The following is a 122,898-nucleotide window of genomic DNA, read 5'->3' on the forward strand; positions in this document are numbered from 1 at the left end:
ATGTTTTCTTTTGTTTATTCATAAGCAAATCAACATCTGTACAGTAGCTAAAATAACTGAAAAATAGCCCCTACTTGCACAACTGTACCAAACTAAATGTAAACATACATTTTATTCAACTAGTGTATCTAAACTGACGACAAGTCTAGGAGTGTCTGTATTGCCCAGCATTCAAATAGATAGCTGGTTCAATCTGAAATGCTTGCCCCGCTGTGAGTCCCACTCTCATTGGTTGACCCACTGTGAGTCCCTCTCTCATTGGTTAACCCGCTGTGAGTCCCACTCTCATTGGTTGATGAACAAAGAGGGATTATCCAAAGATATTTGCAAAACACATTGGTTTCCCCTTTTATCTGTTTTCTAAAATGGAAAACCTTCAACTGACTATCACATGAAGTGTATATGATATGTACCACAATCGACTGAGGTTCCCGATTATCTTGTTTTTGCTGTGACAGAACATTTCATGTAGATAATCGTTATAACAGCAAGTTCTATTAAATTGCATTCGTTGGTGGAGCGATATAACCAGATGATGCTGCACTTGCACTAGGTAAACCATGCTCTCCCTCAGTGAGAGGGTTTGGGGCATAGAGAGACAATGTACTTCAAGCCATTTATAAACTTAGACAAATTTCAGATATTTCTCATTATTTCCCTTAAACTCATTTGTTTGGCCACAGAACCATCCACTGTCAGGGAGTGACTTGGAACAGTGTGCCAGAACCTTTATTAGTTCTTGACTTGTGCTGGAGCTGTCTAGAGCGTTTTACAGATTTTTCTAGCTACTTTTTCCCCGTTCCCACAGAAGGCCTACATTATGTTGTTAACATAATGTGCTTCATTGTCAACAGAACATTGTTATTTTAGGACCACATTTGAGCACATTCTAAAATTGTGATTAATTACGTTTAACTACAGAAGATTATGTGATTCATCGCAATTCATTATTTTCATTGTTCGACAGCACTAGTTTGGTTACATATGAGTAATCTATAATGGAATCTGTGGAATCAGACCATTACACGAGTATGGACACTTGGTTTCGGATGGAGATCTTTTTATTTCTGGAGGAAGATAGCCTGTTGTTGTCAATTTTTTGCTGTAAATGATTACCTTCGTTGGTGGTAAGACCCAGACACAATTAGTTCACAACGTGTCTTCGGTGGCCATGATCTTTACTGACCAGAGCCAAGACACCTATTGAATGCCATCTGAAAGGCTCACAAGGCAATGTCCCATGTCACTGACACAGAAGGCAATCTCCCAAGTCACTGCCCTGGGATGGCCCTGGGACTGGCCTTCTAACAAAACCTCCAGCAGCATCTGTTCTTTCATCCAGGGACCGACCCTGCTTAGCTTTAAAGACAAGCCAGCAGTGGGATGGAGGGTGGTACGCTGCTGGTTAAAACTGGTGAAACTGTTGTTAGATATAGTGACAAGAAAACAAAGGCATCAAATAAAACAAAAGCTTTTGATCTTGGCATTTGCTGGAATTGAGAAGGACAGTGAAAAGCATGACATAAAATCATACACTTAAATGGATTTCTCATGGGTGTACTGCTTGGAAGCTAGAATAAAGTGATGGTAATAAATTATTTTGATGGTGGATGAAATTGCATGCTTGACTCAATTTTGATGTGACATATCAACAGAAAAACATCTAGGAAAGGATTTTGATGCATTTATGGAAAAAAGCATACATCAAAGGGAAATTAAGACAAGTAAATCATAAGAAAATAGTTGTATTCTTTGACACAACTTCTTACTTCTTTGCCATACTTCATCCATGAAATGCACTGCTTATTGATTAGGAACACATAGGGATGTGTCAGCCTTTGTAAATATGGCACTCTGCCCTTGGTCATACCCACAATGAAACAAAGTTCTGATCTTTGATCAAACTTTCATGTTGATGAATATGCTTTTCATTTATTAGAAGTCAAACATGCTAAATGGAATGAGGGTATATTATGCAATTTACAATATGGGTCCCATATACAATTTCAGATGCACTAGCTCAAATATACATGAGGGGTTTTGATGTAGAAAATATCTTATGCATGATTACAGATTCAGAACAAGTGAGACATGCATGAATATTTACAGGCAGAACAGGTGAATGTGTTCATTACCATTGTATTCGCTGAGAATGTAAAAAAGACATGTATAGATTAAATCTCCCACTAAACTAATTCCCACAACATTGCAGGTCATCATATCAATTCCACATCTTTGTCAGAGAGCAAATGTAACTTTTTACAATACACTAACATTACATTCCTAAATCATGTCATTTCCATAAATTTTTACTTACTTAGTAAAATAAGGATACAATTAAAATGTTTTGGAGTTTGCAGTCCATCCTTGCCCTCTAAAATCTAGGCTCTTTATCAATATTCTATAAAGCCTAGTGTCAACAACCCATGCCCAATAAGACTGTTGTACCAAACAGAGAGGAACAAAGCAATGTTAGATATTCACAGGCGCTTTCAAGATTTTTTCACAGTCCTACAGCATGATTACAGACTCTAGAGGAATTTTGATCTGAGTAGCAATTGACACGGTTTCATCCTTCAGACTATCCTCGTCCAGACATAAAACACTGTGGAAGAACAAACTGTCCCTTTTGAAATGGGAAACAAAGACTTTTTGGTAAACTGTGCAGTACTCTACCAATCTAATCCTTGAATGACCTGATCACCTTTGAACGACAACAACATTGATCTACTATGACAGGACAATTCTGGGGGGAACATTGAAAAATAAACATTCAAACCATGACTGATGAGCACCACTTTGATATTATTGATGTATTCTCTGTTTTGAGTTGTCAATGCATTGACAAGCCTGACTGTTATCTCTTTGTTGGCTAATTTACTAAAATATGTAGAGGTCCACAGGATGGTTTCCCCTTTTAATGCTGCGTTGCACATTTTTGTCTGTCGATGAATGCACAGAGTCAACACTGGTCTTTGTAAATTAATTTCAACCTTGTAGGGAGAAGAAACATATACAGGCTCCAATGCTGTGCTTTCCCCTCCATTGCACAATAAGCTGTGATATCCAGTCACTGAAGGTACATTTTTGAGTCAAGGAGGTGCCCTCTCCTATGTCAGCATTGGGCTCCTGTGAAAACCATCTGGCCCTGAACGCAGCTCAGCAGCTTCCCATATAGGAGTCACACCTGCGCCAAATCAGGCCTCGATTGGGAAGGATAAAAGGAGCCCGGAGAAGGAGACTTGGGGAGAAGCTGATAGAGAAAAAGATGTGTGCGTGACACAACAGCTAGCTGTCCTTGATGCGGAACTACCCCAGCGATGCGGGAGATGAAAGAGGAGGCTGACAGCCAGGAGACGAAAGATGTTGAGTCCACTGGCAATTGGCCCGCCAGCACCCACACATCCAAAGCAGCCTCCGAAATGATGCCACTCACGACCCCAGCAGTTTGCCTTTATTTCTTTGGGCGTTTATTCCTCTTCCCATGAATAAGTGCCCTCTAGGTCCCTGAACAATTCTGGGCCGCTCCCTGCAACACTTTCTTCTTATTTCAAACAACAAATTAGAACAATTAGGCTACAGATGCACAAAGATGTTAACAGGGAGCATACTTTAATTCAGTGTGTAGGGAAGTGCCTCGTTTACAATATGAATAACAGACTTTTTGCCATGAATCATTAAATGAACATAGTGTAAGTGACAGGGAATGGAAAACACGGCAGTATTATGCATGACAATTCTAAATGAATAAGGGGTCTGCATTTGTCCCACTTGTCTCATAGATATTTCTACGTCCAGTGACAGTGTCCAAAGAAGCAGTGAAAGACAGGATCAGTCTGGGAATCTGGTGTAGAGATCCATCTTAGGTTTATGAAATTGATGCAAAAATGTTTTTATAAAAATATTAATCTGTTTTTTTGAAAACCAGCTCTAATGTAGTCTGTCAAGCCAGACAGCTACTCCCGCAATTTTTAAATGGCTAGAGTATAAATTTGCACATGGGGGGAGGTATTTTGTATGAGCGTACTGATCTGCCTTCTTCGGCATATCCAAACTTGTGATTTGCTGTGAGAGCTGTTCGTCTGATGAGGAACACTCACCTGAACAAATGTTTTCTCAGTTTCTGAATGTGTGAGGATAGCTTGCATTGCTATCAGACCTTTTGTTGTTACCCAGGGTCTGGCAACGTGAGAATAACTAATAGGAATGTGGTAGCTAAACAATTTTTTGCATATTTCATCTTTTGGGTAAAAAAGCAGGCTGTCTAGTGGTTAGTGTATTGGGCCCAAAAGCCACAAGGATTTTTCTGCCCTTGCACTTATCCACTCGGATGAATTTTTTTCAAAAAAGGGATCTTGCAGGGGTTCAGGACCAATTCTGAATGATAAGTCTGTGTGCAGTGGTGATAAAAGACAGGAAATTATTTAATGGAATGACAAACATGCACTTGGACTAGCCAGACTAGTCAAACAAATACAGCCATAGCAGTTTTATCTCACTACAATGTCCTCAGATTGATTGATTCTGTTTCTCAACATGAAAAAAATACAGGATCATTTTATGGAATATACATTGCTTTGGTCACAGAGGGATGCAATCACTTCTGTCTTAAAGGGGAAGTTGAAACAAGTCTGGAGGCAGTTGAAGGGTGTCAGTTGCTCTGGATAAGACTGGCTGCTAAATGACTAAAATGTAAATGTGTCTGTGCGTTGCCCACAGAATGCAGGACAGATCAGTCTTTGTCATCAGTTCTTTGGATTGGTGCCAATATTAGGGCTTTTCATTTTCATGTTTGAACTATAAATGTAAAATAACAATTACTGTCCTCTTGTTTGGCCCTGCATAGATGAAAGGAAAAATAATTATCCATTTGCACATAGGCTCTAAATTAACCAAAAAACACATTCATCCAATCATATTGACTGTTTTAATTTAGCCTTAAATTAAAACATTTAGCCGTAGCTCTATACTGCAGAGGTATCTGAATCATTTTTCAATAAACAAAAAAGAGTGTCAGAAACAGAAACCTAGAGGGTCACATGAGGACCTAATGTCCTCTAGTGGGACCTGTGCTCACAGCCCAGCGCCATGCAGCTCAACTGGCACCCCATTTGCTTCACAGATGAGAGCAGGTTCACACTGAGCCCATGTGACAGATGTGAAAGATTCTGGTGACACCGTGGTGAACATTATGCTGCCTGCAACATCATCTAGCATGACCGATTTTGCGGTGAGTCAGTGATGGTCTGGGGAGGCATATCCTTGGAGGGTAACACAGACCTCCACATGCTAGCCAACGGTACCCTGACTGCTCTTAGGTACCGAGATAAAAGGTTCAGACCCATCATTAGAACTTATGCTGGTGCAGTGGGCCCTGGGTTCCTCTTGGTGCAGGACAATGCCTGGCCTCATGTGGCCAAAGTGTGTAGGCAGTTCCTGGACGTTGAAGGCATTCATGCCATTGCCTCACGTTCCCCAGTCCTGAATCCAACTGAGAACTTCTGGGACGTTATGCATCGTTGCAGCCGACGCCGCCAAGTAGTGCCACAGACTGTCCAGGACCACTGATGCCCTGATCCAGGTCTGGGAGGAGATCCCCCAGGACACCATCCGCCGTCTCACCAGGAGCATGCCCAGATGTTGTCGGGAGTGCAAACAGGCACGTTGGAACAATACACACTACTGAGTCACATTATAAGTTGGAACAGCCTGTGATTTCAGTTGTTTACTTCGATTTTCGGTGTGAGTTTGAAACCAGCTCTCAATCGGTTGGTGATTTTGGTTTCCATCAACGGTTATTATGTCATTTTGTTCCCAACGAATTACACAATGTACAGTAAAGATTTTAATCTTCGTTATATTTCATCGAGACCTGATGTGTGATTTAAGTGTTTTTTAGCACTAGTTTTAGTTTCAGAGTCCCCCGTTCATTACTCCTTCTAGCACACTAATTCCAGCATGCCCTCTGCAACCTACTCCTCATCTGTAAGATTTAAAACTCCTTGCAGAAATCCTGAATTTATAGAGGCCAGGCAACTCAGATTTTGAAGCAAGACTGTTTCAAGTCTGCCATTTTCTTAAATCCCAGGCCATTTTCTCCCCGCTCCTAAACAGCAGAATGTGAGTGACACAGAAAGGGGGGCGACCAAATAAAACCTTTCTTGGGGCTGAAGTCACTAATCTGTAATTAATTTCAAGCGGATGTCTGGGACATGAAGACACACAGCAAGGTCAAGGGCTACCTAACAGAGAGGGTTAGAGAGACATGCATTTTGAGGCGCAGCCTGAGGTTTGATCAGCAGCTTATGAGGAATAATGACAGGGTGGTGCTTTCTTTCCTACATCTCAGCGACAGCCAGTCAGTTAAACTAACTCAACCACAGCCACTTATTTCACGACAGTAACAAACACTGTAGGAAATTCATTATTCAAAACAAGTAAGATGTTTGGGATGGATGAGCATCTGCAAACAGAAATAAACAAGTCCCAAGAACTCGGGGAGCATAACTGGCATTTTTACACACCTACCCAAATCTGCATCTAAATGAAATATTTGTATTCCTTTTCTCCATTATTCTCGTTTTACTCATTATCTAGAGATAAGTCTGCAGATGAAGCTCCTCTAACAGAAAAGTAGAAGTATGAACCTTGACTTGTGTGGTTAATCCCGTATGTATGGAAATATGTGTAATAACAAGATGAACCCTGTACTAAATAATTACCAAAACAGAGTCCCTGGTGGGAGTAGATGCAATAATTACAAGTGACCACAATGGAACATTTTCACAATGTCTCTTTAATGTAAATAGGCACTCGGTTATGGAAGGCTCTGGCATTTATAAGTACATGGACATATGGCACACAAACTAGCTTGAGTACCTGTACACTGTACAATCACCCACTCAACCATCATCGGAATTCATAAAACATTCTACTTTGGCAGTCAAGAGTAGCTGAGAGTCTATGTTCATTAATAATAATTTCTTACATATAAGGCTTTCTGTCAGGTCACTAAGAGAACCAGGGTGTACCCCATGCACCATTTGCAGTTTGTTCGAGCTTAGCTGGCACTCAATTTCGATTCCCTCAAGTTATTGAATATACGAGAGAGCCAGACACTGACAGGTACAAGTTACTCCACGGGCAACCATTAATTAGTGAGTCCAGAAGTAATGTGAGAGCTACACTCCCTCTCTGGCAGCCAGGCAGAGAGACACTGATGGCATCCTCAGCTGGGTCATCTCTTAACTCTTCACTTCCTATTAGAAATTAGATCCTGGACCTCTCAAGCTTTCTAACTTCTCTTTGCAGGGTGAAGAGAAGTGATGTCAGGCTTTGGGACCGGAAGCCTGTCAAATCCTATGGTCTTCAAGTGGAATTTCTCCTTAGCATATTGCACAGAAATGAACAGAGCACCGCAGAGGCATTTGTACACTGCAACAGTCTTCCTTTAAAGAATGAAAGGCAAAGGGGAAATGTATAGTGGTGTAATGGCATATGAAGTGTATGTCTTTTTATTGAAACCCAGGAGGACGTGGTTGTGTAGGTATAGTATGATGGACTCATCAGCTCGTTGATGCCTGGGCGTTGTGTGAAAGCCGCGGTGGAAACCGTCTCTTCCTTGATGGATAGGTGTAGTGGGATTCAATTCCAGACCCATCTCTGTCTCCCCTCCTACCTCCCCACTCCTGTAAGTTAAAAAAAAAAAAACGTTAGAGAGAGAGGTTGTCAGACAAAAAACCTTATGGGAAATTGTGCCGTGGAGAAAAAAAGACATTGACAAAAGGCACATTCTGTTCATCAGTCATCATTACGAAGACAGTTCTTATAGCAACAGGACAATATTACAGGTTTTTCTTCCTTCTGTGACATCCCGTCTTCATTCACTTGACCTTTGTTCAGTATTGCATCAACTCTTTTAAACTTTTAATGCAGTCTACACACTCAGGTCCCCACAGAGCCTTCCCTTCAAAGCATTGCTAATGCTACCACAGCCAAATAAACTGGCCTTCCTGCACCATTAAACTACTTCAAGAATTAACTCAGACACACAGGTTTTAATTGTCACACATGAAGCTTTTAAAATGCAATATACCAGGGTAAAACCATAGAGGTTAGATTTTTATATGTAATTAAAATCGATAACCCGTAGCTATAGTAACTGAAAGCTACTTCTATGAACATCCAATTGAAAGCAACATATTTTATAAGTAAAATGTTTTGTAGGAGGTACATACACAAAAACAAACTTAGAGGAATAGTATTACTTTATGGAATGACATTTTGAAGTAGATGTGTTTGAAAGGCCTTGTCTATACTTCTCCAAACCTTTCATGCTTATGAAGCTTTCTTTGATTCTGATCTAACTAGAAAGGCTGAGATTGCAAAGCTCTCAAGTGTGTGGTTAAAACTGTCTTGGTCCTGTCATTCTATCAATTTAGCTGGAAATGGCAGCTGCCACTGTTTGGAAACCTCTCTATCACGTCTTAAACATCACATTGCATCTAATCCTCTTACTGTATCTGTAGCATTTAAGATATCTCTAAGGGGAGAAACAAAATAAAACCACAAAGATAATAATATATGTCAAAATAGACCAGATTGTTGACATCTGAAACACCAAGATTCTGGAAACTTGGTGGCTCTGGACAAACATCTATGTTTGTGTTAAATAGCAGCGCTCCATTTAAAAACTCACTCCAGTTTGCACTTATCTTACCTCCTCTGAGGGCAGTACAGCTTGCCTCATAATCCATCATACAAATGAATACAGCAAAATGTTCACACCTGCATGCTCTCACCAGATTCCAGTCTACTTTTGGTTATTCCTTTTTGGAAATGTCAAACCGGAGGTCAACTCGTATAGTCTCTTTGAGTCCAGTACAGCAGTGCCCAGAAATACATTTCAGAAATGAAAGACCAACCCAGACCTTTAACCCATATGTTGGAGATTGTTTGGAAGTGTTTACAACACAATACATAAAAAAACACTAATACGTTCACGTCAGACTGACTTAATAGGCTGGCGAGTTATTGCAGACAATCTAAATAAAAAATAAAATAGAAAAAGACAAACTGTGTTCTCTATATCCAAGAGCTACAGCAGATAGACATCAGGACAGCGCCATCCCATTCTAGTACTTCTTAGCAGGTTGAGATGCTGCATGGTGACAGACAGTTTAATTTTACGGCCAGTGCAGGAGATAGAACACTAATTTACTCAGGCTAGAGGAGACTTTTCACTTAAAACACGCAGCAATGCGCCCAGTTCATTCTAATGAACCACTGTAAATCCACAGTACACTCATTTCTATCCTTATTTGCATTGAAATGGAAGTGCCATTTCTCATTATTTTCCTTGGTAACCGTCCGCCACTTATTTATGTATTTGAAAAAACCTGTACAGGAAGCCATGTGCCTACTGTTTTCAGACATTGACATAAATTGCAACTATCTGAGTAATTACCAGGGGGGGGTCTTACATGAACAGAGTTGTTTTCAGAAGTCAACTCATTGCAGCCGGGGCAGCTTTGGAGAGAACATAGAACTGACAGGATGTGACAAAGCTTCCAAAACGGACTTCAAACAAAAATACTTTTAACCTCATAAGGGGTCTCAGGGGTCGTATTTACTTAGGGCTCAAATCAAATCCACATTGGCGTTTATACGCAGTAGCTCTTTTCCCATTGTCAAATAAAATCCCAGACCGTTCTTGGGTTCTGTACAAAAATGACTCCCAGGGCTATGTCTGTCAAAGGTATGCTTTTCATGTAACAGGGTATGTTTCTGGAGGAATATTTTTCAAAAGACATTGCACATGCGACGGTTCCAAAAACGTTTCCAAAAAGTTTTAGGCGCCACGTAAAATGCTGATAAAAACCGAATGCAATGACGCGCAAATCATTTCTCCCTAGATTTAACTGAAAATAGTACAATGACAACATATCAAATGTTGAAACAGGATTTTGGAAAAATACATGCCCATTTTAATTTTGATGCCAGCAACAAACAAAAGTTGGGACAGAGGCACGTTTACCGATGTGTTGCATCACCTCTTCTTTTTTACAGTACTCTGTAAGCATTTCAGAACTGAGGAGACCAATTGCTGTAGTTTTGAAAGTGAAACGTTTTCCCCTTCTTTCACTTGATATAGGATTTCAGCTGCTCAACAGTTTGGGATCTCCTTTTTCATTTTATAATGCGCCACATGTTTTCAATGGGTGACAAGGTCTGGAATGCAGGCAGAACAGTTTAGCACCTGGATTCTTACTACAGAGCCACTGGCATTGGAAATAAGCAAGGCCTTCCCTGGAATAGACGTTGTCTGGACGGCAGCATATGTTGCTCCAAAACTTGTATAAATTGTTCAGCATCAATGGTGCCTTCATGTGCAAGGCACCCATACCATGTGCACTAATGCACCCCCACACCATCACGGATTCTGGCAAATGAACTGTGAGCTTATGACAAGCCGACAAGGACGCGGCATCCATGATTCCCAAAAATTATTTCACATTTCTCTGACCAGAGGATAGTTTTTCGCCTCAGTCCATCTTAAATGAGCTTGGGCTCAGAGAAGGTGGCAGTGTTTCTGGATCTTGTTTATATATGGTTTCTTCTTTTCATAGTAAAGTTTTAACTTGCATTTGTGGATGCAGCGACATACTGTGTTCACAGCCAATGGTTTTCGGGAAGTGTTCCTGAGCCCATGCAGTGATTTCCCCTACAGAATCATGTCTGTTTTTAATGCAAGGCCCGAAGATCACATCCAATATTGTTTTTTGGCCTTGTCAATTGTGTACAAAGATTTCTCTGGGATGCTCATTTTGTACCCAATCATGGTACAGACCAGTTCCCAATTAAACTGATTTGTTGTGAGATGTTCCACCAGGTTTAGTTTTTAGCATTACACCACTTTTCCAGTCTTTTGTTGCCCCCAGGTCTCAGCTTTTTAGAAACGTGTTGCTGGCATTAAATTCAAAGTGGGCATATATTTTTCAAGAAACATTAAATCTAGAAGCTGACTAAACAGCATGATCATTACACAGGTGTTTCAATAGATATCTAAAACATACAGTTGTGCAAAAGTTTGCATACCTTTGAAGAATTAGTAATATACATAACATTTGTAAAGAAAACATGAGTGAGCAGGCAAAACATGTATTTTAGGTCATAACAGGTCATAACAGAATGCCACAAACATAAAAAAAACAAAAAAATGAACTGACCCCTGTTCAAAAGTCTGCATACCCGTAGTTCTTAATACTGTGTATTGTCCCCTTTAGCATCAATGACAGAGTGCAGTCTTTTGTAATAGTTGTCAATGAGTCCCCAAATTCTTGCAGGTGGTATAGGTGCCCATTTGTCTTGGCAAAACACCTCCAGGTTATGCAAAGTCTTTGTTCGTCTTGCATGAACCGCATGTTTGAGATCTCCCAGAGTTGCACAATTGATATTAAGGCCAGGAGAATGTGATGGCCACTCCAGAACTTTCACTTTTTCTGCTGTAACCACTGAAGGGTCAACTTGTCCTTACGGGCATTGTCGTGCTGGAAAGTCCAAGAGCGTCCCATGCACAGCTTTCGTACAGAAGAATGCAAATTGTCTGCCGGTATTTTCTGATAACATACTGCATTCATCTTGCCATCGATTTTCCCAAGATTCCCTGTGTCTTTAGAGCTCACACACCCCCAAAACATCAGTGAGCCACCACCATACTTCACAGTGGGGATGGTATTCTGTTCATTATAGGCCTTGTTGACCCCTCTCCAAACATAGCGCTCTATTTTGGTCTCGTCACTCCAAATTACAGTGTGCCAGAAGCTGTGAGGTGTGTCAAGGTGTTGTCGGGCATATTGTAACCAGGCTTTTTTGTGGCTTTGGCGCAGTAAAAGCTTCTTTCTGGCAACTCGACCATGCAGCTAATTTTTGTTCAAGTAATGTCATATTGTGCTCCTTGAAACAACCACACTGTCTTTTTCCAGAGCAGCCTGTATTTCTCCTCAGGTTACCAGTGTGTTTTTCTTTGTATCCCGAACAATTCTTCTGGCAGTTTTGGCTGAAATCTTGCTTGGTATCAAGAGATCAGCAAATGTTCCACTTTTTAATAAGCGACTGAATAGTACTGACTGGCATTTGCAAGGCTTTGGATATATTTTTATATCCTTTTACATCTTTATAAAGTTCCATTACCTTGTTACGCAGGTCTTTTGACAGTTCTTTTCTGCTTCCCATGGCTCAGTATCTAGCCTGCTCAGTGCATCCACGTGAGAGCTAACAAACTCATTGACTATTTATACACAGACACTAATTGCAATTTACAAAGCCACAGGTGTGGGAAATTCCCCTTTAATTGCCATTTTCACATGTGTGTGTCACCTTGTGTGTCTGTAACAAGGCCAAACATTCGAGGCCAAACATTCAAGGTAAACTTTTGCTCAGGGCCATTTGGGTGATTTCTGTTTTCATTATGATTTAAAAAGAAGCCAAAGAGCAATGTGATAATACATGGCTTCATATGATCACTATCCTTAAATAAAAAACAGTTTTTTTGCATGATCAGTCATACTTTCAAAATAAATGCCAAACGTTCACAATTTCTGCCAGGGTATTCAATCTTATGAGCACAACTGTATTGAATTAAAACCTATATCCATTCAGAAACATTTACAATGTAACAGGTTAGATTTGGCCTGGTGTTGTTGGTTATTGTCCAACTGACAGGTGAATTCCTCTGTCAGTGTCTAGTATAAAGCACACCAAAACAGGTTTTCCTCTACCTGTGTATTAACTGCATAAAGTATTTTTAGAAGTACAATACCCATACTATGATGTAGCCACCAACATGATTGAATATAAGAAGGCAGTTACTCAGTAATGTATGGTGTAGGATTTGTCACCAACTTCTACATTTGTGTACAGGATGAGGTCTGCTCAAATACAAATCATGAGTTCGTACTGCAAAACATCTTGAAAAAACACTACCCCATTATGAATATAACTGACAAAATTACTTACCTCAAGGCAAACATTTTTGATAAATTTTTACTATTTACTTTTGTTGAAAACATATTATAACCCTATAACCACAAATCCGTGCTACCTCTATACTTTGAAAAATCTGTTTTTTGGACTGTGTTGCATGTTCCCTAAAAAGACTTAACGTGCCCATTCATATTTCTTCACAATTCACTTTGTGTAAGGGCTGGCCCAACAAATCCACCAAATCAACTCAGTTATTCATTGTGTTTATTTGTGTTCGTATTTTCACGTACTTATATGATTTTGTGTGTTGTCCTGTCCCCTTGCCTTTGACTAGATCATGTTTGGAAATAGTAAGTTGTCAGTAATATAGTTATATTATTATTATTATTTAGTTGTCAGATTACTCAAAAGGTTATATAACAGCAAAATACCCTGTTGCTCAAACATACCCTACAGTACTCTCCCTTAAAGCTCTGTTAGAGTTTTTAATGTGTTGTATTGTGCTTGTGTTGTATATACAGTATGTATGACTACTTCCTTCTGACCTCTTGCCAGATCCATCTCAAAAAAGGGGTTTCTGACCTCAAGGGTCTTGTTAAAAGAAAGAAAGTATTTATTTCCTCAGCCTTTCCGGTCTTGGATGCGGTCAATTTGCAATATAAAAATTATTCCAATTGTTAAGGCTTTCCCACATTCCGCCCCGACAAAAACTGTCCACTCCTGCTTTAAGACGTCCGCTCCACTGTCATCTCAAGGCCATATCATGCATCACACAGCAAATAAATGTCATATGTACATTTCCCCCTATTTCTATTATATTTTTGTGTGTGATTTTCCCCCTACAATCTCCTCCAAGCCCCCCTGGTGTTAATTATCAGGCTTCTTTCCCCTGGAGCAGCACAGAGATGTGGAAGTGCATTCATCTTGGTTCTCCACTCCAGTACAAAGCCTTGTTTGAAGAGACTCCTGTGGTAAGCCCCAAAGGTGGGGTGATTCAGAGCCAGGAGAAGGGGAGAAAAAAGGAGAAAATAAAGAGTTGCAGATCGCTCTGTTTACATGGAGAAACCTGGTCACCTTGCAAAGCAGCATGCAAATCATTCAAGTCCTTCTGCCCTTTTTCTTCCTCTGTTTTTCATTCATTCCATGCTTTATTTTCTGTATGATTAATATTTCAAGCTGTGAGTTTCTGATGACATGAGAACCGACTATGGGCTGTTATGATTTATTGATTTAGTATGTGATGTAATAAGGTCATGTCCATGTCACTTGCTAATTCCTACTCAGTTGTCTGACTGCTGAGTGGACCTGTCGGTGTTCCAGGACCTAGCCAGAACCCCGGCATTTAAATCGGTCTCCCTTTAAAACTGATCCATTTCCCATCTAAACGGTATGCTCTTATTTTGTCAGTATAAACATGTGGTTGTTTCGAAAGACACACAAATGCTCCTTTCTTAAAAATGTACTACATGGCTAGTCTTGTTTGTGGATCCTGTGCAGGGAGTAATTTGTAGGGAATCAATGTCGGTGAGGCTACTATAGTGTTCTGTAACCGCTGCTATGCAGGTATGCTGCTGGACGACCACTCTGCTCACTCACACCTAATGTGTCGTCCACATCACTGCACAGAGAGACAGTTTCTGACTGACACATCTATCTCCTTCATCACTCAGGACTGAATCTTTAATTAACACAGGTCATTCCAGATATTTCCTCTCATGGAAAAAAATACATAAAACTGAGATCGTATTATGATTTCCGTGACAGGAAGTTGTTTTAAGTCTTTGTCAGGTCGAAGAGTCACTCATCATCACTGGGGCTGAGTAACGGTTTTCATGTGAAGTCATTCATTTAAATAGCCACCGTGTCTAAGAGGAAAAGGATGCATCCTTTTAAGATCTTGTAGTGCAGAAATTCACTTGTCTTTTAAAAGCAACATTTGATGACTTGTAAATCTTTAATCCTCAGTTCTAGAATTGTTTCTCATTATGGAATCTTGTTTTACAGCAAGGAGGCACTAAGCCCAGTTTGGCAACACAGTGATACACATCTTTCAGCTCCAATGCCTTTCATTTCGAGTGTAGATGTTCTCTCAAGATTTGTACTATAAACACTGACTCATACGAAAAAGCACCTTACAGTTTGCAAATCCAGCACATTTGTGGCTATTCCCATTTGGGGATGCTAACTCTTCTGTATTTACATTTCTGCCTTCTGTAAATCTCTTGATGTTCTCAACACACACCTTTCTATGGCTGATAACAGTCAAGAAGTATCCAATGGACTGAGCTCATTTGAAAGAACAGAGATTTAACACAACAAGCTCATATTGCTGTAGTTATTTGGATAAAGTACACACAGGTCTGCGGCTGTAAGCTGTTGTCCACAGAGGTATCAGGAAACCCTCCTGACCCAGTAGGATAGACATCACGTGGCCAATGAGAGAAGAGAAAACAGTGCAAGAGGCCAAGCCCTTTGCCCGGCAGCAGTGATGGAGGACGCAACGTAATGCTGGGGAGGAGTGTCTCTCCATCCATGTAATGCAGGTGGATTGGACGGCCAGGCCGGGGGGGGGGGGGGCAACGGGACCAAACAGAGACCACGGGCCTCCAGCCAGGAATATTAAGCCGTTCTGACAGCCAGGTGACACCGGAACCCCCGGGGCCGTGGTGTTGTGTTGGCGTTACAAGACCCGGCACCATGTCACCGCGACGGAGCGCTAAACAGCCTCTAGGAGCCACATATGTAGTGCATACGGTCCACATGTCCTGCCGCAGCGGACTGCACCGCACTTCCACGGCTCCCCAAGGCAGCGGGTTGTGGAGGGGGGGGGGGTCTCCATGCTGGGTGTCACATTTGCACACTCCCATCTGCATTATGACTAATATATGGCACTTAATTGAGCCCGGAGGCAGTTGGTTTCAATGAAGCCTCCTGTATTTTTCTTGCAAAATAGGACGGGGGGGAAAAGAGAGAGCTCTCAGCGGAGCGGGGCTCTCTATCGAGAGCCAAATAGAGCAGAACTCACGCCGTGTTCATTAGCTGTCATTGATCAGTGATTCAGTCCCGGCGCTCCGGCTGCCTGCCAATGCACGCTGATATTAGGAGTTTCTTGTCATGAAAATCATTATGATGGTAAAAAAAAAAAAAAAAAAAAACGCAGCCAGCACAGCAACTTCGCTCCTTATATTTTATATTTCACTGCATTATTTTGATGTGCATGGCTCTACGCCAAGCCTCCCCAGGCAAAGCTACAAAATACTATGCAATCAGTGATACGCTGAGCACCAAACCTATCCATCCTAGGCCTTCCTCCAATGTCTATTTGATGCATTTTGATTCACATTGCTTTATTGGGTTTTCCTCATTGGTAATTGTTCAGAAGCTGGTGCTTCAGCCGCTTGGAAAGATGTATAGTATTACAGGGTCACAAAGTCAGTGTGCTGATAAACGGCTGAGACTATAAGCTAAATAATACACAAATGAGGGAAGAGAAAAGTCAATGGGAGAGTGACTCAATAGTTCCCACACCTCTCAGGAGAGCTCTTGCCCAGCGTAAGTGTCCTGTCTGACATCATCACCGTCAGACGAGCCTCACTACAACATGGAGAAAACAGCTACAGAGGGGCCGAGTCTTGAACGGGCGCCTGCCCTCCTCTCCCCGGAAACACTCAAAAGTAAAAAAAATCATAACAGGCAAAGTTTTTTCTCTCTCTACCAGTGACTAGAGCTATGGCACAGCAGCCATCCTTTACATGCCCTAAGAAAAATTGTATACAGTTAGGTTCGGAAATATTTGAACCCTGACACAATTTTCATAATTTTGACTCAGTACACCACCACAATGGATTTGAAATGAAACAACTGAGATGCAAGAAGTGCAGACTTTCAGCTTTAATTCAAATGGTTGAGCAAAAATATCGTATGACACGTTTAGGAATTGCAAACAATTTCATACACAGTCCCCTTATTTCAGGGGCTAAAATATAATTGGACAAATTAACACAACCATAAATAAATTGTTCATTCTTACTGCTCATAGGTTTGCATACCCTGGCAGAAATTGTGACATTTTGGCATTGATTTTTAAAATATGCTTTGGATCATGAACTGTTCCAAGCTTAATCCATACTTTTTTCTTCCCATCATTCTGGTAAATGTTTGATCTTAGTTTTATCTGTCCAAAGAATGCTGTTCCAGAACTGGGCTGGCATTTCTAGATGTTTTTGGCAAAGTCTAATCTGGCCTTTCTATTGTTGAGGCTTAATGGTTTGGACCTTGTGGTGAACCCTCTGCATTTGCTCTTGTGAAGTCTTCTCTTTATGGTGGATTTGGATAATGATATGCCTACCTCCTGGAGAGTGTTCTTCACTTGGCTGGATGTTGTGAAGGGGTTTTTCTTTACCATTGTTATCGTCCAGGAAATTTTATGTTGCAGAGCTCACCAATGCGTTCTTTTTTTGATCTGGCCACCCCTAATGTTCCTGCTATCTCTCTGATGGATATTTTTTTGCAGCCTGAGGATGGCCTGTTTCACTTGAATATGTTTGGTAAACAGCCCAAACAAAACCTGTGTCAGTGTCCAATTATTTCCGGACCTAACTGTATATATCACTTTATTCCTTCCCTAGTTATAGCTCCTAATATTTATAAAAAGGTTGTGCTCCTCAAAGGGATGTGCCATCTAGCATTGGACAGACTCAGAATAAGCCCTCAGCCAACACTGTGTAAAGCATAAGAATGAGATGGATACTTACAGTGACACTCCAGAGTTTAAGTGGATATATAGGGTAGAATTAAATCAATATTTCAGAGCTCCACCAGAGAAGCGGGGAAGGGGCCATTATTTAGTGCTAATTGTACCTATAGGGGCCATACTTATAGATGTATTAATATCTAGTCTCTCGTCTGGACTAATCTGTGGTAGTCTACTGGCTGCTGCAACTGCGTGATGACTAGTCCATATCTACCTTTCCTTTCACATTTATACTCTCTGGTGATTTTATCCCCTTTGTATCTGGCCTTGACAATGCTTTCACCTATTTATATTTTAGTCCTTTCTCAGACACTCTTATTCAGAGCAATTTACAGTTATTGCATTTCTCTTTAGATAGCCTGGTAAGACCACATATCACAGTTGGTGTAACTACATCTCTCAGTAAAGAGGTTATCAGCAAAGGCAGTGCTAGTAGAGAAAGGACAAGTGCATGCTTGTATAAATATTAAACATGACTGAGCTATCGTATTTAAGATACTCTTTGAAGAAATAGGGTTTTGTGTGTTTTCAGGAGATTGGCAAGCACTGCGCTGAACTAGCAACACAGGGAAGCTGGTTCCTCCATTGGGTTACTGGGAGAGAGAAAGGCATTGACTGGGTTGAGCAGGAAATGCATTCTGGTATTGTGGGACGCCCAAGAGAACATCGGAGGAAAGCTTGGGTCGGGACACAGGCCCTGAGCATATCATAGAGGTAAGGAGCAGCGGTTCTCTGCTCCGTAGGCAAGCACCTTAGTCATGTAGCGCATTCGACCGTAGACTCAAAGGCAGTGGAATGTGCAGAGGTGTGGGATGACACCTGCGCATTCTAGATAATCTGTAGAGGTCTGATGGCACAAGAAGGACGCCCAGCTAAGAAGAGTTGCCATAGTTTAGAGGACAGATGAAAATGGATGCACTCCAAATGTAAGTCGCTTTAGTGACAAATGTGTAAATTATTCTATAATCAAGCTATGATATTACTGCACCATACCCAGTACTTTACTATACTACTCCGGATTACAAATATAATCAGGCTGTCTATTAGCATGTGGTCACAGCCCAGAAGCAGACAAGAGTACTTCAAAATGATTGACACTAGCTTGATATATGCTCAATCCTGCAAGGAATTACAGGAGATACTTCAAACTGTGAAGTGTTCCAGAAAGCACACTTGTAGGGCCGCCAAACCCCCTTTGTTGCTGTCTTAGGAACGTTGTGTAACTCCCTCTAACCTCAATCAGTCACATCTGTGATCAGAGGCGCTGCTGTCTTTACATCTTGTGGTTCTGGAAACCTTCTCAATGGATGCTATAATATCTTCATGGTAATGCTCTTGACCAACAATTACAAATCCAAACAGGTTATAGGTTACAATTTATTTTACCATGTGAAATAAATGTATTGTGAGTGAGTGACTGACTGACTTCCCCATGTTAAATAGCGTTGTGGTTAGAGACGCAGACCTGCAACAAATAAGTCCAGCGTTCAAATCTTGTCCAAGCAAATTATGCGTTAGGATTTGTTCCGGATAGACAAAAACTTTGCTGGCTACAACCTTCAGTAGCTCAATTCTTATGTATATTTCAAGTAGTAAGTTAGTAGATACTAGTAAGCCTATTACTGGCTGATAAGCTGTTAAAACGTCCAGTGGCAAAAGCCATACATTTCATAGAGGCTATTTGTGGTGGAGGTAAAAACTTCATAAGAAACGTTATTCAGTTTACACAATGGTGTCCAGTGAAATCTTCAAACTTGGCGTGATGTTAATGCGTGACAAAATGTAATGTCGAGATGCTATACCGACACTGCACAAACTTATTGCACCATGGTGTAGTGGTTAAAGTCACAGCCACTACTGAGAGAGAACCAGTCTTAATCCAGAAAGGGCAACAACATTTATCGCTTTTAATTGCGGGCTGGCTGAACTAGCCTTTCCTGGTTCCTTTTCTAATTTGATTATATAATTTAAAGACACAATCTGGGTTTTTAGGCCATTGGCTGTGAAAGTGGTACTATAGAGACAAAAAAGGTCTCCAAACATGTATGTGCTGATACATGCCCATGTCATCAAACCATTTGATTGGAAACCAGAAACTCTACTACTAGATTATCCACATATAAACAACATATTACACATCCAGACCCAAAAAGAGGAGGTTATTATTTATGTTATTTTCAAGTCTGTATCTCAGATATGTTCATGTTGTCAACTAATTGATTAACATTGCATGCCTGCAAAATCTGATAAATTCTTTAATCATTGGGTCAAATTAGTTTTTAGTAGACTTTGTTCTTTACTTTGTATATTCTTACAAAATGGGACGCAAGGTATAAACGTATATGGAATATAAGTACATTATAATACTTTTTATCCAACAGATTATACTCAGATTCAATGTTACAGTCTTTGTGCGATAAATCTATGGTTTCAAGACACATTCATGAGAAAGATTATGCAAGAAACCAAAATCCATGGCAATCGATTTGTATTGATGGAAAGCTAAATATGAAAGACAAGTCAGGTCTTAAAGCTTTTGCCGATTGCTAACATAGTGAAATACTGAAAGTGAATGCTTAGACAAAAGCCAAAACCTTAACTTTTGTAACCATGCCTTAAACAAAGGCACCAAAAGTACAAACACATTTTCTACTTTGCACTTTATTTGCAATTCTGCAACACACTTTGCAAAACATTACACTCTATTTCTTACATTAGACACTTCGTTCAAGACTGAAATCTCTTGCAATCATTGGGAAAACACATCTATTCAAAATGCAAACCATACCTGAAATTGGCAAAACACACACACACACAAAGTACAGTAACTGAACACCAACTAGTCTGAGCCTAAGCACTATAAATAAACCTCAGGTTAGCTCACCTCTTTTGTGAGAACTTTGCAAACACTGAGGCAGTGAGAGCAAGAGGAAGAGTGAGAGAGAGGAGGAGTAGGAGGAGGACAAGAACAAAGAAGGGGACCAGGCAAAGAGACTAATCATATTTCCGACGACATTAGGGCCACTTTGGGGAACCACGTCATAAATCATGGCCTGACGATGAGGAAGTCCAGCCCAACCTGAGTCGCTACAGGGTAGTATCCATAATACAGACATTTAGACTGAAGAACAGGTATGTCTTCAAATTTCTACACTAGACTGTACCTATGTAATTGCTGCACATCATTCTAAATCACAGCACAATACAATGTTGTCCTACAATATTAGGAGTATGTCCCTAAGTGAAGAAAAAAATAGATATAGTTATGTGAAGTACATGTAATACAGTGTTGATGTTACTGTGTACAGTAACACAACATGTAAAAGAATTGACATCTTTAAACTTTTCTTTGGTGACGCTGAAGGAGAAGCAATGTAACATGCAAGAGAATCAGTGTCAAGAGACTAATGCACCAGGTAAAATTTCTGATGCTGACTTTTATAGGTTCTCAGGTGACAATGGAGACCACAACTGCACTCCAAGATGCATGACCAGCTGTCCCAAAATTAGGACTCAGGTAATGCACTCCTCATATAATAGCAGGTCTATACAATGCATCGCCTGTTACCTGCATTTGGGCAATGACAAATAATGGAGAGGTAGTCTGATTTTAAGTAGGCTGAAATGCAGTGAAGTCACATCTCACAACACTGCACTATTGGCAGGGATCTCTGCAGTGATGTCACATCTCACAAAACAATGAGAAGCAGTATTTGTCTTGATCTCTCCTTCTCGGATCAAGCATGAAGTAATGCTGAGTTAACGTCAGTAGTACCTTGTAATTTAAGGTGCATGCCTTGTGTACTAATTCATTTTACAATGTTCAGTAAATCTAAATACAAAATGTAATTCTCAGACCCATTCTTGTCATCAACAAATCCAATTTATTCCATAATCCTAGAAATCAGATTACTTTAATATACTTCAGTACTTTAAATAGTCTTAAATATAATACTGTATACAATAACACACTCACTATGCATAACACACTCACCATGTTTATTACAAACCATAACAAGAGAGCTAGATATGAAAACAGTATGGAAAACAAGGCTTGAGTGGATCCCATAGCCAGTGGCCTGCAGTCATATAAAAATGAATCACAGAAAATAAAAAATCATCAAATAAACAGATGTCAATAAAGCAAAGGTTTTATGAAAGCAAAAATGTACCAAGACACTAAAACAAGATATATGCACTGAACTTCAGTTATTGAATATGATATGCTACACTCAGCATGAATCAGGACATAAAAAATGCCCACAAATTGTTAAATATGTATTGTGATAATTCAGCAAGAGAATGTGATACTGGCCTTCTATGGCATTACGATTGAAGCTGAAGATCAGGCCGTAGCAAGCACAGAAAACCTCTTTGGGCAGTGGCTTATTAAATGGCACCTTATTCCCAAAGAATTACACTTCTTTTAATTAGGGTCTGTGGAGTTCTATAGATAACCGAGTGCCATTTCGGACACAAACAATGACTCCTGGTGCCTCTACTTTATTGGGGTAGCTAGAGGAAATTAGTTCTTCTGCCCTTTGCCATCATAGTTTACTCTCAGCATACTGATTTTTATGACTCAATCTAATCACTGTATAATAAAAACATAAGCTAACTGTATAGGCCTATAATAAAGATATTCACTGTCCTGACATCAAATTGCATTGCTATTGGTTATTACTAGAAACAATTGCATTATTTCCATAATAAAACAATGTGTGCATTGACAAAATGGGTTGGTGAAATGTAGTGTCAATCTGCCCTATTAAATCCAGCGACATTAGGGTTGGAAACAAAAGATTAAGCCTCTACCCTGCGTTCAATGCTTTGTTTAATGTGACACATTGAAATCCTAGTCAGGCCAAAATGTACAGTATGGGAAGCTTTGGAAGAGCCTCAAAATGTCCACAAACAATATCAAATATGCTTATGATAAAAGTTATAATGAAAGAGGAAAATACAGTTTTCTGCAGAAGAAGCTGTACTGACCAAGATGTGCTTGGCCTTCATGGTTGTAGCCTCCCTCCGTCAGCTAGTGTCCTAAAATAGACAGAACAAGGTTCCGAAGCGGGGCTCCTTGGCCTGTGCACTCATCTCCCTCAGGCCCAGCCCCAAGCAGGCAGGGTAGGACCAAGGGAGTATGTTGGAGCCTGACTGCCTCCCCATGCTTGACCAGCCGAGGGGCCCACCATCCCTCTCTCTAGACAGGCAGCAGTCCAGGGGCCACAGGTGCCCCCTACTGACAAGCAGAACCAGACTCCAGTCACTGGGAGATAGATTAGGCCTCACAGTCTGCCACTCTATTACTGCTGCTGTCTGTGCACGGTACACCTGAGCAGACAGACAGACGAGACAGAATACCGCACTGCGTTTCTCTGCTCTAGGACAGAGAACCCAACATAACAGAATACAACACACCGTACCATCCAAACACTCCATCTTCATGTCTCTCTAAACCAGAGGTCAGTTTTTTGTTTCTGCCTGGTAGCACTCAGCTGGTGTTCCAGGTCTGAAATAGCACCTTTATTAGGAGAGGCTGAAAACCAAAAAGTGTTTCAGTCTTCCAGTACCAACTTTGAAACACACTGTTCTAGCTACACAGTGTAGTTACACAGTTCTGTGGTAGGTAACCATACTGTATATTATGCCTTCCAAAAGCATTCAGACCCTTGACTAATTATTTATACTGCTGAATTACAAATGGTACATTGAACTGTCATTATGTTTGAAATTGTATTTTAAAACACTGGAACTCATCAATTATTGCCGTAGTTGATAAGCCGTAGTTGAGAGTTTATATTTGTAAGAAAACAAATACATATATTTATGTTCGTTGTGTATTAATTCAGCCCCCTTTCCCATGAAAACAACTTTAAGTCATACCTGGTAACTACAATGTACCAGCGTAGCAGACAGAGTTGAAGTGACTTTGGCCTAGTCTTCTTGGCAGATGTGCTCCAGGAGGTTCAGGTTGGTTAGACAAATCTTGTGGACAACAATTTTCAAATAGCGCCACAGATTCTCAATGGGATTGATGTCAGGTTTTTGACTGGGCCACTGTAGGACATTGCCTTTTTGTCACAGCACTGTTTTATGGTCTTGTGCTTGGAATCATTATCCTGTCCAAAGGGGAACTTTCCAAGCTTCAGTTTTAAATGGACTGCAGGATTTTTTCTCTAAGTATTTGCCTTTAATTTGCACCATGGATTCTTCAATATTAACATGAGGCCAGGTCCCTGCTGATGAGAAGCATCCCCAAAGCATAATGCTGCCACTATTTTAATGAAGGGATAGTTTTGCATCATCCATAGTGCTTTGAGTTGGAGCTCAAGACGAATGGCTTCCTTCTTGCAACCCTGCCATTAAGACCAGTGTTATACAAAGCTCTTGAGCTCTTTGGTTGTTGTTGCAGCATTAATCGACTCCCAGCCACTAAATTCTGAAGCTCCTTGAAAATGATTGTTGGCCTCTCCCTGAATTCTATCTCCCTGAAGTCTCCTTTTGTTTCAGCACTGATCTTTAAGGGATAGCCTGGGGGTTGTCATTTTGTCCAGATTCAACCAATCACATTCCAGATCATATACAAAGTTAACTTGCTGTCATCTAATATCAGCTGGTTACATTCTGATGGTCCACAAGGAGCTAACTTTGTCATGCTATTGGGTTGCTTCTATTCAGCAAGGACAGCCACAATATTTTGGCACCAACCCTGCTAGTGTTCCTGTCACTACTGGTAGCATGAGGCGGTACCTGCGGCCCATTCAGTTTGCACAGGTAGTCCTGCTCCTCCAGGATGGTACATCCATACGTTTGCTGTGTCTCTCAGTACAGTCTCAAGAGCATGGAGGAGATACCAGGAGTCGGGCCGTTACACAAGGAGAGCTGAACAGGGCCATAGAAGAGTATCAACCAAGCAGCAGGACACGTGGCCGTAATGAAATTCACGCAAGTTGAAACAGCCTGTGATTTAAATAGTTTACTTTGATTTTGTATGTATGTTTGAATCCAACCTTCAACTGGTTGGTGATTTTGCTTTCCATTGACCGTTACTACGTCATTTTGTTCTCAATAAATTACACATTGTACAGATAAAGAATTTGATCATTAATCATTAATGTCCTTCATCGAGACCCGATGTGTGAATTGAGTGTTTTCTTATTTTTTTTTGGCCAGCGTATTTGAGAGAGGAATGAGCCAACAAAATTATTTCGTTGATCAGAATAAAATTTTTCTTGTACTTTGTGCTGGCTAATTACCATGAGCAAAAAACTGGCATAGTGAAATCCACTTAAAAGGCAGCCAACACGCTGTGTAAGAAACATTATGGAGTGGCTCAAAATAGACACACTCATCAAAAATGATGTGTTTATCTATTGAAAAAGAGAAAGATAAACATTTAATCACTTAACACTTAATGCCTTTTTGTTTCCCGTCCCCAGTATTCTTGTTTCAGTCCTGTCTCCAACAGCAACACACAAACACACCTGGTGCTGGCAGATTAATGAGTCATAGGCTCCAATTATTAACATTCCTTGTGCGTTAAAAGGGGTTACGAGGAAGCTGGAGTACTCAAAACGTTCTTCTAATGACATGGCACAGAAATAAATGTGTCAGGGCTACAAATGACCTTGTGATTTGGAGAATCCAAATGTCAAGAATTTCCAAAACTCTTGATTGTCCTTCAGAGAATGAATGCAGCCTGATGCTCATTATAGAAGCAGTTACCCAAAGCCTCTGCAGACCTCGGGGCGTTGGAGAGCACTTACTGCCTCCTGAAAATACTAAGCAATCGCTGGAGGGGGAAATTAACTGCGAAGACACCCTGACACGAAACACACACACACACACACAATGGTTTGTAATTATATCATTTTACGTGATTCTTACCTGTGTTCGTATGGCTTTAGCTTTTCAGGGGGGTCATGGCTGGAAGACAGAACAACACAGGAATATGAGATCAGTAATGTTAGTAAGACAAATGGATGGACAGAAAAATAACATTGCGGAACTGTTGTCTTTTTGTAGCTTAGGGTGTTAACATTTAAATGGGCAGCTTTCGTATCCTCTTTGTAATCCGTGGGGTTAAAGGTCTAACACATCAGGCCAGTGGGGTCACACTAATTGATTACCTAACCTTTTACTCTCTCCTGACCAAATGAGGCAGGATAACAATATTACAGATCTTTAACCGTTTTTAAAACCTCCCCTTCCTTAACTCTCTGTCTCTGCTTTTCAATATTACTTTCACTGAGGTCATTCATTGCGACTCAGTAGCAGCAGTGAGTGCATACATTTTGCGCCATATTGTGGTACTGCCCCGCGTGGGAATCCCACAACTCTGGCATTGCAGTGGGCGCCACACACTCCCAACCAAGTTACACTGGACTACAGGTATTATGAGAATGTCACCCCCCCCCCGTGTCTGTGCACCAACCTTGCCCCCGCTAACAGGAAGCAGAGGGCGCAGTGCATTATTTAATTAGCCACTGCAGCTGAGTGCTCATGTGGAACCACCATGTGACGCTCCCCAGAACACCCGGGGAACGAGATGGAGCAATGACACATTAGCTACCCCCACGGGGGCTTTAATGGGCTGCAGGTCGCCCGGGTCACATGGAAGTGGGGGGGGGGGGTATTGGGGATCCTCGTTTCTGCCCATATACCACACTCTAATTTATACCATACCCCAGGATGTACGGCATCCATCGCTCCTTTCCGCCGTTACCCAAAGACACATCCATTTCAGCACTCTTTTCAGCACCCTGTATGCAATTACTTTATCTAATATTCTAATCAGAACTACGTGCCCTGAATGTTGTTTGGTGTGTTCTGAATGCCCTCCGTGTTATGGTGATGCAGAATGCTACTGAACGCTCTGACTGCTTTCATTAGGTCTGACAGCACTCATTATTCCACATGATTTAGGAGCAGCTATTCCTCCGCTATCTCTCTCATAATGTGACAATGATCTGTTGGCCTTCTCTTTAAGGACTAACAGATAACCACTGAGAGGAGGCTAAATCTTGCTTGGTATGCAAAGCAGACACCATTAAAAGTTCAAAGAGGGAAATTATTCCAGAAACACACTACCCAACACTCTAAAACTTTAGAGACAATTGGCAAATTCAGGTGGTGGTCTTCTCATGAGTTTTGATTGAAAGTAGTCTGCAGAACATATATGCCTGAACCTTGTTGTCCTCATTGAAATGCAATCAGCTTTTGACACCAAAACCTATTTCCCAGGAAGCAGGTATGTAATCAGTGTCACGCTGTCAGGATGTGCGGTGGGGGGAACATCAAACATTGGTTTACATAACAAATCTCCCTGAACAGTTGAAATTAAATTATTATCATTATGTAAGCATTTCTGGGGAATGTGCAAATACTGTCCAATGATGAAATTTTTATTGGCTTGCCTTATCCTTTTAATACCAGACATTTTTTTCATTGTGTAATTAACATCAAGGCAAAAAAGGGTAAGCATCTGAGCAAGGCAGTAAAAAAACGAAGAAAATGTAAGTATAACATTTTGTTAAACTTTAAGCACTAACAAAGTAGGATGTTAAAATGCCAAAATTAGATCAGTTTTTCCAAAGCACATTCACTGCCAGGACTACGCTCATTGGATGCTTATGAAAAGAGTATAGTTTTTTAATGCATGTTTGTCTGTGTTTTCACCTTCTTCCATGCATACCTGATAGGAAATAAAGGAAAATAGGGGAGAATGTACAATTGAAAATGATGAATGTTGTTGCCCGCACTGTATTCAAACCGCGGTCGCCCACATGAGAGGCTATGTCTTTAGCCACTACTCTACAGAACAACAACCTGATCACGTGTCGGTATAGCGTCTCGACCTTAGATCATTCTGTCACCCATTAACATCACGCAAAGTTTGAATATTTCGTTAGACACCATTAAGCATTATGTTAAACTGACTAACGTTTATTATTAAGTTTACCTCCACCACAAATAGCGTCTATGAACTGTTAGTTTTTGCCACTGGCCGTTTGAACAGCTTATTAGCCAGTAATAGGCTTTACCAGTATCTACTAACTTACTGGAAAGTCATAGGAATTGAGTAATTGCTAGCGAGTCTGCCAAAGCTATTTTATTTCATGGCATATCAACATACTTTTTTCTTTCATTCGTGAATTACATTGATACAATAAATATCAAGAAAGGTGACGATAACTCACTTTTTCATCAAGTGAAACGACGACAGAATCGTGGAAATAAAATAAATGTTGTTGTTCATAATAGATTTGAACTTGAGCCTTCAACATGAGAGGCACTTTCTTTAACCATAACGCCACGGCATTACACAGTTCACCAGTCGCAAAACACTATTGAGCATTGTGTAAAACTGCCAAACGTTTCTTATTAAGTTTACCTCCATCAGAAATATGGTCTTTGAGTGGTTAGCTTTTGCCACTGGCTGTTTGAACAGCTTACTAGCCAGTAATGGGCTTACTGGTATCTACTAACTTCTTAGGATTAATCATAAGAATTGAGCAATTGCTAGTGAGAATGAAGACGAACTTTTCCATGCCAGAAACAGTCACAATATAACTGTATATATTTCTTTTAAATAGACTGTTATAAATAAACAGTAACAATTTATATGAAGCATCTTAAGGCTTAATGACACAATCATACCAATGTCATTACATGAAGTAACAGCTGACAACTTGTCATGACAGATATATAGACTTGGTGTGACATTGTTATATTATTTCAGAATTCACTTGTATATTAAGGCACTTGACTGCATGATGACTTAACACAGGGAACCAGATACCATACACAATAAAAAAATAAGTAAAAAAAAACACTGCAAAAGGAACTTATACAAAATACAGCAAGTCACAAATACAGAGAGGTCTGACAGATTCAGCAGGTGCATTGATCAGATAGCAGCTTGTTTATTTGATTTTTGAAGAAGTGAGGTGTGATAAAGGCGTCAAGCTTATTGTCATTGGCAGCAGTGAACTGAAATGAATGCTGAACAAAGGACGTACGGACTTTCGGAGTGACCAGTGTGAGATATCTACCAGAATGCTAGTTAATCTCAAAGTAGCCGATTTTTAGAAGTGAGCTAAGGTAGAGGAGAAATGTACCTTGGTAAATGGTTGGTACCAGTCAGTCTGGCAATGTGTATGTATCAAGGGTCAACTAACCTCAGTGTAAAGGTCACGGTGAGGTGTGTTGAACATGTTACTGGTGACAACACAGGTGTGATTTCAGTTTAGATTTACGGTGCCTGATAAGGGTGTTGAATAAAAGGGTGCAGTCAAGCCATATATACCTAAGCATTTTTAGGTGGTGTCATAACCCAACTAGGGCTTGGTATCAGACAACATGGCACAAAAAGAGACGTGTTTCACTGGTCTTATGTCCATTACTGCCAATCATAGAGGATCAAGCTAAGATGTTGCAAAACAAAGGGATATGTGCTGTGAGACGATGGCCAAGACATTAAGACAGCCAAAAGAAAATTCAGCATAGTGTTCAGCTCACCAGACACATTTGTTGGCAACGGTCAATGGATAAGCTGAATGCAGAGCCCTGTGTTTCACCAACATTTAACTTGAATTACAGTGAAAAAAGTCCAACCAGTCCAATGATAAGTTTAGTTAATATTAGGTTTCCTAGTCATCACAAGCATAGTATACATTGTGTGTTGTACCTTTAGCAACGTTTGCAAAGACGTTTTCCCTACATTAATGCAGCCAGTAGGCTTTGTTAACAATTTGTTAAAATGGCAACAAACTATATAATATTTATATATATAGGTTAATCATAATATGAAACTCCCTGATCCCTGAACGGCCTCCCTGATCTGAACTCGAGTGGTCGTTTGTTGTTAGAGTTCTGTGCTAGTCATGGATTATCTATAACGAACACCATGTACGGATACTCATCAGTGTACGTGGTACCAGAGCACCCTAGGCCGAAGGTCAATGATTGATTTCGTGGTCGTGTCATCGGACCTGAGGCCGCATGTTTTGGACACTTGGATAAAGAGAGGGGCGGAGCTGTCAACCGATCACCATCTGGTGGCGAGTTGGGTTAGGGGGTGGGGGAAGACTCTGGACAGACCGGGAAAACCCAAACGGGTAGTGCGGGTGAAATGGGAACGTCTGGAGTATGCCCCCGTCCGAAAGATCTTCAACTCACACCTCCAGCGGAGCTTTTCTGGCATCCCTGTGGAGGTTGGGGGCATTGAACCTGAGTGGTCGATGTTCAAAGCCTCCATTGCCGAAGCTGCAGCGGGGAGCTGTGGTCTAAAGGTCTTAGGTGCATTAAGTGGCGTTAACCCTCGAACACCCTGGTGGACACCGGTGGTCAGGGAAGCCGTCTGACTGAAGAAGGAGGCCTTCTGGGATATGTTAAACTCTGGAGAACTCCAGAGATGGTTGCAGTGTACCGACAGACCTGAAGGGCTGCGACCTCTGCTGTGAAAGAGGCAAAACAGCGGGTTTGGGAGGAGTTTGGGGAAGCCATGGAGAAGGACTTTCGGTCGGCACCAAGGTGTTTCTAGAAAACCGTCCGCCACCTCAGGAGGGGAAAACGGGGGAACAATCCAAGCTCTGTACAGTAAGGATGGAACACTGTTGACTTCAACTTAGGAGGAAATTGGGCGATGGAAGGAACACTTTGAGGAACTCCTAAATCCCACTAACATGCCCTCTATAGTGGAGGCAGAGCTGGAGGCTGATGGGGAAGCATCGTCAATCTCCATGGCAGAAGTCACTGAGGTAGTCAAACAACTCCACAGTGGCAAAGATCCGGGGATTGACGAAATCCGTCCAGAAAAGTTGAAAGCTTTGGGTGTGGAGGGGATGTCTTGGATGACATGCCTCTTCAACATTGCGTGGGAGTCGGGGACAGTGCCAAAGGAGTGGCGGACCGGGGTGGTGGATCCCCTGTTCAAAAAGGGGGACCAGAGGGTGTGTGCCAATTACAGGGGTATCAGACTTCTCAGCCTCCCAGGGAAAGTCTACTCAAAGGTACTGGAAAGGAGGGTTCGGCAGATAATCGAACCTCAGACTGAAGAGGAACAATGCGGATTCCGTCCTGGTCGCGGAACAACCGACCAGCTCTTTACTCTTGCAAGGATCCTGGAGGGGGCCTGGGAATATGCCCATCCAGTTTACATGTGTTTTGTGGATTTGGAGAAGGCGTATGACCGGGTCCCCCAGGAGATACTGTGGGAGGTGCTGCGGGAGTATGGGGTGAGGAGGTCCCTTTTGATGGCTATCCAATCCCTGTACGTCCAAATTGAGAGCTGTGTTTGGGTTCTCGGTAGTAAGTCGGACTCGTTCCAGGTGGGGGTTGGCCTCCGCCAGGGCTGCACTTTGTCACCAATCCTGTTTGTAACTTTTATGGACAGGATATCGAGGCGTAGTCGGGGTGGGGAGGGGTTGCAGTTCGGTGGGCTGGGGATCTCATCGCTGCTTTTTGCGGATGATGTGGTCCTGATGGCATCATCGGTCTGTGACCTTCAGCACTCACTGGACCGGTTCGCAGCAGAGTGCGAAGCGGTTGGGATGAGGATATGAAACTCAATAGAAACCTACAATGAACCCTTTTAGGCTAAATATTTTTGTATCGTCAATATACTGTATGCAGTTTTGATTCTACATAGCGACCAATGCGCCATCTTCTTGTTCAAGTGAGCACAACAACGGAGATAACTCCTAAAATTACAACTTGCCTCTTAAATTCTATCATTCCCATTGTTTCCAATTATGCCATACCCTTTATCCTATTTCTGTTTTTATAATGCTTATCTGGGTATTGTCAGTATTATTTTAGAACAATTCATTACAGTTCTGTAAATATTTCCTCACACGTGCTTTTCTCTGTGAGAGGATATAATATAACATTGAGGGGCCATGACAATCCAGTTACAATCTCACACCATAACATTTTCATTTGTTGAACTGACTGAAATTAGCGATGGTTAAAAATCCAGTAAATGAGGCTGATTGTACTTTTTTGCTGCCAAACAAGGTTCCACTGATGGATACGAGGTAACTCTGAGGTGCATTGCTGTCTAGCAAACGGTTTCAATACCGTTCATAGTGCATGTAATTTATTTGTGTAGTGGCTTCGCTGGCTTAAATTTGAAGACATTGGGTTGAATCCACCCCTCCTAGATTACCATGCTAAAATCACCACTGTGACTCCTACCATTGTGCCAGATAAGCTCAATCACCAATTTCTTAGCCTCACATAACATTTGATTGAATAACAGTCAGGCTAGGTGGTTATTAATGAAATGTATTGAAAGATCTGGTAACAAAATAGAAAACGTAGACATGTGTGATTCAAAAATATGCTTTTTTGGGGGGGATTTAAATCATCTGCTAATGTTTTGCTCAATGTTCCAGAAAGTGTATTTTCCCTATCATTTCCAATCAGATGGCAGTTTTAGGGGTTGATACTTGCAGGGTAAAAAAATAACAGTTTAAATGAAATATCAATTTGGAGCGAGATTAATCATAGCACTTTAGTCAATTATTTTTAAAAGGATATGTTACCCTGTGATTTAAATTGTTAACTTTGATTTTTCGGTGTGAGTTTGAATCCAGTCCTCAATCGGTTGGTGATTTTGGTTTTCATTGACCATTGTTAAATCATTTTGTTCTGAACGAATTACACAACGTTCAGTAAAGATTTTGATCTTTAATACATTTCCGTCATCGAAACCCAATGTGTGATTTGAGTGTTCCCCTTAATTTTTTTGAGCGTTCTATATGAGTTCTTCTTTGCATCGCAGAGTTTAAACTTGCATTTCTTGATGTAGATGGTTTTCAGAAGTGTTCCTGTGCCCATGCAGTGATGTCCACAACAGAATTAAGTCTGTTTTTAATGCAGTGCCACCTGAAGGCCCAAAGATAAAGGCCATCCAATATTGGTTTTCGGCCTAGTCCCTTGGCATACAGAGATTTCTCCGGATTCTCTGAATCTTTTTATAGTGTGTACCACAGATGATGAGATCCCCAAACTGTTTGCAATTTTAAGTTGAGAAATGTTATTTTTAAATTGTTGCACTATTTGCCTGTGCAGTCTTTCAGAGTGGTGAACCCCTCCGCATCCTCACCTCTCTGGGATGCTCTTTTTATACCCAATCATGTTACTGACCTGTTGCCAATCAACCTAATTAGTTGTGAGATATTCCACCAGTTTTAGTTTTAAGCATTACACAACTATTCCAGTCTTTTAATGCCCCCGTCCCAGCTATTTGAAACGTGTTGCTGGCATCAAAATCAAAGTGGGCATATATTTTTCAAGAAACAATAACAGTTTCAACATTTGATATGTTGTCTTTGTACTATTTTCTGTTGAATATAGGGTTTAAATGATTTGCACATCATCAGATTCTGTTTTTCTTTACATTTTACACAGCGTCACGACTTTTTGGAAAAAGGGTTCTGCTATGTAAATAAAGATGGCATAGGCCTACTACTAACACAGGTGAATGATGCATATTTAATCGTAATGTGTCCATGAATTTAACAATTGAGCGCAATTTGGCTGGTTTCTTCCCTTGCATTTATTCAGTAATGCCTGTATATACATCACAAAGACACTTTGGTCTGTAAACGGATAGAGGCTCATAGAGCAAGACTGTGACTGTGCACATTTTGCTCTGATTATTTGTTGCTACTTACAGCTACTATGACAAGCTAAATGGAAATGACATTATGCAAGCAATTAATACACACAATATCATAAAAAGGGATCAAGATTAGGAAAAATATAGGGTGACGAGGTAAGTTATGGAAAGTTATGTCAGAATGAGGGAGATTAATTAATGAGTGCAAGCATGCACACATACACACTATCAATCAAGATGCTTATGTTAACCTATTTTCAACCATTATTTTGGTATTCGACCATCATTTACTATTACAACAACCACATTACCCATCTATCAACTATCCATTTACACCTGTAATATGGTTTCGATCTGCACACCATAACATTTGTTAACACTAAACAACAAGTTAGATGGGTTATTGCTGAAAATAGTGCATGTTAAAAATGCTAATTAGCTATTTGGCAATATATTGGCTATTAAGTCACCTCATAACTTACTGTAATCTAGTGAGCCAGCGTGCATAGTAGCTTTTAAAGCCAGCTAACTAGCTAACATCAGATATTAGGTATTTATTGTAATCTTGGCAAACAGGTCACATAGCTATTATTTCTACTAGCAACTACCTACATTTCTTATTGTAGTCATGTTATATATTGCACACAGTCAGCATTTTTGGGGGGGTTTAAACAATTGTTGCTATAAAATTTTTGTATAAAAACAGCTTGCATTAATATGGACATTGGATTTACATTACTATCTATAGGGTGTAATGTTGAAAAATAATAATTGGCAACCTCGGCTATTAATCAATCTATTCCGTGTTCATTTTGGAAACATTCGTTCTCTTTCTGCATTTTTCAAGCTCCAAGTATTTGTAAAATGCTTTTAAGGAGCTATGTTCCTGACATCAAAATGATTTTATCTGTAGAGACAAGCCTACCAATATAGCAGTTGTGGTCCACTGATGTAGTGCTGAAATACGATGGTAATGTTTTCCAATGGGACAATGTTTTTAATGACAAAGTAAGAACCGACAATATAAGTACAGTTTAAATATGAGGATATACATATTTTGCTATGAGATTTCATTATAATGAGAAACCTGGTTGAGTTATTTGAATTTGAAAGACATTACGGAGAGAAGACGTTCACAATTATGGATAGTCACTGGTATCAGCATTATGGAGCATGACAGTAGCCGGTATTCAACCTTGACAGCACCTTCTATCCGAAAGCCAGGTAGCAGGGTTAATTCACCTCACAAACCAGATACCATTTTCACATTTCTCTGCCTCTTTCTCGGGGTGTTCAAATTGCTCTTTCTGATGATGTTGAAAGAACTAGGTCACGACGATGCACACTGCCAGTGCTGTGTTGCTAGGGCCTGGGCTAACTCCTCAGAGCCCAGGATGCAGGGAGAGACAGACAGACAAGGGCCAGTGGTGCAAAGAAAAGAGATTGCAGCCGACTCCTAACAGTGTGCTGCTCTGGGATTACGGCAGCTGGTTCTAAACAGCACATCATGCTCAGATTACAAAACTCATTTTCAGAAAAGGAAGCGGCAGGTGAGGGTTAGGGAGTGTGATTGTGTGTGTGTGTGTGTGTGCATGCGTGCGTGTGTGTGTGTTTATGTGCGTGAGTGTGTGTAGGAGGGGGAATAGGTGTTGTTGGCTTTGTCAGCTGCAAGCACATCAAGGATTTTAGGCCAGGCATCTTGTTTGTAAAGCGGTAGGCTGCCAGCTAGAGGCTGTAAAGCCAGTGGTGTGAACACCTCCCCTTCCGAACGCAGAAGCCAAGGATGAGACCCAGTTATCACTAGTTATTGTCACAATCAGGCTGGCTTTGAAAAGAGAGGTGCACTCTCCTCTGGACAGCTCATTAAGATAACACAGAAACGCTGCTCGCCATCGTCCTGGATTTATTAGACGGGCATCATTTCAGCTCCTTTGTCTCACGTAGGAACCTCTCCCTTTGTCAGTGCAATTTCAGCCAGATGGCAAAACAAAGCCGTTGTCTGTTTAAAGAGGTATCACAGACGTCAGGAGAATGAGCTGCTGAGCCCCTATCCAGCCGCCGCCCCTCCCAGGACAGGTGTGGCCTACGAGGGGGAGTGAAAGGCGGGTTGGTTCGCCGAGGAGGAGGAGTCAGCCGGGAACGGAGTGTTGAGGAGGAGAGTCTCCTCCCTTCTGCCAGTCAGCGCTGAGCCTGTAGGGATGCCGTTGATGAAGGGCAGACCACGCACCTGGCTGCAGAGTTCACTTTGAAACATTCATGAGACACACATAAACCAAACGAGCCATTGTCCCCATTCTGCCCGGAGACCTTCCGTCACCTCTTGGCTTATTAAAATCACATAGTATTAACTTTACCGCTCACGGGCAGGCAAAATGTGAATTCAATCACACTACAGAGGAAGTCAAATGAATAACTTTTATGACCTAACGCTGGAGGGAGAGTCATTCAGGACCGAGCCTGGTACCCACTACGGCCTTGACAGAACTTGCTCTTTTTGCTAATCACTCAATTAATTCAAGACTCATAAGAAGTGAGAAATATTATCTCTCCACAAAAAAAAAAAGAGCTCAGTGCTCAGGACATTAGTATTCCATTTAGACATTGTACTGGAATAATCAGAAATTAATTACATGTCCTCTGTTTGCAATGTCATTAAAATTCAAATTAGAATGGGATACGCATTGAGAAATAATTAGCTGGCATGTGTACGGTGGAGAAGTATGGTGAAGGTTGTGCTAGACGTGCTTCAACCGACCTGTCTTAGACTCCTCCTCCAGTTCTTTGGCCTCTTCCAGTTCTTTGGCTGTGGTAAGAGAAGAGACACCAACAGACAATCAAATATACGTAAACAAATGCACGCAGGCAGACAGGAACAGACACACACACACACACACAGAGCGTTCCTCTGGCTTTCGTAAGGCAGCAGTTCATTAAAACCTATGGTGTGCTCATCCTTCACGGCTCAGGCTGGGTCTCTGCACCACAGCTGCCCCCTGGCCTGGCCCAGTCACAAAGACCATAATCACATTATGCTATGGCCGTTGGCTCTCCTCTCTGAAAACCTACTCTGTACTGGGCCAAGCCGACCGAAACCACACTGAAGAGGAACCACACACACACGCACGCACACACACACACACACACACACACACAAGCATGCTAAAACGCAAGTGTTGAACACACACACTAAACATATAAACCTAATTTCATCAGAGTTTCATCCTCAGCTTCATTATGTTCCTAATTAGTGTCAGACACACAAACACACACACACACACGTTAAACTGACGATTGGACCAAATTAAATATCAAGTCAACAATATGGTCTCTGATTGTCTTAGTAGGTCTGTGGCAATGAACAAGACTGACAGAGAGAGAAAATCATCTGGGGTGGTATAACACAAAACCTGATAATTGCAGCAGTAAAAGATCTGCATGTTTTAAAGGTGGATTTGAAATCTATATGCTGTTTCTACAGTGAATTCACAATCCTTCATACATCCTATTATTTCATTCCCTTTCCACTTTCATTCAAGTCAATTTTGCATTCACATTTTGCTAACACAGCCCTTTATGTATGTCCACAGGTTACCATTTCTCTGAGTGATTCATTCAAATCGGACGGATAGTACAGTGAGCATTCCACCCCTTTCTTTGCATTGCATGCCCATCTATTTCTGGATCCCTGTCCGGAATTATCATTTTAGAGGATTTCAACAGAATCCATCTGAAGCAGTCAAATATGAGCACCAGCCCTCTAAATCTGGTGCAAAAGGACATTTAGTCATAGTGGATACTATTACAACACGCTTTCATGATAAAGGGGGAACCTCTTCTGTTACCTCTCTATTTCTCTGTCTTTTTTATTTCAGCTTTATAGTCACCCTGTAGATCCAGACGTTGGATTGAAAATATCCATAATGCATGTGGAGTGAAAATGCAATATGAGAGACCTTGAGCCACCTCTGCATGCAGCCAACACTTCCTGTCCTGATGCTGCAACCTTTAACCTTTAACACTAAAAACAGCTGCCGGGGAAACTTCTACACCAGTGATGGATCTACGTCAAAGTCAAAACGGTGGCCACCATCCACAGAGTGTGAGTGAAATCTGCTCAAGCAAGTCGAAGTGGCCATCTTACACTCCTGAAGTGGATTTCCAATACACTATTTAAGGGTTTAGCAAATTCTAATGGATTCTGGGAGAAAAACAAGTGTGTGTCACAGCTGGATGAAGCAGCTAGAGAAGAAGCTCACACAGAACAGATGTACGAAGGAGTGTTATGACCCGAACCCTCTATTTCCCTGGTGACGTTCATCTATCACAGAGGCCCATCCGTCGTCCCATGTCAGCTACACACTCCAAGGGTACTTCTGATTAAATCACACGCTCATTTAAATGTAAAACAAGCTTTAGGAATATGGTACACTGGTCCGATAAAGGTCATTTAGAGTGTATATTGGACATGTAGTGTACAAATTCATTACGCAAGTAAAAATAAATAAATAAAGGAATAAAGGAACAAAACAAAAGAAACAAAGTCTTAGTACTAGTATAAATGGAGCTTTCCGTTCCCAGACTCCAATCCCACTTGCTGCTCTGCCCTGTTAGGATACACATCCACTTCTCCACATACATTATGACAGTGAAGAAAAATGACTTACTCCGTTTCCGACTAGTTTTGACCCCTCTACCCTCACTACCCAGAGTCTGAGAGGAGAGAGTCAACTTCAATCTGGCCAAACCCAAGAACACCATTAAAAGATAAGACAGCCTCAATTAGGTTGTACTTTCCTGCTTCCTGCAGTTCCAACAGCTGTGAATGTGCATTGCAGCCCTACTTTAACACATCTTCACATTGGTATTCATGCGGTATCGCTCTATCTGTGCGTGGCGGTCTGCATACTACATGTAGAAGTCAGTGTATGTTACTCTTCAACTCCACAAACAGGGAACAGAAAGGACTTGGAAACATTCCCAGACAGGGAACAGAATGAGACTTAACATTCCAATTAGGTACTGTCCAACTGACGAGAGCACAGCGCTTGCAACAGCAGGGTTGTGGGTTCAATTCCCACAGGGGTCCAGTATGAAAAAGTAAGAGCATGTATGCGCTCTCTGCTGTGAATCATTCCGGATAAGAGTGGATGCTAATTGATTACATGTAAAATGAACAGAGTTAGTTAAAGATAAATAAAAACGTTCTACTGGAGGGGCGGCATTCTCCTCCTGATTACTGGAGGAAAGTTTCATGACCCTACGAGACCATTGGCTGGAGGATGGAATGTATTATTTTACTCTTTCCATTTCATTTGATTTCATATGTTCCATGGAGCTATTTACTCTTGCCTGTGAGTGTGTGTCAGTTCTAGAAGTATTTTTAAACCCCTGGGCCCAAAGCAGACACTGGCTGACCTTTATTCTAATGTCTCCTCCGCTCACAGCACATCTCATTACAGCCAAGCCACCGGCTCCCCACCATCTATCTTGGCTCAAAACGTTCTTCCTCTTAGTTGGGCCCTATATTCTCTGCCTGCATACATTCCCCAGCTAGGTCTAATTATCAGACTTTTCTTAATGAACTTCTTCAGACAGGCTGAGTCACTGCTTCCCTTTAAAGCAGCAAACACTTTTATATGCAGAAATCCATTGCAATGTCACTGTCATGCAGTTCATATTAACATGTCATCACTGCATACCACCAATCAAATTCTGCTGTATCACACCACATTATCTGGGTGTGATTATTATTTGGCTACTCTGCTACTCTGCAGACCTACTCTGGTGGAGACATCCTGTATTTTAACTGCAGTAGGTCCCCCAATGGCCTGAAGAAATCATATTTTATTCACCACCTCCTTTAACTGGACAAAAATGTATGCACTATTTTAAGTTGCTCGAGATATGAGTGTCTATAAAATGGAAATAAATTAAATGCAATAAATCTATAAAGGTAATGCTAAAGCATCGACATTGCGATGTACGCATTCCACAATAGTCACATCGCAGAACGTGCGATTTAGTCAGGTAAACATATATCAACCTACAATATATATATTAAACTGTTAAACTAGCATTATATCTGTCTTATATAATGTAATTTACTCAGATTTATGGGTTATTGGATACACAGTTTATTATTATTATTATTATTTAAAACACAGAGTTTGTTGCTGCACATGGTTGACCTGCAGGCTCTGCTTGCGCATGGCGAAATGATAAGCGAGGAACAAGCAAAAAATACCGAAATTGAGAATTTGGTTGCAAAAAAATCTTCAATTATATGGAAATATTTAGGCTACAGACAGGATGATGTTGACCAAAAACAAGTACTTTGTCCAGAGTGCCTTGCAATTGTTGCCACAACACGAGGCAATATGACCAATTTGTTCCATCATTTAAGGCGGCACCACAAATCTTCGTATGACGAGTGCAAAGCATCTCAATGCCGTCCAAAGGAAAAATCTTTTTCGGATGCCTTTGCCAGTATTACACCACACGAGAAAGGTTCCATACGGCAGAGAGAAATCACAGATTTAATAACATTTCACGTCGCCAAAGACATGGTACCAATTAACACGGTTACCAAAGAGGGTTTTAAAAAGATTATCCAGTTGCTTGACAAGCGGTAAGTAATGCCATCACGCAACAATTTTTCTCAAGTTGCCATCCCAGAGTTGTACGAGAAATGCAAGGAAAAAGTTGAAACAGAGCTGTCACAAGTGGAATATTATACAGCAACAACGGACTTGTGGTCCAGCCGGACAATGGAGCCCTACATAAGTCTGACCGTACACTTTATTAATGAGGACTTCCACCATACAAGTGAGAACAGGGATGAGAGAAGCTTTAACTGATTGGGGCCTAGATGAGAGTCGTCTAGTCTGTATAATAACAGACAATGCCGCGAACATGGTGAAGGCTGCACCTGAAAAAGTGGACCAGAATGCTGTGCTTTGGCCACAGACTGCATCTTGCAGTTGGTAGGTTAGGCCCAATTGTGCATTCTATTTTGCTACTATTGCTATACTATTACTGTTACATATTATTACCTAGCAACCTGTTCTGAAATATAACAATTTTCATTTATTCATTCATTTATTTTACTAGGTACTTTGTTTAGAAAGAAACCAGATTTTATACAGTTGAAAAGTTTAATTAGTTTAATTTGTCTAGCCTTGACGATCAACACTGTTTTCCTTTGGCACTGTTGCAAAGAACATTTTATTTTAAAAACAAAAGTTTGTGTAGTACAATGTTGATATTTGTTATTCATGTTATGTTCATTGGTATTTCTTAGTTAGGTTTTGCTTTTATTACTACAAATTATTAGTTTTGTAAACCACTCAGGATTGGTGTATAGCTGCTCTTTTTCAAATGGGTTTAAATTAAAATATGTTTCTATTTTCAGAAAGGAGGTTTGTAATTTAATTTGTAATGTAATAAAATGTTAAATGACTTTTTGATTTGATTTTGTCATTCACATTAATTCCCTTTTGTGATAATGAATCTTCCTCCTTAGAGTAATGCTTTGTTTTAACCTGGTTGGAGTACTGTGATAAAGCCTCCTGTAATCACCTGGATCCCTTATAGACACCACACCTCTTCATTCACAAATGAGCCCCTTTCATTAATATCATTAATATCATAGCATGTTAGATCATTGACCTTAGCCTGAATTGATAGAAGAGTATTACATGAATACAAAAGAACCAAGCTGAATTAAACAGTGTATTAATTAATATAATAAATTAATCTACCCAAAATAAGTCATAAGGTAAAAAGTAATTCATTTTATAATTATTATTTTCCATGAAGATGCAGTTCCCTACAAAATCACCCCAATCATTCTATTATAGTTAATTATTCTCAAATAAAGCTTTTCGGGTCATCTGGTGAAGACACCCTTTATTTTTTCATATCGCAATATATATTGCAGAAAAACAAAATAAGTCAGTTATTTCAAATATTGTGCAACCCTAATACCTGGTGGAAATAGTTTTTCATTTAGGGGTATTATATGCGTTTTGGCTTTCCTCACTTTTTTGTCTGACCATTATACCATGATGCAAAGATGGCAGAAAGCACATAATCACACCCGTTTGACCTAGGGAAATTCATACATTTTGTTAGATAATCTTTTTTAAGAAGTGGACAGAAGTCTGGGGCTTTTCAGACAGCGGAGCATGGGTCAGAATGGTACCTGCTCGGGCCTCCTCACAGCTCTCCTTGATCTTCCTGTGGCAGACTGCAGCCAGGGCAATGAGTAAGCCCAGTAGACACACAGCCAGGCCCACTGTGACCCACAGAGCCACTGGTGGAAACACCATGTTCTGACCTAGGAGAACAGGGAGAGAAAGGAGAGAGGGGGGGAGAGTTACTCAAGGATGGAAAAAAGGCTCCATGCTCCATTTCACATTCATGTTTCTTCTAATCATTGTTTTGCAGATCTCATTTTGAGCTTTTGCAGTTTTGTAGCTTGGATTTTCTGTCACTATTTATTCCTTCCCCTGTAGTTTTTAAAGATGTTCCTTACCTTGCGGCTGGAAGCCTTCTAATTGTGTGTCCTCTGTCAGCACAACCCATGTAGAATTCCTTTGGGAACTCATCTATTGTCAACCAGTTGCCCTTAGACTCTTCCTCAAGAAGATTGAGTCATTGATAAACTTATTTCCTGATGATAGTCATTTTTTTATCCTCCCAACATCTGTCATTCATTTCTTTCCAACTCTTTCCACTAATGTCCCTTTTTGACCACCCCTTTAAGTCACCTCACCTTTAAGTTAACTTGAACTTCACTAGATGATGTTTGTAGACAATGATTACGGCACCTCCCTCCCTCCTGCTCTCTGTACTACCACTCCAACCTGATCCATTCAGCCCCTATATTCAATCTCCCTGACTGCTCCCCTCTATCCATCTCCTGATCCTGTCCCTTCCACCCCACGCTCCTTCCTACTCACATCCTTTCACTGTAACCGTCCTCTCTCCCCCCTGATTCGTGGCTAGGTGTCTCCTTGCGAGCTCACAGAACAGGGCTGTGGGCAGCGGAGTAAAAACAGCTACAAGACCTATCATACTTTCACAAGCTCCTGGCTACCTTCTCCTCCTCTCTAGTTGCTGCCAACATTTCTTTGTATCACTCCAAAGGTCAAGCTTATTTCTCTAACCCCATGAAAGTCTTTGCCACTTTCTTAAACCTACACCTCTATCTTCCCTCTCGGTGGAAGAAGAAGGTTGATGATACCTGTAACCTCCTTCACTCAGGCTGAGGGGTCCACTAGTCCCTCACACACAGAAAGGGTCTAATCGCATTAACCTAATTCCCCCTGCTCTATTCAGAAGAAATCCTGCAACTGGTAATGTTCAGTCACCAGACATCATGTCCCCTTGACCTGATCCGCATCTCCAGAACATCTCAGAAAACCTTTATCATGGTGAAAGCCAAAGCAGAGAGCTTTATCCATGGGTTTTCCAACACATGCACCAGCAGCACATGTGCAGAGGAGGCAGCGGCCTAAATCACTGGACAACCCAGGGCCATGAATTTTCCATAGTTACTCATTGTTCAGCCAACCTGGATAAAGGATCAAACGATCAGAGTATCGCTGGTTCGAGCCCTGTGTGGGACGGTTGGAACAAAGCTGTTGAAGGCATAGCTAAAGTTACGGAGCATCCGTTTAGAGTGACTGGGGAGGCAGCAACGATTAGAAAAGAGGAAGATACTGTTATCATCCTCCCGACCATCCTCCTTCCCCCATGCCACCTCACCAATTATTATCACAACACTGCAGAACATCAGTCCAACCACCAACAACATCCTTCTCCTCATATCATGCATGTAATACTTTCCGAGCGCTGTCAAATGGCTAAATCTGGATGTTAGGGAAGCTTTATCTGGAATGAACAAGTGATGCTCCATTAAACAAACACTTGAGTGTTAAAAAACATGCCCAGATGGCAAAGATATCTCAGCAGTTGGAGTACTTTCTGTTTCCCTTTTTTTGCCCACCTCCTCCTCTCTCACCACCCAACATCCTTGGCATGGCACTAGAGGATGCGGGCTGTAGGTATCCTCCTGCCTTCTGCTGCATTTTGCTATCTGTCATCTGGAGTAATGAATGACATCACTCAGTTTGATCTTATTCATTTGAAATATAATTGAAAGTTGTATTTGTATAATTCCCATGCCGTGATGCTGAAACACTGCTGACTCATACATTTTCAATAAAAAACAGTGACAATAAGATTTTGCAGGTTTTGAGAAGAACTGCCTCAAACAGCTTCAGACCTCATTCACCCCGGGTGAGACAATTAAATATCAAAGTGAGCGACAGCATCTCGGCCAGATAAAACCAACCAAAAATGTAACAATTTTTAGACATTTATATGGTCATTAAATGGACACAGTTATAGGGACCAGGGAGTTATTACCTCATTGAACACACTTTCGATTAACTCACTACCAACAAATGCTTCTTGTAGCCATCAATGAGCTTTTTGCAGCTTTCTCCTGGCAGTTTGGCCCAGTTCTCATGAGCAAACTGCTGATATCCTTTAATGTTTCACTGGTGCCCTCCACCAACTGCTGTTTTCAGTTCCAAATAACTTTTTGATGTGATTCAAATATGGACTTTTACTGGCCATTCTAGAAGAGTTAGGCCTTTCTTATTTAATCATTCCAAGGTGCTTTGCGTGTGTGTGTTTGGGGTCCTTGTCCATTAACAGAGTCAGTGTTTGGACACTTCATTAAACAATGCACTCTAAAACACCTTTATAATGTACTTAATTTTATGATGCCTTGTGTAGATTCAGGCCTCTATTACAAGAGGCAGCAAAGAAACCCCAAAGCGTTATTGTACCTTCACCATGATTTATTGTAGACACAGTGTTCTGTTCTTTGAACAGATCATTTGATTCTTGGAAAACTCCACTGCTGAATGAGACAAGAAAGGCTGAATGAAACCCACCTAAACAAGGTTCACCTATAGCTCTTTGGCAATATCCTTCGGCAATACCCATCAGCACTGTGTTTAATGATCAACAACAGTAGCATGCAATAAAAAGCACTCTCTACTATCAAGTATTTGGGAGATTTGATAAAACCTTTGGGTTACTTGTCCAGTTGTGATACTGGGCCAGCAAAGAGATCATAAAATCAGCATATAATCTGATGTTCTGGAAACAAACGATCAACCTAGTGTCCAAACAGACGTCCAGAGAATGGTTCAGCATGATAATTGATGACGCCAAGAAGCGTTTGCCAGCAGTGGTTTTCATCCTAGGCATTACAACCAGGTACTAGCTCCTGGTCTATAATTCAGTCCATGACATTATTCTTCATTTTCTAACTTAAATTGTAAATGTAAGTTTTTCCATGAATTTAGCTGTAATTTTAGATATTTTCATATTAAAAGGATAACACAAATATTTAAGTAACTTAAATTGTCCAAAGTAACTGTCCACTTTCTGGCTATCCTGCATTGCTGTGGCCACCAAGAATATTGCTGAGAAATATACAGTGGTTTTATTGAACTAGGCCAACCATATCTATCCACCACTAAAAGCGTGACTGAGGAATTGTCGGGACAGACAGTCAACAATAATCGCTACAAAACATGACTCCATTTACTTTTAGATAGGACAACAGGCTCAATCAACCAATGATGGCATTGGTAAAACTCTCTCGGCACGAAATATCCAAAATACTACTGTGGTGCATAATTATGTCTAATCAGTCATGATTGTCTAGAGACTGAGAAAACTCGCCAAATAATGTAAAGCGGTAGATTTTCCCTTTAAACGTGAATTGGATATCATGAAATTGGGGAGAAAAACAGATTCAACATGAAGAGGATATTTGCACCTGTAGATGTTCTAGACTAAACTAAAATAAAATTGCAACAATTTCAAAGACTTTACTGAATTACCACTCGGTACAGCTAAAACCTAGAATAATTCATAAAGACACTACTCCACTGTGCCAGTGACCATCATAGGAGAGCACTTACCCTTAATGTTGGGTACGATGCCAAACTGTAGTCAGGTCAAGACCCTAGTGAGCATGATGAGCATGCAGAAAAGCTTCCCTGAGATGAGCATCTGTCAGTTGTATAGATTATCTTGGGGGGAAACAAATCACTAACAAGATTTTAAATATGTGTGCCTAACATTTTAGAGAAATAAGCTTTCATGGAAGACTTGCATGTTGAGTTTATACTTCTGTTTAGTGTAAAATCTGATTTTTAAATGTTAACAAGTTACTTTGCAATTCCGCATGAGTGATATTTGTAATATGTTATACAATCCTATTTTCAAAAAATATGGGACACTGCATAAAATGCATAGAAAAACAGAATGCAATGATGCACAAACCATTTATCTCTATATTTAATTGAAAATAGCACAAAGACAAAATATCAAATGCTGAGAAAGTATATTGTTTTTGGAAAACAATGATGCCAGAAACATGTTTCAAAAAATGTGGGATGGGGGAATGCTTACCACTGTGTTGCGTGACTTCTTCTTTTAACAATACACTGTACGTCTTTGGGAACTGAAGAGACCAATGGCTGTAGTTTTGAAAGTGAAATGTATTCCCATTCTTGCTCGATATAGGATTTCAGCTGCTTGACAGTTCAGGGTCTCCTTTGTTGTATTTTTCGTTTCATAGTGTGCCAAATTATTTCAGTGAATGACAGGTCTGGACTGCAGGCAAGCCAATTGAGCACCCATAATACTATGGAGCCATGCTGTTGTAATATGTGCAGAATGTGGTTTGGCATTTTCATGCTGAAATAAGCAAGGTCTTTCCTGAAAAAGACGTCATCAGGATGGCAGCATATGTTGCTCCAAAACCTGTATATATTGGTCGGCATTAAAGGTGCCTTCACAGATGTGGAAGTAACCCATGCCATTCATGCTAATGCACCCCCATACCATCACGGATGCGAGCTTTAGGACTGTGCGCACTTCAGAAGCCGGATTGTCACACAAAAATCATTTCAAATTTCGATTTGTATGACCACAGGACAGTTTTGCACTTCGCCTCAGTCTATATTAAATGACCATGGGCCTAGAGAAGGCGGGGGAAGTTCAGGATCTTGTTTATATATGGTTTCTTCTTTGCATTAATTTTAACTTGCATTTGTGGATGCAGTGACAAACAATGGTTTTCGGAAGTGTTCCTGAGCCCACGCAGTGATTTCCACAACAGACACAATGTATGTCTTTAATGCAGTGCCACCTGAGGGCCCTGAAGATCACGGCCATCCAATATAGATTTTCGGCCTTCTTCCTTGCATACAGAGATTTCTCTGGGATTCTCTGAATCATTTAATTATGTATTCAAAGTGGGCATATATTTTTCAAGAAACATTTTCTCAGTTTCAACATTTGGTTTGTTGTCTTTGTACTATTCTACTGAATATAGGGTTTACATTATTTGCACATCATTGCATTCTGGTTTTCTTTACATTTTACACAAGGTCCATTTTATTTAATTGTAATGTGTCCATGAATTAAGCTGTTGAGCGTGATTTGGCTGTTTTCTTCCCTTCCATTTAATCAGTAATGCCTGTATATACATCACATAGACACTTTGGTCTGTAAACGGATAGAGGCTCATAGAGCAAGGCTGTGACTGTGCACATTTTGCTCTGATTATTTGTTGCTACTTACAGCTACTATGACAACAAGCTGAATGGCAATGACATTAAGCGAGCAATACAAATACAAACAAGGGAATCAAGGTTAGGAAAAATATCTGCTGATGAGGGAAGTTACGGAAAGTTATGTCAGAATGTGAGAGATTAATTAACGAGTGCCAGCATGCAGACACATACACACTATCAATGTAGATGCTTACGTTAAAGATACATACACACACAAACAGCTTTCAAAATGGCTGTTATAATTTAATTACAAATTCAAACAGCAATTGGCGTAGATTAAAATCTTTACTATTCATTGTTTAATTTATTGAGAAAAAAATGAGATAACAGTCAATGCTAACCAAAATCAGCAACCAATTGAGGGCTGGATTCAAACTCACACCAAAAATCTAAGTAAACAACTGAAATCACAGGCTGTTCCAAATTGCGTGAATTTCATCATGGCAACTCATAATGTAATTCAGTTGGGTGTATGGCCCCCACATGCCTGTATGCACTCCTGGCAATGTCTGGGCATGCTCGCTGTAGAGACGGCAGATGATGTCCTGGGGAATCTCCTCCCAGACCGTGATCAGGGCATCAGTAAGCTCCTGGACAGTCTGTGGCGCGACTTGGCCGAGTTGGAAGTACCAATACATAACGTTCCAGATGTTCTCAATTGGATTCAGGACTGGGGAACGGGAGGGCCAGTCAATGGCATCAATGCCTTCATCATCCAGGAACTGCCTACACACTCTGGCTACATGAGGCCGGGCATTGTTTTGCACCAGGAGGAACAAGGGCCCACTGCACCAGCATAAGTTCGGATTATGGGTCTGAAGATTTCCTCGCAATACCTAACAGTAGTCAGGGTATCGTTGGCTAGCACGTGGAGGTCTGTGCGACCCTCCCAAGATATGTCTCCCCAGATTATCACTGACCCACCGCCAAACTGGTTATGCTGGATCATGTTTTCAGACAGCATAACGTCCCCCATGGTGTCTCCAGACACTTTCACGTCTGTCACATGCTCAGTGTGAACATACTTTCATCTGCGGTCCTAGTGGCAGACCTGCCACTTCCGGTGTTCTCTGAAGAATACCAATCGAGCTGCACAGTGCTGGGCTGTGAGCACAGGTCCCACTAAAAGATGTTGGGCCCTCATGCCACCCTCCTGGAGTCTGTTTCTGACAGTTTGGTCAGAAACATGCACACCAGTAACCCGCTAGAGGTCATTTTGTAGGGCTCTGGCAGTGCTCCTCCTGTTCCTTCTTGCACAAACGAACAGATACTGGTCCTGCTGATGGGTTGACGCCCTTCTACGGCCCTGTCCAGCTCTCCTTGGGTAACGGCCCGTCTCCATGCTCTTGAGACTGTATTGGGAGACACAGCAAACCTTCTTGCGACGACATGGATACAAATACACGGTATGGATGTGCCATCCTGGAGGAGCTTGACTACCTGTCCAACATGACTGGGCTGCAGGTACCACCTCATGCTATCAGTAGTGACAAGGACACTAGCAAAATGCAAAACTAGAGAATAATCAGGAATTCAGGAAGGATATGGAGAGAGCAATTGTCTGCGGCCACCACCTGCAAAACCATTCCCTTTTTCGGGGTTGTCTTGCTGTTGCCTCTCCAGTGCACCTATTGTAACTTTCATTTGCACCAAAAGAGGTGACACTGATTCACAATCGCTTATGCTTCCTAACTGGACATGATTACATGTTCCCTTATTTTTTTCAAGCAGTGCACATATATATTTATAAATACATACATATAAAAATACATATATTATTAGTGTAACGGTACACATATCCGTACCATTCCGCTTGGTACAGGGCATTCGGTTCTGTACACATTGTGATACGAATTAATATAGTCTAGTTTCAACCACACACATTACTTTTTTGGGTGCAAAACTAACATTCTAAACTCAGTTTTCCCCCGGAGACGGATCTTGGAGCGGTAACTTAGCCTAGAACGCGTAACACAGCCATGTAAATAAATATGGCAAACCCAAATGACAAGCCAGAGCTTGAGGACCCACCATTTGGTAAAATTGCGGCTTTCCAGTTGAAGCTAGGTAGGATTTGTTCACTAAAGAAAACTCAATCTTTATCCCCTATAAACATGTTGTGCAAGCTGATGAGGCCCTCTATGAGTTACTTAGCAACACAGACAGTTCAGTGCCAGTGAAATGTCAATTTATAATTTTTGTAGCCTGCAGGTTCTGTTCCAGCCAAAAACCTTCTGTGATACAGGCTTCCTCCTTGGATTATTTTGCGAATTTTACCTGGTTGATATACACCGATCAGCCATAACATTATGACCACTGACAGGTGAATAACACTGACAATCGCATTATAATGACACCTGTCAGTGATTGGGATACATTAGGCAGCTAGTGAACATTCTATCCTCAAAGTTGATGTGCAGCCCTTGTGGGGTGTTCCTGGTCTGCAGTGGTCCAAAGAAAGAAAAGCGGTGAAGCGGTTACAGGTTCATGGGTGGCCAAGGCTCAATGATGCACATGGGGAGCGACGGCTGGCCCATGTGGTCTCATCCAACAGACGAGCTACTGTAGCTCAAAAAAAGTGAAAAAGTGAATGCTGGTACTGATAGAAGTGTCAGAACACACAGTGCATTGCAGTTTGTTGCAAATGGGGCTGCGTAGCCACAGACCAGTCAGGGTGCTCATGTTGACCCCTGGCCACAGCCGAAAGTGCATACAATTGGCACGTGAGCATCAGAACTGGACCACGGAGCAATGGAAGAAGGTGGCCTGGTCTGATGAATCATGGTTCCTTTTGCATCACGTGGATTGCCGGGTGTGTGTATGTCACTTACCTGGAGAACACATGGCACCAGGATCACTATGGGAAGGAAGCAAGCCGGAGAAGGCAATGTGATGCTTTGGGCAATGTTCTGCTGGGAGATCTTGATTCCTGCCATTCATGTGGAAGTTACTTGTACCACCTACCTAAGCATTGGTGCCAGATACCACAGCACACCTTCAGAGGTCTAGTGGAGTCCATGCCTCGACAGTTTAAGGCAGTTTTGGTGACAAAAAGGGGACCTACACAATATTAGGCAGGTGGTCATAAAGTTATGGCTGATCACAGTATATAGCATAAGTACAGGAGCGAAGTTCACTTACTGTAAGAAACTATAATGACAGCTAGAGACCAGGGTGACAAGCGGCCAATTCCTCCCCTGTCTACTACAGCATACACTACAAAAACCACAAAGAAGCGAAAGAAGACTTAGACTATCTCTCTATAGCTAGCAACTAAGAACCTTAAGCTAATGTTATCAAGGCAAACAATAACATTGAACTCTGAGTTAGTGCTTTTTTTTGGACAGGTAATTAAATTTTTTATATTGTTATTTGGAACTTCATTCTCTATCAGGCATTGGTGGAGAACCGCTTTCTCACCAGTGAGAAATTGCAAAATGCTGTAATTGTTTTTTTACTGAAAAAATCCTAAACTTAAGTCCAAGACAAGGCTTAATCTGTGTCTGGGAAACAGGCTGTTTGTTGAGAATTGTTGTTAGAAATTGTTGTTACATTCTGAGCTAGGCCGTCTAGGTTTGAAGTAAGATACATTTCCATCCTCATATGATTTTCCTGGTTATAGATTAAATCAGAAATATATGGCCACTGGTTGTAAAAGTGGTGCTGTCAAAGCAAAAAGGGTCAACAAAAATGGGGCACATTTTTCAAACTTGGAATTTCATGGCTAACTGAGGTAGGACAATGACTGATTATGCACATATACATTTTAGTACTTTAGCTCACGCCCTTATCCAGAGTGACTTACAGTAGAGAGTGCATACATTTACAACCTGGTCACCCATATGAATCAATCCAACAACCTCTGGAGCTGCAAGCACCATGCTCTAAAAGAAACTGAGCTACACGGTTATAAACAACATATAATACATCCAGCCCAAAAATATTTTGTTAATTGCAAAAGCCCAAGAATGAATCTCTAACTATTTAGATTGGATAGGTAGCTAGCTAACAGAAGTTCTTGTGACACAAACAGCTTGGCTACCTTGGTTATATTTACATTTGTGGTGCGCTGCACTAGTTAGCAGCCTCCCTATTCTGTTAGATTGACTGGCTGGCTCAGCTACGTTAGCTAGCTAATGTTGACTGCATAATGTGTGCCTGTTGCTAAGACTTTTGGCCACAATATTTTTCTTTAGCAAATGTGAATAGAAAGGAGTATCTACCAATTATTCAAACTTTATTTAAACTGAAATATAGTCCTGATAATGTACTAATGTGAATACACCCTTAGACAGAGAAGGTTCCTTTCACTGAGTTTCACCTATTTGTTTTGTGATTTGTGATTACTGGAAAGAATAATGGGAGGTAAGATTAATACAAAATCATATGGCATCATAGGATAAACACGTTCTTAGGATAAATGCAAGAGAGCATATTATGAAATCCTGGTGCTATATTCAATCAAAGTTAATGGGTTAGTCTCATATTGTTTCATAATCATGTCTGGGTGGACCATAATCATAATTGAAATGTGTCATACATGCCTTTGCTGGTTATATTAATATAGCATGGCTTCTAATGACCTCGGTTCCAGATGAAACCAATATCAACACAAATAAAAAAAGGGGAAAATCTAGATAATCCATCTTGTCATTTTGACAAAGCTGTATACGATTCCCTGGGCCAACCGTGACTGATGGACTCCACTGTCTGTCTATAGAGCTTTTAAGCCAGTTTAACCCCCGAACTACTGACTGGGGTCATATTGACCCCCCACTGTAATACATTTGATCATAGCCCAAAGAGGGTTTAGAAGCGTTTCCTTTTGAAATGACTAAAAACAATGTTTTGTGTTTCTTGAACTACATGGACTGTACATATTCAATTACTTTTGGGTCATTCTGATTGTATTTTGATAGATGTTTATAAGAGATATCATATTTAAGTTATCAGTAGCACCAGACTGGGCCCTGTATTGAAGACTTATACCAAATATACAGACACGTTGTAAAGATATACCTTCCTATGTGCTTATAATATTACTCTTGCATAACATGTATTGTATTGTGACAATGATATTCTTGTTAGCGGAAAGATGACATTTTGGATTTAATATTAATTTCCTGCAAATCTACACATTTTGAGACAAGAAGTGTAACTTTAGCTTATTTCCTGGAACTCCACAAAGTTTGTCATGGATCAAAGATTGACAATTGCAATGAATTTTTCTTCTTGTGGCATAGAGAATAATTTTTGTTCTTGTGGCATAGAGAAAAAGTTTCAGTTTGACAACACTGGGAGCATGTGGGTTGCTGGTTGCATATACCTGTTTAAGGCAATATTTATTTTGTGCAGAATTCATTTATGTTCCTGTACCAAGAAAATGTTTCTTAAAGGCTAGGGGGAACCTGTTGGTGCGATCTCGACCTGATAGACAGATTACCTACATACAGTGGATTGCATAAATATTTAGTTTCCCAAAGGAATTTTACACATTTTGTTGTATTACAAAGTGTAATTGAAATGTATCTTGTTGTTGCTGTATTTGTCAATGATCTCCCTAAAAGGCCACTCAAAACTGAAGATAATAAAAAAAAGATAAATAAATTAAGTGCTTATATAACTTCATTAGATAAGAATTCACACCCTTGAGATGTTGAAATACCTTTGTCAATGTTGAACAGCTGGACTGTACAGGTGTGGGGTCTGTAAGGTTTTAGGGATCATGGCCAGACAACAATTTTCAGGTACTGCGATAGATTTTAAACCAGTCACAATTGGCTGATTTGGCCAGTCAGGAAGATTCTCTGGAAGATTCCATTTTTGGAAATCAACTTGTGTTGCTGGTTTTGTCCTACTTAAAGGGGAATTCCTCACGTTGTCTAGAGTAAAGCTGCTTGAAGCACACTTCCATCTAGGATTTTGATGCATACTGCATTCCCCCTCTTTTCACCTGAAATACTCCTGAAATGTTATTTAGCGATTTGTTGTGTTGCATTTGTCACAAACATAATGTTTTCATATTAAATTGTACAGTAAATCAATAAGCCAAATTTGCTTCCAGAACTAATTTAGGCAAGGCAAGAAGGGGGAAGCTTAATTATGTTAAAACGATTAATACTTTTTTCATTATTATTATTTTATAAAAACATGTAGAATACAACTTTTACTATGACACACTACTTTGAACAGAAATCACGATTAAATACATTCTAATTACAAGATGTAACTCAAAACATGAAAAATAGCCCAAAGGGAGTGAATACTTGCACAATCAACTGTGGATGTACCGTATGTACTCGTTGATGGTTATAACTGATTATACCTAGCAGGGCTCAACGTTAAAACATGTTTTTAACGTTGTTTGAAACTTACTAGCCAGAAAAACATTTTTACTGTCCTTCGTTCCAAAAGTTGTAAATTATCAGTGTTACTACATGGAACCAAATACTTTTGTTACTTAACATGATTAATAATTTATGAAATGCATTCTGGATATATAAAACAAAATATTCATTTGATTTCTTTTATATCATTTCTAATTATGAAAATAAATAAAAAGATAAGTCAGAAAAGCATTTGACTTAAAAAAAAACAACTAACTCATTCACCCCTGGAAGCAAGGCGACCCGCGGGTCCGTCGGTTACTAGGTATGCGGTTGTTATGTCGTGCAGTCACCCAATGGGCATCTGCATTTAAATTCCTGATACAACCAAAGGCCCTGAAGAGGGATGGTCAGACATCCGCTTGGCTGTCATGCTGACCAGGTGCTGTTTGCTATTAACATGGCTAGTCGGGGATTGTTTACGAAAGTTGTCAGCGCCTTTGTAAAAAGACCCACATTTGTCTGCTCTAGCCGGGAACTTAGGACAGACGACAGTGCATCTGAGTTCCATTGACATCGAAACAAATAAACACTTTTTGCACTGAGGTAAACATTTTAGCTCGTAGTTATCTTTAACTGCCATCTTCAGTTGAATGTCTCGCGCAAGTTTTTAAATGCTTTATTCAAAAACTATACCAGACAGCCACGCGTCACATCACAGCTCAACTCTTGACTGGTCAACAGCGCGCGAAAGGAGCTGCAAGGTAGTTATTTGTGCGTGTGCCAGATTACGAAACAACTGGTGGATGTTGAGTTTATAATGCGATTATTGTTTTACAATCTCTCTCTATTTTTTTTTGTTGCTGTGGCCCAATCGGGACTGTGACTTGCTAGTTTGATTAGTCCCGAATTTACTTTTTACTGGCCCCGGGCCTTCGGGCAACGTCATTGTCGAGCTCTGCCAAGGTGACCATATACAAAATCTAAATTGCCATAGATACGCACATGCATTTACATAGCCAAAACAGCTAATGAATGGTCTTGCAATGATATAAATACACATTAAGACAGTAATATAGAAATCTGCTACCTATTGAATGTAAACACAGATGTATGTTTGTCCCACAAACAAATTGATATTTTGCCAAAACAATAATCAGATATGGTAAATATTCCATGTAAATTAGCATGTAACCATGCTAATACGCAAAGCAAATGTCACTGCAGACGAATACTCTGTAATACTGCGCTCTGCTCACTGTATGCTCTGATTTGTTCAAGAAGTGTCCATATAGAGCTATAATAAGGCAGAGAAGTAATGAATGTGTCTAGCACATAGGAACAGAGCAGAGATGATGTGCTCTCTCTTTCCATTCTCTCTCTCTCACCCCTTCCTCGATTCAGGCTCTCCCTAAGGGCAGGCTGATAAAGACAAATGCCGTAGTCGGCTATCATTTCAGCGCTGGAGCCCCAAAGGGCTGCAGGATCATATTTTTCTATTTCTCTTGTTTGATGATGTGATTTTGTTTTCTTCAGAAATAGATTTGTCTCTAATGGCTCTGTTTACCTATCCTCTTCCCCCCCCCCCTCGTTCCTCCTCTGCTGGGGTGAGGATGGAGTGTTTTGGGCTGCACTGTCACACGAAAAGTCTGCAGACTGCAGAGCAGCAGCACTGGGGCACGACTTCTGGGCAATACTGTAAACAACACACATACATACACAGTAGAAGCAATACACAGTAATATGTATATACGTAGTCTCTTTATGGTAATTAGAGTGAGGAAAGACTGGGGGACTCAACTGGACTGTATCCCTTAAAGACCGACTTAAGGCAAAACTGCAAAAACACCGGCTTTAAGCTCTATAACAGATCAATGCCTCATCATGCCAGGTCATTTAATGGTTAAAACCTAAAATCTATGTGGATCAATAAAATATTTTGCTACTAGAGCACTACAGCTTTGGTTAAAGACATTCATCCAGAAATAGGGCGAAAACCAATAAGGGAGTAGTCAGTTAGCTGGATACCCTGGAAACAATAGCAGTATCAGATTACTTACTGAAGTCATTGATATACTGACAAGAGCATGACTGTTTTCATATTGAGAAAGAGGCATTTGACAGTTTTTCATGTCTTTTAAATATTATCTAAGGCAGGTGTGATATGGGTGTAGGTATTAAATGGAAGAAATGGAAGAAAAACTATGACGTAAAAATAGCAGCATGTGGTAGTAAGATTAAACTGCACATCCATACTAAGCCATAATATGACCAAGACCTTTACTAAGACCTGCATTACCAAAAGAGAAATTCACACAGGGCATTGTCTAGGTCCTTCTCTCCTCACAGAGAGCTGAAAGTAAAAAAATGAGCTCAGATTGGCATTATTTTCCTGGAGTCAACCAGTGATTTAAGTCTGGCCAGTGTCTACTGCCTAAGGTGAATAAAGTGCTGTTATGATTCCCTGTTTTCTCGGCTGGTCGTCTAAGATTGTCTCAGATCCATAATATCACAAAAGACAGAAAGATCAAAGCAGCTTTTTGTCTCTGCAGCTGTGATGTGAGTTTTACCTGTATGGGACAAAAGCTGCCCCCTTAACTGTGACCAAAAGGGAATAATGACAACCCACCAGAGGCGAACAGAAATTCCAGGGATTGTTTCAAACAGGCCGGGCATGAGGAAGACTGAGGGAATCCATTAGCTTTCTCTTAACTGTGAGGCTGAACACGGTGGCCATGACCTTTAGCTCAGCTTAGGGCCGCAGGCAGACAGGGGTGTGTTGGGGATCACAGAGAGCCAGGTAAGCCTGGGAAAAAGGAGACTTAGCACCCAACCCTGGTAGAGGGCCAGATGTCATCAGGATTGTTACATTCTGTACAATTCTGAGTAATGAGTCAGTTAAAGTGTCTGAGTAAATCACATTACACAGAGAAAAAGAAGCCATTGAGACAAACACACAGAGGTCCTTGGCATAAAAGTAGCCAGTCAACCATAATCACCTTCTCAACCCAGTATGCTGTAATCAATGTTCACAACTTGTTGGGAACCACAGCTTTACTGACATGAAGTTTGTCTAGCGATAAAAAGCTTTATTTCTTTTTTTTTCTTTCAGCTGTTGTGAGATCTGGGAGGATTGCTATGGTGGCCATTATAAGCAGCCAGAATAGTAACAACATTGATGGAACCAGGAATCACAGCAGGGTAAGAGGACAAGGATTAGCCTAACTAGCCTAATTAGAAGACAGTGAGAAAACTGAAACGGAAGAAAACTCAAATTAGTTCTGTTTTTGTTTACTTGGGGGACAACTGAAATGTAAAAACTATTAATTTGTTCAAGACTCAGTCATTCTCACACTTATCACGGTCAGAGGAAGTGATCAAAACCTAGACTGTGGCCTTTTTCTATGCCGACAACATCAAAGGATGGCAGCAGCACTGCCTGCCGTCTGTCCTCTATCTCTGGGTGCATATCTTACAGGAAGGGAGGACAAGGAAATCACCTCACCGGGAGAGGAAAAACCTGGCAAACGGAGATGGATGGGCACAGCTTTCTGTCCTGTCAGCATCTTTGCACTGAGGCTTCTCCCCCCGTTTTTTTGCATTTCAATGAATTGCTTTCCGACTAGATACCACAGAGCTGTCTTATTGGCATGCAGTGAGGGAACCCTCCCTCCTCTAGGACGACCCAGCGCATATTTACTTCCACAATTTGTCTGACATTATTGCCCTCATTTGATACCATGGCCTTGAGGAAAACACACATGCACATGGGCACATTAAGACAGAGTAATGACTCTGCAGTTACTGGATTAAAGTTTTCAAGGAAACATTTTGTTCTCAGCCAGAACTAGAAACATGCAGGGGGGGGGGGTTGACTGCTGATGTGATGGATCCAGAGGTGGACACCAGTCCAGCACTCCCCCATTCCCTCCCGGATGGCCTGCAGCTACATGTGTCATGTCTCTCCGAGACGGGCTGGGCTGGATATTGAATGGCTGGGTTTGGACAATTGACTAGTATTGGCTGTACTGAACTCTGCTTGCAGATAACTCACATTGACACAATTTCCCTATTGGCCACTCTAGATTAGCTTCTTGCTAATAAGACACTCAAGTTTTTCAACTTATAAATAAATACTTTTTTCATGCTTCTCAAAGGCAGTCCAAGGCAGAGCTCTCACAATTATACAACTATACTTTATCCTTCAATCTGTTTCAACTCAATCTCACCAGAAAAACAGCCCAAATATCAGACTATCCCATGAAACATTTGCGAGCAAAATACAAAAAATGTGACGTAAAAATTCCCAATCTCATATAGTGTCTAGTGAAAGCAAACTTTGAGACTCAGAGGTTGTTAAATACGATGTTGGCACAGCTAGGACAAGTTCTCAAGGTAAATCATATACAAATATGGGTTTGGCTGTTCATTTACAGAGAATGTCAGTAATATACCCCTCAGGTTAATTCAAGGAAGTGGTTTCAATTCTCATTATCTCCCACAACGAAATCGGGAACTCAGACACTGGGCTGAATTTGACCAAACCTGGATGAATGCGTCTGGTCAGAGATAGCCGACATTTACTAAATCACACTTATTGGCGTGATGGTTTCGCTATAACAAGCTATAGAAAGGTCACTCAACCCAGGGGACAAAGCATTTCTGGGAAGCTCTGTACACAGTGCACATTTATGTAAAAGCATAGTACCAGACAATTCTGTGGAAACATTCTGACACAATACTGAGTTAAGACAGTTTTGTTTGAAATATTGGCACAAATGTATGTTAACCTAAATTATATAGGGAATGAAAGTACATTTAGGCTCATAGTTAATGTTAGTGCCATCTTAATAACTAGCCCAACCCACCCCTTACAGATTACAAAATACATCCTCCAGCTTTCCATTTTCCACTTCTCCTACACCCGAGGCTTGTTTATTAATGCTGTGATACATATTCTAAAACTTTTGTTATTGCAAGTAATTTATAATAAGCTTGAGTACTCTGTGGATAACAGTTTTATTTAATCTATCTTTGCATATTTAACTAGCTCATCACCCAGGCAAAGTAGAGGGGGAGAGAATTCTGATTTGTCTTATCAATGGATCAGCCTTGACTAATTGATGGATTTGTCATGGGGCCTATCTCTGATGAGTAAGGTTAATGAATACTGTTGCTGGAGGAAACATCTACTGTCCTGAGGACAATGAGTATTGTCTCCTCACAGATGCGTTTCTCCTCTCTCTGTATGAAAGCTGAATTGAATTGCCTGTCCTTTAGTCAGCCATCTACAATGGTAGATGACCAGGTCTTAATATCCATGCATACATAAAGGTTAACTTCTTTGGTATGTGTATGTAGTCTCATTTCTGCACGGCATTTCCACGACAATTCAAACGGTGAAATTATTCAAACTAAATATTTCATGCCAATTTGTATCAGTGCATCTCCCTACCAATTCTAAACCTCTGGTCAAAACAAGCACTGACCCAGGACCATCCAGTCACAGCCACGCTGAACAACCAAGCCCCACTTTGTCCAGTCCTGCCCAGCTCAGCTCATCATGGCTCGTAGCTCCGACAAGACCTCCGTTAAAAACCCCTATGACGAGACTCCATCATTCCAGCTTCAGCATGCTGTCCTCCCAGGAGTTTGGCATTAAGATGTCAGAGGAGGGGTGGACTATCGATTTCTCACCCCTTCTATTTTGTTCCTCTTTCAGCTGTAACAGAGGAGGCGAACTTCAGGTAGCAGCAATCAGTTTAACAAGTCTTGTTCTCTAAATTTTTAATTAGCTTTTAAAACAAGGGTCTGACTACAAAGAGGTGTAAGAGGGAATCGCTAGTGACAGCTATCAGCACCGGTGCCGACAATCTGCCGGGCTGATCGTGTCTGAGCTGAGTGGAGAGCAGAGAGACGAGGCCACGCTGCAGAGGAAGAGCAGCCAGCAGAAAGACACGAGAAGAGAGAGTGGGGATACCGTTTGCATGGATCCTGTCAAGTACAGCCCTATTCCTAAACCCGGCCATAATGACATGAAAGAATAGACTACCAACAGCCACTCTGATTGGCTGTTTGGACATGTAAAATCTTCACCAGAATCAATGCAAAGGTACGAGAGAGAGGTGACACCTGCATTTAACCCCCCCATGACTAAGCAATGCAAACATTTGAACATAACCACAGTCTTAAAGATTCCAAAATATGAATCCTAAACCCTCGGTCGAGTGAGTTTCTTCTTAAGTATGCCTTCCTGTCTCCGCAGTATCACCATGAGAATATATAATGACAGAATTTCTTAAAGACATGTCTCTGTATATCTTTGCCTAAGGCTCTCATTATAAAACACCATTTCTCATTTTCTTCTGCTGCAGTATTTGGTGGTTACTGAGGAGATTAATATTTTCTGAGAGCTCAGGAGTGGCTGGAGTAGCTAGGGGGCTACCCCTCACTCCGGACCAGGTCAGCTACACATCTCCAGGAAACTATTTTTCTAACATTGGTTATACAAATGGTCTTACCCAGAATCAAAATTCAAACATTGTGGTGCCATCTGTTTAAATAGTTTTTTTTTATAGAGCTGAGAAGCAATGCTTTTCACAGAAAAAAAAAGAAGCTATTTAGAGATTTCTTCAACTGCATGAAGAACTTCCTAGTCAAAAACAGTTCTTTTTGGGGCTGGTTAATAATAACATGAATGTGGCCAATGTTGAAGAACAATGTGTCTCATTTCCCATTACATTTCAAATGCAAGTAACATAATGTTTTTTGGGTAAAGGCAGAATCTCTAGTTTGTTGAAAGCACTTCAGTTTCATTTGCATGACATGCAGACACATACTCTCCAAAAGCTTTTTTTGGGAAGTAGATGAGCCATGAGCAAGCAGACATTACCTATCTGTAAACCATCTATATTAACATTATTTCAACTTCTTTTTAAGTGTGCACACCTACACCCCCCACACACACCCACCTTACACAGACATACAACCGCAATCAAACCCAAAACGATCATGGACTGCGCCTACCACAGCACCGCCATCCGCAGTAGGCATTGGGAACCACAACCCAGGACAATATACTAAGCAGCTTGGTAGTTACAGGGAAGTTGAAGTCCTTCAATACAACTGACCTCACTGCACTTGGCCACGCTGAAGGTTTCAGAATGACCTCAGCGATGGATCCCCAGCTATTATTATTATTGATTAAATTAAATCTATATTTATGGCAGTTCAAAAAGGGGCTCCAAAAGGTTTGATTTACGGTCCTTCATTGTTCACGCTGTGAATAAATGGTATAAGTAACTCTGGAAAACTGTATACGGTGTATTATGCTGATGACACAGTACTGTGAAAACTGTATACAGTGTATTATGCTGTTGACAAAGTACTGTGAAAACTGTATATGGCGTATTATGCTGTTGACACAGTATTGTGAAAACTGTATACAGTGTATTATGCTGATGACACAGTACTGTGATAACTGTTTACGGTGTATTATGCTGATGACACAGTACTGTGAAAACTGTATACTGTGTATTATGCTGTTGACAAACTACTGTGAAAACTGTTTACAGTGTATTATGCTGTTGACAAACTACTGTGAAAACTGTTTACGGTGTATTATGACACAGTACTCTTAACATGCTGCACCATCCTGCATCTCTTACTGAAGCTGTTGCTCACCTGCAGTAAGATTTCAAACCACTGCAGAAATAAATAATGGATCTTAGGATAGGGCTAAATGCAAGATATTAAATACACTGCTCAAAAAAATGAAGGGAACACTTAAATCACACATCGGGTCTCGATGAAGGAAATCCAGCTCCGGAAAAAATTAAGAGACAGTTCAAAAAAGTTGAAAAGGAAGGTTTTGACTGAGGAACAGAAGGGTTAAAATTAAGAGACCACTGCAAATTGAACACTTCTGTTCCTCACTCAAAACTTTCCTTTTCAACTTGAAATACAAGATTTCCATGACCATTCAACTATTTAATTAGGCTATTATTGAAACATAATACAAATGATAAAGGCAACTTGACAATTCAACATATGTATCACACTTTTTCAATAGGAGATTCAGCATTCTTCTGTAGGCTAATTCATCAAATGTAAATCTAAAATGTAAATCTAAATAATTATTCACGAAACAAAATACCAGACATTCTTTCGCAATCACCAATTCAACAAACTTATTACACGGTTACTGTTTTTATTGGGAGAGAAAAACATTATCACATTCACATCCTATCATCTCTCTTTAAATTTCCTCTGCTTGTTTTACTGAAGAGTAAGATTCTACAAATGTGTAAGGCTAAATAATTATTCACAAAAAGAAATACCAACTATGTAAAAGAAGGTACTCGTCACGGGCCTGTTGCTGTGTTCTACTACCTTTTAGACATGGCTGATATCAATGCACACATGCTGTACAAGCAATGTCTCAACAAGACAATCAGCAGAAGACATTTCATAATGGATCTGGCATGTGAGCTTCGTGAAAACTACATGAACGCCAAGACAGCCAAGAAGCAAGCCACCAAGGAGCCAGCACCTCCCACTCTTCCTCTTCCCAAGACTTAGCAGCTCACACCCAGCAAGAAGACACAGTGTCAAGTCGGCAAGTGCACACGGAACCAGACCTATGAGAACTGTGTGCAGTACAACCGTTTTGTTTGCCGGTCTTGCTCACACAAACCCCTGAAGACGTGCCCTGACTGTGGGGTACAAGTTTGAAATTGGAGCGGGATGTATAAATAAATGGGCTGTTGTAGCCCACATCAACCAAAGCAATGACAAATGACTTTTCAATATTTTATAAAATAGTACATTTTGTTAGGCTACTGTAAATCATCTGCTGATCGTCCTTTTATTTTCATGGTTTTATTTTGCTAATACAAATAAATTCATTGAATAATACACTGCAATGTGTTTACTTGAAGGGAAGGCCGTGAAGGGCAGTTATAAGCTGTAGTAATGAGGATCTGATGTTCGTAATGATAGGAAGTCTGGGGTGATGTGATGAGGAACAGGTGTGCATAATAGTGGAGAGTCCAGGGTGATCCATGAATGCAGAGCTAGCAGCCGGAGGCTGGCATGATCACAGGAGGCACCGTGACAGTGAAGGCTACTGTAAATCATCCTTTGCTTTATTTATTTAGCACATTTATCGTGTTCATCAAGCAACCGTGCTTAAGGCCTATGTACGGCTATTCATGAGGCTATCCTTTGATCGTTGCAAACTGGTCGATAATGTCTGTTATTTTACCTTGTATATCATCAAAATGAGATCAAAATGACAACTAAATTCCAATGGATATATTTTTGAATCATTTAATTGTAACTTTCATTACAAACATTTGTAGGGTCTAATAAAAAGATGAGAATACTATAGCCTGAGTACTTAGAAATAATTGTTCTATATATTCTTTTGTAGTCGCTTATTTTTGTATGATTAGACCTTAAATACAAACACATTCTTGTAGTTTTTCAAATTCATTAATCATTTAAAACGAATTCTGTAATTCATTATTTATTAGACTATTCTGTATAGTTTGATGATGAACCAGTAGGTAAACTGATACTCGGGCTGGATGGTGATGCTAATGGACACGATTCACATGCAAATGATGCCAAACAGCATTCGGCTCTGGCTGTTATTGTTCAACTGAAAGGCTTGGCGGTTTTAGTGTTAAAAATCTAAAATGTTACTGTACATTGTGCAATTTGTTGAGTACAAAATGATGTAAGAATGGTCAATGGAAACCAAAATCAACAACCAATTGAGGGCTGGATTCAAACTCACACCAAAAGTAAACAATTGAAATCACAGGCTTTTCTCATAATGTGTCTCAGCAGTGTGTATGGCCCCCACGTGCCTGTATGCACTCCCGACAATGTCTGGGCATGCTCCTGATGAGACAGCGGATGGTGTCCTGGGGAATCTCCTCCCAGACCTGGATCAGTGCATCAGTGAGCTCCTGGACAGTCTGTGGCACTACTTGGCGGCGCCGGATGCACCGATACAAAACATTCCAGAGGTTCTCAATTGGATTCAGGTCTGGGGAACAGAACGTGAGGGCCAGTCAATGGCATCAATGCTTTTTTCATCCAGGAACACACTCTGGCCACAAGGACGGGCATTGTCATGCACCAGAAGGAAGGTCTGACGATTGGTCTGAGGATTTAATACCGGTACCAAACAACAGTCAGGGTACCATTGGCTAGCACAGAGGTCTGTGTGACCAATCGAGCTGCACAGTGATGGGTTGTGAGCACTGGACCCACTAGAGGACATCGGGCCCTCATGCCACCCCTCTAGGTGTCTGTTTCTGACAGCTTGGTCAAAAATATGCCTATCAGTAGCCCGCTGGAAGTAATTTTGTGGGGCTCTGGCAGTACTCCTTCTGTTCCTCATCACACAAAGGAGCAGAAACTAGTCCTGCTGCTGGGTTGATACCCTTCTATGGCCCTGTTCAGCTCTCCTCGTTTAACGGCCCGTCTTCTGGTATCTCCTCCATGCTCTTGAGACTGTACTGAGAGACACAGCAAACCTTCATGCAACGGCACATATGAATGTGCCATCCTGGAGGAGCTGGACTACAGTGGGAAGAACAAGTATCACTTCAACTGTGAGTGATGGAATCTAAAACAAAAATCCCGAAAATCACATTGTATGATTTTTAAGTAATTAATTTGCATTTTTTGCATTACATAAGTATTTGATACAGCAGAAAAGCATATAATTAATATTTGGTACAGAAACCTTTGTTTGCAATTACAGAGATCATACATTTCCTGAAGTTCTTGGCCAGGTTTGCACACACTGCAGCAGGGATTTTGGCCCTCCATACAGACCTTCTCCAGATCCTTCAGGTTTCGGGGCTGTCGCTTGGCGATACAAACTTTCAGGTCCCTCCAAAGATTTTCTATTGGGTTCAGGTCTGGAGACTGGCTATGCCACTCCAGGACCTTGAGATGCTTCTTACGAAGCCACTCCTTAGTTGCCCTGGCTGTGTGTTTCGGGTCGTTTTCATGCTGAAAGACCCACCCTCGACCCATCTTCAATGCTCTTACTGAAGCAAGGAGGTTGTTGGCCAAGATCTCGTGATACATGGCCCCATCCATCCTCCCCTCAATACGCTGCAGTCGTCCTGTCCCCTTTGCAGAAAAGCATCCCCAAAGAATGATGTTTCCACCTTCATGCTCTAGGTGTAGTGTATTATTAATGGTTTTCTTTGAGACTGTGGTCCCAGCTCTCTTCAGGTCATTGACCAGGTCCTGCCGTGTAGTTCTGGGCTGATCCCTCACCTTCCTCATGATCATTTATGCCCCACAAGGTGAGATCTAGCATGGAGCCCCAGACCGAGGGAGATTGACTGTCATCTTGAACTTCTTCCATTTTCTAATAATTGTGCCAACAGTTGTTGCCTTCTCACCAAGCTGCTTGACTATTGTTCTGTAGCCCATCCCAGCCTTGTGCAGGTCTACAATTGTATCCCTGATGTCCTTACACAGCTCTCTGGTCTTGGCCATTGTGGAGAGGTTGGAGTCTGTTTGATTGAGTGTGTGGACAGGTGTCTTTTATACAGGTAACAAGTTCAAACAGGTGCAGTTAATACAGGTAATGAGTGGAGAACAGGAGGGCTTCTTAAAGAAAAACTAGCAGGTCTGTGAGAGACGGAATTCTTACTGGTTGGTAGATGATCATATACTTATGTCATGCAATAAAATGCAATAAAATGCAAATTCATTATTTAAAAATCATACAATATGATTTTCTGGATTTTAGATTCAGTCTCTTCCAGTTGAAGTGTACCTATGATAAAAATTACAGACCTGCCTCATACAACCAGTAGTGACAAGGACACTAGCAAAATGCAAAACTAGAGAAGAATCAGTCAGGAAGGATTGTGTGTGGCCACCACCTGCAAAACCAACAAGTGGTTGTCTTGCTGTTGTCTCTACAGTGCACCTGTTGTGACTTTCACTTGCACCAAAACAGGTGACATTGATTCACAAACCCTTATGCTTCCTAACTGGACAAATCGATGTCCATGACGTTTAAATGACTTGTTATTATACTGTGATGATTATGTGTTCCCCTCGTGTTTTTGAACAATGTATATGCAATTCTCAAGATCTAAAAATTATTCCTCTTGTAATTATAGAACGTGATCCTAAATTCAAATACCTTTGAATTGGGTTAGGCTGTAATCTCTCCTATACATTTTCATTTTTTTTAAATAGAAACAAATCAAGTATTTCCTCTAAACACAGAATGGAATTATACAGGCAACTTTTTTGTCAGTGCTTGACTATGGTGAATCGGTATTGAAACCTCTGGATGCTGTCTATCATGCAGCGCTGCATTTTATTAATGGTGCAAACTTCTGCACACATTGCTACCTTTTATACAGTTCTGTTAGCTGGGACTCCTGACCCCCAGAAGGGCAAGACATTATTTAATTATTTTAATATAACACTATACTGCAGACATTTCCATGTAATCTTACCTCACAAATAAACTGGAAAACCTACTCTAAACTCTAAACCTACTTCAAACTCGCTCTAAAGACTGGCTAGTCCTAGACATACCACAAGATTACTCAGAGTTAGGTAAAACTTAATTTGACTGCTATGCGTCCCAGTAACCTAAAGGTTTTTTAAATGTCTATTAAATTACCTTATATTGTTCACTGTAATTGCTTTTCCTAATCTGTTTGTAATTTATATATGTGTATGTTTCTATTATTGTTGTAATACAAAGATAAAAAACATAAAGAATGACAGCTTGAATGCTCAAAAGACGATCAGCTTGAATTTTCTGTATAAAGGTGAAATAAAAATAAAACAAATAGAAAATATACAAAAAGAAAGTACAGTTGTGAATATGACTTACTAGATCATGATGTCTATTCATTTGGCAGAGTAGACTGCCAGTGTTGAATGTAAAAGGACTAACTGTAACAAGGTTGGCAATTTACTACTACAGATAGCTAGCTATATGATGGTTGAAATATGTGGTGATTTTACAATTTTGAATATAAATCGTGTATAAATGTTGGGCATTTAGCTTGTCAGCTATATGTAGAATGGATACTGCATAAAAACATAACTAAGAAATATGAATATTCATAACGTTATCCACAGTGTGTTTTAGGGAGAGACTGCTTTTATTTGTATTAGTACAAAAGTACAAAACTGTTTCCAAAAAACTTGGCATGCTGTGAATTTGATGCCAGCAACATGTTTCAAAAAAGTTGGGTCACAATTCTGTAGTGGACAGAACGTCACAATGTTTTCAAAAATGGGTATATTTTGCCAGTATTTTTTTGCATAAAATATAGCAAATTACCTGTGTTCATTTATACATTTATACAGCTTTTATAAAAATATTTGTCCAGGTGCCAATAATTCGAGATGACTAAGTAGAACAAAGGAAATGTTTAAAAGCAAGGCCCAAGGTGTCAAGGTTGAAACCCATGCCACTGGGAACCCCATATCCTCAACCTTTGCTCTGTTAGAAGATGGATAAAGCAAATTTGAAGGATTAAATCCTTTCTTCCTTCAGAGCCAACATTTTAGCTACTTTACAATGGAATGGCCTAGTTTCAACAGACCTCCCTTCAGGGCCTCAGCATACTAACAGTATAATATTTATGCTATTAGAATAATAATAATTTGGTTATGTTAACAAAAGGTCATAGGTAATGTTAGAACACAAAGAATAGGTTGAATAACATAATTGCATTTTAATTAGGAAAAAAAAATCAAGTGTATTTTAATTGAAGTTACCTATGTTACAAGAAAGAAACAGACCGTAATTGATTCTTTTTACAACAACAAGGTAACAAAAACAGCCTCCCCAAAGTTCATAGATGCATGGTCAGTAACAAGAGTTGAAATGAAATAATAAGAGTTCAATAAATAAAGAAAACATGGCTTAAACATCAGTTTATTTCTTTATTTGGATAATTGTGAAAATGTGACAGATGTAAAAAAAAAAAATCTACTATTGTCCTTATTGGCCATATTATCTGTGTTCCTATTCAGATAGTAGGTCATGGTATTGCTTTTGTCCTCCCTGGTGGCAGAGGCCTGTGCACATTTTGTCTCAAGCGACTTGCTTTTGCCCTCATATACCCTTCTAGTCTCGCAGAATAATGAAGTATCCCCACCTCATGGCGTTGTTAAAGCACTGCTCCTTAGACACATGAACATTCATTGCAACAAATGACTTCCTGCTCTCCACAAAAAGGCTACATTTGTGCTACTGGAAGTAAAACATCCACTAGTAAAACATCTATGTAATAAAACTGAATGTGGAATGTGACAGTTGGATTCACGCTTCTCACAAACACAACTGTCGTTCTTGGTTTGCATCGGTAATGTCAACATGTTGTCTCCTTAGCAACATTGTGACAAACGGCGCGTGCAGTGGCCCTCTATTTGTGAAGAGAGAGTTACCTCCAATCTCAATGTGTTTATGCTTTCGAACGAGTATGTTTCTTTGCAAGCAACATCTTTTGCCAAATAATGTTGATATTTCTCCCCTTGCAAACATAGGGTTTCATAAGCCTCTTCACCATGTTTTCTAACACTTGCTAACCTACAGCTCGAGAGACATCCTCCACTGAGAACATTGAGTCACACTGGTCTTGTCACTGTAAATTACAAATGTTTTCACAGTGTAGCCAACTCCACATAGGCCTATAGACTGACAGTATTTCTTAGATTTAGGCAATTTATACAAGAAACATTATGGAGATAATAATTAAATAGAACAATTCAAATAGCCCACCATGTTCTCAATTTGTGATTACATAGCCTAATTAAAGTATGAATCTTTCACCCATCAACTTAACCATTCTTTCCAGTTATAGGCTATACTTAATTTATTTTATCTGTAATGTGTGTGAAATTTGTTCTTTTTTATTTTAGGTTCAGTTATGAGGGTAATAAGAACTGGGCAGGGCGCATTCTACAGACAAAACCAGGGTAGGATATATAGTATCTCACAAAAGCTAGTACACCCCTCACATTATTGTAAATATTTGTTTATATCTTTTCATGTGACAACACTGAAGAAATTACACTTTGCTGCAATGTAAAGTAGTGAGTGTACAGCTTGTAAATTACTGTCCCCTCAAAATAACTCAACACACAGCCATTAATGTCTAAACCGCTGGCAACAAAAGTGAGTACACTCCTACGTGAAAATGTCCAAATTGGGCCCAATTAGCTATTTTCCCTCCCCGGTGTCATGTGACTCGTTAGTGTTACAAGGTCTCAGGTGTTAATGGGGAGCATGGCTGTCATCTGCATGGCTGTCATCCCAGAAGGAAACCCCTTTTAAAGATGATGCACAAGAAAGCCTGCAACAGTTTGCTGAAGACAAGCAGACTAAGGACATGTATTACTGGAACCATGTCCTGTGGTCTGATGAGACCAAGATAAACTTATTTGGTTCAGATTGTGTCAAGCATGTGTGGTGGCAACCAGGTGAGGAGTACAAAGACAAGTGTGTCTTGCCTACAGTCAAGCATGGTGGTGGGAGTGTCATGGTCTGGCGCAGCATGAGTGCTGCCGGCACTGGGGAGCTACAGTTCATTGAGGCAACCATGAATGTCAACATTTAATGTGACATACTGAGGCAGAGCATGATCCCCTCCCTTCGGAGACAGGACCGCAGGGCAGTATTCAAACATGACAACGACCCCAAACACACCTCCAAGACGACCACTGCCTTGCTAAAGAAGCTGAGGGTAAAGGTGATGGACTGGCCAAGCATGTCTCCAGACCTAAACCCTATTGAGCATCTGTGGGGCATCCTCAAACGGAAGGTGGAGGAACGCAAGGTCTCTAACATCCACCAGCTCTGTGATGTCGTCGAGTGGAAGAGGAAACCTTTGAAGCTCTGGTGAACTCCATGCCCAAGAGGGTTAAGACAGTGCTGGAAAATGATGGTGGCCACCAAAAATATTGACACTTTGGGCCCAATTTGGACATTTTCACTTAGGGGTGTACTCACTTTTGTTGCCAGCGGTTTAGACATCAATGGCTGTGTGTTGTGTTATTTTGAGAGGACAGCAAATTTACACTGTTGTACAAGCTGTACACTCACTATTAATGCCATTAATGTTGCCATTAATGCTGCTGCTAGAATGTTAACCAGGACCAAGAGAACAGAGCACATCACTCCGGTTCTTAAATCATTGCATTGGCTTCCAGTCAGTTATAGAATAGATTTCAAAGTGGAGCTTTTAGTTTATAAATCTCTGAATGGTTTAGGACCCAAATACATTTCTGATATGTATGCAGAATATAAACCGAGCAGGGCTCTTAGATCAATGAACACAGGTCAGCTAGTAGAGCCCAGAGTCCAAACTAAACATGGAGAAGCTGCGTTTAGCACTAATGCTGTACAAAACTGGAATAAACTACCAGAAGATATTAGACGTGCCCCAAACGTGTACATTTTTAAATCCAGGTTAAAAAAAAAAATTCTCCTGCCTATGACTGAGCACTCAAACTTAACCACACTGTTAAGCCTCATAGCTTCCTATGTTTTTATAAAAAAAAGTATCTTTATGTTTTCTTATTGTGTTTTTTTATTTTGATGTATTCATTTGTTTTGATGTTTTCATTTGAGTATTTGTTTTTATATTATTGTACTTTCATATATTTTTCTTAGTAAAGCACATTGCATTGCTTCAATGTATGAATTGTGCTATATAAATAAACTTGCTTGCTTGCTTACTTTACATTGTAGAAAAGTGTCATTACTTCAGTGTTGTCACATGAAAAGATATACTCAAATATTTACTAAACTTTGAGGGGTGTACTCACTTTTGTGAGACACTGTAGGTCAATAGTATTGGGTCAGAAAAATCCCCAACCCAGGTGAAAAACACGATTGTCTTATCCCTGAGCAATACAGTTGACCCTTATTGCTCCAAGGTCATAGCTGCAAATAACAATGTTTGCTACCAAGTAAAATAACAGTGAAAAATACTACAGAAAGCTTAATAGCCAACTGTCAGGAGGAGGTCAACAGAGAAAAATTACATGTCCTCTTAAAAGCAGTTATTACACCAGTCCCGCTTGTGATAATACAATTCAAATGAGCGTGTTATACAGGCTTATTTAGGAAAGGTCAAGGACTGAGGGAAGATATGACTTTAAAAATGTCAAAGTAATTAAACATGTAAATGTGTTCTGCGTCATTGACGCTGTTGGCATTTCAAAACAAAGCCTTCAAAATAGATGAAACATCCTTGTTGGCCACTCACATCGGTGTCCTCAAACAAAAAATATATAATTAGTGAGGCAAAACTACACTATTACCATGACTGTGTGGAAGTTGTTTGGCGAGGCAGAAAGTTTAGCCCACACATGGGGTACCCATCTCTATCATCCCAATATCTCAAACTGCAGACCAGGGCCCGGTTTCCTGATAACGTGGCAGTTACGACAATTAAATGATGCACGTAGCCTTAAGATGAACTTTGTTATGACGGACTTACGCCCGTTTCCCAAGCCACCACGTAGTGCGTCGCTCTTTATTAAGTATGTCATAAGTGCCACGTTATGGCTGTTTGGAATGGAATTAGGCCATGAATATGCTTTAAAATACAGCCTATTGCAATTCGATAGAGCTTAATTACGATAGAGCTTGATCAGAAACTTATACAATCGCTGGCGATGTATTCTACTACTACTTAGGCATCAAAAGGAAAATTTAAAACTTGAAGATGTTGTGAAATTTAGGGTGGATGAAACATTATATCCAATTAATGGGGTCTCTGGAAATTGATCATGTGACTTCAAGTTATCAGTTCCTTGGGGTAGCTATATGGAATATAATGTTACTTAAGACACATAGCAATCAACACGATTGGTTAACTAGGTATATAAAGCATTGTTGGAAAAATCCATGCCACTTAAGTAATGATGCTTTTGGGAAAAGCACTGATAAAATAACCAGGCACTTACAGTGGATATAAAAAGTCTACACACCCCTGTTAAAATGACAGATTCTTGTGATGTAAAAGAAGAAGACAATGATAAATCATGTCAGAACTTTTTCCACCTTTAATGTGACCTATAAAATGAACAATTCAATTGAAAAACAAACTGAAATCTTTGAGGGGGAAAAATAAAAAACTCACAATAACCTGGTTGCATAAGTGTGCACACCCATAAACTAATACTTTGTTGAAGCAACTTTTGATTGTATTAATGCACTTAGTCTTTTTGGGTAGGAGTCTATTAGAATGGCAAATCTTGACTTGGCAATATTTGCCCACTCTTCTTTGCAAAAGCGCACCAAATCTGTCAGCTTGCGAGGACATCTCCTGTGCACAGCCCTCTTCAGATCACCCCACAGATGTTCAATTGGATTCAGGTCTGGGCTCTGGCTGGGCCATTCCAAAACGTTAATCTTCGTCTGGTGAAGCCATGCTTTTGTGGATTTGGATGTGAAGCTTCATCTTCAGCTTTCTAACGGACGCCTGAAGGTTTTGTGCCAAAATTGCCTGGTATTTGGAAGTGTTCATAATTCCCTCCATCTTGACAAAGGCCCTGGTTCCAGCTGAAGAAAAACAGCCCCAAAGCATGATGATGCCACCACCATGCTTCACTGTGGGTATGGTGTTCTTTGGGTGATGTGCATTGTTGTTTTGGCACCAAACATACCTTTTGGAATTATGGCCAAAATGTTAAAACTTGGTTTCATCAGACCATAAAACATTTTCCCACGTGCTTTTGGGGGACTTGATGTTTGTTTTTGCAAACTTCAGCCGGGCTTGGATGTTTTTCTTTGTAAGAAAAGCCTTCCGTCTTGCCACCCTACCCCATAGTCCATTCATATGAAGAATACGGGAGATTGTTGTCACATGTAGCACACAGCCAGTACTTGCCAGAAATTCCTGGAGTTCCTTTAATGTTGCTGTAGGCCTCTAGGAAGCCTCCCTGACCACATTTCTTCTTGTCTTTTCAGAATTTTTGGAGGAATGTCCAGTTCTTGGTAATGTCTCTGTTGTGCCATATTTTCTCCACTTGATGATGACTGTCTTCACTGTGTTCCATGGTATATATAATGCTTTGGAAATTATTTTGTACCCTTCTCCTGACTGATATTTTTCAACAATGAGATCCCTCTGATGCTTTGGAAGCTCTCTGCAGACCATGGCTTTTGCTCTGTGATCCAACTAAGAAAATGTCAGGGAAATCCTACAAGAACAGCTGAACTTTATTTTTGATTAATCAGAGTCACTTCAAATGATGGCAGGTGTGTAATGACTTCTATTTAACATGAGTTTGAATGTGATTGGTTAATTCTGAACAGGGCCACATCCCCAGTTATAAGAGGGAGTGCACACTTATGCAACTGGGTTATTGTAAGGTTTTTATTTTTCATTTTCCCCCCTCGAAGATTTGTTTTCAATTGAATTGTTCAGATTATAGGTCACATTAAAAGTGGAAAGATTTATCATTGTCTCATTCTTTTACATCACAAAAACCTGGCATTTTAACAGGGGTGTGTAGACTTTTTATATCCACTGTATGTGCTTTGGGAAACCAGGCCCTAGCCTGTTTCTTTTAGATATTTCGACTGGTAACATTGTTTTGTTCAGTGTTCATTTTCAACGTATCTGTAGTGCTGTAGCTTCACTCAGATAGTGTCTGAAAATCCATTTATGAGCTTCTTTGACTTAATTTACAAAGTGATAGACCTCCGGTTATAACTCACAAAGAGAGAAGATGGCTGTAGAATACCACGGGTATGGCTCAAGTGACTAAGCCAGATAAATAAGCACAGGGACGGAACTTGTCTGGTTGGCAAGTTCACACAGACAACACTAAAAAGTATGTGGAAAATGTGCTTGTCATTTGTTACCCTTAATCAAGGTCGATACAGCACAATTACCTAAGGCTATGCTGTTCTTTTAAGGTAACTTCCCAGTGTTTTCCACTTTCTGTGAACTACCTATAATTACTTACACTTCAGGGGTGTGAGAGTTTAAACTCTAAAACCTTGAAAGGACAATGAAATCCTTGACATTAAGGAAATAACCCTAACCAAAATTAGACATTTCTGCTCAGAAAATGCAATAGTACTGCCACAAAACCACCACTTATGGCTCCTCATAATAAAAAAAAAGGCAACAATGCTGTAACATGAAGATAATTTTTTTATATGTTCTCAGAAGCTACTTAATTAGCTGTAACTAAGGGGCTTTACGATGTGAGTCCTGAATGATGGGTGGTATAGAGACCAGTTGAAAGATAGCAATTCGTCTGCTCACTGGCTTGGTAAACGTTTACATTGTTAGTTATCATCACTTCTGATGACAGCAGCTTTCTTGGCTGAATTGTTAAATAAGCTAGCTAACACTAGGCTAATTGAGTATATACTCAATAAGCCTATTCTCAAATGCGCTTTCTCTTCTTCCAACTTCATTCAGATTATTACTTACCAAGCCTATCCATTTGGTGCTGTAGTCTGTCCTGCAGGCTACGGTGTCAACTGGATTTTCTGCTAAGCGACAGGCCAAAGTGACAAAATAGAACCTTATTGGTGTATTAGCTCCCAGCATTATTCACTTGGACAAGACAAGACCAACTTAACCTGATTGGTAGCAGTTTTGGTTCCCCACATTTGTTGCTATGGTTTCTGTTTAGGCTATACTTGAAGCTCACTTTCTGGAGACAAAAGCTCAAGCCTGCTTAAGTTCTGGTTAGACAGAACTTGCTAAGTTACTAATTCAGCTTTCTGGAATAGCCCTTGGAACAGTCACAGATGTAAAACACAAAAATCATTGTGTGTGTGTGAGTGTTTACTGTCCTCATTGTGCCATGACATGTTTTAATTATAAAGGTAATTTTGCTGTTTGCTTGACTAAATGAGGGTGGAAGGCAGTTCCATGCGATCATGGTACGTAACTCTGTTGCCAGGAGTTTTAGACTTAGAAACTGTGAAGAGACCCCTGGTGGCAGTAGCTCAATGAGACCCCTCACCGACCTACTGGTGTAATGTGCAGCGTGGACAAAATCAGTAAGGCCTGGTGCGGATGCCTTCTAGGAAGACATGCTGCAATCTCAAATTCCAACTCAAATTGGATAAGGAAGGAGGGGGAGGGTATAACATACAGTCCCTCTAGGTTGAGATGGAGCCATCGTATTCATTATTAACTTAGATTTTTTTTTTTTTAAGAAATCACAATTAAAGAAAACTTAACTTTCTTGGCATTTGGCTTAGTTGGCATAGGGATCAGATAGTGTCAGTGATGAACAGGTCCATCACAGTCCTCATATACCACTAATCTTGAGCCATCTAGGCAAGCCTCTCACTGACGGTTCTGGAAATTGTCAGGCTCTCTGCATCTAATGCAGGATCATGCTGGAGCAGCAGTTTCAATTGGAATTAAGTTCTATTAATGCTTAAGGGTTGGTTACACATCGTTTTTATTACCACAGATATTAACCCATCTTATGCATTTCATTATCGTTTCACTAGAATCGTGGGGAAGTTTTTTCCTCTCACTCATCTCAAAAAGGAACGTCACGTTGTATGATAAGATACGTATCCAGCGCACGATTCAGGCCACGGACCAGCACTGCCATAATGGAAACAATAACGCCAGGAACAGAATCACGACCTCCAGGACAGCAGCACAACACAGTTCCACTGACCTAGCCTCAGCAGTGCAGTAAGTGATTGTAAGTAGGCAGACAGATACATTATAGATATGACACGCGGTATACGTGTGGGTCACTGAGCTGTCTCATGTTGTTGGAGCAGAGCTGCGCTGACTACAGACACATCCACCAGAAGGATCTAGCCCCCGTCCGATCGGATTAAACACAGTTGACAAAATTCGAGATGCAAAAGGAAAGACTGAGTTCATTTCCCTGTGGACAGTTTGTCTGTACGGAGCTGTAGGTTGTCATGCAGGCGTTGGAGACGCAGGGGTCAGTGAGGGGGTCAGAGACGGAGACCTGCATGGCTAAAGAGACCAGCGGGACGGAGACGTTAACGCAACCACAAGGAGATCACAGCCCTCACAGTTTCCGTCCATTCACACCAGCCACAGACGGCTGCCATGTTTTCATCAAGTGTAGGAGCGTGATGGGTTGTCAAGGATAAAGACAGGGCTGTGATCGCACGGTGCCTGCCGATGACTCAGACCGACTGCAGAACTAAACGTTCAAACTTTAGCCAGGTTAGGCGATTTCAGTCCCATTACCGGACTGTAAATAAACCGCTTTGGGTGGTCTGCGTCTATGCTGCAGAAGGGTTGGGGAGTGTAGTGTCGGGCCCGTAATATGCCCCTTCAAGGACACAGCCAGACTAGCTCCGTGCTAAACTTTCATTTCACACTTTGCAATCAATTACTGGTCTGTAGAGCTATCAGGGGACGAGCTACTTACCTTACCCAGGAACAGGCCCAGCTCTCTCAGTACCTCCTAATTGAAAAGACATTACACCACTACACAATGGTCTTTCTGAATGGGAGGCCATAGATTTGGACTGTTTCAAGTCATCAGAACAAAGAGTTTTCGGAGGTTGCACACTTCCTTTGTCTTTTCTGGTGAATAGTTTTAAGTGTAAAATGAACTGATTTTAATAATAAAACAAACAAGCCTTTGAAGGTATGCCCACCTAGTTCACTGGACTACTCTCTTTCAATACCTCTCAAATGGCAATAGCTAATATGATTTAACACTGTATGGCAGAGATTGATGACAGGTCTTCCGAAAATCAATCGCTCTTACAGGATTTAACAGCAACTGTTTGAAATGTACACTGCCAGCCCCTCGGCTTGGCCCCACAGACCATCAGTCCTCCTGACTGTGACTGGAAGGAAAAAAAGAAAAAAGCCTGATCAATGGAATAAAAAAAAAAAGCTCTTTTGCTCTTTTACCGCAGCCTTATACTGAACATCCGTCCAGAAGGAGAAAGCAGGCGGGGCGTGGAGCGAAGGGTATAAAGAGAGAGTTTCCCTAAAGGCTCCGGACAAGGATGAAGATGTCAGTGTACCCCACAGAGGGGAGACCACATGGACTGCCCATTCCCAGTGTCCTGTCATGGTGGCCGAGCCTGGGACTGGATCTGTGGACACCAGGCTTTACGGAGGCATGTGGGCTAATGCTCCCCTTTGGTGGCCTGTACATCCTGTACCCTGAAATGGGACTACACACCAGCGACCACACAGAGCACTCACCACCTCACAGAGCACTCGCCACCACACAGACCACTCGCCACCTCACAGAGCACTCGCCACCTCACAGAGCACTCGCCACCACACAGAGCACTCGCCACCTCACAGAGCACTCGCCACCTCACAGAGCACTCGCCACCTCACAGAGCACTCGCCACCTCACAGAGCACTCGCCACCTCACAGAGCACTCGCCACCTCACAGAGCACTCGCCACCACACAGACCACTCGCCACCTCACAGAGCACTCGCCACCACACAGAGCACTCGCCACCTCACAGACCACTCGCCACCTCACAGACCACTCGCCACCTCACAGACCACTCGCCACCTCACAGACCACTCGCCACCTCACAGAGCACTCGCCACCTCACAGAGCACTCGCCACCTCACAGACCACTCACCACCTCACAGAGCACTCGCCACCACACAGACCACTCGCCACCTCACAGACCACTCACCACCACACAGAGCACTCGTCACCACACAGAGCACTCGCCACCTCACAGACCACTCGCCACCTCACAGACCACTCGCCACCACACAGAGCACTCGCCACCACACAGACCACTCGCCACCACACAGACCACTCGCCACCACACAGCAAACCATAGAAGTGGTCATGGCATAAACTTCCAATATGTTCATTTCACCATTAACATTCTCCCAATCCTGAATGCCTGTTATGCCAAAACAAGACAACGGAGGCGATGCCAACAGTGAAAATCAGAGCCTCCACACTATGAGGGAAAGCTCATATATCTCCGGATTGTTGAGATGTTATAACAGCAATGCAGCAAGCAGGAGCTGGCCCAAGCTTAATCCCTCATTCAACCCAACAATTCCTCAGAGCTGGAAACAACAAGACTGAGAGCATGACAAATAATACTGTGAAGCCATAATACGGAGGAGGGGCGGGGGGGGTATTCGAACAGCCCAACATGGCAGTGACAGGACCGACTGGCCCTAGTCCCCGAGAGGAAATCATGTGTTTATACCTGAATATATTTTAGATGCCATCTCTCTGGTTGTTGTGGTGCTGAGAAAGTATGAGGCTGTGATAAGACTATTCAGGCAGGGAGAGAAGGTGGGGAGAGAGAGAGAGATTGGGCGTGGGTGGAGAGAGGGTGGAGAGAGAATGAGGAAGGGTGGAGTAAGAGGGTGGAGAGGGGGGAGGGGTAACCGGGAGAGAGAGGCCTGTTTGTGCATTTGGACACTAATTAATACAGCGTTCCATTGGGGGAGCAGCCTGCTTGCTGCTCTGCTGACAACGGATTCATTTATACTGCTGTTTCCCTCCTCCTCTGCTTCGTTAATTGCATTTAAATTAAGCCTGTGAAGAAGTTGAGCGAAGAACCAAGAGTAATGCAGGGTTTTGTTTTCAGCTCCCTTTTGCTCAGTCCTACTTGTTTTTTAGGTTTGCGTAAGCTTGGCGAGCGGTGCACTGGCAGGTACCAATTTAGACAGCAACATATGTCAGGAACAAGCACCCGGAACAGATAATAACACAGTCAGGGAAAAAGGGAAGAGGCTAGCAGAAAGGTAATGAAGGAAAGCTACAAAGCTTTATGCTGTCTGCTGCAAATGGAATGTCACAGTCAAGAGATGCCTATTAGCCCCGTTGTGGCAGCGTCTCGTCTGACTATTAAGAGCCATGTCGGAGCGCTCGTGTGGCTATCGACAAGTGGGTGCGCGCATGCCTCTGTTGGCGTGTCTGTGCGTTCGACAAAGGCAGAGAGAGACACAGGGAGAAAGAGTGAGGAAGCGGGCTCGTGGAAAAGGTGTAATTGTGGTAGACTGGTCCTTTCGGGGGAAGGGGATAAGGTCTCCCGGGTGGTTGATGGAGCTGGGCAATCCTGTGGAGACCAGGGCAAAGCAGATAGGGCGATATCAGCAGCCCAGCTTGGTCCGTCAGTCTCCCTGCATTCCTCACCCTGTGTGTCCCCCTCCCAAGGTCCCTCCCGTCTCCTCTCTGTCTCTGTCACCGACTATCTCGCTGGCTGCTTTTCAAGCCTTGGTGCCACGGCTCTGAGCTCAGCAAACACTCCTAGACCATGTCTCCATCTCCATCTGATCCTGCCGCTGGGAGCCGGGAGTTCCCGTGGCAGCAGTGGAGCCGGGCGGAGAGACACGACGGTGCGCTGCGCTCCTCCAGCAGGCAGAGAGAGACTGAGTGCCCGGGCAGTGACAGGCTTAGAGCCCCCCCACCAACATAAAGCCATCTCTTAACTCCTACACTGGCTATACATATCCAAAGCACTGGGTTCTGCCAGTGGCGGTTTAAATTATAGTCGAGAGACAGCGAGTCCGTAAAGCTCAAAGTGCACTTTTCTTTTTTGGAGGAGAGCAAAAGTGGCCAAGACTTTGGGACGAGGAGGGACGAGGAGGGTGGAGGGGGAGCAGGTGTGACTTCAATCCGTCTAAGACTGAGCTGCTCGGATTGCCGCGGCCCGCTTTGAGCCAGGAAGACGGTTCTGAAGCAGAGCAGCCTAGCGAGGAAGAGGAGGGAATCTGGGTTCATACAAGGACTGCCGCAGCTGCTCTCTCTCATCTCATCCAGAGCTGGACGGCTCACTAATACCAGCCAGCCAGGCAGCTCTTTGTATCTGTTCCAAGTTGGATCCTTCAGTATCCTGCTGCTACATCCATTGAAAGAAGAATGATGATTCATATTTCTACGGCTCCCTCCATCATTATCCTACAACCAGCGCGCACTTGCTGGTCCCTCTACAAACGCGTGAAACGGTCGCCTGAGTTGGTAACCCAGTATAAAGCAGCGGGGCTGTCTGTAGTACTTAGCCAGGCAGGTTGTAGGTCAGCAGGCCGGGTCCAACCATCGGCCGCAGCCCTAATGACGACAGGTATGGTTCAGGTTTCCAGGCATGACTTAACCCATACCGTCTCACCACAGCGTTCCGTGCAGTCAGGGAGCACTTTCTCAGAATTAACCCTGTCAAACTATTCCTTTGCCCAGGGGGAGAGTTGTATTACCATTGTCATTTTTCAATCAGAGACCGAGGAAAGTGTGAAATCTGAATGCGCCCGCTCCCTCTCTCCTGTTGGGGTGTAGTCTGTTTTGAATCCTAAGCAGATTTCATCCCTCCCTGTAATAGGATTCCCGGCCTGCCTCTGTGGTGCGGTGGGTGCAGCACTTTGATATCCAGTATATTTACTATGGAAGCTCGGCTCAGCACACACACCGGAAGAGTTCTGCCAGGTCAGAATTAATTACTGAAGTTGTTAAGCATACAGCAGCTGTTGTAAACAAATGCAAATACACTTTCAAATCAAACAAGCTCCTTGTATCCTGGCACACAGAAATACATCTGACGCTTGTTTACTAACAAGTTAGGCCATCAACAAGCTGTGCTGGTTAGAGAGAGGAATGAATCTTACTCAACTAGCCCCTGAGCGCTAAGCTCACGGACACTCAATGGCTTTAATCAACAGCTTTGCAGCTTTGTCTCTGGGTTCGTTCCATCGTTGGTCTCTCCATCACCGTCTCGCTCGCGCACATCCCTCGGTCTCTCTTTTTGACTGGGCTGGTCTTTTTTTACCGGCTGCCTGTGTTATTCTCTCCAGCCTAGCCTTGTTTGTTCCTCTGAGTTGGCTACAGAGCGTGGGTAATTCATTTATTTCCACTGAGCTGAACAGATCACCTTTAGTTATGAGCGGGTTTGTGCGCTCGGCCCAAACTGCCTCTCTGTGGAGAACAAAGGCTTTCCGCTAGTCTAACAGAAACAGGTGCTGGGTCTCGGCCGGATGAGGAGGTCGTCTGCCGGGTCGCAGGGGAACACATCGTTGACACCCTGAAGATCCCCTAGACCACAGGCACACCTAGTCCTCTCTCCGTATATGCTGGTTTAAACCATCTGGGCCCAGTCCATATCCTGCTCTGATCTGTCAGAAATGCGTCTGGGCCTTCTCCATCACCTCTGTAGATCCAACCCACAGCGACAACCACCCGACACATTATACATGTTAAGACGGTTTTCACGCAGCATTCTGTGGGAAAACATCAGACGATCCATTACGGTACCTGCATGTTGCGCTAGTCTTTAGCAGTTACAACGGCGGCGGCGACACGACTACGTACGGTAATCCCAGCTTGGGCTGAACAGCAACACTCGTTTACTCGGGGCTTGGTAGCTGCGATGCTGTCATGTGTCTCCCTGCTGCGGATTTAGCAACATTGTACTGGCCCAGAGGCCTTGTCACGACCGTGGAGTGAGGAGCGTTGGAACAGGCCACCCGGCTCTGGGCCCTGCCGTCCTCAGCTCAGACATAGTAGTCATTTCCCAGCCCAGCAGAGCAGCACGCCCTGACCCGACAGACAGACGAAAATCACAATCGGGTGTGCACAGACACACAAACACACACCTCTGACCCGGGCATGGTGTGACCTCTTCCTCCCCAGCCCTGCTCCAGCAAGTCCCTGCCACCTCTTCTTATTTATGAGCCATTTCACACAGCACTGCTCTCATTAAAGAGCCAGCCTTGGCCCATCACACACACACTCAAACTAAACAGTACAGTAGGACCAGCAGTATAACCGCCAGGGGACTGGGGAAGGGACTGATCACACCCCTGGGCCACCAGACAGACAGGCCTAGTATAGAACTAGGAGTGGCAGGGTGGAGAACTAGGAGTGGCATGGCGGAGAACTAGGAGTGGCAGGGTGGAGAACTAGGAATGGCAGGGCGGAGAACTAGGAGTGGCAGGGTGGAGAACTAGGAGTGGCAGGGTGGAGAACTAGGAGTGGCAGGTGGAGAACTAGGAGTGGCAGGTGGAGAACTAGGAGTGGCAGGGCGGAGAACTAGGAGTGGCAGGGCGGAGAACTAGGAGTGGCAGGGTGGAGAACTAGGAGTGTCAGGGCGGAGAACTAGGAGAGGCAGGGCGGAGAACTAGGAGTGGCAGGTGGAGAACTAGGAGCGGCAGGGCGGAGAACTAGGAGCGGCAGGGCGGAGAACTAGGAGCGGCAGGGCGGAGAACTAGGAGTGGCAGGGCGGAGAACTATGAGTGGCAGGGTGGAGAACTAGGAGCGGCAGGTGGAGAACTAGGAGCGGCAGGTGGAGAACTAGGAGCGGCAGGGTGGAGAACTAGGAGCGGCAGGGCGGAGAACTAGGAGCGGCAGGGTGGAGAACTAGGAGTGGCATGGTGGAGAACTAGGAGTGGCAGGTGGAGAACTAGGAGTGGCAGGGCGGAGAACTATGAGTGGCAGGGCGGAGAACTATGAGTGGCAGGGTGGAGAACTAGGAGTGGCAGGTGGAGAACTAGGTGCCTGCTCTGCAGTCAAGCCCTTTCATACAGCTCCAACATTACAGTCTTTATCACCTACTTGCATTGCCAAATATCAGATAAATTGTTATTTTAGTTTCATAGAAATCATCTGGGAAATAATGACCCACTGATCTAATTTAACAATGTACGGAAACGGATGGTTATGCTTATTGGACCATAACTGGACATTTCATTACTTTCAATTCAGTTCTGTGGAGCTTGAGCCACTAGCTAGACTCCAGGAGGATGAACAGGGAAAAAAATGGAATCCTGACAGCATAAAATCTGACTGACGGATTGATTTACAAAAGCATGGAAACCCTTAATGGGCAAACCAGCTCCAGCCTGACTGAAAACAAGATTAGCCTGAAGTGAAAACATGAAAACCCTATGGGAAGTCTCTGGATATCAGGTTGTCTGATAAAACGTGCGCACCCACCTGTGATGGTGACGGACGCGTGGCCCTCCTCGCCCAGGAGCGGGTTGGCCAGTCTGCAGCTGTAGGTGCTGTTGGGCTCCAGCGCGACGGTCAGGACGCTGCGCACGTTGAACAGCCCCTCCTCGTTGGCCACCAGGGAGGTGGTGACGTTGTCGGTCAGGTTGCGCCCGTGCCCGTCCTGCCACAACACGTCAACTTCAGGGTAGCCGCCGTGCGCCACGCAGGTCAGCGCCACCTCTTCACCCGGCCGCAGGTTGGAGTCCGGCGCCAGGGTTACCAGGGGCTTGGAGTAGGGGGCTGAGGGGGGAGAAGAACACACACACACAGAGTTTCAGCCAGATAATCAGCAGTGGGAGACACCCAGGGAACTGTTTGACATGATTCCCATTAAATTCTTAATTACATTTAGGGAGCTTAGCATAACACAGAGCTTAAGATCCCAAAGACATCCTCTGCTGCACATCCTGTTGCGCCTCGTCGTAGGAGAGAGCCACAGCTCTAAGCCAAGCCCCCTCCACCACACAACACCGTCCGCCACAGCCAATCCAGACGGTGACCCGCGGGAAAAGGAGTTTAGGACTGCTATGCGCTTTTCAGGGGTTTGCCAGTGGGGGGCGGGTGGGGGGGGGGGTTGAATCCTCAGCCTGAGATGATATCACGACTCTCAACAAAACCAGAGAGAGGTTTTGGAGAGGCGATGGGCAGAGAGGGTTCTCTGGTCCTGTGGCCTGTCACAACACCGCAAACTATGGGAAGGGGAGAGAGACTTAATACGTTCACGCACATTGTCTCTCTCTCCCCCCCCATCTCCCACTCTTTAACCCTCAGCACTAAGACGGATGTCAGCCGGCTACTAACCTCCCTGGCTGTCCATTTGACTGACAGGCAGATTTCCAGAGAGACCCGTTTCATTTCCTCAGAGCACAGTGGAAAGAGAACTCTATGATGTTAACTGTAAATGCCAGCTAAAAATAATACATCTATAAATCTAACACATGAAAAGGAGCCAATCTGTCACTGTTTGAGTCACTGGTTCATTGTTTTCCTTCTCTCTACCTAGCCTAGCCAGCCAAGATGAACAATGTCAAACGCTAACGCTGCCTAATGCACATACATCCTCACAGTTTACAACAAAGCATGGGAATTAGTGGTGATGGAGGGAGAGTGGAAAACAGGGAGGAGTTCACCAACACTGGGTGTGTAGCCATAAAGTATAATTATAAATAAAAGACCACTCGGCTGTGATTATGGTTATCTGAGGGAACAACCACCCTCATCACTGAGCTGTTAATAACGGCCAATCAATCATAGGCGGAACTAATAATCAAAGCCAAGGAATATTGACCGCAACTTGAGGGCCGCAATAAGAGAATATTGACCAAACCAAGGTATTGAGCATCTCTAATGGAAATAAGTGTTTTATGACCGATTTCTGTGTTGTGGTAAGAATCGATCCGAAAGGTCACTTGGTTTTCCGGAAAGGTCACGTGGTGTGTGTGTGTGTGCTCTTCGAGTGTACATTTACACTTCAGTCATTTAGCACACACTCTCAGGCAGAGCCACTTCTTTTACTGGTCGCCTGTGGGAATCGAGGTGAGGGAGGCGACAGAAAGCAGAGCGGCAGGGCATCTTTGGGCTCTTAAAGACAGTGTCAGGAAACAAGCCAGGGGGGAATTAAATGGTTAAACAAAGGTCATCGATGAACAGACTCACCTGCCACCTGGAGCAAAAGGGATGCGCTTCCGTGAGTCTCCACCCTGACAAAACAGGTGTAGCTGCCCTCGTCGGCCACCCGGACCCCCTTCAGGAGCAGTGAGGCGTTGCCCGCGCCCAGCTGGGAGGCGTACAGGCTGGTGCGGTTGGCGAAGCTCTCCCCCTGGTCTTCCAGCTGGTCCTGGCCGCCCCAGTAGCTGTGCACGGTGCGCTTGGTGTCAGTCAGCTGCCAAAAGACACTCACGGCGGACAGGTTGAAGGGAGCGGCGTGGCTGAACGAACAGTTGAGAGTGGCCTCCATGCCATACAGCGCCACCACTGGCAGGTCGGGGACTTGCACTTCCAGGACGGCTAGACGGGAGAGAACGTATGTCACAGACCTGTGTGTTTAGCCATGTATGGAGAGAGATGTCGATGCTTTAGGTGAATGAATGAACTGTTCTAATGCTGGAACTATACAATGTCCACTAGGAGGGTGTGCTGTGTACATCTAAATGGTGGCCTGGGTGAATATTGTCAATGTTGAGTGTGAATTGCTGTTTTTATTGAAGGAGAAACTTGTTCCCACTTCCACAGGTCTGATTGGGTTAATAAAACACCAAGACAGAAAAGAGCAATCCAACCCCTGAGGCCATTGGGTTATATCCTCCACCAGACTTGAGCTTCATGGCCATCTTTCAGTAATCTGGTCTTTCAGATCTGGTCTTTCAGTCAAAACAATCACACATATGCACAAAATAGTTGGGATTGATGTTGAGGTCTGGCGACTCATTTCCCTATTAATAAACAAACATCCACACAAAATCCATTGTTGATCTTGCTCAGTCAAACCAAAGCTATTTGGGTAGACAGACAGGCAGAACTTAAAGCAAAGATTCCTCCTGGCCATCTGCAGGCACACTGCCCTCTGCTGTACCTTTACCAAACTACAGACCTGACCAAAACGAGCAAATATCAGGGAAACCGGGGAAATAGAACAAAAACTAACAAACCCCAGTAACTAACAATCACAAGTATGCTCTTTGCAGGTGATGCCCTACAATTCCTCCCAACCCCGTTGTGAAAATCACAAAGAGCTTTTTCATTTACTGACTTGAACCCAGCAGTTAGTACTGTGATGTTTTTTTGTTTTTTTCAAAGCTCAATACTGTCACTACACTTCCTCTACCACGCCACAGCACAACCACCAAACCAATCCAGCAATCATGGAAATGGCGGGCTTTATTATAGGACTGGTCCACTCAAATTCTAGAGTATCAGTGTGTGTGTGCCTGCTTTGTCCTGTGCAGACAAATGAATAGGTTACACACACTTTGGTGAAGCCTGAGTGTCAGTGACAGCACCAACAGTCAATTAGATCACTCCCAGAGCAGCCCAGAATGACTCAGAGAGGGGAGGTGGGATGAGAGAGAGAGAGAGAGAGAGAGAGATAGGGGGGAGAGAGACAATGAAAGAGGAGGAGGGAGAGGAGAGAGAGATGTGGAGAAAGAGAGAAAAGGGTATAGGGGGACAGAGGAAAGAGGACGAGAAAGAAAGGAGAGGATGAGGGCAGCTTTGAGCGTTCTCTTAAACAAATCACGGAAAACTTAAACATATCAGGAAATGAGCCAGAAAGGGAGAAAACTGGACCCATCAGCAATCCTAAACTCAAACCAGGGCCAACGACAGGAGGGACACGTGTTTGCCTCTAATTTTATAAACAGTGACCGGTCTTAACGGCGCCGGTTTGGCCAGGCTGCAGCGGGGCACTGAGGAAGCATGATAAAGCGCTCGCCGGCACACAGAAAACAGGAGAACAGCAGTGTTTGACACCCACTTCCCAGCACGGAGGGACAATCAGCTCCAATGTCAAGAAAACAGATTTAAGTGAGCATTTGAAGTCCTATTCCTTTGTGGGTGAAACACAGAGAGGAAAACGGAATCGCTCTGATTCTTCTTGAGTTTCTGATTCCTTTACACATCGAACAAACACAGTGCAATACTGGGGATCAGTCCTTTTGGTCTAACGGAGGTTCTGGTTGAAACAGTGTGTTGTCAGAGATTAAAAAAAAAACCACAACACAGAGTGCCATGTGTACGGCTGTCCTCTGCTGTGGCCCCTGGTGGCTCCTGACTGGTGTCTTCCTGCCTGTGTGCGGAGGGTTAAGGGCTCTCCCGGGCCCCTGAGAGACTGTGAAGACACGCTCAGAGCGAGGAGTGGCGGAGACGTGGGGAGGAGACGCGTGGGCAGAACCGGCTGTCTGGATTTACACCCTGCACTTTGTGTTTATGGGCATGGCTCTGTTTGAGTGGCTGCGAGAGAGACAGGGCAGGGCACTTTCACAGCCCACATGAAATAAACTCATTACAGCCCTGTGAGCACCGGCTGGCAGCCTTCCCTCAGAGCGGAGAGCCCCGCGAGCAGGCCGACAGGCGAGCAGGCGGGAAGACAAGTCAGGGCAAGCTAGCATGTGGCTGCCGGATATTTACATCGCTCACTCCCCTCGACCCCGGGCGCTCTCTCGCCCCCTCGGCCGGGGAGCCCGACACAAGAACGACAGGTGGGATTAGCGGTTTCCTCACCTGGCGCGGCATCCATCCGTTTGCTGCCGACAGGGTGACGCGCACGGCTGTTGGTAAACAAATTCCTGGGCTGCGGCGGCGCCGACATCTCGCCTCCGGTCCTGTGCGGACACACATCCCCAGATGAGGGGCAATGTGGTTCAGTTCAGACCGGGCTCCTGGGAGCCACAGAGCACTCAGAGTCAGCCTGGGAGACATCCTACCACACACACATGCTGTCATAACATGTTCCAAAACTGACAGGCCTGAATCCACCTGCTCAGCGAGACAGACACACGCACCCCTCGGGTTGTGCCCACTGCAGTTCAGATCACTCTGTGCAATGACAGGTACACTCATATCTGCATATTTTGTGGAATTCACTGCGTATATTTTGCATTGATGTTCTATTCAGGCTCAGCTGACCCTGGTCAGTGGAAAACAAACCAAAAGGATCATGCCTAGAATTCAGACGAATCCGAGCTGTTAAACCCACCGGCTTCAAGAAGACCAAGACTTCAAGACGTTCCATCCCCTGCTGCAATAACAATCACCGTTCAATAACCTGCTTCATATCTGCTTCCCCGAAAGACTCTCACAACAGAACGCTTCAAATTAACTCGGCTCAATAACAGTGAACAACACAATGGTTACAGGGACTCTAAATGAGATTTTCCTGTTGAGATGTGCCAATAAGAATCTTACATGAAAGCAGAATGACCCCTGGTCAAAAAAAAAACACCAGCACCAGCGTCTAACACAGAACCTGTTCATTAAATGATCTCGGGTACACATGTCAAGAGACACGGCAAAGCCCCGCGTAGAACATGACATAACGAAACAGTCGTGAAATCTGTGAGCGCACAAACAGACAAACTGAAAGGCAAATTATGGAGGCAATATTGACTTAACTAAGTCAACAGAGACAGGGACATACATACTGTAGTTAGTGTTCTGTCTGGGAAAGTATTGAGCAGCAAAAAAATAAGCTTTGGCAACAGTGCCCCCATTTGGCGTTGAGATGCATTACAACTCCAGACATGTTAGACTTCACGTCAGTGGACCACACGAGTATTAAAGGAGAGTCACAGGTGCTTAGTGCCCAACAGTTATTATTTAGATAATGACGCTGTCTTTGATTTCTATCACAATGCCCACAGCCAAATCAGATGACCATTCAAACACAACCTGAGGAGCCCACATCTGGAATACATTAAGGGACGCAGCGTAGAAACGGTAGGTTTTACACTGCCCAAAATGAATCTTTTTCATCTCCTCCGGCTCCCTGAAAGAAAGAGCCAATGGAAGGGATTATATGTAGGTCTCTGAGCCTTGAATAACTGGGTCACATTTTCTACCCGGGCACCGGCTCCCATACCCAGGCTACAGAGTCATCATGGAGTGAAAGCCACCTCCGTCTGTGAGGGATATATGAGCAGCACATAGCTAGTGGAGCAGACAGGAGCTCAGGTTGCTTATTTTCAGCAACGTAATAAATCAAGACGCGCTGCACTTTCTCTCTCCTCACTCGGTCCGTTTCTCTCTTTATTCCTCACTCTCGCTTCCTCTCCCGTTTGTCGTTTTTCCCGAACTCTCCATCTTCTCTCCGCAGACAGGATGGGAGGGTGCTTTATCAGGGGGAGCTGGTCTCATATCCCGTCAATAAGCTGTTAATGGGCTCTGGCAGCCAGATAATAGGGCCAGTTGCAGAGCTGCCTGGGAGATAAGGGCAAGTCTAGCCTACCTCCACGACCGGCCTGAAAGAGGAGAGAACACAGCCGTGGAAGAGCGCGAGAAGGGAGCTACAGGAGCAAATCCAGCCCTGCAGGAGAAGGGGGGCTGTGGGTGGTGGCGGATTTGAGTTTGTGCTGCTTAATCCAAATGACTGGGGTAAAGGTGAGCCCACGCTATGCATACGATTACCGAGGGAGCCAAGCCAAACTGATCAGAAAGCCAAATTGTATTATTGTAGGGGTGGCAAAGGTTCGGCTTTTAATCCCTCAGATAGACTAGTGTTTGACACCTGCTGGCCCTGCTAATAACCAAAGACATGTCTGGGAGGGCCCCGATGGAACCGCCTTGACTTGTTCATTACCCAGACCACAATTTTATTTAAACAATGGGAGTTTACATTAATACCGGGGTTGAGAAGGTCAGTGGCCGTGTGAAAGTGTAACCCACGGTAACCCCTTGTCTCCCCAGCAAAGAAAGCATCTGTCTCAGCGGAGAACGACAACACCGCTTCCCAAGGAAAAAGCAGCGCATTGGTGCTTCACTCTTCCTGTACACTAAACAAAAAGCTTCATATGACTCCAAGGCCTCCTGGACCTGCTCAGCTCTGCTTGCCCAGAACTGCAATCTCGGCACATTACCTGCATCCATTTTAAAGCTTTCCCACAAGGCAGCTTTTTTAGCAGTTGTTGAAATAATCATGAGGTGCTTGGTGGGTAATGCAATCTGTTTCAATCGCTAGGCTACAGCACGGGGGGGGGGGGGGGGGGGGGGGGGGGGCTCAGTGCTGTAGCCAGCCAGCTATTAGACTGAATGGGAATTTTGTATGCATCTCAGCAAAAGCAATCTTTGTCGAGCCTGTCCTCAATTGTTTTTAAAAGGATACTTCACTGGCCGCAATCAAATTAGCAAGAACATCACTGACACGGGGTAATAACCCTAAATTGAATTTCTGCGCTGGATAAAGCATCCCCTCTCTACATAGTCAATTGCTGTGAAGAGAAAAGGAGGACAGGGAGAGGGCATTCCTAGTTAGCCCACCTCAAAGGGTACGCCAGAAATGTGGGCATGAGCAGGCTATTTCCACGCTTCAGGGTCTTGTCATAATGTCTGTCGCTTCAGGGCCTTGCCATAATGTCTGTCGCTTCCGGGTCTTGTCATAATGTCTGTCGCTCCCGGGTCTTGTCATAATGTCTGTCGCTTCAGGGTCTTGTCATAATGTCTGTCGCTACAGGGTCTTGCCTTAATGTCTGTTGCTTCCGGGTCTTGTCATAATGTCTGTCGCTTCAGGGTCTTGTCATAATGTCTGTCGCTCCCGGGTCTTGTCATAATGTCTGTCGCTTCAGGGTCTTGTCATAATGTCTGTCGCTTCAGGGTCTTGCCATAATGTCTGTTGCTTCCGGGTCTTGTCATAATGTCTGTCGCTTCAGGGTCTTGTCATAATGTCTGTCGCTTCAGGGTATTGCCATAATGGCTAGCTGCCTGCCACACCAGATGAGATCAACTCAATTCTACTAATTAATTTGAATCACCTCGCAGCTTTCGTCATTAAAACTGAATCCAGTTCAGCTTGCTGTCTTTGCATTCGCACAAATCCAATTTCCCTTTTGATGTGGGGATGTCAAGAGAGCAGGCAGGTGGTTGCGAGCAGCTGCAAACGGCTGAGGCCCAGTGGCAGAACTGACAGAACAGACACAGCATGACAACAAGCGATTAGGCAGACAACATCCTGTTAATGCGTCGGCTTCCACTACCTGTGCCTGTTCTACTTCCTCTCATCCGCTGCAACTCATTCTCACTCACTGGATACTGGCTACTTACCAGGCTGCTGTTTCTGCCCATTACCTCAGAGCAACTCCACTAAGAAGGCCGATACCAGTATAGCATTAAAAGAACATGGACCCTGAAACAAAAAAAATCTGCCAGCACCACATCAAGCAACCATCCCACTGGAGACGGGTCCCATTGCAGAAGGACTGACACCAGCCGCGCTAAGCAAAATGTTCCTATCTGGTGGATCAAGACCATACACTGGCATAGGTCAGAGTGAGTGTGATGGCCTCGACATGTCATCTCGTGTAAAGATTGGGTTTTTTAGTGGTGTAACAGAGGAGACAGGGGAAACACTGACAGTGTTTTTTATGGTTTAACAGGAGACATTGATAAGGGTTTTTAATGGTTTATCAGGAGACATTGATAAGGGTTTTTAATGGTTTATCAGGAGACATTGATAAGGGTTTTTAATGGTTTATCAGGGGACATAGTTAAGGGTATTTAATGGTTTAACAGGAGACATTGATAACGGTATTTAATGGTTTAACAGGATACATTGATAAAGGTATTTAATGGTTTATCATGAGACATTGATAAGGGTATTTAATGGTTTAAAAGGACACATTGATAAAGGTATTTCATGGTTAATCAGGTAACATTGATATGGGTATTTAATGGTTTGACAGGAGACATTGATAAGCGTGTAAAATAGTTTAAAAGTCATTGTCCAACATCTTGACAACCTGTAGCAAAACATTTTAGCAGATACCTTACACCAATCTGTCATTAGAGACTATTAAACATGCATAATTATATTTTTTTTAACAGAACAGGATTCCAAACATACAATATTAAGACAAATCTCTAGGCTACCAGACCACAGAGATCACAGTCTAGGCTACCAAATGAATAAGGAATATTTGTAGAAATATGTCAGGTAATGTTTATTGGGCAAAACTGTTTTAATCATGTTTATTCAAAGGTAATGCTTTTGACATGAGCACATGGGCCATGCATAAGCTCTGTTCAACATTGTCATCATTGGGGAAGTCAGTGCCTCTGGAAAGTTAATTATGACAGGCAATTTCCTCCTCCTTGACCTAAGGCCTAAACTATTGACTGCACTCAAAACTCAAGTTAAATTTCATTGATCACCTTTTTCTTTCAAGAGATTGTGTTTACACATGTAGCCCAATTCGGATCCACTAATAGGTCTTTAGACTCATCCGATCAGCTATGCCAACTACAAAGCATCCCTATTAATTACAAAGCATCCCTATTAACTACAACACATCCCTATTAACTACAACACACCCCTATAAACTACAACACATCAGGGGGGTTGCAGTTGGTGGGTGTCCCTTTGGTTGATGCCTGGCAATGTGGGTGGATTGATTTCCTGCCTGTTGGGCCCTGTCTGGGGGATATGAGGAATGCACTTTCTAACCTTTCTCAGTCTCCTCCAGTTTTACATTTTAGGAGGAGATGAGGTCCTGGTCCACACCTACGGAGTACCTGGATTGGGGGGCCCGTTGCTGTCCCTGTCCTTGTCCACCTGGTCATACATTTGACCTAGTCTAGAATCAAATAGACTCTGGATTTAGCCCAGAGAAATGTATTTATTATTCCAATTGGACTCTTAATATCTTACCCGGCACAGCCAGAAGAGGACTGGTCACCCCTCTGAGCCTGGGTCCTCTCTAGGTTTCTTCCTAAAATGTGGCCTTCATAGGGAGTTTTTCCTAGCCACCAACAATACTGTTGTTTGGTACTTGGGGTTTAAGGCCGGGTGTTTCTGTAAAGCACTTTGTGACAACTGCTGTTGTAAAAAGGGCTTTATAAATAAATTACTACAACACATCCCTATTAACTACAACACATCCCTATTAACTACAACACACCCCTATTAACTACAACACATCCCTATTAACTACAACACATCCCTATTAACTACAACACACAACTATTAACTACAACACACAACTATTAACTACAACACACAACTATTAACTACAACACACCCCTATTAACTACAACACAGACCCTATTACCTACAACACTTCCTCATTAACTTCACCTTATCCCTATTGGCTACAACTTGTCCCAATTAGCATATCGTTATTAGCACAGCTGCACAGACTAAGTCCCAGATGCTGAACCAGTAATGAGCAGGCCAGAGACAGTACCAGATCCAAATGAAGCTCTGCTTCCAGCTCTTTCAAGCTCAAAGTATGGGTCTTACTGCTGACTTCAGCACACTGCCCTGAAAAGTGCCATAACATGCTGCCGTGTGGAGCCCATCCCACACTCCCCTCCTCTTACTGGAATAGGAGAGGCCGCCTCCCCCACCACACTCTCTGACTCACTGCAGAAAATCCACCCTCTCAGCTTGCCTTTTGTCAGGCAGGACCTCGCCCCACTAGCCTCCCCAAGGCCATATTCTGGCTCAGCCTAAAGAAGGACAAACCCATCAAGTTTTCACTGTCCGGGTGGAGCTTTCCAGCTGTAAAATCATAACCTTCTAAATGTCACATTTTACAGGGGCTACAATAAAAAAGGTCCCATTTTGCAAAGTTTTCAGCTTTACTTTTTCCACTGTGGGCTAAGAATATTCATTTTGAAAGCTTAACTAGAACTGCTGTTTTGCCGTCTATCAGTGACGTGCAGTCAGGGTGGGCAGAGTAGGCTCCATCCCACTCTGGGGTTTTGGAAGCAATAGAAATGTATGTTATTGTGTTCCAAATAAATATATTTCCTGCAGTGATTATTGATTTGTCAACAGAAGCTTCATTTTAATTACTCCAGAAAATTTAATTTTGATTTTGTGGATTTAATTACAAGAAATATCTGCAGAGTTAACGTATTGACTAAACCGCTCCCCACCACTCCCGCTCCTTCTCACGTTTACAGGCTCTGTTCCTCATAAAGGTGGGGGCACAAGCACTGCTTTTCCCCCTAGTTCAAGTGAATGCAAACAATTTTGAGCAAACAAGTACGATCACATATTCTTACAAATGGGTATGGAAAAGCACAAGGCCTCTGTTGCTTCCTACCAATCAAAATATTGTACCCACTGGCTCTCCAGTCCTGCTTTTAATATGGAATCGTATAATTAACTTAATTCAAATGTTAATGCAATCCACCATTGCATTTTCCACTTTTGCCCGCATTACTTCAGTCAATATGGAAAATGTAAATGTAATCATGTGATATGCATTCAAATTTTCATGTACTGGTATGCACATTTGTTGTCAATATTGAAATGTTAATGAAAAGCCATTTTGGCATTTCATTTTCAAAGTCATGCCCTGCTTTGTGGTTAAAAGAAATTCTAATGATAATGCAAACTGAAAAATGAAAATGCAATCCGACAATAGTATTTTAAATGTTATACTTCTGCCAGTGTTATTTCAGTCAAAATGAACATTTTAATGCAATAATGTCATTTGCATTGGAATTTTCATGCACTGGTATACACTCACCTAAAGGATTATTAGGAACACCATACTAATACTGTGTTCGACCCCCTTTCGCCTTCAGAACTGCCTTAATTCTACGTGGCATTGATTCAACAAGGTGCTGAAAGCATTCTTTAGAAATGTTGGCCCATATTGATAGGATAGCATCTTGCAGTTGATGGAGATTTGTGGGATGCACATCCAGGGCACCAAGCTCCCGTTCCACCACATCCCAAAGATGCTCTATTGGGTTGAGATCTGGTGACTGTGGGGGCCATTTCAGTACAGTGAACTCATTGTCATGTTAAAGAAACCAATTTGAAATGATTCGAGCTTTGTGACATGGTGCATTATCCTGCTGGAAGTAGCCATCAGAGGATGGGTACATGGTGGTCATAAAGGGATGGACATGGTCAGAAACAATGCTCAGGTAGGCCGTGGCATTTAAACGATGCCCAATTGGCACTAAGGGGCCTAAAGTGTGCCAAGAAAACATCCCCCACACCATTACACCACCACCACCAGCCTGCACAGTGGTAACAAGGCATGATGGATCCATGTTCTCATTCTGTTTACGCCAAATTCTGACTCTACCATCTGAATGTCTCAACAGAAATTGAGACTCATCAGACCAGGCAACATTCTTCTAGTCTTCAACTGTCCAATTTTGGTGATCTCGTGCAAATTTTAGCCTCTTTTTCCTATTTGTAGTGGAGATTAGTGGTACCGGGTGGGGTCTTCTGCTGTTGTAGCCCATCCGCCTCAAGGTTGTGCGTGTTGTGGCTTCACAAATGCTTTGCTGCATACCTCGGTTGTAACGAGTGGTTATTCCAGTCAAAGTTGCTCTTCTATCAGCTTGAATCAGTCGGCCCATTCTCCTCTGACCTCTAGCATCAACAAGGCATTTTCGCCCACAGGACTGCCACATACTGGATGTTCCCTTTTCACACCATTCTTTGTAAACCCTAGAAATGGTTGTGCGTGAAAATACCAGTAACTGAGCAGATTGTGAAATACTCAGACCGGCCCGCCTGGCACCAACAACTATGCCACGCTCAAAATTGCTTAAATCAACTTTCTTTCCCATTCTGACATTCAGTTTGGAGTTCAGGAGATTGTCTTGACCAGGACCACACCCCTAAATGCATTGAAGCAACTGCCATGTGATTGGTTGATTAGATAATTGCATTAATGAGAAATTGAACAGGTGTTCCTAATAATCCTTTAGGTGAGTGTATATATCAAAATTCTAATGTAAATTAAAATGTGAAGAGTGAAACAGTGCCACCCCTTGCATTTTAATTCCCACACTATAAGAAAGTTTTTCTAACTTCATCAAAATGACATTGCAATGCAAATGCATTTTCAATTTCAATCCATCTCTGAAGTTAAGGCAGGACAATGTTTAACGCGCCACCTGGAAATAGGTAGTATACAATCACAGTTAAATGGGTACAATGGCAACTGCAAGGCTAGTCCAAGTAATGTTGGATTTCGCAGATCATACTGAAAGCAATTTGATTTCCTGGTCAGATGCTCAAGAATAGAAATGATCACTGAAAACGTAGCTGAATTCTCTGTGATCACCAATAATGAAATTGACACGTTGGTGTTGGCAAATTTAAGAGGAGCTCTTGACAGACTCTCACCCTCGTCTCCCCAGGGGAAGACAAGCTCTGGAAACGTGCTGAGATCAATGTAGTAAAATATTTCTTTGCGTAAGGAATTGTCCAGGGCAGTCTCAACAGACATGTGCATGGGACCACGACAGTACAGTTCCTTTTAAAACGTGTATGCTTCCAATCCAATGACACATATAGAATATGTGTAATAGAAATAGATTCGCTAGGGAGTTCAACCTGAATAGTGAGTAGGGTATCAGATTTTAGTGTTTCTCATTGCCTACCCTGACTTAGACCTCACTGCACGTCACTGCGTTCTATGTAATCTTGTTAAAGGAAACGACTTCAAACCCTGTTGTGTTTATTGTCTAGCAGGCACTGGAGTTACGCACTGCAGTAGCTTTGATCTCTGGGTAATTGTTGGCATTGGGGGGGACAGGGGCACACCACCCACCGAGAGCTTGCACAGCCAGCAGCACGGGCAGCAGGTAGCACAGCATGGTCTTCCTGGGGGTCTCGGTACCACGGGTCAGCGTTGTCAGACACAGAACTGTGGAAACCAACACAGAGACACCATCAGACTGGTTTAGATTCAATTAGTTTACTTTGAAGGTTTCAGACACGAGACAGACGGGAGAGCAGACAGCTAGTGAAAATGTAAACAGAACCTCATGTCGACATCAAACCAGCGTGTATGCTGTGGGAAATCCTGTGGAGTAGGAAAGCAAGAGGTAGCGAGTGAGAGAGAGAGAGAGAGAGAGAGAGAGAGAAATGGATACAGTACAAGGCATTTCTTTCATTGCCTTTAGGGTTGAGTGAGGGTACTTCCAGTCTGAGAGGAAACAGCAGAGTCATTCTCCTAGTGGCCTCAGGTTGCTTAACAGTGGGAAAGTGTTAGATGTAGGGCACTCTAGTGACTCCAGCCACACAAAACTCTACTCTCTCACAACTCTCTCAGTGGGTGACCTGAAAGACGGTGCCTAAGTAAGTGAGTGTGTGTCTGTGTTTACTCTCTATGAACCTTATAAAGTTGAAAAATAAATACTATAAAATTACAGGTGGTCTAAGACTCTGCCCATGGTATCATGACTGGATGATGCTGATCACAGGTTTAAAATAGTACTGTCTGCATAATTCGTAATGTCTACCTTCACTAACAGTCCATCATTTCATTGTGCCAGGAAAACAGATCTGTTTCCGCTCTGCTTTTGTACTCCTCATTTCCTTTCGGCATATCCTGTACGGTATTTTCTCTCAGCACTTGTGTCGTCTCCTGCCTGTTCTCTCCCCCTCCCTTCCTGACTGACACAGCTGGTTTACCCTGCCGACGACCCACAGAGAGAGCCTGTGATTGGGCAACAAGTACTATAATGAGTAACGCCAACTGGGTTCGCTATTTAACTATGACTCCATGGCAGCAGTTGGGTTGTGGATAGGCAGCCACTCATCCAGATAGAAACCAAAGGAATGGCAAACTAACAGGTGTAATTAATGTACTATTTTAGCTTGCTACTTACTTCAGTTTGTACTTTTATTAACAAGATTACAGAGATAATCTCCCCCCCCCCCCCCCCAATACTGGATCATAACCAACGTGAACATTATACTATTATCTACATTATAAGCATGAGAGTTGTAAGAGAAACATGCTTGCGATAAATAGATACAAACCAGTTCTCAAAAATCCAGGTTTAAATACTGCCAACTGTTTCAAGTTAATCGTCATCAGCTTAAAATCTTGGCTTAGATTAAACCCTATGAGGAAAACCTTTCCATGGAGTTTCCAGATGAGCTCAGCAGAAAGGATGTGGGCAGAATGGTAACTTCCACATCAAGCGTCTTCCACAACAGGACTGTTGCTGGGAACTTGGACCGTGGCTATCCGTTTGTGTGTGCATGGGTGTGTGTGCGCGCTCGTCTTTCTCTCCGATGTGGACAGCTCTCCAGCAGGCAACAGCAGACAGTCTGCCCACCACCAGTTTAGCACGGTAGGGAGTGTAGAATGTGTAGGAATGTATGTCCGCCTCACTGGCTTCTAATCAAACACGGCCAAGGCGATGCGTTATATGTACGCTATAACGTCCACTCGTGTGTGTCATGCCCTCTTGGCGTGCACGGGGGAACATGACAACATAATGCAGGATAGGGAAACATATGACATATACTATAAGAGCTTTTCGTAGTCACCAGTCAGAATTCACATTGTAAGCTGAGCATGCCGAACTGACATGAGTCGAGGATGACTTTCACGCAGGGTTGGTCTGGGGTTGTCTCTTTGCCTCGTGTTATTGAATTAGTCAACACTATTTTCCTTCCCACTGTCTACTTACTCCTCTAGGACTGGCAAATCCCCCCTCTCCCTGCACTACCCAGCTTTTATTAGCCAGCTTAATGTCAGAGGTCAAATCAAACTCATCTGACCACAGCGGCAGTCTCAGACAGGCAGGAAAACCCACTGCAGCATACTAAAGGGCACAACAAATCTGGACTGTATCTTCACTCCGCATATCCACAGATGGATTTATAGGTTGTGGCATCACTCACAAACCGTGACACAGCGGTTTACTGGAAAAGGATCATATTGCTAATGGTTTATTTCTTCATATTTTAAACTAACTGCCCAGGGTTCTCAGATTTCTATTAAATGTGACCCTATCCTAGGATAGGACCCTAGGATATCCCTAGTTTCCACCACCTTGTAGTATTTAGCTGAATTACAGCAACAGCGCATTCAAACTAACTCTCCCCTGCAGCAAAACATTTTTTTATACTTTTGGTGGACATGCTGCAAAAAAATAATTTTTAGATTTATTTTTTTATATGGCACAATGATTCCCTTCAATATTCAGTGCTTGTTTTCACACTGAATCCAAAATTGTGTACAGTGTAGAATTGTCGCAAACAGGAAATGGTTGAGTAATTTCACTTGCCCCATCTGCCATTCATGGTTTCAAAAGAGATTATATCTTTGGGACACTGGTGGAATAGAGGGACCTTACAGCTTTGCATTGGGGCTTCTGTTGGGGCTTCTGTTGAGCAATAAAAAAAATCTGCATTTTAGGACGCACACCAAAATAATTTATTGTAATTGTTGTGGAACCCTATAGTTCCACAATTACTGCAGATATATATATTTTATATTAAAAATGCAGAAATGTAACAGAATTCTCTTTTAAATTTGTAAAAAAAATTGATATCCAATTTTGTACTAGTGTGGATGACAATATAATAATTTGTGTAGACGATTGACGGTAAGGCATTACATGTTGGTTTAGGGTGAGGTTTTAAAATGTTTTCTCACAAATGTATATGTTGGTCAGAAATATGAGTATAGGACAAGGAGTCTTAATAGAGAGTAAACATTGGGCTGTTTACTAAATAACTGAAACCAGAGAAACTTTATGAGGAAAAAACATTTTAAGAGTAATTTGTATTTCTCAACTTTACCCACAAGCATTTATAATTTCCTCTCTAGCCATGTTGTCAGCAATATCAAATATTATTGTATCCCTTCAGGATGCTGAACCTGCCAACAAAGCTAAGCTGCTATTCACTGAGCGTCAAGTAACGGACATCATCAGACCACTGGACCTTAACCCTCAAGGAGAAGTGGAACCATTCAGGCCTAATAGTTTGCTTTTGGTTTCATCAGACCAGAGAATCTTTTTCATCATGCTCACAGAGTCCTTTAGGCGGCATGTCATAGGCATTTCATTTTTGACTAGCCACTAATATAAAGGCCTGACTGAAGGGATGCTACAGAGATGGGTGTCCTTCTGACAGGTTCCTCTATCTCCGCAGAGAAACACGTTTACAGTGGCCATGAGGTTCTTGGTCACCTCCCCCTTCTTGCCCGTTTACTTAGTAAACAATAACCTTGTTTGTTCCGTATCCTTTTTCAATACAATTGCGCTCATAAGTATGCATACCTTGGCAGAAATTGTGAAATTATGGCATTGATTTAGAAAATATGACTGATCATTTTATTTAAGGATAGTGATCATATGAAGCCATTTGTTATCACATAGTTGTTGGGCTCCTTTTTAAATCATAATGATAACAGAAATCACTCAAATGGCCCTGAGCAAAAGTTTACATAGCCTTGAATGTTTGGCCTTGTTACAGACTCACAAGATGACACAAACAGGTGAAACAGCAATTAAAGGTTAATTTCCCACACCTGTGGCTTTTTAAATTGCAATTAGTGTATATGCATAGTCAATGAGTTTGTTAGCTTTCATGTGGATGCACTGAGCAGGCTAGATACTGAGCCATGGGGAGCAGAAAATAACTGTCAAAAGACCTGCACAACAAGGTACTGGAACTTTATAAAGATGGAAAAGGATATAAAAATATATCCAAAGCCTTGCAAATGTCAGTCAGCACTGTTCAATCACTTAGTAAGAAGTGGACATTTTGGGGGTCTCTTGATACCACGCCAAGGTCAGGTAGACCAAGAAAGATTTCAGCCAAAACTGCCAGAAGAATTGTTCAGGATACAAAGAAAAACCCCCAGGTAACCTCAGGAGGAATACAGGGTGCTCTGGAAAAAGACAGTGTGGTTGTTTCAAGGAGCACAATACAACGATACTTGAACAACAATGAGCTGCATGGTCGAGTTGCCAGAAAGAAGCCTTTACTGCACCAATGCCACAAAAAAGCCTGGTTACACTATGCCCAACAACACCTTGACACGCCTCACAGCTTCTGGCACACTGTAATTTGGAGTGACGAGACCAAAATAAAGCTTTATGGTTAAAACGATAAGAGCTATGTTTGGAGAGGGTTAAAAAAAGGCCTAGAGTGAACAGAATACCATCCCCACTGTGAAGCATGGTTGTGGCTCACTGATATTTTGGGGGTGTGTGAGCTCTAAAGGCACGGGGAATCTTGTGAAAATTGATGGCAAATGAATGCAGCATTTTATCAGAAAATACTGGCAGACAATTTGCATTCTTCAGCACGTAAGCTGCACATAGGACGCTCTTGGACTCCAGCACACAAGGCCAAGTTGACCCTCCAGTGGTTACAGCAGAAAAAGGTGAAGGTTCTGGAGTGGCCCTCACAGTCTCCTGACCTTAATATAATGAAGCCACTCTGGGGAGATCTCAAACGTGCAGTTCATGCAAGACGACCAAAGACTTTGCATGACCTGGAGTCATTTTGTCAAGACGAATTGGCAGCTATAACATCTGCAAGAATTTGGGGCCTCATAGACAACTATTACAAAAGATGCTAAAGGGGGCAATACACATTATTAAGAACTACGTGTATGCAGACTTTTGAACAGGGGCCAGTTAATTTTTTTCTTCGTTGCCATGTTTTGTTTTATGATTGTGGCATTCTGTTATGACCTACAGTTGAATATGAATCCCGTAAGAAATAAAAGACGTGTTTTGCCTACTTACTCAAGTTTTCTTTACAAATGGTACATATATTACCAATTTTCCAAGGGTATGCACATTTTTTAGCACAACTGTAAGTGTAAGGAAAGCGATTAACATAACATAGATGCTAGAGGGATATAATTCTACATTAAGGGAGTATGTCATTGGGTGAGCCTGAATCAGCAGTTGAAACAGCAATAAATCGTTCTACCCGCCTCTGTTTCTGTACCAACCTAAGGGATGGGACTGGAGAGACATAACCACTCTGAAATGCAAAGACCAGGGGTGTCCAAACTATTCCACGGAGTGCCATGTGTCTGCAGGTTTTCACTCTCTCCTTGTATTTGATTGACTAATTAGATAACTAATTGTTTAGATTCTACTCTCACCTGGTTTCTTAGGTGTGAACTGGGAACCAATTTATAGGAAAAACCAAAAACCTGCAGACACACCGCCCTCCGTGGAATGATTTGGACACCCCTGGCATAGACAGTGCTATGGATGACCCTACATTATATCAACTGTATAGTTTGTTCCATGTTTTGAGGCTGCATAGTGCTTACACTGACAGTTTCATTTTTACTAAGCTTCTCTTTTTTGGTTCCAACTGGGTACAAATGTCAACTAAGCTCATTAGACATTAGTTACTTATGTTTGTTAAGAATCAATGAATAGTAATCTATTATAATAAATAAATAATGTAACAAATGTTGACTGTGGTTTCAATGATAACATCCAGACTTCATGTCCACAGCACGCAATCTATTATTATTATTTTTTATTGGTGTCATAGACTATTTGCATACAATTATAGTTCATTAAAATTTTTAAAAATCTGCACACTTAGGGTAAATACAATGTTTAATAAGCTATGCTTGTGGTCGTAAGACCTAGACAATTTGTGACTTAAGATCATAGACCTGATTATCTTCATAACATACATTATCTATAAATCACCCAGGTTGCTTTGCATGTGGGCCTGAACATGTATTCCATCATATCCCTGTGATGGCAGGGTAATGATATTGCATGTTCTAAGCTTCAACTGATTGAGTATGTATGTTGTAAAAAAAACAATGGAGTCATCAGCCTATTTGGCCTATCATTTAGTAGGCTATATGGGTGCATATGGACAGTTAAGTTGACTGACTGGCTGTCTGGAGGAACGAATTCAATTGCATTTAATTCAACAAGATATCAGCCGAGTGGCTTATGTCTAATGAGACCATAACAAAAAACGATGTATTAAGCTAACGATAATAAAACAGAAGTTACTTAACGTGTTTTGTTAATGATTTTAAGTATTTTGTTTAGTCACTAGTAGACGGCTACGAGCGGCGTCTGCGCTTTCTTCACTGCGAAGCACAAAGAATGTTAGTAGATCATGCTCGAAATAAATTGAAACGAAGAGCAATTACCACGATTTATCTAGTTTTATTTGACTGCTAACGCAAATTTAAAAATAAATCTGTGAAAACTTACCATGTTAGGAGAACGCAACTTTTGAATCACCAACCATCCAGCGGCAGTGATTTGTTACAGAAAATCGCATATGATCTTATTCTGATGAGTTGTGCGTACCCTTGGTCGTTTTCCTAACAATATAACTGCTAAAAGTGTTATGTTGTCTCTTTTGACTTGAATAATTAACGCCTGCTATGTTTGGTTAAGCTACATGTATTAAAAAGGTTACATCAGGAGGATTCGTTCGATTCTAACAAACCACTCCTATACCGGGCTTTGTCCAGTATGATGTCACTCAAGCGATTCGACCCCCACCGCCTGATGTTAACCATTTATTTTGAACGCGAGCCTATTTACCATATTAAGATCACTGGTGCTCGTACATTTTTATATTATATTTACAGTAGCACGCATACAAACCGTTATTACTTTTAATACTTAGCCTAATAAGGCTAGTAGCCTAAGGAGGGTATATCCTTAGCTGAGCATACACATCCAACTCATAAAATACTTCCCTCCCTGTCCCAAACGACTGGATAGCTGAGTTGGAAGGACATTCTGAGCCAAGGCATTCAGTAGGAAAAATTCATCTGAGCATAGAGACATTCATTTCCTGCTTTTCTCGTTGTTATTACATTTGAATACATTATGAAACAACAGAATCTGAGGGCAATAAGATAAAATATAACATTATTTGGTGACTTACAAAAATTGGTGTGTTTGTATCACATTGATTAATGCCTTGTCAAATGCATCCCATGGAACTAGTTAAATACTGTGGCAAGCTGCTAGATAATTATCCAGGCAGAGAGATCTGTCATGACATCTTAACTGAGGAACTCTCATAACTATTTTTTATCTCAAAATGTCTGGGCATTCACACGCATCACAGTTCAATCAGTGCACACCACAACTTAAAAATTAAAAAGGATCTATTCAATAAAATAGCCTAAGCCTCACATATTATAATATACATTTTTGGACTACATTTTACAATGTAATTGCCAACTAATCAAAAACTCCTCACTTGGTAATCAGCCAAGTCTATATTCATGTGAACAGATTTTGGACTATGTCCTCCTAATTCGCCCTCTAGTTATAGCTAGCAAATCTGGTGCCTGAAAGCAGTCAGATGTAAAACAGATGTGTCCCCATACAACACCCTTTGAAAGATGATGACCAATGTTGGTCAACACCTTGACCAAAGTACTAATTAAGCCCACTGCCACTGGAAAACATGGCGAGGAAGCATTTCCCACCACACTTTTACAATCTTTTGATTATGTTTAATGAAAAACATAGAGACAAAGCATTAAAAACAGGGCCAAACTACTACCTTTATTTTTAGCAATTTCATTCATGATTTGTAACCCTGCTCACAAGTTTGATCTGTCCTTCTCCATCAGATTCTTGACCAGTCAGATTCACAGAAATTGCAGGTCATATGAGCACAATGGACAAAGATCAAGGCATGCCCTCCATTTTCCCCAGGCAGCCTATAAATGTAGATGTAATGCATGTTTCCATGTTGGACTGGATTGGACCAACTTTGTTTTGGTTTGATTTGGTGTTTGACAGGTTTTTGTTTGAACATTTTGTGCATGACATTTTTTTTCCAGAAGCGAAAGTATGTTTAGACAGTGTACACACCATTGTATGTGATTAGTTCACTAGACAGGTGGCATACATTTCTCATCCTCATATTCCTTTACTAAATTCCATTCAGCAGCTTCTCCACTGCAGACCGCAAGTCCCTCATGTGGGTGGTAAAGTCTGCGGAGAGCATCATTGGCTGCCATCTGCCCTCCATTCAAGGCATCTACAATACACTATGCCTTAGGAATCATCATCAAAGATCACAACCACCCAGGCTATGGTCTGTTCACACTGCTGCCATTGGGTAGATGCAACCAGAGCATCAGGCCACGCACTTCCAGACAAAATATTTTTTTTCCCCTTAGGTCATAAGGCTCCTCAACCAGCAACATTGATCCATGATCATACTGATCACACACAAACTTTCCAGATGCTCTGATTTCCTTTCAGGTACTTTTAATTGGCATTAGAACATTCCTTTGCATGTACCAATCATAAACATGTTGTAATCATATGTATCTATAATACTCAATGCTTCCACCATACTGTTCACACTCCCCTATCCTAATCTTTCAAAAATGGATGCTGGTTTACTTCGTTATGCTTATTACTGCCATAATTGCCATATTTATAATATTCAATACTACTACCAATATTGCTGCTAGTTTACAGTACTCTTTAAACTGCTGCCATCTACAGTGTTATGTATAATATATTTTAGCTGTGTACAAAATGTTCTAAAATGCTCAGAATATAGTTGTAGTGTGCTATGCCACCATTCATAAGCTTATTACACTGATATGTTTATAAGATATTCAATAACTACCAAGTGCTGTTAGTTTACATGGTTATGTATATTACTGCCATACTTGCCATATCTAAATGTTCAATAATACTACCAGATTGCTGCTAGTTTATAATACACTTTTCTTTAAACTGCTGCTAGTGTACAGTGTTATGTATATTTTTGCTTTATTTATTTTTGTCTGGATATATTTTGCTTATATATTCTTCTTCTTAACTCTCACTACGTAGTTGTCATGTCACAAGAATGTCATTGTGCAGGATGGCGCTGTGTTGTCCGTTGCATTTGACAAATAAACAATTTGAACTAAGTGTGGATTTAAAATGTTGAACCAAATCAGCAATTTAGCATCTGCACTTTTCCAAAGATATACAAAAATAGCATTTTCTCCACTCCCTTTGCTCCTCAGAAATGCCAATAAGAGAAAAATAGCAGCAGAAGAAGTAAAGGTGTTGCAACTGATAGAGAAAACAGACATGAAGATCTGAATAACATCATGAACTCAGACACCACCCGGTCAAGCTGGTACCTGAGTGCATGACATAATTCAGATCTGCATGTAAATACTTCACAAATAAAGTACAACTAGATATTATCTAACACTTAGATGGAGAAGCTTATATTGCCAGACAGGAAAATGTATTACATCAAAAAGGGCTAGGCAAAAACGTTTCTGTCTACAGAGGCATGTTATTAATCACAATGGCCTCTACATTCCATCTGGGAGTTAGCATTTTTTCCCGCTCGCTATCAACAAAGTTGTTAAAAACCGTTTTTCCTCATGTAGTGTACCTAAGGAAAGAGTTGGCTATCACTTTTAGAGATAAACCACATGCCCTTTTAGACAGAAACGTTTATGCTGAGCTCTAACCTGATTCGATGTAATTAACTCAGTACCTTCCGCAACTAAACGTTAGCTAAAATCATGCTATACTAGTTGCAGATTGAAGCTAAGTACAGAGGTGGTAAACAGACTTAAAGGCCAATCATACTGATTTTGAACAGAGGGGCAAACTTATCTCTTTTTTTGTCTGATCTATCAAAATAAATAACATAAAAAATGGGTCAATTAATATTTCCACATACTTTTATCTAGTTAAATCTCTAAGAATAGCCAGTTTAACCCACAATATTAAGTGTGGCACTCAAAGTTGTGCTACCTAAAGACGTATTTAACAATAGTGTGACATTACACTCATTGATATATTTCATTATAGGCTTCTTACAGTAAGACGTCACAATTGTCCTCCTTGGACTGGAGCTAGTTAGCTGCTATAGTCAATAAAACACTAGCTGGGACGCTGTTTGTGGGCATAAATATTTTAGGAGCAAATAGACACTTAGCTGCCAGCACATTTTTTTATGAGAACTTGCTGACAGGTCTAAATATTTTAAATCCAAACGTAATCAAGTTTTAAGTTGAATCAATTAAGTTCACATATTTCAATACTCCTTTGTAGGACAGACGTACATAAACAGATAAGTAAATCAGCATGAATGGACATTAAACTCATTGAGTAAAGCTTGTTCAGTTTATTGATGAGCAAGCTCTGCCATTTGAGTTTGATGTCCATTCGTGTTGATTTGAGTAGTTAGCGGAACTAAGTAAAGAACAGTCGATGTTGCCGTACGTATTTTCTTTGCTTTGGTTTTGTGAACCATGTGACTGAACACGGAAACAGATCGTGTCAACCATAGACATGTCTATGGTGTCAACAACAAAACCAATGGTAAGTCTGCAGTGCTGGGTTTCACGTTTCATTTGTGTTAACATATTTTAGTCACACACATTTAGTTTTTTTATTTAACGGAATGCTAAAATGGTTAACATTAGTGTCCTATTAGCGATACCACGTAACATTAAATTGAGTAACTAACTACTGTAGCTAGCTAGTAACGACGTCAGCAAGCAGCGAATAGTTAGCTGTTGTTGTTGGAAACGTTGCTGTTGGTGCATTTACAGATTATAAATGTACTTTTGAAATTGTAGCTAGCGAAAAATGGGTCAATACGCTGGTGACTTCCCTTAGTGAAGTACAGTACTGTACGTTGATTATTATTTATTTTTCTAACATGTTCCTTTGTTTTTCACAACAGATGATGTCGGAGTGGCACCTTTCATTGAAGCCTGTGAATCAGCCCAAATCAATCTTCCATTTCCCTGAGACCATGCCTGGAGACGTTTCTCCTGGTGGCTACAGAATATCTACCTTGAAACAGCTTATGTCAGCACAGCTCCCGGATTCCCTACCAGACCCCGAACACATAGGTTGGCATTGTTCCAGTAAACATGTATACTAACCTACCCAGCCTCTTAATTTATTGATGATTTAAGAATTCGGTACATGTCGCAATTGTACAGCCTTGTCATTTAGCTGAATTTCCTATTCAGAGCAATTTAAGGGTATGGGTCACATTTCAGCAAAGCCGGAGAATGAAATGCCTTTCACAGTGTTCAGCATTCAGTGTTTCTGGATATTGTCTGCTGTGACAGATTTTTTTATGGTGGACTCTCATATGTTAGTTTTTAGCATTTAACTGCCAAAGATGCTCTAATAGCAGTCAGTTCCCTAATAGTGATGTCAGAGTTCTTTGTTTGGCAGTAGTGGGACCTCAGAATGATAGAAACATTTTACACTAATAACTTACAGTTGAAGGGCCAGTCATTGAAATTTGAGTCATATGATATTGAGTCAGATTATATTTTCCAGTCATATGGTAAATTCTCACTCCCCATCTGGTTATAAACTCACTGTGACACCCTTCCTTCTGTGCGAAATGCACACATGTGACTATTAAAGGAGTGAGTCTTTAGCACTGCAGGCTACGTCTCATCAGCCAGTTGTCCCATAAATAAACACAACACAGTGGGTGTTTGCCGATGTGTTGACATGGACTGTCTCAAGTCTGCCAGTAGTTGCTGTGTAGAAACAAGGCCTTAGTCTTGAAGTGTATATCACAAAATGGGGTAGAAGTAAAAAAAAAATATATATATATGTTGAGCATGGATGCCACCACTTTGCTGGCGTGGTGCAGCAGGGTAGTGTTTGGAATTTACATGGCTTGAACAAGGTGCTTAAAATCTCAAACACAGGGCATTTTTTATAGATGTGTAAACATGCCTATTGGTCTTGCTATACTTTTTTTTGGCTTGTTCAGTATCAGCTGCCAATAGCTGATTGAATGTAGACAAGATAATTTAATGCAATTTTGTTTGCTGTTAAGGTCATTGTAATCTGCTTGGAAGTAAATACATTTCAGATCATCAAATTGAGATTTAAACAATGAAGTATTCTCGTATTCACGTTAATGGACCACACCAGTCGCCATCGCACAGAACTGGGTCTGACCCTACTATTTATGGTTTCTTCTGTGGTATTAAAGAGCTGATACACTGTGGGCGAAAGTTGAACGACGACTTGACCTTAGACTCCTGTGGGATCCAGCCTGGATCCACCCTACACATCCTCAAGAAGTCATGGCCAGAACCAGAAATCAGGCCAGGTAGGTTTGGTTAATGTTCAATCCCAAATGGACTGGTGGAGATCTGAGAGGATTTGATTGATTAAACAGCCACTTAGGCTTGTGGCCACAGTGGAGCTATTACCATACTGATGGCACGCTTCCCTAGAAATGCTTATGGCGCTGGGGCCACGTTCGTTTAAGGGTCTAATTCTAATCCTCCTAAAAGCGCAACATTACTAGACGTATGTGTTCTATAAAGAACGATAGTGATGTCTGTCTCTTGTTCTCACAGAGCCAGTGAACAGGGCAACTGCAGCCAGGGACTTCCGTGTGCTTCAAGCAGGCCTGCACTCCAACGCCGTTTACAGAGACTTGGTAATACGTGTAATGCCTTCATCAGGGCTCCCATGATATCAGTCATTTTACTGTAATGAATACCCAGCGTGCTTCTCCAGGTGTTTAAGATGCTGACCAATAAGGAGTCTCTAGACCAGATCATTGTGGCCACGCCTGGACTAAAGTCTGACCCTGTGGCACTAGGCAAGTACAGATGAGCTCTGCCCATTGTGACTCGCCATCAGCCTGACCATCTCACATAGGAGGTTGTTTCTAACGGTGCTCTTCTCACCCTGGCAGGAGTGCTCCAGGACAAAGATCTATTTGTGCTGTTCACGGACCCTAATATGCTGGATGTGTAAGTATTGTTAGTATAAATGTCAATACAACTAAATGCATACTACAATACAACTAAATGCATGATATAATACAAACAGTGCAACTTAATACATTCTACAATTCAAACTGTACAACTAAATACATTCAACAATTCAAATAGTATAACTAAATGCAACTAAATACATTCTACAATACAACTAAATGCATGATATAATACAAACAGTGCAACTTAATACATTCTACAATTCAAACTGTACAACTAAATACATTCAACAATTCAAACAGTATAACTAAATGCAACTAAATACATTCTACAATTAAACAACTCAACTAAATACATCCTACAATTAAAACAGTACATGTAAATACACGCAACAATACAAACAGTACACTAATTTATATGTAGTGTAGATTGTTTATCTCTACATTCTCTGTATGTTTTGTATTTATATACAGCTCTGGAAAAAATTAAGAGACCACTGCACCTTTTTCTTTCCTTTCCAAAAAAGTCGAAAATGAAGGCTTTGAGTGAGGAACAAAAGGGTTAAAAATAAGAGAACCACTGCAAATTGAATGCTTCTGTTCCTCACTCAAAATGTTTCAGCTTTTTCGGAAAAGGAAAGAAAAATGTGCATTGGTCTCTTAATTTTGTCAGGAGCTGTACATTGTAAATTAATCCTAATTTACACCATTGTGGGTGTTTGGGTTGTTCTTTCAATCAGTTGAGAATCAGGGTGGGTGTAATTGTTTGGCTCATAAATGTACCAAAATGTGAATAAAGTCATATGTATGATACAGGGTTCCCACTGGTCATGGAGTTTCTGGAATATCGTGACATTTTAATAAGTATATCCCAGACATGGAAAGTCAGGGGATTTTATAATTTTTTTTGTCCAAGTCAATTTTAGTTGCCATTTATCAGTATTATTCTCTATCAGGTTATTTCACGCATTTCCTGTATTGCTTATTATGGTTAGGCTACTTAATTTTTTAGTGTCCATTTATCCTCTTCCCGCTCGTCAAATGTCACTTCAGTCAAGATATGCTGTCTCCTGTACCTGCTAACAAAGGCAAACGTGCCAGGATAATGTATATTTCAAGAGCTTTGGCTACATAATGATGACTTCAAAGACTGGGTGTTAAAAGAAGATCAAAGTTAAATGTAAAGTTTGTAAAACTACCATCAATCTATCAAATATGGGAGAGGGAGCTCTTTGCAGCCACGCAAACAGATGGTCTGCAACAATGCTTAGGTAGCTGGTACATGTCAAAGTAACATCCACATGAATGGCAGGACCCAAAGCATCACACTGCCTCCGTCGGCTTGCCTCCTTCCCATAGTGCATCCTGGTGCCATGTGTTCTCCAGGTAAACGACGCACATGTTCTCAGCCATCCACATGATGTGAAAGAAAATGTGATTCATCAGACCAGGCCACCATCTTCAATTGCTCAGTGTTCCAGTTCTGAAACTCACGTGCCCATTGTAGGCACATACGCAACAAACTGCGATCGACTGTGTGTTCTGAGACCTGTACCAGCATTAACTTTTTCAGCATATTGAGCTACAGTCGCACATCTGTTGTATTGGACCAAACTTTTAGAAATCGGCGGTTTCGTATAGTGTTCAAATAATGTAGAACCCGTATCAAATCGAGGGAGAAGTTTGCTCACGTTTATTGGAAAATTGCAGCACAGATTTAATTCGGTGAACGTTCTATCTTCTTCTCACTGTAATGTTGGTTGCCAGCTAGCCTATACATTAAGGGCGTTTCTACATAGCAAAGATCAGGTTTCCAAGACTGTAACCCCCATGCCATATGGCCATCATAAAAATTCCTATGGTCATTAAAGCACAACCTACAGAGAGATAATCTAAACAGAGATGTTTCTGTTGTTCTCATTATTTAGACACATTCACTTCCAATGAAACGTACATTCATATTGTAATTGTTAATGCTCAGATTCCACAGCACATACGCAACAAACTGCGATCCACTGTGTGTTCTGAGACCTTTCTATCAGTACCAGCAGTAACTTTTTCAGCATACTGAGCTACAGTCGCATGTCTGTTGTATTGGACCACACAGGCCAGCCTTTGCTCCCAATGTGCATCATTGAGCCTTGTCCCCCCATGACCTTGTCGCCGGTTCATTGCTTTTCCTTCCTTGGACCACTTTTGATATGTACTGACCACTGCAGACTTGGAACACCTCACAAGGGCTGCAGTTTTGGAGATGCTCTGACCCAGTTGTCTAGCCATCACAATTTGGCCCTTGTCCTTACACTTGCCCATTTTTCCTGCTTCTAAAACATCAACTTAGAGGACAGAATGTTCACTTGCTGCCTAATATATCCCATCCACTGACAGGTGCCATGATTACGAGATTATTAGTGTTATTCACTTCACCTGTCAGTGGTCATAATGTTATGGCTGATCGGTGTATGTATAAGCAGTGAAAACTTAGTTTTGTACTAAAAAGTTCTGTGAGCTAGTAAATAAAGCTCGCACTTTGACTGGTTTAAAATGCTGTGGGCTGGTTTGTGTCTGCTCAGTAATCTGCCCAAAGGCTGCTTGTTTTTCCGTTCAAAATAGGTAATGGAAATTCAGCTTTTTAGTCAGTGAAAGTCAGGGAATTTGACAATAGACTTGGAATGGGAATGGGAACCCTGATTATATGTCAACTTTCAAATGATACCACCAAGATGTTTGGAGGTTCAGACATCAGCTTTTTACTGGAAACTAAACTGTTAATCCTCTATTGGTAAGTCACTGAATTCATAAATATATATTTGACATGCCATTCACTTTCAACACATAGATGGAAATGTTTATCAAGCCCAAGCTGGACATCTCATGGGAGGTTAGGAGATGCACCATTAGTACTTTGAGCACCTCCGCATCAGTAATTTTCTAAACACTTCCATAATGGGGACGCATGTATGAAAGGTTTTATTGAAATCGAAATACTGCGAGAAAGTAATTGAAATCCTATTGAATTACCTATTATGTATGCTTTACTTTGGATTTGTGACGTAGGGATTCAAAATACAACGGACCTTTTTCAGACCTTTTTTCCTTTCTTTTGCCTCCTAGGTTGATCAGTTCTCATCCGGCACTGGTCAGTGCCATCATCCTGGTGTTCCACTCAGTGGCTGGCAGCATTCCCGTCCCGTCCAGCGCCGGCTCCTCCCGCAACGTGTCCTCCGGCTCCTACGGTGACATGCCAGGTCAGCATTGCCCTGAGAAAGACTTCCACGCATTCACGGCCAATCAGAAGCTCAGAATTCAAATTTGTTTGTACTCTGGATGAACAGGTGATTGATATTTCAATGCAAAACTATTGCCTTCCTCCGAGTGACCTGGACATAGCACAGCTCCTATTTCTAAACTACAGGGTTCGTGAAGCTCAATAGGGCAGATCGTGGCCAAATATTTTTTGCCTTTAGCGTTTACGGTGACATGCCGGAGGACATCGCAGTAACCTCATCCCCAGGGGGTATGACACTGGTACATCCAACACAATATGGCTTTTGTGCTAGTGACCGTATTATTCTATGGGAGTGACCAACTCTGTAAAGTACTCCATAATTAATGTTAGAGGTTCGGATCCAATCTTCCCTTGAATCACAGAACCTATCAGCCAACCTAACTCCCTACTTTGGCCATCCAAAAGAAAAATCTGAATAGGTCCACAGAATTAAACAACTCTTACGGAGAAGGTCCTTATCAATTTTCCAACTAGTTGAGTTTATATAGGGGCCACATTCATGCCATTTGATAAGGCACACCGTTACTGTTCACTCTGCTTGAGAGAGACACTTCACATGAAATCAAACTAGCCTTTGTTTTAGTAGCATTTTGTAACTGTTATGTTTTAATTTATGATTAAGAGAATTGTCTGCAGAATTGTCTAGATTCTCCCCGTACAATGCATTCCATGGATTGCCAAGTTTAACACAGTGCTCCACCACACCTTCAGGCATTTGGGTGGAAGTGTCTGGGAACCAGACCAGCATCACATTGAAGAACACCACAGGGCACTGTTCAATAGAGCAGACCGTAGCACCATGTTTTACAATGGTGAACAAACATTGGTCTTGTTATTTAGCACTATACAGGTACTGCCTCCTCCCCATTTCAAAATGCGTCGTCCTAACTGAACAAAACCCAGAGGTTTTCCGCATCTGCCTGTCACTTTCCGAAACATACTGGGATGATGAGTGCTGTTCTCTCTTCTTCCTGCAGGAGGGTTCATGTTTGAGGGCATGTCTGATGACGATGACGACTTTCAGTCAGTGAGTCGCCTCTATCTGGATGTTAATTGAGATTTCAAATATAAATACACGGATGGAGAGCAGCTAGCATCCTCATTGTGTTTGTGTAACTAGGGCAACCAGGCCGGCCCGTCCAACCGAGCTGGAGGTCCCGCAGGAATGCGTCCGGTGTCCCTAGGCCATAGTGGCGCTACAGGCCCCCGACCCATAACCCAGAGCGAGTTGGCCACCGCCCTGGCCCTGGCCAGTACCCCTGAGAGCAGCGCTGTCACCCCCACTGCTGGGGCCCAGGTAACACATGGCCCATTAACCTCAGTACACCCGCACGTCACATCTGCCAGGGACTCTGAGCTGACACGGGCCGCTCCAACCTTCTGGTGCTGTGTTTCAGCAGGACCCGCCCTCTGGAGGCCCTCCCATGCCAGCCGGGACTCCCGTCAGCAATGACCTTTTCAGCCAGGCACTTCAGCAGGCTCTGCAGGCCTCCAGCATGTCCAGCATGTCCTCTCTGCAGGTTGGTCTCCTCTCCTTCCACTCCTTCCTCCTCGTCTTCTCACTGGAGCTTTTAATCCGGTGTAAGCTAGCAAAGTGGCTCTGTCTCTGTCTCTACCTTCAGTAGCACACGTTACTCTGTCGGACATTGACACTCCATGTAGGGTGACATTAACACATTTTGGGCTGTTCAGCCCCACCTTCCTAAAGTATAAATGCCAATAGCCAAGCCAAGTGTTTTGGAAACCGCTACAATCTACATTTAACTTATTTTTATGTGTCTGAAACGGCAACTTGAAATTGTCTCTAGCTGTGCTGAACCTAGGCTCTCACCTGGTCCTGCCACCAACAATGCAACTAAGATATGTATGAATACTGTTTACACTGTGAGAACACACCGTATTGGAATAACTTATCATCCCAAACCATTATTATTTGTTGTCTGGTAAGATGACTTTTCAATTCCATCTGCTATTAATAATGTACGCCGTTGTAACAAAACCACTGGAAAATGTTATTTTTTATATGGGCTATGAAGAGAGGGAATTCCTTTCCTGATTAAATTCAACTTTATTGTCATTGACCTAGTACAAGTACTGTACAACAAGATGCAGTTAGCATCTAAGCAGAAGTGCAAATGGAAGAGGGCAGAAAGTATTAAGTATATGTATGTACAGGTGGAATGTATAGATGTGTACTTAATGCAAATGCATTATATACGGCAATTCTCAATGTGCAATGGAGGCAAATAGAGGAGGGCAGACACCGCTTGCGCTGGAGGTCTATGATGGCTGGAATTGGGTGCCCGTGATGTGATCTCCCGTTGCTGGGCCTTCCTGTCGGCTACGGAGCAACCACTAAACCACACTGTGGCGCAGTTAGTAAAAGTTGTGCAGCAGTAAAAGTTCTCAAGGATCTTGGAAGACAGTCGGGCCTTCTTCAGGCTCCTCAAGAATTACAGGCACTTCCGCGCCTTCTTGACCAGGGCTGAGGTGTTGAGGGACCAGGAGATGTCCTCAGAGATGTGGACTCCCAGGAATTTGATGTGCCATTGATGAGAACTGGGGCGTGGCTGCAGCCTTTAGATTTCCTGTAATCCACAGTGAGCTCCATGGTTTTCTTTGCATTGAGCACCAGGTTGTTATCAGTGCACCATGCCGCCGGGCACTTGACCATAGTTTCACCCGTTTAATTAGGGGTAAACACTTGGGGAGTAGGAACAATGAGGGGTGGTCAGACTGACCCAGGTGGGGGAGGGGGGTGGCTTTGTAGGCCTCTGGAATGATTGTGTACACCTGGTCCAGTGTATTGTCTCCTCTGGTGGGGCAGAAGACATTTTGATGGAATTTGGGAAAAACAGTTTTCAGATTTGAGTGATTGAAATCACCTGCTTCAATAAAGGCACCATCTGGCTGGGCAGTTGGCTGCTTTCTAATAGCGGCTTGCAGCTCTTCCATTACTAGTTTAGCATTAGCATCCTATGGTATGTAGATTGCAGTAACAGAAAAAGACAAACTCCTGAGGCAAGTAAAAAGGCCTGCACTTAATCATCAGGTACTCCAGATTGGTTGAGCAGTGACTCCCGGTTATGTTTGTCTGTACACCATGCTTTGTTTACATAAATGCACACGGTCACACTGTAAATAAAAACATCCCATTTTCTCAGTACACAAATAAACTGGTCATACATGGTTCTTATCAGTCGCTCATAGCAGACAGTGAACTTAGTTATATAAACCTATAGGTCTTATTTGCATATTTGATAAAGATTCCTATTGATTTGTTGGCATATTTTAAGAGGCCTTATTCATACAGGAGGTGTATGATAATCCTCACTTTTTTTTTTAAATAGGCTAACATTCCTAATAAAGTGCCGTTAGCAATCTATTTTTTTCAAGGTATATACTGTATGCAGCTTGGTTCCATTGTTCAAATGTGTAATATGGTGTAGATGAAAAGTTGCTTATATAGTCCTACAGCAGTAGTTGAATATTACAATTTCTTGCTGAGGCTACTAGCTACTGTGACATTTCCGATAGTTCAGATCAGAACCTGAACTCGGCTCTTTCGATTCCTGTTGCAGTGTGAAAGGAAAAAGTGCGGCATCTCTGAGTGCCTGGTGAGTTTGTGTGTTTGTCAGTAGTTGTGAGGCTGTCTTTGTCTGTCAGGGGCGTTGGCAGTCCCAGCTGCAGCAGCTGAGGGACATGGGGATCCAGGATGAGGAGCTGATGTTGCGGGCGCTGCAGGCTACAGACGGGGACATCCAGGCCGCTCTGGAGCTCATCTTCGCTGGAGGGCTAGGGCTCTGAGTCTACCCAGAGGGAAACCTCTGTAACACAGGCTAAGGACACCTGTCATCCTGTGACACGGACACTTATGGAAAGGATGTTTCAGACATGGAGGCCTCATACGGGACGATTTATGGAGCTAGGTGAAATGGCTGGAGAAACATGACTCACTGTTGTTTCTGACTTGTAATAAAGACTAACGTGCATCTAATCTGCCCAGAATCTGGATCATTCCGTGTCTTCTTCCAGTTAAATGGAGACTGTGGATTGGTTTCTGTAATGTGGATGTTTGTGCATTTGTGAATGATGTACATGCAGCATGGGAAACAAAACATTCCTTTTGTTTCAGTCAGACACTAACATCATCTCGCAGCTACTTATATGGACTGGAAGAAACTGTTCATCTTATTTAGTACTGTTTAAGTTTCTGTAATTCATAGAGTTGAACACTGGGTGGCAATGTACATCCACATACTCTTTTTTTTGCCCCTCACTTGTTTTTAGAGCAATAAGGAGAACAGTACAGCAGCAATTGGTAGGTACTAAATGTGATTCATTTGGGCTGTCATAGCTTTTAAATAATTAAAAGGAATATTATAATATTATTGTAATTTCTTAAGAGTGAATGTAAAGCAATATGAAGCAATATTTAATTATAATCTTATTAACATATATGAGATGTTAGACTTCCACTGCTGAAGTCATGCAAGACTGAGAAGCAGGACTTGTGGCAGAAAGCGGTTTTCTAACTGGTCCTCAGAGCAACTGGTCCATGATTTGTACTTAAATAAAATGCCCAGAATTTAAAAAAATTACAATTGAGGGTATTCATAGAAGCAAAGTGGTTATCTGTTACTTTCTACTTTACGTGATATTCATGGTGAAAATATCAGTGACTCTACCCTGAGATTCTGACCCCAAAATGGAAAAGTTTAGGAACCGCTGCTGTAGAAGATTTGCCTTGTCTTTATTCTGAGTAGCATCCATTCATATGTTATGTTTAATCTGAACACGGTTGCTGTGAGCAAATGGTCTAACTCTTTGTTCACTGAGATACAGCCAGACCCATTTTCTGAGCTGCTTTGTGTCATTGTTTTCCACCGAGATGCTGCGGAGGAAGACGGTAAATTGCCTGCCCCCTCTCACCCCACCATTCTCAATCTTCAGTAATTGCCCTGTTTAGTTTTATAACTGTTTCAGTGAATACGGCTGCTCAATCAGTAAATTGCCCTTTCATGAGCACAGCACCCAAACAGTGCTTTGTGTCTGTCTGTCCCCATTACCATTTTACACATGTGACTTGAACACCTGCGAGCAATTTCCTTCGAATATTTCCCTTACAGATGGAAAATTAGGTCTCTTCCAGGACTCTTCAGACCTGCATCAAATTGTCAAATGTTCAATGGGTTAATACAACGTTAGATTGGTTTTCAAGCAAATCCAAATAAACAATGACGCATCATTAGGGTCCTTTTAGACAACAGATTGATAGGCATTATTTAGGTGGGTCTCATTAAAAGCCTATTGTAATTTTAGAGATGGGGGTTATTAAACAGAAAAACAAACCGTTGATTCGGCTGGTGGTTACAGCCTTGGAACCTGTGCAGCAAAACACCTTCCGATATTGTCATAATATCCACATAAGTTGCCATGGAGACACATTTTTCTGATTCACAAGGAGATCAGGTATGTAGTCACACGAAGCACATCTGCTCATATTGTTGTTTCACTACTTTTAGGTTATTACACAAATAGTTTGTCTTATCAGAGGACGATGCCAGGAATACATTCCTCTTCACATGTCTCTGCTTTTCCATAGCTCTCTGTTGACATCAAAAATGGAGCTGAACGAAAGTGCTTTTGAAACAGATCCTTCCGGCTTGTATGTGAGGCTGCATGGTGAGTTTCCCCCCACCTCCAGTCCATGTTAACAGGTATCGCGTGTGATCCCGCAACACAGGGTGCAAAAGTAGCTTTATTGGTGGACTAGGTCAGTGTCTTGGCTGAGTTGGAAACCGTGCTTAACTCTATAACCGTAGAGGGAAAACAGAGGAGAACAGTAGTCAATCCTCACATCCTTTCTCTGCCCCCGTCTCCAGAGGTCTCCCATGGCTATGTGCTTCAACCCAGGTTCATAGCTGGATCACCTGGTCTTGAGAAGAGAATTACCCTTGCAATTTGTACACAGCATCACTCTGTCAAGGGGGAAACAGTGTTGGGGAGTGGTGAACTGAATTAATGTCATATTTGTCATAGTTTAACAATTTAAATCTGTGTAATGTTTTCAGTATTTCATAAGTTTCCCATAGGAAACTACTAGAACAACACTACTTTGGAAAAAGGTACATATACTTTTTAGTTATTTTTAGTAATTTACGATCTATTGTTTTTATGCTCAGTCCAAAGTTCTTATTTTTACTTCCCTTATTCCTTTTGTATTAACTGTGGCACCTATGGCCAGAACAAATTCCTTGTTTGTTGTGAAACTTGGCAATAAATCTCTCTGATTCAGATTCTTTGGTTTTTTCAAAAATACAAAAGTTGGGACGCCGCTTAAAATGCTAATAAAAACAGAATGCAATGATCTGCAAATAATTTATCCCTATATTTAATTGAAATAGTACAAAGACAACATTTCAAATGTTGAAACAGTGAAAGTTTATTGTTTTTGGAAAAATACATTCCTATTTAGAATTTGATTCCAGCAACGTGTCAAAGAAGTTGGGACAGGGGCATCTTTACCACTGTGTTGCATCACCTCTTCTTTTAAAAACTGCAAGTGTTTGGGAACTGAGGAGACCAGTTGCTGTAGTTTTGAAAGTGGAATGTTGTCCCATTCTTGCTTGATATAGGATTTCAGCATCCTATATCAGAGGCCTGTATTAGCAGCGTCCATGATTCCCAAAAATAATCTAACATTTTGATTAGTCAGACCACAGGACTGGTTTTCACTTCGCTGCTGTCGATCTAAAATGAGCTCAGGCCTAGAGAAGGCGCTGGCATTTCTGGATGTTGTTTATGTATGGTTTCTTTCTTTGCATGGTAGAGTTTTAACTGCTGCGACGTACAGTGTTCACAGACAGTGGTTTTCGGAAGTGTTCCTGAGCCCATGCAGTGAATCGTGTCTGTTTTTATGCAGTGCCACCAGAGGGCCCAAAGACCATGGCCATGCAATATTGGTTTTCACCCTTGTCCCTTGCGTACAGAGATTAATCTAGATTCTCTGAATCATTTATTTTAATGATATAGCTCCTGAAAAAATTAAGAGACCACTGCACCTTTTTCTTTCCTTTCCAAAAAAGTTGAAAAGGAAAGTTTTGAGTGAGGAACAGAAGCATTAAATTTGCAGTGGTCTCTTAATTTTAACCCTTCTGTTCCTTACTCAAAACCTTCCTTTTCTACATTTTTGGAAAGGAAAGAAGAAGGTGCAGTGGTTTCTTATTTTTTTCCAGGGCTGGATTGTGTTCTCTAGATGATGAGATCCGCAAACTCTTTGCGATTTTACATTGTGATATATTATTTTCTTGAATTGTGGCACTATTTGCCCACTCAGTCTTTCACACAGAGATTAACCCCTACCCTTCCTTACTTCTGACAGGCCCATCCTCTCTGGTATGATCTTTTGACACCCAGTCATGTTACTGACCTGTTGCCAGTTGACCTAATTAGTTTGTTATATTCCACCAGGTTTAGATTTTTAGCATTACACAATGTTTCCAGTCTTTTGGTGCCTCTGTCCCAGCTTTTTTGAAACATGTTACTGCCATCAAATTCAAAGTGAGCATGTATGTTCCAAGAAACATTTCTGTTTCAACATTTGATATGTTGTCTTTGTACCATTTGCTATTGAATATTGGGTATAAATAATTTGCTCATCATTGCATTCTGTTTTTATTAGCATTTTACACAGTCCCAACTCTTTTGGAAATAGGGTTGTACAATAAAACATTAATAAAATATGAGTAACATCATCTTTACCTCCCTACACTATTGCTGCAGAAAAGGATGATTTAAATATGACCACTTTCAGAAACTATACCTATCTTTATTTCAGAAACACAGTTTAATAAATTCACATTGACTTCTGCGATTGTTAAGCAAGGGTATCTTTTAACACAGACCAAATACCAAACAAACGTATATTCAGAACACTTCTAGCACAGGCCTGTCAGTTTTTCCCTCTCAGTTATATTCCCTTGTATTACGTGGAAGAAGAAAATACTATAATTTGCTCAGGTTGTCATTGGTTAAACAATTGGTTGAACTTACATCAAAGCAAAACACATGACTCTATTAGCCGACACGGCTACATGAATGGTGCAGTTTCATGCTAAGTTCAAGACATCAAGTTGTAGTTTATAGAGACATCAACTGTACAGTAGTGGTGTTTTTTTTTTAGTAGCCCTGAGTCTTTTGATCCACTTCCAAAAATAGATGTCTTATTTTTGGTCTGATGAGTTTGCAGCTCCAGGCTATTGTGCATGGCATTTGGGTGGAAGTGTTTGGGGCAGAGATTATGAAAACACACTACATTTGACTTGGTAAAAATCCCTTGCCTAACTTGCTTATCACTTTTTCCATGTGGGTTCACTTAGTAGGGGACACCCTTCCCTCTGGTTTCATATAAAATCTCAGTGCCTCAGGGCATCGAAGGGGACATTGCCCTTTCTAAAATGCTGTTTTTAAGAAGGGATTTTAAATGGGTTTCCTGACTCTCTAGTTAAAAAGATCCCATGGTAATTATAAAAATCGTGGGATTATTAACCCCAGTATCCTGGGTATATTTCATATCATTATTACTACCCAATCATAGCAAGCTTCCAATTTACATATTCATTCTCTATTCTCAATGCTTAAAAAAAATGTACCACAGGTACAAAATGTATGCAATTAATAATGTATGTAACTCGATTTGGATACAAATGTCAGCTAAATTACAAATGATCAGACTCCATTACATTATTACATCTTCCTGAATATTTCGATATAACACATTGCATGGTTTCCTAGGAACTAAGGGTGGCTTAACTGATCTATTTTCAAAACCTGTCACGAAAACACATTTGGTTAGAGAAAGCGCCAATTCAAAATAGAGGATAATAAGGAATATACAATCATCCATTCACCAGTCTAGTGTCTTTGATCTACTGCAAACATAACATTTCCATTAGCCGGCTTAGTCAAGGAATTAATTAGGACGGTAGCACTTAATGATTTACTGGATGACTAGAGTCAGCCGTAGAACATGTATTGCAGGGTAAAAGCAAATCTGTCACAGACATCTATAACGTAGACAGGGCTGAAATCGTGTCATCTCCATGGACATGTCAGAAAGAAATGGGAGTTGCTTTCCTGCCACCCCATTTCATTTTTGTCTTTTTAAATGAGGCACCTCATCTGTTGTTAGCATCAAGTCTGTTTACCTGAGATAGCTTTCTGCCAGGCATGACTGAGCTGACTATGAAATGAGTTGGTGATGGACAAGGGGCACTTTTTATCCCCCTGTGGAATGGATGCATTCATTGCTGCTTTCAAGCCGTGTCTTTGAGACGGGCATTCTCCTCTGGGCTCTTTTGTCCGCCAAAGGATGCTTGGACACATCATTTCCTCTCAGGTGCTTTAACCCTTTGTGAGTGTCTTATCCCTGGAAGATGGTGATACTGAGAAAGGTTACAAATGACACATCTCTCCAGGGAATGACAACGATACTTCACGCCAGAGAAGACTGACAACGGTCTGGTGTGGCCGAATGAGATTCACTATTCTCTATGACTCACTGAATCAGATGAAGGTACATTTAAACAAAACAAATCCTTAGATGGATTCCCAGGGGAGTATGTAAACACCTGGCTCAAGGATCAACCAACTAGTTCTGCTCCACTTTGTATGTAGAATATATTTCCACATTTTCATAAAAGCAGTACATTTGTTCACACTATTTGCCTTAATCTTATTGCTTTCGGTTGTCCCTGGTAAAATCAATCAGTCAGTCCTCTTCTCCACGCTGGAGGTAATTTAAAACACAGTAGTTTATATGCCACCTTGGCTCCATTGCTGAAACTGAAAGGATTTTTACACATTGCTTTATCCCTGCCTACAAACAGGAAGTGACAGTGACTTCAGTGCCACAATGCGAGGTTCCCCATTGGTGAAATGAAGCAGTGTGCTTGTATATGCATGGTGTTTCACCAGCACCACCATCCACAGCCAGGGTTTGTTCTCCTGTAATGTTAACCTCTGTTCACGAGCTCTCCTGCCGTTCATTTATTAATGACGTTCTGTAATAACGACACTCCTGAGACAGAGTCAGACCACATTAGACTTAAACGACGATGAACACGCACTTCGTAGCGGATCTTTGGTTAACTTATTTAACCACTATGAACAGAACCGGGATGGGATTGTGAGAGAAAGGTGTGAGAACAATCACTAGGTTGATGCCAGATCCTTTTTTTAAGGCCAGTTTCCTACAATACACTGTCCTTGATTCAAACAAGGAGTATAGCTGGATGGTAACTGCAAGTACACCATTGATAATACCCTCACCATGGTTACCAGTTTCCATAACGCTGTTGAGTTGTGACTGAAACATATTGGGTCACTTGTGATATTCAATACAGCGTCAAGGAATGAACAAAAGACACAGAAGTTTGACTGATAAACTCTACTTTATTTAGTTGTTGCAACGTGACGCCTCAATGTCCCATACAATACATTCAGTATATACATTTGGCGATGAGGGACTGTACAGATATGTTGTGGTAGTGCATACATACATGGGGAAACATTTTTTTACACAAAAGCACTCAAATATACCACTTGATCGCAGCGAGTGGCACACAGCAAGTCAATATCTGGTGGCAACACGCACTCTGTCACACGCGCACACACGCAGTTATAAGACACTTCTTTGAGAGATGTTCTCATACATGAAACATAGTAAAGAATGACTCTGCGGACTAAGACAAAGCCCCTCTGCCTTTCAGAGTCCTCCTACCTTCAGCCAGGTCAGGGAACGTCCTCTGGGCACTGTGGGCATCGTACGTGGGGCCGTGACTACACAGTGACATGCAGTACAGGAACTGAATAGAAGATCCGCCTCTTTCAGTTTCATTTCTACCACACAGGAACATTCTTAAGACATACATGTACATATATAGATCATTTAATTTCAATAAAACGTGAGAACGATTTCTTTCAATTACATACGATGGTCCTCTCCAGCAACATCCCAGTAACCTCATGAAGGTGTGGGAGAGTCTCATCATGATAGACAAGCTCCTCTACCTGTAATGAAGAGAT

The 122,898-nt window shown here is 41.9% G+C and overlaps 2 protein-coding genes across 6 annotated transcripts; one reads left to right on the plus strand and one right to left on the minus strand.

The window, feature by feature from the left end:
• Positions 1 to 6,775: 6,775 nt before the first annotated feature.
• cd276 (CD276 molecule) lies at positions 6,776 to 102,275 on the minus strand. 4 transcript variants are annotated; one of them, XM_010878680.4, is made up of 9 exons: positions 102,017 to 102,275; positions 98,078 to 98,176; positions 95,602 to 95,697; positions 84,023 to 84,373; positions 82,310 to 82,606; positions 41,572 to 41,706; positions 36,124 to 36,171; positions 25,628 to 25,666; positions 6,776 to 7,688 (listed from the first exon to the last, which is right to left on the minus strand). In XM_010878680.4, exons 2-8 carry the CDS (start codon positions 98,154 to 98,156, stop codon positions 25,644 to 25,646), a joined length of 1,029 nt encoding a protein of 342 aa, XP_010876982.2. In that variant the 5' UTR covers positions 98,157 to 98,176; positions 102,017 to 102,275; the 3' UTR covers positions 6,776 to 7,688; positions 25,628 to 25,643. The 4 variants fall into 4 exon arrangements, with proteins under 4 accessions (XP_010876982.2, XP_010876990.2, XP_019912089.2 ...); XM_020056529.3 differs by lacking the exon at positions 6,776 to 7,688 and adding an exon at positions 13,394 to 13,950; XM_010878688.4 differs by lacking the exon at positions 98,078 to 98,176.
• Positions 102,276 to 106,018: 3,743 nt separating this feature from the next.
• On the plus strand, positions 106,019 to 115,818 carry LOC105015499 (ubiquitin-like protein 7). 2 transcript variants are annotated; one of them, XM_010878699.3, is made up of 11 exons: positions 106,019 to 106,129; positions 106,497 to 106,668; positions 107,784 to 107,903; positions 108,157 to 108,239; positions 108,320 to 108,404; positions 108,501 to 108,558; positions 111,636 to 111,769; positions 112,788 to 112,837; positions 112,931 to 113,107; positions 113,208 to 113,330; positions 115,477 to 115,818. In XM_010878699.3, exons 1-11 carry the CDS (start codon positions 106,100 to 106,102, stop codon positions 115,615 to 115,617), a joined length of 1,173 nt encoding a protein of 390 aa, XP_010877001.1. In that variant the 5' UTR covers positions 106,019 to 106,099; the 3' UTR covers positions 115,618 to 115,818. The 2 variants fall into 2 exon arrangements, with proteins under 2 accessions (XP_010877001.1, XP_012993352.1); XM_013137898.3 differs by having other exon boundaries at positions 113,211 to 113,330.
• Positions 115,819 to 122,898: the final 7,080 nt, after the last annotated feature.

Source organism: Esox lucius, chromosome 2, assembly GCF_011004845.1.
Source record: "Esox lucius isolate fEsoLuc1 chromosome 2, fEsoLuc1.pri, whole genome shotgun sequence".
NCBI classification, from domain to species: Eukaryota; Metazoa; Chordata; class Actinopteri; order Esociformes; family Esocidae; genus Esox; species Esox lucius.

Coding starts and splice junctions, on each gene's coding strand:
- LOC105015499 (XM_010878699.3), top strand. CDS start 106,100: ATGTCTATGGTGTCAACAACAAAACCAATG. Junction 106,130..106,496: donor TGTCAACAACAAAACCAATG/GTAAGTCTGCAG, acceptor TTTTCACAACAG/ATGATGTCGGAGTGGCACCT. Junction 113,331..115,476: donor CCAGCATGTCCTCTCTGCAG/GTTGGTCTCCTC, acceptor TTTGTCTGTCAG/GGGCGTTGGCAGTCCCAGCT.
- cd276 (XM_010878680.4), bottom strand. CDS start 98,156: ATGCAAAGCTGTAAGGTCCCTCTATTCCACCAGTGTCCCAAAGATATA. Junction 95,698..98,077: donor AACCATGAATGGCAGATGGG/GCAAGTGAAATT, acceptor TGGTTTCCACAG/TTCTGTGTCTGACAACGCTG. Junction 25,667..36,123: donor GGAGGAGGAGTCTAAGACAG/GTCGGTTGAAGC, acceptor TCTGTCTTCCAG/CCATGACCCCCCTGAAAAGC.